The sequence below is a fragment of the Prinia subflava genome, chromosome Z, assembly GCF_021018805.1.
Source record: "Prinia subflava isolate CZ2003 ecotype Zambia chromosome Z, Cam_Psub_1.2, whole genome shotgun sequence".
Lineage (NCBI taxonomy): Eukaryota > Metazoa > Chordata > Aves > Passeriformes > Cisticolidae > Prinia > Prinia subflava.
In genome coordinates, this window is record NC_086283.1 from 54430076 (window position 1) to 54551971 (window position 121896).

The window sequence follows — 121896 nt, forward strand, 5'->3', positions numbered from 1 at the left end:
ATTTTCCCATGTTTCTTGACATAAACATTTACCAAAAATATGGTAGGCTCTTTTTATTAGTTCAAAACTGTTCCTAAGGTACAAATTGTGACTTACGCAATTTTAATGTGTCCTTTAAAAATTGTATGTGCTTATTTTATCTTAGATGGCCTTTGTCATCACTAGGATACATACTTCAGTCATTCATATTCGTTTTTATAGAAGCTTTGGAGAGACATCCAGGAAACCTTGCAATTTTTACTCTTTTTCCCCTTTCAAAGGTTTTGAGAAGAGCAGTTTCCCCTAACAGGATGTTTTAAATAATGTATTTTCTATTCTGGACTTTGTATTGCATTATAACACAGTCCTGATTGCAACTCTTAGTATGCCAGAGCCTGTACTGTTTATCCCAAAAAACCCTCCTTTTTTGGAGTGCCACTCTTGTGGGCACTAACTTCAGATATATATTTGGTTCTATAAATAACCACAGCAGTTCAAATCATGAATTGAAATGGAAAATATAAAATACTTCAGACAATATAAAGGCAATAGATCTCATAGGGCATGAACATAAACCCTTCTAACTGGAATATAGTAATATAAAGCATCACACAGCTAATCTGATAATTTGTATATTATGCCAACCCCTCTCCAAGGGTACCACCAGTCCAAAAGACATTCCATTCTTCCACTAACCACGCCATGTGTTCATTTAACCAGCAGCAGCATTATAACTGAGTTTCTCCCACAGAGGCTTTCACAGGGGACTACCCAGTCAGTTCTCCCTGGGGAAGCTTTCTGGTTTTACATGTACACTGTTCCATCTGGCATTCTCCACAAACAAATGTCTCTTCTTCTGAAATATATTTGGGCCAGAAACTCAGGTCACTCTTGAAGCAATGAGCCTAGAAAAGATGATCTCCAACTCTTTTACAGGGATTGGCTTTTCCACAATCTTCAGTTTTAATGCAGTGTTTGCATGAAAAACTGCATCAACCACAAAGAAGTATCACACTGGGGAGGATAGAGGTAATATCTGTTCCTTTTCACTGCTATCCCCATACTTCCTTTTACTGTGCAATAGTTCATTTATTCAGGTGATCCAAAACTGAATAATGCATACTCTCCCAGTCAGTAATGAGAATGGGATAGAATTGTTCATCCACAGCGTTCTTGAAGAAAATTATGAACACCATTCAGCATGCATTTGTATGTTCTAGGTTTCTTCACAATCATTTCTTTGTTTTACTTCTGATATTATACATTGCTTTCTCTTGCAGTTATATGCAAATGCAGATAATATTAAGTTGATTTTCCAAATCTTTCATATTATGAAATCATTATGGATGATGAAAATTCTTCTTTTTTGTTAATTACAAAATAGGGTATTCTGGGACATCTTTTGTTTTCTTCCTGATTTCCTTTTTTATTGGTTGTGAGAGAACACACATTTTTATTTTTCAGGGCTTTTTCATGGCAATCACAGTACCTCATTTTTTCAAATTCCAAGTATTTCTTTTAAAACAGATACAAGTAATTAGGATCTTGCATGGTTGTTTGCTGTCTATGGGTTTTACATGCATATTGTCAGATGAGACTTCACAGCTGATTTCTGACAGTGCAATTTCACATCACCACACATTTTCCTTTCAGCTTCTCCTTCCTTTTTTGTTGCTTGCTTTTTTTCCCATCAATTTGCAAACTCACAGTCCTGCGTTTCTCCAGGTTTAGCAATTCTTGGAATAACTCTTTCACATTGTGGTTTGTCTTGGCAGAGGTCTCCATGAAGGCACATTTCCACTTCTTAGCCATGGCTTCTCCTTCACTGTTTTCTACCTCTCGATTTTGGTTCTCATCATTTTTGTTCCCCACCAGCATTATTGGAATGTTTTCTATGTCTCCTTTAATCTGACATATTTGTTCGTAGATTGGCTTGAGCTCCTCCAAGGACTGTCGGCTGGTGATGGAGTAAACCAATATAAAAGCATGTCCTTTAGAAATGGAGAGGCGTTGCATGGCTGGGAATTGATGGCTTCCTGTAGTGTCAGTTATCTGCAAAGTGCATATGCTTTTATCACAGCTGATCACCTGCCGATAGGTGTCTTCAATGGTAGGGATGTAGCTCTCTCTGAAAGTGCCCTTCACAAATCTCAACACCAAAGAACTTTTTCCCACTCCTCCAGCTCCAAACACAACTACCCTGTAATCATTGCTTTGCTCAGGCATGTTTCTCTGTGTGTCGCTTGCTCAGCTAGGCGGGAAAACCTAGGAGAGAAAACAACAAAAACAAGGAGGCAGGCATTAGTACAGGTACATGTGTAGAGTGCATGCTGTGATATCTTTCCCAAAAAGAGAAATAAATGTAAGATAAGGGATGGCGTACTAGCTGTAGTAATTTAAGAAGTCTTGCAGGGGGTTACAGAACAATTCATTTTAGTAGTAAATTAGGGTTTGCAATCCAGTCTGGACTGGTAGTCAAATACCATCTTTGCCACTTCATGGCTGATTTTTAATTAACATCATGTGTTTCAGTATTCTACTAACTGGACTAATATTCACTGAACTAAAAAGTTGCATCTGGGAATTTCAACAAGGCCTTGGCCTGAACAAATTGTAGAAAGGGAATTATTCTTCTATATTTAAAATAGATCTAAAATTATAGTCAAAACTGATCACCGTACAGGTGTATGACAGTCAATTACTCTGAATATTCCAGCTCTTCAGCAGTTAAGGAATTTATCCTCACTATGACTGTTCTACAGTTCTGACTGATAACTAAGACATGTTTGCAGATTTTTCAGCAACAGCACTTTCTGAGCTTTGTTTTTAACTCCATGGGGGTGTGTGTCCCACTTCAGTGTGTTTTGCTGTTGGCATTTCAGGTCAAAGAGTACATTTTGATAAACTCAGATTGTTCACATTCAGTCTGCCTTTTTATTCCAATATTTGTCTTTCAGTGGATGATATTTGACACAAGACTGGCTATGCATATCAGAGAGGATCTGCAGTCATATTCATAAAGTTTTAGTGGCTTGTATTGCCAATGTTGGCAAGGGCATATGTGAAAAGTCACAAAATTTTGTGATTCCTGCAGTTAGTTGCCCTTGAAAGAATCCATCTATATATATAGCAGGACCACAAATATTAAAATAATTTTTAAATAAAAGAAATGGCAACATATTCACACAATATATTCACACAATATATTCACAAGCTGTAGATGTTTTAGAATTCATTGAAATAAAGTGAAGATTAATTTTTCTCCCATCAATAGCAGCTCAATAGATATACAGCACATACAAGACTTCTTATATTTAGTGAGATTTAAGCAAATAAAACTTTAAGACTGAACCCTAAGAAATAAAGAAAGCATTGGGTATTGTGACTTTTCTGACTAAAACAATATATATAAGGGGTAGATGTGGAAAAAAATGTAAAATTTGCTGCATCTGTACTTGTTCTGAAGAAAATGGGCAGGTTTTTCAGGGAACTTTGCCCAAGTGCCTTAATGACACCAAATGATTAAATTTGTCTGCTGTAATTTTGCCTGGGTAGCAGTAAATCCAGAACAACTCAAAGAATTTCTTTCCTTTTGAAAGAAAGCCTCCAAGCTATTTCTTCACTGCAGTGGAAGGAGTGACTGCATTGCAGGGGGTGATTTAAATTACATTTTACCTGTCTAGCAGCAAGACAATTCTGATGTTTTAGAGGTTTGGATCTTAGTGGACCCCCCATGCCCTTATTCCAGCTGCAAGCTCATGCCAGATTTTCTCTTTCTGCATTTTGATGCTGTTGCTCTTCATGCTGGTTAGGCTTAAGCTAAGGCAATGCATGTTGCCTTAATGTCTTCCATTTGGTGTTCAAGAATATCCTGATGTTATCTTTCTTGTACAGGGAATCCTACAGTATCCTAATACTAATGTCTGAGTCAGGTGAAAATATCTGTCCTTACGTAATATGTTGGATGAAAAAGTTGTGCTTCCTCATCTCCCACACCATAGGCAGCACAACCAGTGCAACTGGGGATGCTGATCCTGAGGCAAAATGCAGAGCTGCCACAGCTCTGTCTACGCAGCCTGGCTTCAGGCAGAAGGCAGCTTCACCCCTTCAATCTCTCCTGTGCTACACTCGCTGTCACTCTGAGAGGCTTGTTTAAGTATAGGAAAGACTGATAAATAAGAGTGTTCATCCTGAGGCAATGAAGCAAAATTGTTTTTATGACAACAGAATTCAAGGAATGGAAAGAAAAGGTAGCCTCAGAAAAAATGCTCATGTATGTGTTTATAAAAGAGGTAAAACCTTCTGAGGAACAAAGAAAATGAGTGAGAAGCTCATGAGGTTAAAAAAGAAAGGAAAAAAATGTAGCTGGAAATAAATGAGGAGGAAGAAGGAGCTAGCATAATGCCGTTCCACAGAGAATAAACCTGTACATAAGAGCTGCAGACATGCAAATCTGGAAGTCATAGAGCTTACAGTTGTGGATGACTGCACAGAATGAGGTACCATAAGAATTATAGTTTAATAATTTCTTGTAAGTAAAAAGGCAAGACAGCAAAATCTGAGAATTCCACTTCAGAAGCAGCTTAAATATTGTACAATCACATTATATGTAGCCTAGAAAATTCAGGACTAGGAGAGAAAATGCACTATGAAAACTTTTAGTAAGAAAATCAGTGAAATAGGGAGAAATAAAATTTTAAAAGCTAGCTGAGTGTACTCCTGCTCTATTATATTGCATATTCTAAAGATAAAACCTCCAAGAACCTCTAAAACCTCCAAGAAAACTGACCCATACGGTTATCCAAAAGATAGAACAAATTGAAATGGGGCACTTAATGGCCTAAAATATTAATCATACAGAAAAATTCTAAGGGGTCCTGAAGTAGCATGGTAACAGTCTTCAAAACATAGCAAGTTGTTGTAAAGACGGTGAGTGTAATGGGAAAAAAATTAAGTTTATGTGTTTGCATTGTGGAGAGATTCACATCAGACAATAGGAAAACTTTACAATGGTAAGAATACCAGACCAATTGCGTAGAGAGATTTTGCAGATATTCTTTAGAAATTAGCATAATACCAAAGGAAAATTACAGCTGGATGGGACCTGAGTAGGTTTCTGGTCCAGACTGCTCATCACAGCTGGGTCAGCCATGATACCAGAGAAGATTGTTCTGTCCTGTAGAGATGTGCAAATCCCCAGCCTTTCCCACAGTCTCTCTAGGAAAAATACTCCAATGCAAAATCACCATCGGGATGATTTTTTTTCCCTTTTATATCTAATCTAAGCTACTTTCTCAACTCATACCTGTTGTCTCTACTCTCAGCATCTACTGTTGTGAAGAGTGCAACTCCACACTTTTCATGGCTTTCCTGTAGGTGTTGAGGGCTATCCCTGGCTGTCCCTGGAACTTTGCCTTCCCCAGGCTGAACTGGCCCTGGTCCCTCAGCCTGCAGAGCAGGACAGCGCCGCAGCTTTGGGCACTCCGGTGCCCCCATCTGCACTTGCTCCAGTTCATCGATGAGTTTCCCCTGCTGGGGTGCCCAAACCGGACAGACGACATTGCTGCTGTTCCGTGAGTGCTGAGCAGAGGGGGATCATCCCCTCCCTCGGCCGGCTGGCCCTGCTGCTGTCCATGCACACCGGGGCACGGGGTGGCTTTGCTGCAGCCGGGGCCGCTACTGAGCATCACCGGGTGACTGCCCAGTGCAGCCCAGGACCTCCTCTGCAGAGCTGTTTCTCGCCAGCCTGGGTGACTGCAAAGGAGCAACAATGTTTGGTCTGTCAGTCCTAATGATCCTCAGTTTTGCCAAAATAAAAATTACAGATTTTTATAAATTTGTCCTGCTCAGGAAGTAAAAAAACTCCACAAAACCAAAAAACAACTCATGCAGGTCTTTATGATCACACTGGAGAAAGGATTCCCCAAATGTTTTTTATCATTTTTTTGTGTTCTCTATGTGGATCTGGTCACAGAGTCTCCTGCAGTGACAATCATTCTATATGAATTTGGTGCACTTGCATACAAGCGTTCATTTATTAATGCTTTTAATACTACCCTATTACCTTACTGATGTTTCTTTGTCTTAAAATGTGTTAACTAAAACACACAGGAAGACAAAATAAATTATGGCATTATTTCATCAGCTTGTGGCATTACGCCAGCAAGGGTATGAAAAAATTACCATAAAAGAAGTCTAACTTTCCAGATATACAAGATCATTTCTGATTCAGAAAATCAGTCTTTCATAATCTGCACAGAAAAAAATATTTGCTTTTTATGGGTTAGAATGGACTTACTCTGTAATGAAGCCTCATTTGCTGCCTTTGCTACTTTCACAAACTACATCAGTGAAAACTTGCTATCATCCTCTGAAGTTTATCAGCACGATCCTTACTTGAACAGCCAAAGCAATTTTCACAACATACATTCGTACCCTTTATTTTGAATTGTCTGATTGCCAAGTTCAGCAAAACAGTGAGTCTGCACCTCTGCTGACTTAGCTGTGTTTTCTGCAGATACTCTGCTAGGACAAGGCTCGAGCTGCTCTATTTCAGCTGCTGCAGGTGAGCTTAATGGGCTATTCACTGGGGCAAACCACACCTCCAGTTCAAACTCAACTGCAGACCTTTATGTTAGTCTGCATGCTTTTCCCAGATATTTCTGATATGCCAGGTGAAAGAACTGAAATGTTTTTCTGACAGAAGGATACAGTTCAATGTCTCAGTAGTTATGACATAAAATAATCTATTTTATTATATAGTGGGAAAAATTGTGCATTTTAAATGTTTAAATAAAGAACCTCATGTTACAAATTATGCTCTTCATAGTTTAAACTGCTAATGGTCTTTGGCTGACTAATTAATTACACGTGGGTATATTAGCATTTACTAAATCAATGTCACTGATCCTGCACTTAGCCACTGGATCTCCACAGTTCTCTCTAAACATTAATTGGGTTTTTTATAGTCTAACTTTTCTGTCATTATGACTTGCCTGTCATGTTGGTATTTAAGCAATAGATAGCATGGGCAATAACAGGCAAAAGGTATAGGAAGGCTGAAAAATAACCTCTGAAAACCAATCTACTTGAATATCCACCTGTAGAGCAATATGAGATTAGAATCTCACAGCTGCTGAACTCTTTCAGTTTATGTTTGAAAATAAGCACAGAAAAAAAATTAACCTATCTCCAAAATTTCCAGTTTTGGGTTTTTGCTGCAAAAGATTTTCTAGCATGTTTGGATTGCTAGACTGCCATGAAATGTCACAAATTGTAAGTTGAGTTGATATTTTTTTAGTAGATTATGTCTTTTAGTGTAGCATTCATTTTACAAAACAGTGTGATGTTGCCTTTGTTTCTGAAGTTAGAGGCTTTGATTGCATCTTAACTGATCCAGTTTCTTAGGGTGTTATGGTGTCTTACTGAGGTGCTGGTCTGATATGAAATTCAGCAATTGTCATATGCTGTGTGTTAATTTCCTGATTTTTTTTCCTCAGGTAAAACGATCTCATGTCAGTCACAGATTTTTTTTTTTCCTTTTTTTTAAGCTCTAAGGCAATGTCTCTGTTTATATTGTCATTGTTATTGTGAAAAACCAATAAAGTACAGGCAATGCATTTAGTTCAAAATCTTGCTTCAATTTAAATTAACAGTCCATGAGGCTATCTGGTGATGACACCACTATACAAAGGCACAAGGAGCAAGGTGAAGAATGTAGTTATAGATGAGATGGATTTCAGCATTTCTACAAGATTAATGTCCATTTCCCAATATCAAATGTGAAAAATGTCACATTATTTATATAAATGAGGGAAAGAGATCTCTGCAATGAAGGTTTTCTTGTTGTGCATGTAAAGAGGCATTTCCCAGGGAGTATTTTCACCATGTCTGCTAATGGATATGCACTTTAAGAATGGGGACTTTCCTACTTCTAGTGTCTTCACCTTTCAATGTAAGACTTGCTTTTTCATTCTATTCCTTTGGTATTTTCAAGTCATTGGAAAGTTGGACACATTTGAAGACCAAATGATAACCGTTAAAACAGCTTTTTCCTACAACATGAGATTCTAATCCATATGGAAAGAACCTTTTTATTCTCATGTGGAACAAAATGTTCTTTGAAAGTCTGCCTCTTGATGATCAGCTGGTCTAAATCATGATTTTTTTTCACTGCATAAATGCAGTAGCACTTTTTATTTATGTTGTTCTCAACTACAGTTAGAGAGAAAAGCATTTATAGCTTTTCTTTCCAGCTATAGAAAGGTGACCAGAGAGATTTCCTTGGAAAATGGCATCTTCTGCAGAAAAAGGTACTGTGTAATAAACCTGCTGCTTTTATCTGCCACATTGACCTTATTGTAAAATTTGCTTGATTATCTGAAAGTAAGGGACAAAATCAGACATTTTTCTTATTCAATGTACTCATTTCATTTTGGAGCTATGTTCTCTACAATGTTGAAAGTGGTTGAGTCTGCATGGAAAATTAATACTTTAGAATTTTTAAACTGAAATTAATATTACAAAGTCTTTCAGAGAGTTCTCTAAGAGGTTTTGTGGGTTTCCTTAATGCTCATGACCTAACATAAAAGAGAAACAGAAAGGACAGGAGACTTTCAGATAAATTTCTTGCAGTTTTTTTCTGTATTTACAGGAGACTATTGTCTTAAGAGTGTATCTAAAGGAGGTAGAATCCAGCCTCTATGCTGTCCTGTAGTCACAGGTGCTGTGCCCTGCTTTAGCAAATTGTCGTACTGTCATCACACTTATCTTGAAAATCTCATTCCCAAAACAATGCCTTTTCAAAATTGTTCGAAACCCTATGGAACCCTTGGTAAAAGAAAGAAATCCCACATGCATAGTTGTCACTGCAAGAAAATCTTTACTAGTTCTTAGGCTAACATATGGCCAGCAGATGTTGTGGCAGAAATAGTTTCACCAGGCAGAAAAGGACTGGAAATAAGAAAGGGCAGACATATAGACAAATAGAGAATGTTTCCTGTAGAACAACAGCATGGATTTTTGGAACCAAGCTTAACTAAAGTGGCATTGCTTCTTGAAGAAGGCAGGACTGGTAGCAGAAGAATGAATGACGCAGGAGGATCTATTGATTCCATTCCCTGATGAGAGTTCATGTGCAGAAAATGCAGAAGGTGCTGGACCTGTTCCAACAAAGAGCTCTACACATAGGGATAAACTGAAATTGTTTGCTCTGTTGTTGCCCAAGAGCTTTCAGAACTAACCCTTTAGTAACAGAGATGTACTAATGAACCATTACTGTAAAACAAGATTCAGCTTCATTGAACACGCTTACCATGTGAAAAAAAAAAACCAATTTTACTTTCATTTAGCATCAGAAATATTATGCTAAATTTATCCAGAATGGACAAGTGAATACACTTACCACATGAAAAAAACCCTTGCTTTTGTGCAGAAACAGAAATATTATGCTAAGCTTACCCAGGGCAGACAGGTGTCCTATTGGTTGTTACTACTTATTTAGTGGCTAGGTTAATATTAAAAGGGAGAATTTCATGGCAGTTTCTGTCTAAATTCAGCCTTTGCTTTAGGCATGTTAGGTACTTCACTGATTTATCTATTTGAGTATTCTGGTAAACCAGTGTCTTAATCTTCAAGTGCTTATCATCAAACTCAGAGAGAAATTACTCAGAAGATTTTCCATATGTGTAGATAGGTAGTCATTAATGCACACATAGAAATAAACATTTCAAAATTGTATTCATTTCCCCTTGAAACTGATTTTTTTAAGTCTTTTTCATAACTTAACTAAACAAATGCAGTATTTTTTCCCCTCAATTTTCAATGGATTTAACTTAACAGAGCAAAGGTGGAAAGATCAACTTACAACATCATATGTGTGCCTTTCAACAAGTCAGACATAATGCCATTGGATAGAGCAGTATGATTATAAACAGAATTTTTCACTCTTGCAAAGGCAGGATTGGAAACTCAATATGAATTTTCAGCCCCTCTGGTTTCTAATAGTAGAATAATTTTTTGAATTCAGCAATGTACTTAAAATATTGTAGTTAATTTTTGCTTCTCCAGCTGTACACTGGAAATATAGGTTCTGCCTAATGGATAATGGTAATGTTTTTTGATTTTTCCGGAATGGAAAAGTACTAAGCACTAAAAAAAGAATACCCCAAGACAAGAAAGAACATTTCCCAAGCAATCATTTAACTTTAGAGGTTGTCAATGATTCTATATATTGTGAGATTCATACATCTTAGTATTATGAGATAAAAATCCCAGCATAGGAAACAAGCTATTTCTGTATAAAAATGTATATTTACACAGAAAAACAGTACAGTCATGGAGGAGCGTTTTCCCTTCAGCAGAGGAAATCCTGAAGACTGGTGGCCATTTTGCCTTTCAATGTAGATTCCAATTCCATAATGTTGATTTGAGACTACTTATGTAAATCTTCTGTAGAAGCAAAATTATTAAAGGTTAAGTGCTTGTGACTTCTTTTTATGATATAACTCCTGTCATTAATTTTCCTTGCCTGGCTGGGAAGGATAGCTAGATTGCTATCCTAACCACTGGAATATTTCTGATGCTCTTATGCAGCCCAAACAGTATCCCATTCAAAACAATGGCTAAAACAGAATATTTTATCACTGGTTTATTGGCCAATAACTTGGGAATAGGTTAACGCAGTGGATTCCAGGACCCAAAGTAATCCCTGATAATTAATTAAACAGTGTAATACTGTTGTTGATGTGCTTCCAGACACTAGTAAGAAGTCTATTCTTCTTCTGAAATTTTTCTGCAAATTAGAGTGTTTTGAAAACCAACGATTAAATTATAACTGTGCAATACAATATAATAATAGCAGCTTTCTGATAGTTTATAAATGTTCAGTACCCCAACTTGCAATTCTTTCAATTCTGAAGTAAAACAGGTAGGTTTAGTCTTAAGTATTTCTAGATTCATGTTTCTTTTCCTTGTAGCATTAAACAAACTTATAAAAATTATATTCTGAAGATTAAAACATACTGAGTAACACATTGCAAGCTTTGTGTGTACAGATTGGGAAAGTGGTAATGTTATTTATTTGGGTTAACTGCAATATTTTAGCTACTGACAGTAGTTAATATTTGATGATTTAAATGATTAACTCTTTCAGAAGAGATAGAAGTTAGCTTAAATTTTCAAGGAAGAATATAAAAATAAACTATTTAAAAACAAATGAAAAAGGGTAAGTGTTCTGTTTCGTAACTTCAGATTAATTTTCATTAAGAACTACTGGGCATTTTGGGAAGGAAACAACTGCAGTCCAGGAATGGATTTGCACTTTTCATATAGTTTCTTTAATATATCCATATTTTGAATGAGGAAACTGAAAAGCTAACATAGCTTGACTTTTCAGATACCTTTTTAGATTCAACTAAACCCATTTCATTACCTGCAGTCAGGCTGATGCTGACTGGATTTTCCTGCCATAGCATATTGCAGACCTGCATAGCCAGAGAGACTAATTTCAATCTCAGAGAGAGAAGCTTAACGTTCAACTTAAAGTTACTTTATCAAGAAGGGATGTTCCTGGCCTCAGTGTGAGTCAAAAGTGCATTTGTCACAGACTTGACACACACTTTTTCATATTTTGCTCTTATCTTTCTTTGATACCCACCTCAAGAGTTACTCTGTTATCAATATTTGTATTCTTAAAAAGGCAAATTAGAATATGTTCTGCTTCAACTAGTGTGCACAGCTGCATTGACATTCAGGGGGTCTTTTCCATTGCTCTTCCAGCAGTAAGGTAAGATTATTTAATGATGTTTTAATGTCATAATAAAAATGCAATGAAAACATCTGTTTGCTGATACTTGGAAATAATTGTATTTAAAGTTAAAATACCAAATGGAAAAGAAAATTTCCAGAAATATTTTCTCCTAGTCCATTTTTGGAAATCATTCATTTTAAAGGGAAATCAGTAATATCCATGTTTTACAACATTTCTATTTTTCTTCCTCTATTTAATATTGATTATTGCTCAATTAGTCTTGGTAATAAAAAATATTAAGGGAAAATTAACAAACATTTGGAATGAGCGTATATACCAAATGAAATTCCCACAGTGAATAGTGTAAGTTTCATCTTACGTGTACAAATGTCCTGATGCTCACTCATTCAAATGCCACCTATTATGTATTATGGAAGAATTACTGAGTAACACTGTGAATTGAATGCAATCCAATGTAGAAAATAAGTCAAAACAATTAAAAAAATAAGAAAAAATACGTTTATAAGCAGAAAGGATGAGAGCAAAAGGGAATAGGGAATTGAATGCAGTCTTTCTGCAGGAGCGTCTCTGAAAAAGAATATTGTTTGCGGTACATTTATTTTTTAAAAATCAAATTTTGGGAGCAATAGCATATACTCTGTCACAATGAAAGCTCAAGTCTGATTTTTCATACATGACTCTGGGATCTCTACATGGGCAACTGTGTTGGTTAGCACAAGAGAAAGCCAGAAAAGTTATCAGGTTATTCTCAAAGGAAACTAGAAACAGTGCTGGTAACAACTTCAGGAACAGCAGTATCAGTTTATATTTAGTCTGCTGTTTTTATTGGTACTATGGAGACTGCAGTGCTGGTGTAATATAATCATGACCACTTGGCCAGAAGGAGTCTCTAAACTCCAATCAACTTCCAAAGAGCTCTGCTCTGCACTGTGAGAAAGGGATATTATTCAGCCTGAGGTACATCAGGGCTTGTGAGTCTGCTGGAGTAAACAATAGTGCAGCACAGTGTAGAAATATGTTTTCATCTGACTGATGTGACATACATAGAAAATTGTATTTATGAAGATCTTGACTCACTTGCAAAGGCACTCTTTAGTGCAGGCAACTTTCAAATGTTGAAAAAATGGTATTTAGTACTGAAAGAGACTTTCTGGATTATCAAATCCAATGCTTTGTCTTTGCAGGCAACCATTTCACATAATCCCTTCCATCAAGTTACAACTAAAAGGCATTTAAAATGTTTTCTATATATTACTTCGACTAGAATGTAATTTAAAAATCTTGCTGCTGTAATGGTTTGAAATCTTCCAGCCTAAGTGTATTCACAGCTCATTTATACCAATTTTCTCCTCTCTTACCAGGAATAAAGATAAATAGCTGTACATCACAATCATTCTTCCAGATCCATGGTACCATTGATTTGCAGCTGTGTGCTTTAACTTGTTCCATGTTTGTACAGTGCTTCATGCAAGAGCCTCAGAAATGTGTGTGGTGTGAGAGAGAGCATGAGGCCTGGAGGAATATAACATTTCATAGCTCCAGGACGATGGCACAAACTGCATTCTGCATGAATTGGGCACTACTGCATTTAGTAAGGACAGACAGGCCCCAGAGAGCAGCTCCTGAGCATAACTGAAGTCCATTAGTCAGAAAAGTAAAAAAGGGACTGGCAAGCCAAGATAGCCCTTCAAGCCAGAACTAAATATGTTGACATCTGCAAACATTCTAGATAATGGTGAACTGTAAAGCTCGGCGAAGATGCAACAGCAACCAGCTTCATTTACCTTGAAAGGAGTGGGGGTGAACCTGTCTGTACACAGCTGACACAGCTGTATGTGTGTGCATCTATAAACAGGCACCTATGAGTTCCCTTACTAGGCACTCATGAGAACAGGACAATCAGAATATTGTTTAAAGTCAAAACGCATCCGATTTTGTTGCTCCATTCTGTGCTCATCCTTCTGTGTCTGAATGGTGCAGCACACAGGGCATCCCACATTTCATGGGGAAGATAGCAAGGGATAAAGTGTTATCAAATCTGAATTCAGCAGCTCTCAGGCGCTTGAGAATGGTCTTTCATGATTTATTTTCTTTTATTCCATTGAGAGAGGAATAACATACTGAAAAAAAAAATCCTGCCTGTCAGTGGGATGCTGCAAAGTTGTATCTGTCTCGGAGAAAGAAAGCAGAGGCTTTCTTTAAAATAGCCTTGTGTTATTTTATTCTGCATTTTTGTATTCTTCTATCAGTTAAGTTAAAATGTAGCTTTCATTTAAAAGAAATAAAAAATTAATCTCTCCCTAAGCCACTGCAGTGGCAGTGTTATAAACTAGGGCAAAATTCATCACATTGAGTTTTAACGAAAGGCAGCTTGAAAAAGGTCATTACTAGCATCCCAGTGCACAGAAAAATGATAGTTAACTGGCCAGTGTGTGTATGACCAGCGTCTGGCTTCCTTGCTAGCCCCAGTTTACAGCATGCCAGGTAAGATATTACATACATAAGATATTAGCTTAGAGCATACCTTGCAGTTGTAACTCAGGCAAAACTCTATTGACTTCAGAGGAAATTCTGCCCGAGAGAGCATTGTGCATTTTGGCTGAAGAAAATGAAGACCTCCAAATCCAATGCAAAGCTATGCCTACTGTGCAAGGCACCGCAGAAAAACAACGGAAAGAAATTTACCTGTGTAGGAACAGAAAGCTTCAAACGCTCCTCAGTTTCTGCCTGTCATCGCACCAGCTCTTCTCCCTCTCTGCCCCGGGCTCCCTCCAGCAGGGAGCAGCCCCTGTGGGAGCCGAGGGGCTGCAGCCCTGCGCCCGCAGCTCCCTCTGCTCCCGCCGCTCCGCTCCGCTCCCCTCCCGCCCGCTCCCCGGTACCTGGGCCGTGGGTAGTGCTCTCGCTGGCTGGATCGCAGCCTCCCTCTCTCTTGCTTTCACGGGCGCACTGACTCCAGCCTCTGCCAGTGCCACTGCCTAAATGGCGACTGCGAAGCTCATCTAGGCTTTTAACTGCCACCTACTGAATAATTGTGGAATATATAGATGTATAAGCATACATGTTTGTGAGCTCTGATGGTCTGGTTTTCTCAAGCGATGTAGATTTTTACAATTAGTCTCTAAAGCCTCCAAACATCCTGCAGTTTGTAATTTAAAGCTGTGGATTACATTAGCCTGCACTCACAAGTATCCATTTCTTGCAGCACTGATACAGAGAACTAGCCTGTCTCTTTAACTTAAAAAAGGCTTACAAAGCTTTTGGTGAGGCTAATCCCCAGGGCAAAAAACAGCATAGCCCTATTCAGATCAGTGGAGCTGTGCTGATTTTTATTACTTGGAAATTTAATCCCTTAGGTTTCATAGTTATTCGCAAAAAAAACCCGCATAATTAAACAAACAAACAAGCAATAAAACAAAAGTAGAAAGAAAAATATGTCTTAAAAAATAGCTTTTGCCCAACATAGCCACCCAGTTTTTGCCTAACATATCGCCCCTTTCATTTATATGAAACAGATCAGATTTTTTTCCCTGACAGCACTGTAAAACAGGATTCCTGAGGTTTATGGACAAACACAAATTAAGGTGTTTTATCCACTTTTAACAGGGAAGGGTGGGTGTATGGGTTTTGTTTGTTTTGTTGTGGGGTTTTTGGGGTTTGGGGGGTTTTGTGGATTTTTTGTTGTTGTTGTTGTTGGTTGGTTGGTTGGTTGGTTGGTTGGTTGGTTGGTTGGTTTGGGGAGTTTTTTTGGTGAAAAATCCAAATGCAAAATCCAGTGCCTCCTTCAGCTGTTTATTTTTCAAGCAGCTTCTAACACCTTTCTTTCTAGGCTAGAAGTGAGGTCCACTGAGGGTCTTTGAACTGTCACTGCAGAAAGAAAGCATAAGTGTAGGGTCTCTCTGTAAATCTGAGTGAATCCCCAGGAAAGGTGTGTGGACCCCGAGATTTGCTCCGCTGGTTAGAGTATGGTGTTTGAAACACCAGGACTGTGAGTTCAATCCCACAACAGGAATGTCAAGGATTGAACGTGATGATCCTTGTGGGTCCCTTCCAGCTCAGAATATTGTGTGATCTGTGAGATGCTATCTTTAAAACCAAATAGCAGGTATATGCAGGACTATATTTCCTATAAGTCAGCTGCCAGCATGTAGCTGAGTTGTGACATAAAAGATCTCTATGCCCATCTTGAGGAGCACTGCCCTTTGGAGGGCTGGTGGAACCCAGAACCTGTCACAGCAGCAAGGAAAGAATTCAGTTTTTATGCTTGATATGTCTGATCAGTTGAGCAGCTAGCTTTTTACAGCTGGTGTGATATTTTTAAATGGCACCTTTGGTGGCATTTAAAATATATTTTGTTTTCTTTTTAAAAATGGATTTCTTTTGATTGTTTTTGTGAAAGATTCATTTATTGTGTTAAGGTTCATATATTGTGTTGTTGTGCTTTTGCTGAACACAGAAATGATGTTTCTCCTCTATGTGTGTGTCTTACAGAGTGTATGTGTATTAGGATACATGATGACCTGCAAAATATGGCCTGAGGAAACAATTTGCATTAAAGTGCTGTTCTGCTACAGATTAATCCTGAGCCCTGTTTCCACAGCCTCCCGGGCAGCAAACTGTGGAACAAACCATGTGCTGCAGGCTCCCAGAGACTGACAGCAAAGCTCTGCCTTTGGCTTTGTCACCACTTCTCAGCAATATCTTAATCCTGTGTGCATGGAGAATTAGGTAATTAATATCTCAATATGAAAAAAAATGTTCTGTAAATTAAAAATTGTAGTATAATTACTGCAGCACAGCAAAGGTCAAGCTATAAAATTTATAATATTGCTCAAGGGTTTTGCCTGCAATTTTCCTGATTTTGTTCCTGGTAGCATGGGTTCAGAATCCAGACCCATTTATTAAATAAGTCAAAGTGCTCTTGTATTTGCAAAGGGTATGGCTTCTCAATAATTTTCAAAGGTTAACAGATCTCAGTCCTCAGTGAGTGCATCCTTATTGTGAATGCACCTTTCAATTCTCCTTAAAAACAATGGAAACATCTGTAGAATTTAGAGTCATGACTTGCCACAGCTTTCACTCACTCAGTTCATATTACACATCTGGGAAAATCCAGTTCTTGTACCATATTCCAACAGGATGGATGTTCAAACTTTGATAACATACTTTTTCAAAATGCTGATTCTTTCCAAAACTAGAATTTATCTCAAATAGAAGTATATATATAGCCAGTCTTCATTCTTTCCTTACCTGTCCAAGGAACTGAAATTTTTCATGTACAGGTTGCAGATACGTACCTTACTGAGAAACGAAATGTCCATTTCTACAGCTTCCACCTAGGCTCTATCTCACCAAAACCACCACGAGCTTTTTCTGATCAGAAGCACAGAACTGAATTGTCATGCTAAAATTCTGTAAAGGAGCCTTGTGTGGAATTTCCCTGACTGTCTCTGCTAAAAACTAACATGGCAGTTACTATCCTCAGCGAGGGTTTTGTAACATTTCTGCTTTGAACGGCATTGTTCAGGTGTGCCAGGCAAGACAGACTTCCGAAATCTCAGGCATTCCTCACCTAATACGTGGTCCCAGCAGAGAATCCCACAGAATTACACCTAGGTCAGTCCCACACAGCCCAGCAGAGGTGCAGATGAGTAAATATTTCCCTACCCTAGGCTGCAGGGAGGTCGTGTTTCTCTGGATGCTGACTCATGTGAAAGTGGGGTAGAATGGATAGGGTCTGTTTGCAGTGAAGATCCTCTCTTCTCCCAGTGGCACCACAGAGCTCCACTCCATAAAATACAGTGTGCATCCTCTGTTACTGCATAGAAGGCAAGGGCACAAAGCCCTATCAGAGTACTCCTGTTACAAGCTTCCCTCACGATGGAAAGTCTTAGGCAAGCTACGTGATTGTCAGGTTTCTGTGCTGCATCCAAGCTGGAGAGGGCATTTAAGGAACAAGAGATCTGCTTAGTTTGCACAACATGAGCTGCCTAAAGCTTGAATGCACATTTGGCACAAACCTGCATGAGCACTGAAAGTACAGCTTTTGAGTTAAAATTCAATCCATGGCCTATATACAGCACAGGAAAATGAGAAAGTCTCCAGTTTCCCTGGAAAAGTTTAAGATCCAAAACAGTGGCTCACACGTAATATTTTCTCTCTGCAAGGCAGAACAAAATCTTGACAAAGAGAAGCCAGCGGAGAGCAAGGACTACACTCATTTTTTTCTCTTCTAGGATGGTTTACCTCCTGTTAACCTGTTTCTCTGGAATGTTTTCACTAAACCACAACCTGGCTAAAATATATATATCCGTTTTTCCCGTGTTTGGAAAGTCAATGGCTTAGTTATGCAATGTCATAAAGGAATTTATTTCTTCCTTCCACCATCCTTCAAAGTGGCAAATAGTGTAAATTTATAATAATACTTTGATATTTTTGCTATGCTGGTATTTAGTTCTACTAAAAAATTAGTTAATCTGTTGTCTACATCATCAGTATGGAGGATATTGCAATAGATTTTAGCATCAGAAAGATTTACTGGGATTTTTGTCCAACAGGGAAAAATTTGTCTTCAGAAAAAAAATATTTAGGAGTGGTTCTGTAGGACAGCTGATAGTCACCAGTGACTCTTTTAATGCTCTGTATTTGGAGCAGGAATCTAATTACATTATATGGCAGTAGGTATAGGACAGTCTATCATAAAGACTGTATCTTGTATTTTTGCCCTGCATCTGAATACTAGGCAAATTCCACTATTTTGTAAATGAAGCATAAACATGGTACTTTTAATGCCTGCATATTGCTTAGAGGCTGAAAAAAAAAGTTATCAAGTAACAACTGGGTATAATTTAAAAAACATATCAATCAAATTATTTACTGTACTTTTGCAGTAAGTATAAGCCCATCATACCAATTTTGCAATGCACTGGAGTAGGTGACTACCTCTGGTAGAATTACAGCTTATGTATAAATCAAATGTGATTAAAACATATGTAGTATATCAGGCTGTAAGTGGTCTACACCCAAACCATGAGATGGTGGCACCAAATTCCTCCTGGGTGTAATTGAGGTTCTCATTTATGTTTAAGGGACTCTGGACTACCTCTTGATTTGATTGGATTAGAAAGATGGGTCCTTACCTCATATGTTTAAATGGCAAAGTTTCCCCTGACAACTAGTGTTGCTCTGAGTTGTAGAGAAAGAAATTCTTCTGGAGAGGGACATCTTAGGCTGTATTATTTTCAGGCCCTGTGGGCAAAACAATGCTTTTGCTAGCTGTGGACTTTTAGGGGTTTTGTTGGTTTGGTTTGATTTTGGGTTTGGGTTTTTTTGCAAGGAAACCTTGTGTGGCACACAGAAGTTATGCATAAATTAAAAAAAATATTGTTGTAATAAACTCCTGCAACAGGATTGCAAGCTAGCTCTTAGCTTGCAATAAAAGTAAGCAGCTAGTCCAGCAAAATTGCAAGATGTCATTCTTTACAGACTATAGATGAAATTGCTAGTTTGGAGAAAATATTGTCTGATTCCAGAGTGCCATTTTCTGCTCCTCTAGTTTTCAGTGGCTTTCAGCCAGTCTTTCTCACTCACACCTCAATAGGATGAATACAGTTGCCATTAGACTCTTTTTTGACTAGCAGTCTTCATTATTGACTGCTCTGAACCAAAATGTTCTAAGTTTTAACCTGATTCCTGATCAAGGGAATGGAAAAAGAAGACATTTTTGCCTTATTGTCTGTATGAGGATCACAACTCCAGAACCTGCTTCTGAACACTTGAGAGCAAGAGATTTGCTGCTGATTTACAGGGAAAGCAACACAAAGTTTAAACCTCATTGGCTTCTGGCATGTCAAATATCATAACGGTGATTGAAAGAGATAGGCCATCGAGTGCATTCTCTAATATCTTTTTGGGGCAAGGGAGAGTGTAATTGTCACTGAAAATTGATAGCTACTTGCTTTTAATCTGACTTTCTGTGAAAGAATAAGAGAGTGTAGCAGTGCTTGGTATTTAAAGTGGTTGTTTAAGATAAAAAAAATATTAATGGCATTTTAGTAACCAGAGGAACAGAAAATTTCTTTGTTGTAAGCATAAAAAAGGGTCACATTCCACTTATTTGAACGGAAGAAAGGAACTAAGCTTTGTTAGAAATCCATAAATCATATTTACTGTTATTAGGAATGTTATTAGAAGATGGTGAAGTCTCTAAATTCAGGCTAAGAACTCTTCATAGAAAACCAGAGGATTTCTGTCTTTACTGGTATGCATAAACACCCATGGCACAATATACTTGATATAAATTTGGTTGTTAAGAACAGTCTTTCCATTTACTGATCATTATTCACACTAAACCTCACAGTGTGCTTGACTCATAATCAGCCAGGCATCCTGCAGGAAAATTCATTGAAGGAGAAAGGTTAAGAAACTTTTGACTTAATAGATGAATGACATTAACTACATGTCATTCATTGATCTTAACTCTGCTGTTCATGGCTGCCAGTAAATTAACAGAGATGTTATTTACCTTTTTCTTGAGGATATTCACAGTGGGAAGTAGAGTTGTATGTCTGCCAGTGGCATCTGTTAAGCTGAGCCCTGTGGTCTTTCACTGCTTGATCACCACGTGGATTGCTCTCCTCACCGTGTCATGAAATGTCAAATGCTACAGCAGTGTTTGACACGGTGAATAAACCTTTTGAAATCAACATCAATCAGAAACTAGATCCTGAATAAGACATCTGGCATGGAGCAAGTTCAAGAACATGTCTATTTCTTTTTCACTGTCATGTACTAGAGTGATAAACTGATCTGCTTCACTTTCCCTGGCCCACTGTGTCAGCCCTTTACACCATTAAATCAACACTCTCAACAGCATTTCTGTTGCAGAGATCCTTTGTGTCTCTAGAAATGTTTTAACAAGCAGTGTTCCATCAGCTTGCCAAGAATAGCTGATGATTTTACAGGTTACTCCCTCTCAGCTGGAAGAAACTCTGCCCTTTACCTGGTCAGGTGAAATTAATTTTTTAATTAATTTTTACCTGTCAAGGCTGAAAGAGGGATACTCTTGAATGCCACGGCCACCTCTGTGTGTTCCAGCATGGCTGGGCAAGTCTGCTACAATCTCCTGGGTGACTAGAACATGCAGGCTAGGACAGCAGCTCTGACAATCTGTGCAGAGAGCATGTTGTGTTCTTCACGGCTTCTGCAGGCCAGCTTGCTCAGCTAACACTTGTCAGAGTGAAAGCTGAGCACACTTTTCATCCTCCTGGCATTGATCAGGAAGGTTTGTATCAGCAATGGCAGGAACCTTGTGCCACTTCATGTGGGGAAGTGGGATCCACCCCTTCCTCTAAGATTCCTTACATTTGCCACCCAAAGCCAAGAAAAAGGTTGCATTTATTAAAAATTCTGTTAACCCTAATATTACTATCCAATTCCCCCTTGTCACCTTATTGCTAAATTTTCTGTGGCATTCCACATAAATGATGGAAATATTTCTTATCTGCCCTTTACTTTTTGATGACTTTCCAGCTTTCTCCATGATCCTTACTACATATTTCTCTGTGAAATGTATTAGCATTTTACAGCCTTTGCTGGCATCTATCTATACACTTATGCATATCTGTAGAGCCATATAAAATGTCATGGCATCAATGACACCTGATCCTTCTTACCAATTGCCATTGCTCCATGTTCATCTTGTTACTGTGGACTCCCTGCAGAAGCCAATAGGTCAGATCTTTTTATCTTCCTTTCAAACACAGTGTCTCTTCTGAATGGCTCTGTACGTCCTTAGTATTACACTCTTGATTTGTTAACCACACAAAAACATGGAATTGCCACACTGGACCAGAAGACCACAATAAACTTGAGTAGCTTGATCAAGCAATATTAAATAGCTTGACGAAGCAAACAAATAATTAAAATATTTATTAATTTTTTTTCTTTATTGTGTGTGAATTGTCTCAGAGAATGTAAAGTGAAGGTTGCTTAGTGGTTATTACAAGATTCAAAGCCAGTTTTGTAACAATGTTAACCAAGGTGTCAGGAAAAATATCCCAAAGGACAGTTTCGAGTAGGCAAAATTTCTTGGCAGAGATTCTATTCATTTGGAGTCAGTTCCGTTCATTGACAGAAGTTATTTACCCTTCTAATCAGTATGCCAAGTAACTGAACCTATAGACCTTCAATTTTTAGAATACTGCTCAAGTTTGAATAGATTATAGGCAGAGTTTGCATGTTCTTCACTTACCCTGAAACAGGAACAAGAAGAGTCATTACAACTTTCCCAACTGCATATCAGCTCATAACCCAAGGATGGATAGATGTCACTGTACTTCAGTGAGTAGAGCTGAGGTCTGGAGAGGTGAATTCACATGTCCAAGCTCACCTTCTCCACTGGTAGCAATGCTAAGACTAGCCCTTCCCACAGGTTATGGATAGCTCTCTTGAATACGTGTATGCTGCACATCAGTTGACAGTAAAGACATAACCTAGGCCACATAGAAAGATTAAAAAAATGCCTAGACAATTACACCACCCTGTGTTTTGTGCATTAAAATGTATGCATTTTTATGAATCACAGGATGTGTTTGTTTTCTTTTTTAGGTCATAGAGATCTTGCAAACTATCACTTGAACACTGTGAAATTCCCAGTCTTTTATCTCACTTTATTTGGGTGGAAGGTCTTTAGAAAAGAATTTCCATGGCTGGGAGAGCACCAATAATCAACTGCAGTTCATTATAATGAACTACAGCTTCTGCAGCCTTGCAATGCAAAGAGACAGTGAGGATGAGGAAGGAGGGAGGTAACGAGGTGAGAAAGCCTCGTTCTCGAAACATAGACTAAAGATGTGGGCGTAGGTCTACCATCTGTTTGAGTCCTTGCATAGCTACAGGAAAAAGGGCAGGTCTTTTTCCAGAGAAAGAGGGAAGCAGCTAAGGTCCAAAGCACGACAAAAGGTCAAACACTAATAGAAAATATTGAGCCACCACCTCTCTTCACTGCTGTGTTAATACTTTTGGAAAGCCCCATTACACAAATCCCCGCTCACTGGGGTGAATAATGCCATTAGTAGCTGTCTGCTCTGAATGAAACTGTGAATCACTGAATGTATGTGATGAGGCTTCCTGCATGCAATTCATGGTGCAGTTCCTGAGTATAAAATAGAGCTTTCTCTCAGTATAAAATAACCCAGCATCAAAATGCAGAGATACCTGTATTTGTAAACTGTTCACGGGTATTTTGAGGTGTCCATTTATTACAGCTAGTTGCCTGTTGGTCTGATATCAATAGAGAAGAAAAAAAATGTACATGAATCCTGTGGGATGTCAAGAATGTGACTGTAATAAAAATGTTCCCTGCTTGAAATATAACAGCCCTTTTAGTGTAATTTGAAGGCCTGCTGTTCATTCAAATTACCCACTGTGTGGGCTGCGTGCCATTATACTGCACAACATGTAGGAATAGACAGAATTTGCTTTCCCTGAAAGAAATAAGAAATGTTAGCCTGCAACATTTTCAGAGTAGCACAATCATATTTATTAAAGAAAACTAGTGCTTTAAAAATACAGAAAAAAATTAAAGAATTATACCACATATGCAAGTTGATTCTGCCCTTTTCTCTGCCACTCTTACTGTAATACTTGTTCTTATTAATATACAAAAAATCTGAATTTGCTTGCAGCTTTAAGAGCCTCAAAAGACCTGGACTGTACCTGGGGTCGAGCGAGTCTTTGTGCAGACAAACAGCTAGGCAACTACTAAATCAAAACTTGAGTCACTTGAACATTTCTGTTGAAGAAATGTGGTAGAATTGGATGGTGGGTGTATGTCTCCTGTTTTTAGGCTCTGGGCCATTTAGAGTACGTCTCAAGAACATCAAAATTAGACTTCAAGATGTGCTAGTTAGCAGAGTTGAGACTTTGGACCTTTCTGGTCTAGATGGTTCTAAACACATGAGCCCTCTCTATCCTGTAACACTGCTGCAGTGTTGGAACTAGGATGAATGCAGGTATATTCTGCCCAAATCCTTTGTGCTGGCATAGACCGGGAGAATACACTTGCATTAACTGCTACCACTTCTTCATTCTGTAAGTAAAACAATCTTACTAAATCTAGCAAATGCTCTTCCCTTGCTAAATTCACTGATACCTCACAGATAAACTCTAATTCATTGCTGAGTGGACATTAAATATTTCATTTTATACTCCTAATATAATTTCAGGAAGAACTATGTTGATGAATACAAATTGGAATCAGGCAAACATTTTATTAAATTGAATTCTGGCTGGAAACACTATACATAGAAAAGATTCACTTAGAGATGGATTCTTAATCTGTTCTAGTCAAATACAAAGGCTTCTCCCTAGGGAAGAGAGCTACCAGAGAAAATAAGAAAGTAGAATAGTTTAAAAGACTTTATTGAAGTTATTTATGTACCTTACAGCAAAAGAGAAGCTGCTCCATGTAAGTCTTCAATTTTTTTATTTCAATTAAACCAAAATTTTAAATACATATGATTGTTTGCTTTGGGGAACTTGACTAAATGCAGTATGCCAGCTTCTTTTTCTATTAGTTTTGGGTGTGTAACATTACTTTACAAAGCTTCACCATGATTTTCTGTTCTTCAATCACCACAAAATAACCCCAAACTCACTAAATTTCTGTTGGCAAAAGATTACCTGGATATTAGTACAGTTGTCCCTTCATAATGAATCAGGTAATCTCACAATTGTTTGTTTGGGTTTTTAAAATAAATATTACCGCAGCAGTGTCAGATTTGGAGACCTTGTCATAACGTCAAAAGTCAGGAGGTGCTGGCATTGCTATTGTTCCACACAATAAAATCTAGAGCTCAGTTCAGGAGTCTGAGCAAGTGCGAATTCCTGTCAGCAAGGCACAGCACTTCCAACCTCATCCTCATGAGGCAATAACATGGAAAAAGCATTGGCACAAATAGCCTGGGCCGAAGACATTTTTTTTACCTACCATTTTATAAAGTATCAAAAAAACTCCACAACCCCCCAACAAAAACAAAACAAACAAAACAAACAAAACAAACAAAAAATGAAGGGGAAAAAGGGTTTCTAACTACCTTTAAGTCTTGAACAAGTCAGCACCTTTTGCCAAGGCATTATGTGTGGTCATGTTGTGGCCTCACATTTCTAGTGGTAGGGTTATTCTGTGCTCACTAGCCTTGCCTTCTTTGCTTGCTTTTGTATGGGTCTGTGCACTCCACACCAGTCTCCTAACCTCATCAACACTCAGAAGTCTGCCAAAGTCATGCAGATGTACATTTCTGATGTACATTTCTGATGTACATTTCTGATATACATTTCTCAAAAGCGCTGTGTCAGTGAGTATTTCAGTGAAGCTGTTATACGATCTAAAGTTCTGATGAGGCCCTTACTATCACTCCACTACAAAGCCAATAAGCTTCATCACAAATGGCCTGAGCTCTTCACAGCTCACTTTAGCAGCTGAAAACACAGCTTCTACAATTAAAAACACTGAACTTCCTGTACCCTGTACATGAGATCTACATATTGAAAGCTTCTCCTCCCAGCCTGGTGGTCTTCTTTCAGGTTGTGAATGTTAAGTATGAATGCCTTGTGTGATTTCTTATGCTATGAAAAATGAGATAATTCTTCCACAACAGGGAAAGCTGGCCCCAGCATCTGAGTGCAGTCCTGTTCTCTCAAGGACTGGCTGGCTTTAGCACTGTAGTCCTGGCTGCCTTTATTTGCACTGTAGTCTTTTTATGTGTTTTGCTGGACACGCTTCAGCACAAGTCGCTCTAACTTTTCAGTTAAAGGAATTTCCAGAAGCATAGTGTCCAGGCATTTACCTCAAGATTCAGGAATAGGGAGCTTCTTAATGAGATTACCAACACCATTTTTTTAAATGCTTTTTTGATGTTCCTCTCTGTCTGGAAATTCAGTACAGAAGGCTATACTGAGAAAGGCTACAGTCATCAGAATTGATTCCCCTCTTATCAAACCCTAAAGGAAGCTGTGAAGGAAAGTTTATACCATGCCTTAGATTACACCTTGTTAGAGTTCACAGAGTGAAATCTCTCTGTCTGTTCCATTTTCAGCAGCTCATCAGTGCCTGTCTATTGACAACCTTGTGTGTCCCCTGGTGCTGCAGTGTTAAAAAAAAATCCATTTGAAAATATCTTACCCTGAACAAGAGTAAGCCTGAGGGAGATTTTTTTTTTAAATTGCCAAGTTATATTTGGGAAAATATTAATTTTGGTTCTAGCTCTTCAAGAAAGGATTAAAAAGACAATGCTATAAAGAGCTCAGCTCTGCTGAAATCAATGGTGCTAAAATTATTCATTCCAGCAACAAATTTATCCTATAGCATATATTACATAAAGAGTTTAAAACACATATAAAACATTAATCAAAAGTGTAATTAGTATTGAAAAGGTAAAATGGATTATAGAATCAATCTTTTAATCAAAATTTCTGTATCATTAAGACTAAATTTCATTTCTAGTGGCTTAAAAATGGTTATGGTTTGGTTTTTTTAAAATTTCCGCTCTTTATATTCACAAACAAAAGTACTGACACTGTCTTAGAAATCTATGAGACAAATGAATGATTAACCAGGAGCACAATGAAAAAAAAAATCAGAAAAACGTAGACATGTATTGCTAAAAATTACATAAATTTGATAACTTCTTGCACTCTACCATATGACATAATGACAGAGCTATACCAGAACTATTTTTCCACTGCCTCTTGAAAGCATTGAAGTGTCTGGTAGTTTGACAGAAATTCCAGTATCCCAAAAACTCATGGGAATAATGTACTACAGCAGTATGATGACAAATGTTTGTGAAAGTTGCAGAAAAGGATTTGAGTAGCCAGCAGAAGTGATAAAATAAAAAATGTATTAATTAAAATAAGTAAGAGATGCTTTAAAAAGTATTTGCTAAGGAGATTAAATGAGATATAGAAAACACTTAAAGGCATATCATTGTCCACCTTTACTGAAGAAGGTATTTTTTGACACCAGGCTTTGTAGCATGTTAATATGCTCACATTTTTCCAGTAAATAATGGTTTTGTTCCATCTTTTAATAATTGTGTAAATTAACCAGAAACATTCTACAGTAATAACATTATGACTAGTCATAAAGCTAAGAAAGTGAAGACATAGGTCCATGTGCAACAAATCACTAGCACTCTGCTCTGGCTAAGAGTTTCTTGGCATATAGGTGCAGATTTCTACACTGCAGTACTTCCTTCAAACTGTATTTCACAAATACCTCCTTTCAAGTCAATATTTGCAAATACAAGCAAATCAAGATCTGACTCTTCAGACTCTGCTTTCAGAAAATTTCAGTTTGACTGAATAGCCTGAGTAAAAAACTGAAGCATATCATATCTATGATATCTATCCATAATAGGTCTATCATGTCCCACTTTAAGCAAAAAGATGTCCCACTTGCCTGGTGTTTGGAAAGGCAAGGCTGCCTGGTTTTGGTCTAACACTTTGTAAGGTGGCATTCAAAAACAGATAGAATACATTTCATGGCATCCATCAGTGCTCGGTCTGTGCCAAGTGGAGTCTCCCACAGCAGCTGGCTGTGGCTCTGTGAGGGACACAGGAGTGCCATGACTGCATTTGGAAGCCTTGCAGACTGCTCAGTTCACAAAAAAAGTCTGCTGTGTGATGCCTGATATCAGAATAGACAATGCCAGGGTGCACCTGCTGATGTTACACCTCGTTTCTAACCTACCCCTCTGAGCAGCAGGGCTGGCAGGATCATTTGTCCATCCAATTTTCCTGCTTTAAGCCCTTTATGATTCCTGGGCTGGATCTCTTGGGCTTCAAATGGGACACTGGTGACTTTTCTGTCCAGCTTTTAACCATGACCAGGATGTTTTATTACTAGGCCTATGAGACACCAAGTTATGACTCTACAGTTTTCTCTTCTCACTACACAGTCATACAAGATGTGGGCTGATGCCAAATATATGACTAGGACTCCAGTGATATTTTTAATATTATTTTTAAAATGTTATTATTCAGGACACCTTTTTTCTTCTGGTCTTTTTAAGTATGGTCTACGTAAATACAGCAGTCCTGTGTGAAATCCAGTACATGTGGCTCAATTCAATAGTACATTTGTTGCCTAAGATTTAGGCAACACTACAAACTCAAACTGAATTAACTGATATTCTGTGCTCTGTTCTGCATTTCCTTGGGTGGTGCAGAACAAAAACAGGGGAAAAAACAGTTAATGATCCAAAAAGATCATTTATGGCATATACTACTTGCTGATGTCAAAACAGTTGACCCAAAACTCAGATTGTGAAACTGGGTATGTTTTACAACAAGAAAGACTGTCAGCATCCTCACTGGTTTCTTGTCTTTAAGGGATGTTGTCTACATTAATGTAGTAGTTTTGGTTTGGGTTATGGGGTTTTTGTTGGATTGCTTTTATTTTTTCTGCTTTGTCTTGTGCATCCTATTTAAAATATAGTAAATTTAAGCTAATGCTGTACTCATTTGGTCTTCCAGTGGTCCTTTCACTTTTTGTCCTGCTGTGACAATCCTGGTCTTGCAAACCAGGAATAAACAAAGCCAAGGAAATGAATCAGGTCTTTAATTTATCAGAGTGCTTTTTTCATTTTAGCTAACTTTAAATTGCCTTTCGACATAACAAAAGACCTTAGAGTGGAGCAAATTAAACCAGCAATCATATCAGAGCTCTTTCCATTGACAGAATATCAGAAGTGAGTTTTCTGTAAATATGCACCACCTCTTATACTGCATGTAAGGGGAAAAGCTTAATCATAAAATTTCTATATTAGTCCCAAAAATTATTTTTTACTTAAAACTTTTTCATTCTTTTTTTTAATATGTGTAATGATTTAAAGTGTATATGAACAGAAATAGTCAGAAGCTATTAAATACAACCAACTTTCTGCATAATAGGAAAAGGAAAGGGGGCTGCTGAACAGACTAAATTGCTTCAAAGATGCTAGAGTTTCAGGATCCAGCTCCCAGAAAGACCAGCTTAATGTACTGGACAGAAGGACAGGTGATAAAAGGCAATCTGAAAATGGAATAGAAATGGGAAATGAAAACTACCATATCTGTACCCCTTTGAGGGACAATGAGTGCAGGAACAAAGTCAAAATAACACCTTTGACTTGAATGACGTGGTAAAGGTCATTCTGCCTCTAACAGAATGTATCAAAAGTGCATTAAGTCGGAGATTACCACAATTTTAACAGATGATAAAGAAATACTTTGAAAAGATCCTGGTATAAAAACAGCCTTTTTTGGTTACACTGCAGGGAAATCTCCAGGCCAAAATAGGAAGCATTTGTTTTATTGTAGCTAGAATTTCTCCATAATTGTCTGAATTACAGTTTTAGGTGAACATAACATGTCACCAAGCACAACAGATTTGTACTCTGTGTTCCACCAATTTCATTGGTTTTGAGAACAGGCCTATTTTTCACATTCATGTAGACATCTCAAATGCATTAACAATAGCTTCTTCATATTTATGAGATTTTTCATTTTAAAATTTTAAAATTATGCATTTATTTCTCTCTGTATATGTATGTTGCCATATGTAACTATATATAAACATACAAATAAATTTATTTTCTTTGAGTGAACATTTAAAGCTTGAAAACAGATTTTTTTAAATAACAGCACATATAAAAGAAATTAATATATCAGCCAGATAATTATTCTTTATTTCTAACAATAAATACCACAGTGTCACTGGTACTACAGTATAATCAGATAGTAAATAGAACATACCACATTCAAAATACTGTATGAATAGCCCCACTTATTTGTATTCATGGCAACTTTGCCAGTTCCCTATCTCCATTTCAAAATTCAGGGCAAACAGAGACATTTAAATTAAAGGATCTGGACAATTTCCCAGTGTCTTGCTCATTCATTAAACACATGCTGTTGCCTGATTTTTTCGAGAATCTCAGCTGCAATGATCATTGAATCTGTGCAAATTACTGGCCACATCACAGAGATTGTACTTATTGGAGGGATTGGATACTGCACATTTATATATTCAAATTCCACAGCCCAACCAATGCAAAAGTCACACATTTTGAAAGGATATTTAATACAATTTTTAAAATTTGTCCAGAAAATGCAATTAGTATAGATCTTGAAGTCTTTTCATTATCTGAGAGGATGGTCACAAAGTAAGAACATGCAGTGTTAAGTCTTTTTCTGCTTCAAGCAGTGCAACATGGCTGATGTAATTGAACTGGAAACCAGTGGGCTGCTGCCAACCATGTGCTTCTGAAACTGATCACATGTGAACACTTTTAGGAACTGAAACCCACATAAGCTTACATTTCCTGAGGGTTTGGAAATTCGCCCAGTAAATACAACCAAAATAAGAAACCTAAAATGTAAAACAAAGCCACCCTAAAAAATAAACAAATAAAAAATCAAACAAAAGCAACCCACAAACCAACCCTCCATAGGAGATAGTTAAAGTACATCAAAAAATAGATTTGAGTATTTTTTGGGTAGGATGGTGTCAAAGCCTACCACTATGATCTTCTTATATCAAGTCTACTTACGAGTCTGGAACATAAGAAACCATTAGAGAAAGAATGGGATTTCAGAAATGATGATGATGATGATAATAATGAAGAAACATTCAACTAATTGCTTTGCATGGGATATTTTCATTTAAAACTGCTGCTACTTGTGCTGCTCAGAACCCTCTAACATACTGCACTCTCTATTTAAGCTAAATTTATATGAGCAAATAATAAATCCATAAATGTATTACTCTGACTTTCAGTGTTATTTGCATATTTTGGCAGAAAACCTTTTGACTTATTCTTCTTCAGTCCGTCTTGAAAAGTCAGATGGGAGTCTGAAGCACAAATTGTGCTTTTCAGTTTTCATCTCATCATCAGAGGTCACTGAAGGTGAACATCCTTTCTCAGCTGGAAAGTTAACATAGTCTTAAAAGTGCATCAAGTCAAACCCTCCCATTAATTGTGAACATTCTGAGAAACTCTGCACTTCACCCACCTACAACTGCAATTACTGGACAATTCTCAGGCTCCTACATGGCATTTAATGGTACCTGCCCCCTTTCAGGTGCAGTCTGTGACCAGAATAAAATTTTCTCTGCTGCAACAAGGAAATCTTAACCAAACACCTGCAACAGGCATGCTTCAGATTGAGTCAGTTGTTTTGCACATCTCTTTTTATAGCCATTCCCATTGTGAGTCTGAGTTGGAGTAAGCATCAGAAATGGTTAAAAAAGAATCAAAGAAGCTTTGAATTCTCTAAAGTATAGGTTATAAACTTCAAATTGCTTAAGTGGCGTGATGGTTAGGATATATTTCTCACCCCACATCAGCTCTGTTCTCTCATGCTGAGTATAATTAAGCTGGACATATAAGTATTACAGGTATCCTACAGAACCAGAAAGGATTATTTTCACAGCAAATGGAAAATTATAAACTCTAACCAAATAAAACAAGGAAATTATTTTATGCATTGATTTACCTTCTATTTCAAAATGGTTATATCATCTTCTAATGAATAATAGCTCATAATGACCTGTCATGGAATCTGTAAGCAGGTGAGAGAAGGGAAGTAGATTTTTGCTCCCCAAATTAAAGAACATACAGACAAAAAATAAAAAAATCCAGAAAAAATAAAATTTATCTCTCTGAAACAGCTCACTTTAAGTAAGACATCAAGTTGCCAAAGTGCCACTTAGAAATTAGTGACATTTTGGAAAACTTATGTGTTTTTTGAAACAGGTCAACTATAAATCAAGATGCAAAAGAAAAAAAAAGTCTCTTTGTTCTCAAGAAAACATTAAAAAGGAGTCATAAATATATGATGGAACAATTCCATCCTTGGCTCACTTGTTACTGAGTCAGAGCTAAAGAGGAAAGCCAGCCAGCCAAAGAGAAACACAGTGAAGTAACTCTTTACTATCCCAAAAAGGGAAATGAACCAATTTTATTTACTTCCACATATCATGAGTGTTTTGCTTGCTGTTGCTGTTATTAATAGCCCTGTTACAGTTACATTCCGGCCTTATTCTGTCCACTGAAGGGAAGCTGAAGAGTGAATGAATTAAGTCCTGAGAGTGTGAATTTCTGCCCTTTTCCATTCACAAAAGCCTGTTACTGATTCTAAACATTTGCCTTCTGCTGCTTAGAAACAAACAAACAAACAAAAAAAACAAAACAAAACAAAACAAAACAACAACAACAAAAAAAAAAAAAACCCAAAAGAAATAATTACCACAGAAAACTGAACTTTTACTTCCAATTCTGATTATGAGAAGACAAAGGGATTGACATTGAATCTCTTGCTTCATCTGCATAAACAGTTGTGAGGAAATTGTCTTGTTGACAAAGATATTCTTGTCTCTGACTCTAGATCAATGGCTCTGCCACTGCAGATTGTGAAAATGCTCCTGTTTCTCTTCCATCTCTTTCATCTGCCTAACACACTTATGACATGGCAGGACACTATGTTCTGTGCTAAAACATTGCCTTTTAAGACAAAGTGCCCTCAGCCACCATTATCTTCCTGATCCTTACTTGGCCATGGCAAACAGTGTCCATCCACTAACATCCTGGAAATATCAGTGGGAGTCTTTTGATGAACACAGCTGCAATAATAATTGCAGGTCCCAAAATCTCTTTCCAGCACATGTTATATTTAGGAAGCAGAGGAGAGATACTAAAAAGTATTTTTTTGCTTTCATCAAGCCACTTGAAGATGGCTGTGGTATATCTTTTCATCCTCTGTATTCCCACTCTCTAGTTAAATACAGATGGATGCTTATATGTCTTTGTGCATAAAATAATTTGGAACTCACTCTTTACTTTCGTAACCCACTCAATGTTTTTGTAAGATCAAAGTTATCTTTTCTGAAGATCTCTTCTCTGGCATCTAGGAACTTCATAGAATTTATTGGAATTTCTTCCATAAATACTAAAATGCATTAGATGAAAGACATGGAAATAGTCACAGGTTACTTTAGTCTACTATTGATCCATAGATTTGTGGCAGAGGTTAGGGACATTGTAGTTAACTGATTCTATCCAAGAGATTTTAAGTGTCATGAAACCAAGACAGATAAAGAGAAAGCCAGCTACATCCTAGGCTGCATCAAAAGCAGCACAACCAGCAGGTCAAGAGAGGGTCCACTGGGAGTACCCCACCCAGCCCTGAGATCCCCAGCATGGAAAGGACATGGACTGGTTGGAGTGAGCCCAGAGGAGGCCACCAAGGGGACCAGAGGGATGGAGCACCTTTCCTGTGAGGAAAGGCTCGCAGAATTGCAGATGTTGAGCCTGGAAAAGAGAAGGTTTCAGGGTGACCTAACTATAGCCTTCCAGTACCTGAGGGAACTTAGAGGAAAGATGGAGAGCAAATAGTTACAGGAGGCTTGGAACCACTATCTATCTGTTTGCAAGAGCACATAGTGGTAGGAGAAGGGATAATGGCATAAAACTGGTTAGGTTTAGATTATATGTTATGAAGAAATTCTTTACTGTGAGCATGGTGAAACACAGGAACATGTTGCACAGGGAAGTTGTGGATGTTCCATCTCTGGAAGTGTTCAAGGTCAGGTTGGACAGGACTCTGAGCAACCTAGACTAGTGAGAGGTATCCCTGCCCATGTCAGGGGGCTGGAACTAGATGATCTTTAAGGTCCCTTGCAACCCAGGCCATTCTATGATTCTATGATTCTATGATTCTATGATTCTATGATTCTATGATTCTATGATTCTATGATTCTATGATTCTATGATTCTATGATTCTATGATTCTATGATTCTATGATGTTCATGTTCACATAAAATTTTTGGTTTGACTTACAGAACTACAAAGGTGACTTTCTCAAGCACACATCTAACTCTGTTCTTGAGTTATATATTGCTGAATTTTAGCGAGCCATATTTTCATGTTCTTTAAACAAGTGGTCCTTCCACAGGCTAGTCATTGGCAGCCTTGTGACAGCATATGAACTAAGTCCTGTTCTGGCTCTAGCATCCTTCACCTTTAGCATTTGATTAAGTCATCTTGTTAACTCTCAGAGTGGCCATCTGGACACTAATTCTTCAGCAGATGTCTTTCTTCCTTCACAAGGGAGCCGAAGATTGCAAAGTAATTTTAAAGATTTTCATGGTCACTGATGACAAAATACCTCCAGGAATTTTTGTGCTTCTTTTCCTTATCCCACGTTGTCCTGGTTCCAGCTAGGACAAGGTTAATTTTTGCAGTAGCCAGGAGGACCTAGAGATTACTCTATACAACCTACATCACTTTTTGGTAACTGGGGAAGAGATCCTTTCTGGGTCATGTAGTGTAGCAGAGGGAGCAATTGGGTATTTGTAGGAACACCTACTGTCAGGTGTTTCACAGTGAGCAACCACATGTGAACTGTTCATGTGAACTCTTTTTCTGTACACTCTGTCATTAGTGTTGTTCTTACTGTTCACTGTTTCGTTTCATTGCTGTTTCCAGTAAATTGTACTTACTTCACCTCATGATCTTTACCTTTTGTGCCTCCAATTCTCCTCTCTGCAGGGGCACATGGGGAGTGGGCAGTGATGGAACTGTGCATAGTTTGGAGTAATTCAGTGGGGACACTAAATCATGGGAGTACCGCTCCTAAACCAAAACACATGTTTTCATGACAGGGCAGGGAAAACAGCAGCATCTTTGCTTTCATACTGAGACAAGCTCTTTCCTGAGAAGAGTACTTGGAATAGAGGAAGAATGAGAAAGAACTCACATAAAAATACTAAAATACTAAACTAAAATACAAAATCTAACTAAAAATACAAATCTCAGTTGTTTTAAAATTCCTTTTTACATGATACGCCTTGAACAATAATTTTTTAGCACTCAGTTCTACCAGTGTTAAAATGATAGATTTGGATTCCAACAACTCCTTTTTGCTTAATCAAAATACCCATGGAAACAGATATTGACAAATCTATTTGAAGATTTCTGTAATATCTCTATACTAGATAACTCTCTTTCCAGAATTTCTACCATTTCATTTTTAATTTTTTTTACTTTTATTTTTTTCTCCTTTTTTAACCTGAAAGAAAAAAAAAAGAAAAAAGAAAAAGAAAAACAAAACAAAACAAAACAAACAAAAAAAAACCCCACCCCAACAAAATAGGAACAATCCTACAGACAAGTAAAAATTACAAATTCTTTATAATTGTACCAATTATAAAACTCATTGTAAAGTCACTATTCTGTTATTGTATAGTGAATGAAATCTTTCAGTCATTTTTTTTCAGAGGTTTCTGTTATAATATTTCAAAAAGTCAAGAAAATTGGCATTAATGAAGCAGAGAGTTTGACTTCTTCCTTTAATATTTTATTTTTCATTGGCAAATCCTGACAGCAGATCTGGCCTTTGACATGCATGTCTTTTCTGACAGATGGTTGCATAGAGTAGGGTTTCAAAGAACTCTAATAAATTTAATACTTGATGTGTGCCTGCAATTCTCCTTTAAAATCAAAGAAGAGCAGCAGCTCTGAAAGGGCAGGGATGCCTCACACATGGGGGAATGAGAGCAGGACAGGAAGTGGTCTCCCTGGCCACTGGGAGAGCAGGGCAGGACTAGTGATGGAAATCAGGATCAGCTGAGAGCCTAAGAGGTCTGTGGGCAAGTCACAGGCTTGTGACACATCCCTTCAGATGGGCATGGACCAAGGGAAGATTAGTATGCAGTGATTGTATCAGGCTGATGCTTTGAAAATGTCTCCAAATTATTATCAGTGATGAATACTACTAACTTGTCTGTAATTTTATAACGTAGAAATATGAGAGAAGTCCTTCATTCATTCATCTTGAACCATATTGAGTTCCTTCACATTCACGTTTTTTTACCATATTGTCTTGGGTTGCAATGTAAGATGCAACCAGAGGTATGTATTCTATTACCATCTGTTAAGGCCAGGTAGGGCAGTGCTCTATGTCTCTTCCATGACCCACCCCTCATAACTCAACGGGGATGTCTTCTGTTAATGGACCAGCTGTTAAAATCAGCTGGGGCAGTGTTCCTTATCTCTTCCACGATCCATCCTCCCTCCAGGGGGATATCTGCTGTTAATGGGCCTTTGAGTCTCACAATGCATCCCATTGTGAGATGCTCCACCCAGTGAGAGGAGCCAAGCATTCCTACCTCAATAAAACCTGAGATTCAGAACACCGGGATTTGTTTGTACTGCATTTCCAGAGGAAGACCGGACCCATCTCACCATCACTGGACCTTCAGAGGAAAACTGCACCCTTCTACAGGACCATCTCTGCTCCAACAGAACCACATCTGTCACTCCAGGAGGACTTAATTGGACTGCCACCAACACCCTGACCAAGAGACTGTCAGGTCATATTCTGACTGTCAGTGTTTTATTTTATGTTTGGTTGCTTTTTTGTACTGCTATGTTTTTATTTTAACTCTCCTAAGTAAAGAACTGTTATTCCTATTCCCATCTCTTTGCCTCATAGCCCCTAATTTCAAAAATATAATAATTTGGAGGGAGGGGGTTTACAAAGGGGTTTATTCTCCATTCCAAGGGAGGCTCCTGCCTTCCTTAGCAGACATCTGTCTTTCCAAACCAAAACACAAATAATCAAAGCTATGATGAATCATTTCCTCTTGAAAGTAAGTCTTCTAGCTTATTTGAGAAGCAACAGTTTGACATTAGTGTCAAACAAATTCAAATCAGCTTAATGCTGGCAAATAACACAGAAATACAGACAATAGCATTTGAACCTGTGTACAGAGAAAAGTAAAAGAAGATTAAAACATTAGCACAGTGTGGGTAAGGATCCTTTCACTTCTATATAATACAGTATGTAATGACTTTGTGTGCTATGGTGTCTAAGCACGTGATGCTGCATATCTGACGCTGAATCTGCATAGCCAACCCACCCTGCCATAAAAAACTGCTTTTGACGATTGATCTAGTCTCGAACTTAGACTGCACTAAAACATTCCAGTCTGAATACTACTTCCAACAGCCTCACAGACTGAAAGGAGGATGTGAACACAATTGAACAATTTGGGTACAATATAATAGCAGAAACTAGTGATTTTAGACTGGAATTGTTGGGGGAAAAAAGAAATATTCTTTGTAACATACAGACTCTAAAAAAATTATATGAGTATCAAGAGAAGATATGATATAGAGGCTCCCCAATCAAATTACACTGGATGAAAAAAACAATAAAAGCAGTGAGAAATCAGGGTTTCTACAGAATCTTGGAAGAGGGAAAATCTGTCCAAATGGTAAAACAGTAATAAAATTTATTGACAGACTTCCTTGCTTTAAAACTTCTATATTTTATATTTTCTTTCAGTGTTATAACTCAGATAAAAATTTTCTTCTGTCTTCTTTTTGTCTGCTAGGTATAAATAAAACTATGGGGATCTTTCCTTTGGAGGAAAATGAGATACTAAAAATATTGTTTTCAGCCAAAGACTGTAAAGTGATGTACAAAAAGCACCTACCTACTCCAACAACTACTTAAAGCAACACATAACCCGTCCTCCATTTAGAATTTGAAATTTCTGTGCTAAAAATCCATCATCATGCATTTTAGAGGAGAAAAGTTCACAAAAAACCCAGAAAAATATCAAGAGCCAAAGCTGAAACAAGAATATCCTAGGAAGAAATGAGCAAATACCTTTTAATTTATGAACTTTGAAGAATTAGGAACTTGTTTGTTCACAGTGTGTTTGAATATACTCTGTCACATAAAATCTGTTCATCACTATGTTTTCAAACGCCTTTTCAACACATCAAAATCATCAGTTTCAAAACCTTACATGCTATGTTTCCTTCTCTCATTATTACTTTATCTTGCATGAGTTCCCCCTGAAAAGGAGCTGTTCATTAAAAAAAAAAAAAAAAAAAAAAAAAAAAAAAGGACCCACTGAGTCTTGCTTGAGTCTTACTCTTGGCTGTTGTAATTTCTTTGCAAATTTTCCTCCTGTTCTGATGTTCTCCTTTACCCATAGTTAATATGATACACAGCCTCCACAATGAAATTACAATGAATGAAAAAGCCAATAAAATAGTCTTAAAATAAAAAAAAAGTACAGCTTTTCCTGTTATCATTACCTTTCCATGACAGTCTCTGTGCAAGATATTGCTGAGACAAACTCACGTCTCTGATCAAAGGGAGCCTAATTACTTAGCCTTCTTGCTCAGGCTACAGGAGGCTTTACACTTGCTGGCTCCTGCCCTGCTGGGGCACTTCAACCACCCTGACATGTGTTGGGAAAGTGGTACAGCAAGCTGTAGGCAATCCAGGAGACCCCTGGAATGCACGGAGGAAAACTTCTAGAGCAGCTAACAGCCTTATCAGGGGAAGTGATACTGCACCTGATGGTCACCAAGGTAAGGGAGTGATCCAGGGACATCAAGACAGGAGGCAGCCTGGACTGCACCGATGGGGTTTGCAGTCCTGAGGGATATGGGTCAGGCAAGTAGTAAAGTTATGCTCCCGAACTTCAGGAGAGCAGACGTCCAGCTGTTCAGGGAGGTGAGTCAGTGAAATCCCCTGGGAGACTTCCCTGAGGGACAGTCTCAAAGGAACAGGACAGAGCTGTCAGACATTTAAGGACACTTTCCATAGAGCAAAAGAGCTGGAAATCCCCAGAAGACATTGTGCAAGGAAGGCAACAGACTGGCATGGCTGAGTAAGAAATTGCTGGTCAAACTAAAGTGAATGAATTAGATGCAGAGACAGCTGAAGATAGAACTAGTGACCTGTGAAGAGTATAGAGAAGTTCAGCTGTGAAGGGATAGGGTAAGGAAGACCAAGGGGAAGTTGGGACTGAGCCCAACATGGTACACAAAGAACCTGTAACTTCTACAGGTACACTAACCAGAAAAGGAAGGTCAGAGAAGGTGAACTGCTTCATAAACAGTTTCAGAAAACTGGTGACCAGGGACAATGAGTAAGCTGAGGTATTCAACAACTTCTTTGACTCAGTCTTCAATGGCAGCTTCTCCTCCCACACATCTCAAGTGGATGGACAGTAGGATGGAGAACAAGGGAGCAAAGTGTCTCCCACTCTAAGTAAAGATCTGGCACATGACCACTTGAGGAACCTAAATGAGATTATGGGACAAAATGAAATGCATCCCAGAGTTCTAAGAAAAGTGCCTGATATAGTTGCCAAGACACTCTCCATGGTATTTGAAAAGTCTTGGCAGTCAGGGAAAGTTGCAGGTAACTAGAAAAGGGGAAACACATCTTTTTAAAGGGTAGAAAGGAGAACCTTGGACACTACCAAAGCATTAGCCTCACCTCAGTGCCTGGGGAGACCATGGACAGATCCTTCTAGAAGCTGTGTCAAGGCACATGACAGGGAGGTGATTCAGGACAGCCAGCACAGCTCCACCAAGGGCAAACACAGTGGCCTTTTGTGATGGCATGACTCCATCAGTGGTCAAGGGAAAGGCTACAGATGCCAATTATCTGGACTTCTGTAAAGACTTTGACATAGTCCTCCATTACATCTCTATCTCTAAATTGGAGGAAGATGGATATGATGAATGGACTGTCAGATGGATTAGAAAATGGATGTAGGTGGCACCCAGAGGGTAGTGGTCAGTGGACATCAATGACAAGCAGTGTTTCTCAGGAATTCATTTGGACCAGTGTTATTTAACAAATTCATCAATTACATAGACAAAGGGATCAAGTACACCCACAGAAAACTTTTGGATGACACCAAACTGAGTGGTGATGTTGACACACCTGAAGGACCAGATCCAGAGGGACTTGGATAAGCTCATGAGGCCATGGGAACCTGAGAAAATTTAACATGACCAAGTTCAAGGCACTGCACCTGGGTCAGAGCAACCCCTGGTATGAATCCAAGCTGGGGGATGAAAAGACAAAGACATGGAGAGCCCTGGGGAGAAGGACTTGGGGGTACTGGTGGGTGAGAGGCTGGACATGACCCAGCCATGGGCACTCCCAGCCCAGAAAGCCAAACGTGTCCTGGCTGCATCCAAAGCAGCGTGGGCAGCAGGGGAGGAAGGGGATTCTGCCCCTCTGCTCTGCTCTGCTGAGACCCCAGCTGGAGTGCTGCAGATACTCTGGCTTTACATAAAAGCCATATTTCTGTTGTGTTTTTCAAGATTCTCAGGCTGTATATCTTCACTTACTCTCTTATTCATTCACAATTTCTGCTCCCAGAATATAATTATTCAGAGACTGGCAGATTTCTCTCTGTTATTAAAAATACTTTAGACAGCAATTTATATTTTTTAAAAAGAAGAATATACAAGACCACACAGACACTAGTTTAAAATCTTGATTAGAACAATATCTAAACATGAATGGCAAAGAAAGAAAAGGGCCTTTATGAAAAGGATAAACCTGATGAAATTTTCTTTACTGTCAGCTACTTGAGTCTGAGAGATGTCCTGATTCAGACATGGTATCTTTGAATAAAAAGATTTTTGTATTGAGGACGCTTCAGAGAATTCTCTTTTGTAAGCATGGCCATTTTCCTCTTAATCTAGCACCAATGTTTTGAAGTCTACAGCAGTATGTACCAGGGCCTCTGGCAACTCCAAAGTTTGACACTTTGTGAAGAACAATGCCTTTGTTTTGAGCATGTCCTCTCAACGTCAACTGAAGCCCTTACTCACTTTATGCAGCTCGATCTTTTATAGATCTCTATGAAATCTTTCCTGTCTGACTGTTTGCTATGTTGAGGAGGCTTAGTGATTTCCTCTCTCTCTTAAAGGAGCTGCTTTCAAGACAGAATCCCTCACTGTAGTAGCTTTCATTGCATAAACAGCTACATTTAAAGTACAAATTCAGTGGAAAAGTAAGGACCTGCATAAAACAGTCAAATGGCAATATAGAAGGTTTTTCTACAATCATATAATGCAAGACTATTCTTAGCCAAAGTTTTTTCCCCTTAAGTGATACAGAAATGCATAAACAAAATCATAAGGTCTGTGCTTGCCCGTCTACCTGACCTACCTAACCATGAGAGAGAAAATGTCATAATAAATTTGCCTCATAATCTACTTTTCATGTTCATTTATACTTTATCTCCTGATTTTCTAACCAGAGAGCCACCTGAACTACTGCTGCAGAATATAACAAACAGGATTTTTCTTCTAATTTTTGCATGATTCCATCACACCTTGGCAGCTGATTTAGGATGTAATCACACCCACACAAACACACACACATACATACTCACACAAATCACACATGCACGCACAGTAGAAGTGCATAGTCATTCCACACAAAATAATGCGTTTTTTTGTCACTGAGTCCCTGGTTGGTAACTAATTTTCTAAAAAAAAACCCCAAAAAACAGAACACCCTCTTGATGTAGAACATGAATTTCCTTTCTGATATGAACTAACCAAAATTTAAAAAAACATGTTTCACCTTGCAAATGAAAATCAAGAAATGTAATGAAAAATTAGATCATACATAAACATTTATGTGCAAATTTACCTTACATAATTTTGATGATATAAACACATGCAAAACCAAAAGTCTAATAATTTTATAGAAAATCCAAGTAAAAATGAGAATTAATCCAAAAGGAAAAATATAAGACACAGCTTCCTCGACAGATATTATAAAATTATATTACGGATCAGATGTGAACAATAAATTTTATAACACAATATATGGAGAGCATGAAATGAATGTTTTATTCTAGAAGGAATGAGTAATAGTAGAAAAAAAGCCTTCTTTTCTTTTTCAAAGAATAAAGTGTGTCAGTTTGTAAAATTGAAAAAAAAATTATTCAATTTATTATTTATTTTGAAAATTCAGTGTATATATCAATATTCAGTATGAAATTGTAGTTCTCCACTGTGATGTACTATTTACAGGGACTATCATCCAGGCTTTCGGAAACCCTCATTTTCTCCTCCATGTTAACATTCAGACTATATTCTATATCATCTATCTAAATAATGGTTGAGAGAGACTTTGCATTGTTAGACATGTAGCAAAGAAGGGATGCCAAAAAAACCAAGCAGGAACAGAATCCTAAGGGACTGCGCTGACACACAAACTGCAGGCTAACATGAACGATTAAATTTTTATAGATTGTTTATCAGCCTGGTTTACCAAACATGATTTCTGCTGCTGTCTGTACAAGAATACTGCTAGGCTTGTTAGCGGAATAGTGGTGCTCTGGGACGATTCATAGAGCCCAAGATAATCTCACTGTACAGCTGTGAGGAGCCAATTTAGTTTTGATTTGTCTCAAAATCGTTTGTCAGAGGCGTGTGTTGGAGGGGTGCACAGGTCTCCCAGCAGCAGGCAGACCCTGGGAGGGCCATGGGGGTGTGAAAGGAACTGCACCACAAACTCTAGGAGCTTTTGTGACTTGCTTTTCAGCTTTGTGCATTTTGCTTTTGGGGCTTGGTGATTGGGGTGTTTTGAGAGTTGTCTTTTGGGGCTTTTGGAGACTTGTCTTTTGGTCTGTGGTTTTTTTGGGTACTGTGCTTTTTGCCTCAGCCTGGCTTTTGGCTCTCCTGCCCTCACTGGCTCTTGTCCACCCATCCATTCCTTTTCCATTTCCTTCCTTCTTTTCTTTTTTTTTTAGCCCTCTTTGTTTTGGGCAACTCCTTCTTGTTTTTCATTACCAATAAATGGCTCTCAGATGCAATATTTGTTTCATTTGACTTAATTTCGTTCTAGACCATCTATTTTTAAAAGAACTCGCAGCTCCCCACAGTGGAACACGACAACAGTGCACCAGGAAGCAGGACTTCGGGAGTGTAGGAGATGATGCTGTCAAGGAATCCCTGGGCACACTTGCACTTAACCAGGTCAGGCTGAGCTTTTTCAGGCTGTATGTCATCAGAACTGGAGCCAAAATCAAGAGCTGTGAGAAGAGTGTGTCAGAAGTCTTGTAACTGGGGAAAAAAAAGAAAAGAAAAGAAAAAAAAAAGAAAAAAAAAAAAAAAAAAAAAAAAAAAAAAAAAAAAGGAAGAAATATGATCTTTCAAAAATGATCTTGAGTCCTACAGTACCAGGAAAAATTTGGAGGCAGTGAGGCCTGGAGCACTGGCAGTTTCTTCTGTTGAGGTTTGCTTACACTGAGATCAAAAACTACTTACTGCTCATTTAGTATTGTATTTATCTAACTCTGGATGAGGAACTGAGCTCCAGCATCACTAAACAGAACACGTTGCAACAGCCCTGTGAGCCTAGCACGTGAGCTATCTCCCAGTGCACACACCTGGCATGGCAGAATGGAGTTAAAGGACCATGCAATCTGCTGCCTAGCACTCATGCCACAACAACGTGATCAAACAGCACATTGCTGAGATCCCTGACAATCCCCCTGAAGCACCAGATGAAAATGCTGTTCCTGCAAGACATCAAATGCGGTAACAGATTCTGCAGTCAATCTGACAATCAAAGGATTTCACGTGACTTAAAGGATATCAAACGGACATTGAAAACACAGTTAAAAATCTGTGTCTGTGATGCTGCTAAGAAAAGTTCAGACACATGGAGCAGAAAAAGGACAGGAGGTCTTGTGATGGACTCCTGTGACTTTTAAGGTAATTAGGAAGTACCTTGTTGATATCCAGTCTGATATCCTACTTCTGCTAAAGCTTACTAAGGGTTCACCATGCTGAGTTTTGCTTAGTATTGAAATGTAATTTGCTAGGAAGTATTTTTTATTTTAAAAGGATTATTTCTGATTTTCAGACCAATAAAACCTAAATTATCATGCTCTGAATAGAGCTTTTGTTAGCAAATTAATTTACCTTTTGACCAGCCCACAATGGTAAGGCATGGATTAAGTAAATGGACTGTATTTTCACAGTCATGTTTTATAGCAATATTGATACATTCTGACTGAATACAGCCATTACAAAAGGCTGTAACTGGATGCAACACTGCAAGTAATACATTTAAGTTTTTCCACAGAAATCTCAGTATGTTATTTTTCTGCTTGAATAGTAACTTACATTTACCGCCCACATGGAATTATACAAAGGGACCAAAAAATTTATTTCAGGAAAATGCTTCCCCACTGAGAATGAGGAAAGATGGATCCAATGATGCCCATTAAGTGGAACTTCATTGATGAAAGTATATTAAAATGTGTGTATGCATACAACAGTTAAAGACATCTGATTGTAAAGGTACTTTTTAACCCCGATTAAGAAGATATAACCCTTAGAATTGAGAAATTTTAGTCCTCATTTCAAGACTTTTCTGAATAGCAGCCATCAACATATCTCCCTGAAGGAATGTTGATAAAAGGCTAATGGACACAGCAAAATAGGCTTCATGCTCACAGAGGAGATAAACAATTTATGGAGTACAATATGAAGCAGTGGACTAACACAAGAGTTAAATTGCAACAATTTTATGTCTGTTGAAGCTGTCTTCTAGGTCCCAGTAGGATACAGCATTAATTTCTACAGAGTGTGAATGCTAGTTAAGATATTGCATCAAAAGCAGTAGTTTCCAAGAGAAAGGTAATGACCTTGGTAGGTGCTGTGACATGTAACAACAGAGAGATGAACTGAACAAAAATAAACTTGCAGAAGTATTATAAAAGGACTTGTAAACCAGGAGATGAAACTCCAACTGAATTTATATTTGGGAAATGAGAACTGAGGATATTTTGATTCTTCACCCAACTTTATTATATGGATAATATATGCAAGTATTATTAATTCACTAAGATATTACAGGACCTCTGCATAATGCTGCTCTAGAATTTACGCTTTACCTATAGCTTTGCTGATTATTTCAAATTACTTTGGCTGTCCTGCTGTGCATGACAATATTCTGAACAAGAATCTTTCCCTATAAACCAGAAACAGCAATACTCAGTGTGGTAGTTTAACCCCACCTGGCAACTAAGCCCATGCTCATCTGCTCAGACAGCCCCTGCAAAAGAGATGGGCAAAGAGAATCAAAAGGGTAAAAGTGAGAAAACCAGTGACTTCTAATAAAAACAGTTTAATAATGAACATAATAATAGAAATACTACAAATACTAATGCTAATACTAATCATATTTTAGTGAAAAGGAAAATTACAAAGAGCAATAAAAGCCAGAAAAGACAAATGACACAATGGAAAACAATTATTCAGCACCAACCAACCAAAGGCTGGCCAGCCCCTGAGCAGCAGCCCTCATGGCAACTTCCTCCCTAGCCTGCTGAGCACAGCAATACGTGGTGTGGGATATTCATTTGTTCAATCAATGCCAGCTGTCCTGGCTGAGTGATCTTCCTATTCATGTTAAAAAGTAAGCATTACGAAAATAAAAAAGTAGAGAGCTTGTCAAGTTAATTCTTGCAGAGTCTTCTGAATCTCTGTTTGTTGTTGACACACCTCCCAGTTAAGACATCCAAGAAAGCAGATGCAGTGTCAAAATAAAATCTGTAAACCCATCTAACTTTTCAAAGAAGTACACTAACCTTCTTTTGGATTGCAAAAATTGTAGCCCAAAGCAGAAGTTAGTATTTTATTATTAGACAGTACAAATTAGCTTGGGCACTGAAGAAATTAACATGTTCCTTTGTTTAAAGCAGTAGTTGAACTCTTGTCTTCAAAACTGCCTATACTAAGAAAAAAATATCATACAATATTTAGTATCAATGCTTAATTTATAGATACATGGATGCCTTAACTTTAAAAAATATTTAAATGTTTGTAGTCCCTTACAGGAATTTACATAGTTGACAGAACATGCAGATTTATTTACCTTTTTGAGAATGATCTCATACTTCACTGAAAGAGATTAACTCATTAACTCAAGTAAGCTACAGGTTTTTTTTCAATCAAGTCCCTGTCTAAATACAATTAATTTATTCCTCTATTTTGGTATCTTTCCTAAATTGCTTATGTAAAAAATGTAAGTGAGTTAGGAATTGATTTTAGAAGCCTATGAATAAGAGAAACCCATTTGTCAAAATGTAAGTCCAATCACTTTAGTAGAGTATTCTTCCCACAGTGTTATCTGTCTTCCTAAGCACCTAAGTAACTGAGATGGCTCCCCAGGTAAACCTGTATTTAGACTTTAATTCATCCAGTTGCAATGAAGAAGAAATCACTACTCTAATAATTTTAGCTTTTTAGACATTAGACATTTAGCCTCAACTGTTTCCAGTTTTTAAAGAGAGAAAGAATAAAGCAGACGGAAGATGAGTTTTTCCAGTTAAGTAATGGGTCATCTTTCAGCACAGCATTTCTTCTCTTTGTTGGATTCTAGATGACTTGTCTTTCCTAGATATACATACCAATTAGATAATGAAAGATGTCTGGAATTAGATAGGATGACTCTCACACTTTCTGTGTGCTGTGGATTAACACGGAGTCTTCATGCAGAATGTGAACTGTGTAAATTTGCATCACAACATGTCACAAATTATTCTACTCAAGCAGGCTACCGCCAAGCATGACACACTCATTCTATCTCTCAGCATTTTGTCCCAACAGATTCATATTTTCACCAAGGCATGAGATTACACAGCATGGGGCAATGCATTATTCCAGTACTATTGCTGGAAGATATGATGGTAATAGAAGAAATCTGCAGAAAGTGATGTTATCAGTGTATATGTAGAGTTCACTAGAACACTTCCCAGTTTATTTTATGCAATTTGTAACTTCCAGATACCAAAATATCACCTTTAGAGTATTTTTAGGTTACATTCCTTTAGCAAAATAAGGCAAAAAACTTACTCTGTGTGCAATCAGGAATCTACTAAGGATTGTGAACATTTGCCTATGGCTGGTGCTAAGAGTCCTATAACCTGCCTACTGGAAACAAAAAGAAATCTATTATGGATCTCTGTTAATCTCAGATTCACTAAGTAAAACTAAGTAAAAGTAAAACTTAATATTCAAAAATTTTGGGAAATAGAAAAAGCAGAAAATTCCCATAGCAGTGCAGATGTGGGCCTAAAGTTAAAAGGATACAAGAATAAGGACACAGAACAGTAAGACTATGTTTTTGTGCCTTGTGAAGTTAGGTCTTAGCAAGTAGAAAAATATGTTACACAGGATAACAGAAAAGTTTAATAATGAGGCTCTGTGCTTTGTTTATAGAAGAGTATAAAAAGTTCCTGAATAGCAAAAAATAGGAAACAAGCACCTATTGTTACATGTAGTTTTAATGATTGGTTTATGCAGATATCTGTAAGCTCTTAACAATTTGCTATTGGTTAGAAAACTTTTAAAAGGCCTTGTAAAACAGAGAATTCTAGCTGCTGTTGGCAAGACGTGAGCTGTTGCCATCTTTCAGCCTTGCCATCTTTGTCTCCTCCTGTTCAGAGGCTGATGTTACAGTAAAAGCTCAAGGAACCTCTCCTGGCAGTCTTGTCCCATTATTCGGAAATATTTAAAATCCAACGGAAAATGAAACATGGAAGGAGGAGCAAGAGGTCTTCCGTGTCAGACTGCTTTCCCAGAAGAGGATTGGATGAGATATATGCCAGAGAATTGTTCTGTAGACTTTAAGAGACAGTGATTCCAAAGCCTGCCCATATTATTTATTACAGTTACTCACTGCTCTCCTTAATAGAATTTTTTTCTTTATTTCTATCCTGGACATTTTTGGCTGTAGCTTAAACATATTATTTCTCATCCTAGCTATTTTTCAAACAGACTGAATAGATTGCTTCTTTTCCTTTTCCATATTCCTTCTGTTTTATAAAGGCCATTTTCTTTAGTTGAGTCTTTTGTTCATGCTAATAGCCCAACAGGTCATGGCTCCCAGACCTCTCACCAGTTCTGTGGAGTGGATTGGACTGCCTCTAAATCAATCTGCTCTAGACAGTGTCTCTACATATTTCTGGAAATACTTGTGCTCACAACTGAAAAATGCACTCCAGCCACAGTTGTAGCAATGCTGTTTACAGTAGAAGTATTCCAGATGTCTTGATGACTGTTCTCCTCTTATATTCCAGAACAATGTGTTTAGTAGCATCATGATATTTTTAATTCGTCCTGAGGCTTTTATGAAATGTAACATTTGATCACTTTCAGAGAAACACTTATCTTTAGCTGACTCTTCATCAGTTGTGACATTGATACTCATTCCTACATGTAATTCCTGGTATTTCTTTATGTCAAACATTAAATTAGTTTTCCTAAACATTCCTCCAATATGTAGTCTGTTTTGAAATCTAATACTGTTTTCCAGTATTTCCAGCCTTCCAGTTTCACTTCACCCACAATTTTTTTACTAAACACACTCCATATTCAGGCATATTTGAATAAATTATTGACAAATTGACATTTTGAAAGAAAAATGACGGTGCCGAGAGCTCCATTGTTATGCGAGCAAAAGCCTGAAGTGTAACTATGTACCACACCTCTCTAAGTATATGAGATAAGGACTGTAGAAGTTGTCACTTCTGTTAAAGAAGCTTGAACCACCCTATGTCTTTTTGTGTTCTTTTTTGTCCGAACTACTTCTTTATCTTAGCTCCCACATTTTAAAGATAAAACAGCAGCAGACAGAGATTTATTGTGATGAAGTGTGCTGTTGTGTCATACAGCTCTCTGCTGTCACTTACATTTTCAAGGTGATCCTTTTGTCACACTGGAGTTTAGTTAAAGAATGCGTGCACAGTGAGAAGGCAAATTGCTGTTATTGTCCCTTTCTGAGTTATGCTTATGGCAAGGTCAAAATGACATAAGGGGAGACCTTCTCACCATACCAGCTGACTTCATTGATATTTGTTTTTCCTAAATTAACAAATATTTGCATAACTAAATATCATATACTGCCATCTCATATTGACTGATGTGTGCATTCCAAAAGTTTTAGACCCCAAGGGCTCTTTCATCCACTCTTTTGGCATTCAACATCCAAGTACTTATTAAGTGATCAAGCACTGCCATCCATTAAGCAAACAAATCAAAAGGAGAGAAATTGTGAATGGACAGAGCAGTAACTATTAGTACTAGACTGACAGTATGGGATAGAGATGCTTAAGATTCACGGAACAGGAATCATTTCAGCTTGGTGATGCTATTCAAACAACATGCCCCAGGTAAAACTCAGCTCAACTGCTGTCAGTGTCCAGTATGTGCAAATCTCTCTATCCATCATTCTCTATTTGCTTTGAAACTAAAAAAAATGGGGTATCGGTTAAATATTTTTGTGAAGGCAATGATTTTCATTCTGCAGATATTGTATTTTTTTCAAATAGACAAAGACTTCTATACAAACCACCAGTCATCAGCCATCCATTTTCATGTTACTCATATTTACCTGATGTATATATTGCCCCTCTTCAGTTTGAACTCCTGGGAATACACAGTTCAGCTGATTACACAGTTCACAAATTTTCTTGTAGGCCCTTAAATTTACAAGAGCTTTCAAGAACATTTGTCAAACATAAAAGAACATTTGAAAAAAGGAAGTCATATTAAAGACTGAGTTTTTCCTCCTTCTCCCATTCAAGTCCTGAAATAATCTCTGAATGTTTTTACCCATTGGGAAAAAAGAATATAAACAAAACACAGAAAAAGCTGCATGCTGTAGATGGAGTTGTAGCATTGTGTAACACTGAGGTTCATGACCTTTCCAGAAAGCCCTGATGTCAGTTGTTTATAACTTCATCAGACCATGACCTTTAACAATGATTTTTTTGCATGCTTCATTGTCAGCATATAACTAGATCTTTCTTAATTTCATTTAAACTTTATCAGAGGCAGCTTCTTTTTCCCCTCAGAATGGTAGAGTAAAGGGAGTTTTTAGCTATTCAGCTATTCAGTGATGAATTGTAGTATTTTGTAAATTAACTAAGGATTCAATAAATGTTATGGCATATTTTGTGAAAAATTTAATGATTTTCTCATATTAGTCTGGCTGAGTTGTACATTGCAGTTACAAAGCTACCATCCCAAAAGATAAGATTCAAGACTAAAGTCACATGTAACTAACTATAAATCCACTATGTGCCTTCTGTATAGTATGCAACCCCTCGTGGTATAAACACAATTTTTTGCAAGACCCCTGCTTCATTCACTTCATGAGGGCATTGGCAGTTATTCTGTAAGCCAATATTTTGGGTTCTTATTAATGCTCATCTACCATCAAAATGTGCAGTGCAGTAGGCTGTAATCTAGGCTGACAGGACATCAGCTGTCCTCCTAACCTCCTTGTGCAGGCAGTCACTGACAACCCCCCCATACAGGGAGGGAGGAGGAGAGGCAGATGGGAGGAAGGGCCTTCCTCCCTGAAAGAGCAGTAAACTAACACACAGAAAGACACTCTCAGCTGTAGTGAAGAGCAACCACAGAGAAGGCTCAGTGCAAAATTACTGTTCTTTAAAAATCTGTGTGTATATCATTTTTAACACTTCCTTCATAGGCAAAATATTCATTCATTTAATAATGTCTAGTCCAGCTTAAAAAAAACACATGAATTTCATCAGCAAAATTCACGTCTATCAAACCTGATTTACCACCAGAGCAAGTCTACCCTAGCTATGCAATGAGTCAGGGTTCCTGGAAAAGACAGCTTATGGGCCATGCAATTTCAGAAGACAGATGCAGTCTAGCAGGATGACTTAAAATACCGCATAGGATCTTCAATTCTAGCAATTCTTACCTTCAAATATTTAATTTTGTGGCCTTAATGGCTTTTTTTAATATTATTTCAATGTGCATGTGAATGCATACTCTTCCTTAGGCAAAGTATCTTCTTATTTTTTATTTTCATATTGTTCCTATCTACACACGCTAACTTTATTATTTGTAGTGTTCATTTTTACATCCACAGGGCTGGGGATTTGCCTTATGCCCTGAAATGGCATGCACCTCCATGATGTTATATAAATAATAATAAATGGAAAAAAATAAATCAGAAACTGACCTTGTGGAGTCCCACTGTGAAATGCTGCTGAACTTCTGAATTAGATGTTGTTGGGAAGAAGGCGTTAAAAGCAGGAGAACAGTAAGGATGATGGTAAATTATCTCAAGTAACCTTGCAGCTGGGGACACCAAAAGCTGGAAAATAATAGTGTGGGTAATGCTACATTTTATGCCTACTACTGTTTGTAGTTTGTCTGTTTTGAGAAGTAGAATTTCTGTGTAGAGATAACACTGGTGTTTCGAGAGATTTGGAGGCACCCTCACTGACATGCTTGAGTTGCCTCTCTTGGAAAAGAGATCAAAGCTTAGAGATAATAAAAAAGTACAAGGGAGGTCACAGCAGGGTGGTAAACTACAGGTGCATGAGTCCTTTATAAATGGGCACACAGAAGAGTCTTGCCAGCCATTAGGGTGGGCTGAGCCTGATGGTGCCTCTGTTCCTGCTTGAGTGTCTCTCAACACCTCCTGGTGCTGCTCCAGGATCCTCCCACTGGAGAGGAAATGAAATAAATTTACTATTTGCATTTCAGCCATGGTTTTGTGCTGCCTGCCTGTGTGCCCATTCACACAGCTATCTATTGACTTGGTGCAATTAAAAATAAATTTGATGCTCTGACATAATATATTCTGTACTTTATTGTATTCAATACAAAATTATTGCAATAATGGGTCTAATGCAACACACGGTGCTCCTATGAGATAGAAATTCAAAGGTAGTAATACTTGCAGCCACTATTTATATATGGCTGAGTTGTTCAAAAAACTGTGCTGCCCTTTCACTGACATTTACTTTACTGAAAAAAATTTGTTCATCTTACAGGAGCACAAACATTACAAAAGAAGAATATATATTGTGGAGAGACAGGGAGAGAGAAAGAGAGAGAGAGAGAAGCACGCTGGGAACTCTAAATCTACACACATGCATGAAAGGATGTAGAGAATCATAGAAAGTAAATGTTCTCTCCCTGTGGTCATGATCTACCACTGCCTTCTGGCAATATAGATACACACAGCTGAGATCCTAGTAAGTTCAAAACAACTCTCATCACATATTTCTAAGCATTGAAACATGAATAAGACATTGGAACATGAATAAAACAAGAATAAGACACTCTATTTCTAATTAACAGAAACATAGAAAATGAAGATTACAACAATATAAATGTTGTAAACTAAGGAAATAGCAGCTTTAAAAAACATGAACAGAGGGTTAGTCTCAAAGTTGACTAAAATCTCTCATAAAAATTGCTTATTCCATATAATCAAAATCACCACAATAGTTCACTGTTTCTCTTAACACATTTAAGGAAGAAACCTGGAGGTATCTTCAGGATGCCCTGAATTCCCTGAAATACCCAACTAATGGAATTGACAACCTATGTGGCTCCTTAGATCCAAAAGCCAACTAAGACCACCTGTCTCAGCTTCTATTGATCCATTTTGCATGCTATAAAAAGTGTATGAATAAGTTTGGAAAGCAATTAAACCTTGGCTGTAACTACTGCCTCCCACAAAGGGAAACAAATAATAAGGATAAAGTGGTATTTTATAAAAATAAGTGAGCGGGGAAAAGTAACCTGAATGCTCTTCTAGATGGATTTTGGAAGGCCCAAAAACAAGGTCTGAAAAAGTATACAGTCCCCAGCAAGAATACAGTACATTTCACAAAGGCAATGGAAAAGCCTCTTCAAAATAGAGTCCAAAGAAAGTTGTTACAATATACGTATTTCTCTAAACTGTAGTCTTGCAATCACAATCTCCTTCATCCATCAGCATCTTTCTATAAACTTCTTCTTGTATAGTATAGCTCGTGAGATTGATAAAAAGTGCAACCACTGTGGAGATGCCTTTGAATTATTTGAAAGATTGCAAGAAGAAGAATGGCTAGATACAATGGTATATATTTACAGTGTCTTTCTACAAGCTTGGAGAAATTAAATTATTTCTGTTTTCCACAGTGCATGTCTTCCATTCTTGCAAACACATCATGTAAGGGTCATATACCCACTTTGATTTAGCACTCTGGGTTCTACACTGTTGCATGGCTTGCAAGAGAGGAATTAGGCTAGGTAGGAACTAGGAAACAAGCATCAGCTTTCCAGGTGTTTCAGTAAGACTCCAACACTCCAGACCAGATCTGAATGTTATTTGGGAGTCTGGAGCCATCTGGAGAATTTTGAACACATCTGTCTTCAAACTTCTCCCATAATTTATCTGTTTGCAAACACAAAGTCTGATTTTCCCCACTATAATATGACAATATGTTCAGCATTCACACATAGACCTTCATGATTTGCACTTGAAAAATGTTCTATACAGAAAAGAGATTTTTTTGCTCAACAAAAGAGATTTTTTTGCGACAAAGCCACCCCATCTTGCCCCACAGATGCAGAGACACAAAGAAAACCTATTGTTTTAAATAACTCCAAATTTCAAACCATTTTATTGAAATTATTTATGCCTGCATCACGCATTTAGACATACATTAAAAAAAAGGAAACTAAAAAACAAACAAATAAACAAAAACCCTACAAAAAAAATCCCTCCAAACCAGCTTTTGATGTGTTACATGTAGCATGCCTTATTTCTTTACCCTTCACTTGCTGCTAGAATTGCTGTGATTGTGACTCCTCTGGAACGACATAATTCATATGTGATTAGTGTTGAAAGGCACAGTTTAGTGCTTCTACTTCCATCCCAATGAGGGATATCTGCAGTACGGTGTCTGACTAAACACCCCATGCGCTGCTTTTTTAACTACTGGGGGTTTTTTCTCTTTGTCACAAGAACATGTCTACATTTGAAAACTAATGTAGAAAAATGTTCCTTTTTCATGTAAAGTTTGTTCATTCCATTTCTGTGCAGCGTCTTAAGAGTTTTGTTTAACTATGAAAATGGCTGGAAAAAATATATAGTATAGGTATAAAGGAAATTTTGACAGCATTAATTAAGAAGTCTACCACACATAGAGAAGTCACTCTTGTATAACATCAATGTAAATAAGATTAAAATCAAGGTAACTTCTGCTTTCTGTTTCAAAACTATGAGATTTCAAATGGTTTCAGTTCACAAGGAGCTACAAACGCTATTGTGTGTGCACTTGGGTCAACTTTCACAGAAATTTGGTTGAGATTTTTTTTCCCCCCATGTCCTTATTTGGGGAAGATAAAAGAGATCTTTCAGCTTCCCATATTCATGATTTGTTCTAAGTATTTTTTTAAGCCTCAATTTTATTTAAAATAGATATTGATCCTGTCTTGGCCCCTAGAGCTCAAAACCTTTTGTACAGCCATGTGATACTTCCATTCCTGCACAGAGCACCTGCACTTTTTCTGTGGTGTAACAAAGGGAAAAAAAGAAAAAAGCTATTGTGTAGATTTAATTCCTTCTCATGGCTCTGCATAATTCTACAGGCAATTGTGTTTTTAAAGTAAGGTTTGAGTTTGAACTGATTTAGTCCAAGTTAGAACATGAGAGACTGTTTAAAGACATTTAAAATGTGTGTGTGTGTGTTTGTACACTACAAGGCAAAGCATGTTATTAGACCTGATCAAATGGTGTTTCTTTCTTATCATCTGGACTAAAGAAGAATTTGAAAAGCAGCCTAAAATTTTGGGATTAGTAATCTCTGATTATGAAATCCTTCTGCTTTTTGGCAGAAAATCTGTCTTCTTGATGACATGCATTATTATAGCTTTTACACGTACAGTTTCTTTCTGGTAAAATTCTTTTGTATGTACAACATTGGGTAACAAGTATCAGTATAATTGGCATATTCATTTAAATAGCCAAATTTCTGCTCCTCCTGTACATTGAAAGGAATGTTAACATTCTTGCAATCCAAGGATTCCCAAATCAATTCCATCATGAATAAGATAATGGAGTTCGAAGCATTTGGAAGAGTTTAGTTTTTTTTTTTAAACACAATTTAGTGTTGTTTTTATTCAGAGACAGACTGTGGAAAATTAAGTCACTGCTAACTAAAGTCTCAAAAACCAAAATATGATGGAAGGCTGAAAAGTGCCATTTGTGCAACTTCAAGATATTCCTTAGACTACATCTCACATATATTGCTTCAGTGTAAAGACCCCAGATACCTTGCAGCAGCAAACAAACTGAAACTGAATTATTCATGATGACCCTGACATTAACTAAATATTTATTCTGAGTGTAAAGGCAGGAATTTAGGTCATGTTAACAGATAGTTAATATTCCGGATTATCATTTTATAGTATTTTGTAGCCTGATTCATTTGACAGTGAATCCTGGATTGAAGGTGCTCATACTGTTCAGCTGGAAGATATTTATGACTGGGATGCAAGGTCAGCTCAGATTTGGCAGGACTCATTAGTTCAGGTGCAGTGATGTGGAAATGCTTCATAGCTCTTCCAGAGTTGGCACAAACCAGAAATAGTACATCTGCCCTTTGTGCATCAATCAGACACCGAGACAACTATAAACTGGCTTCACAAAAAGACATATTGTGTGTCTTCACAACTTGTTCTCACAAAGAGGAGTATTTCTTGTTATTTGGTATACTATTTGTGCTTTTTCAGAAAGCAGGGTGGCTCCATCTCAGATTACTAGTTCTGAGCATTATGGGTGACAGCTAATTCATTTTCTAGAAGTGTTTTAATAGACTAAGGCATAAATGCACAGATGCAGCCTGTGCCAGCACTGCATTTAAGCAAACACAAGGTTCTTGACCACAGTGCAAAGATCGAGTGACTGGCGGTGTAGGAAACATCTGACAAACGTTACACAGAGAATAAAACTACAGCTGCATCCAAGCTGATTTTTGCAGTGTCTCTCTCTCTCTCATGTCTCCTCACTGTTCCTTGAGATCACAGAGGAGTTCACTGACAACTGCATGACAGGCAAATTTAGGAGAAATAGTATAGAAAAGTCACATAAGTGGGTTTATAATGAATTGGTTTCTATTTGGAAATATGCATATACATATACATATACATATACATATACATATACATATACATAAAACTATTGAAGTAATTTATACTATTTACAGATTTTACCTAGTCTAATCATGTTTTGGTCAAAACGAAAAAATCAGGAGTCTTGTGTGCCTCTTGTAGGCTTACAATGAGAATATTTTTTACTATTTTCATTTCTGCATCTTTGAAGGACCTGAAAATTTCCCCTATTTGTCTCTATTTACTTATGTCTTTGATTCAGTATAAATGTGGCTTCTTTTATTATCCATATGAATATATAATAGCCTTAGAATGAAATTGCAGATGCTTAAGTGCCATGCACATGACCAGGAGGCGTGACAGTAAATAATACCGCACGTCTCGCCCTGTCAATCCCCCCTCACGCTATGTTTCCATCCAGTACTGCTCTGCTTTTGCATTTCTAATATGGCAGCAGAGGAATGCTCATCTAAGCATTCCTACAGAAGAGGAGGAAAGGTGGATTACCCCACCCATTAACTCATCCTGCAACCACGGGGAATCACAAATGGAACAGGATGAAGAAAATGTGCCCCCCATGCTCTGTGTACACAATGATGAAAAAACAAAGGCTTCCGTTGATGGTGTAACTACACATCAACGCAATCATCAGCTCTGACACAAGGGCTTCCAGCAGTGTTCTTTTCGCTGATTGTGATAGCCCAAGATGGTTTTCAGAGGCTATGTACATACATATCCAGCAATTTACAGACTGAAGTGCCGTGGAAATGGTGCTGAAACAAAATCCCCCCATAGTTACTCAGTCTTCTGACAATTAAAACATGATTATGTATCTCCCCCTTTTCTCTTTTTTTTTCCATCATCATGGTGGTTTTTATTCAAAGCAGAGATTACTAATGATAATAAATTCTTCTTAAGAATTTTGCTCAAATGTTCTTAAAAATCTGTTTCTAATGTCCTTGTTGCCCAGTGCCATAGTTACTATTTGTGCTACTATTAGGTAATTATTTTATAGAAAGATTTACTTTAAAAAAAACCCTTTTTTTGTCCAATCATCACTTGCTATTGTATGTGCTTTTCCTTCTTTCAGCCATTGCTTTCATGCAATGCACTATCCTTTAATATTCATTTAAACAGATAAATCATTTGTATGAAAACAAAAGCTAGAACCTGTAATTAGTCATGGGCATGCAGTAGAGGAAATCATAATGACCAGACTGCCCAAATCTTCATTTCCATGTAAGTATGTATTTTGCAAAGCCATCTAGGCTCAGAATACATCTTTTCTCAACTAATCTACAATCCTAGCCTGCACTGTCCCATATAACATTTTGAGTTTAGACATCATACCTCCTCAAATCATACTCTTTAATGTGTAAAAAGTACATCCTACAAATACTTTTAATCACTGGTGAGCAAAACTATCAACATTTTTAAGTGTGACACATTTCTTGTTTTGAGGTAAAGATAGGGGAGAAAGGTGATAAATGTGGCTATTGCATGCAAAAAAATATAGTATTAAACCAGTTATATTTATATAGATATAAAATAACACCAATATAATTACAGTTACTGTGAACTGATAAAGAAAATTCCTTCACAGTCCTGAATTTTCTTATTACTCTTCATTTCATAAAGCAAAGAGTCTTGCTACTGACATTTCTGGTCAAAGCAATAAATTAGTATGTAATCAAAACAGTCCTCATTTATAGATTCTTACAATAAGCAGGCAATTCAATTAATTTGGGAGATGTTGGACATCTCCTCTAGTTTAAGTGTACTGAGTTTCCCCTAGGGATTACCACTAGTGTTTTCCACTTAAATTGATCTATAAATTAGTGAAAATTTTATGGAATACATATAGCTGGTACTTAAAATCTATGAAATATTGCAGGACCTTTTCTTATATAAAATAGGGATCTTTGCAACTCCTTGGATAACAGAAGAAGGCCAAAATATTTGAGATTATGATCCTTACATTTTGAAGCTTCTGATCTGTTCAGTTTTTCTGACTCTAATGCAGCACATCTGTAGTGAAAGGGTCTCTGCCTGTGGCAGAGGGTCAAAATGATCTTTAAGGCCATTTCCAATCTAAACCATTTCATGATTCTATGAATCTATGACATTTGCTTTTGTGTCACAACATTGCTTTCAGGCTATTGAATCTTGATTTTCTCTAAATGTTGTTTACTGTTATTGTGTTAACATGGAATCACTGTTTCCATCGAAATTAAAATGAAGTAGATAATAGATAACTCAAAAATAGCACATATTTTTGCTCAAACCATGATTGAATGCAATGATCTGTGCAAAAATTTTATATGCCTGAAGCAAAATGAGTCATTTCTGCATTCTTTTTGTAGAGATGCACAGTCCTATCTTACTGACACTAACTTCTATTGTGGAAACCCTTTACTTTTAGCTGTAGGTGTGGTCACACGTTGAGAATTTGAACTTCAAATAAAATTTTCTGTCAGTGGCATTGTATCTCTTGTTGCTATGCATTTTAGGGAATGTCACAATTTATCAGACAACAAAGCATCAGTTCAACCTCAGCGTTCCCTACTATAGAAATGGAGTACTGGTACTTTTCTGGTACTTCAGAAAACTCCCACCTTTGGCCTGTAATTATCCAAAGGGTAAGCTACAGTACTACCCCTGCTCACGCAGAAGTCTAGCGGGGCGAACAGCATCTGCAAAAGTTGCCTACACTTGTAAGGCAGAAACCAACCACAAAATTCCCTCTTGGTGAATGAAATAAAAAAATAACTCCTCAGTATGGCAGCTTCCCTGAAGTCCTATATCAACATATCTACTTGTATTTTCTCCAAACTACCCAGTCCCTGCAATGATGAAGACAGAAGAAAGGCGACAGAAGTAGTAGGAAGACAACAGAATAGCCACTTTATAACCACAAATTTGCCAATTTTAGAGCGGCTCAATTGCATAATTGCATAATAAATTTTACTGATCCTAGAGTCAGTATGGTAAATAGATGAGATTTGAGAATATTCTAATTAATCATTTAAGCGAACAATCATGAGTGCTGAAAGCAGAGGTCTTTCAAAATACATTGCCAATAATGAAAGCATTGAAACTCCCTCAGATACTCCCCAAAAGTAGGAGTACTACAAAGTTAATTGTTGCAGTTATTATATTACACAACTAGTTGGACAGCATGTAAAAATTATTAATTTCTACTGTATATATTAATGTTGGGTAGGAAAATCCACAAATTTACTGAATCTTTCCAGAAAATCCAGATTTACACTTATTAAATGTTTCCAGAAAAAAGGAGGAATTATTTTATTTTAATGGTTACTGGCCTTTAATAGAGCTGACTGCACATCACAGGAAAGCTTCAGAATGATAATATATATGTTAGGATATGCTAATATACAACATTACATGTAACATATTAAATAAGATACTCCACTGGTGCGAACACATTACCAAAAACCAGTATCACAGAACTCAGCTGTTTGTATTAAATCTCGTATGAAATGAAAGAAAAAGTAAAGTGGGGACAGCCTAAAAATTCTTTGCTTCTCTTACAGGAATTCCCCTGCACTGGTGCCATAAGCTGACCCAGGCCAGCAACCAAGCGCCCATGCTCAGTTCCCCGTGCACAGTGGGGTTGAGGACAGAGTAGGGAGATCAAAAAAAGCCATGTGTCAAGATAAATATAATTTAACAGGTGAAGTGAAAAACAACAAGAACACAACCACACCAAATGACGAAGAGCTGGGCACCCACCGCCTCCGACAAAGGAGCTTGAACAAAGCTCTCTCTTTGTTCAGGTGCCAGCAACTGTCCCTGCTCTGTTCCTTCCCTACTTCTTGTGCACCTCTAGCTTACACACTGGGGACAGGGGTAGAGTGAAAAAGGGAGAAAACCTTGCAAGTAGTGCACAGGAATAGACAAATCATTAGTGTGGCAACAATACCCTTTTAGGCAAAATCAAAGATATAACACCATATTGGCTGCTGTAATGAAAGCTAATTCCTTCCCAGCAAGGTCCAGTACAATTGCTTATGCAATACTGGTGATTTTTTTTCATCAGTTTAAGGTAACACTTCCCCTTGAAAAGCAGTTCATAGTCCAATAATGACTCTCCAAAAGCTTTTCCTGCATATCTGCTCACACTAGGATGTTGATAGAAAAAGAATACCACGAAAACAGGTCTAAGAATTAGGTTTTCTAAGTTATTCTCTTTTTTCTAACATGCAGACAGTGCCAATAAGAAATGCGCTGCCATTACAGCAAATTGCGAAAAGTCTCTCTGAAAGAAACTAAAACCAGAGACCTTTTTAAACGGTATAAAATGAGAGAGATTTGTACTTTGGCAGCTCTATTGAATATCGGGTGGGTGTGCAGTCCTTTTTTCAAAAAGGAAAGAGAGACAGTGTTTTGGCTGAAAATAATGCCTGTATCCCACATTAGTGCTAACACCAATTCATTATGGGGAAGAAGGAAGTGGACTTTTCCTGCTGCAAGCACTGCCCATCACGGGACACTGCGCTGTGTCATGCAGCTCAGTCACCGCTGAAGGAGACCTGCCCACACCAGCCTCACCCAAGGCCCCCTGTGCCACTCGGTTCTGTATGAACCACACCAGGAGTGGTTTGTCCCCAGGTAGTCGCAGGCAAAGGAAAATAGCATTTTTTGGCTCTGTGGTCTCTTCTTCCACAGGAATTAATTCTGTCACACATGGTGCTGAGGAGGCCTTGAAGAGGGACTTTCCTTCAAGCTAAGTGTCTGGGACACTGGAGTCTCCTTCACACCTGGAGTTGCTACAAATATTTGATAAACATATGGGAGAATTTTTTTGTGTGAAATATAGCAGGAAGGATGATACTGTGCTGTGGCAGGCCTCTGTGCTGCTCCAAAAGGAAGCCCTCTGAGAGCCCTTTTCTCGGCGAAGTACACACAAAGGACACCGAAGGACACAGACATTCAATATTCCAGAATTCACCAATTCGCGACTGGCGTGTGCACCAATACGCACACACTCGCCTTTCCCGTTCCGAGAAGCCCGCAATGGACACACTTCGACCCTCTGTCCCCAGCGTGGTGCTGAGCAACGACACCGCCATCTCCCAAAGCCAGGTGCCCGCCAGGCGACGCCGGCGCCACGAGGGGCCCAAGCTGGGAGTCCCCAGCGGAGCGGGCACCGCGGGTCCCGAGGACAGCCCCGCCGGGCGGCACCGAGGGACGCGCCTCACGGGTCCCGAGCAGCCCGAGCCGCGGGGCCCGCAGACACGGGCGGCCCCGGCCCGGGGAGGAGCGGCGCCGCCGCTGCGGGGCTGCAGCCCCGACAGGTGCCCGGCCCTGTCGCCGGGGCCGCCGCCCGAGTGAGGGGTCCGGGGCGCCGGCGGCCGCGCCCGCTGGCAGGGAGGGAGCGCTCGCCCACACCGCGCTGAGGAAGTGGCTGCGAGCGAAAACGAGGAAGCGGCGGATCCGGCTGCGCTGACTAAGGGTCCGGCCCCGCTCCGGCCGCACCCCGGCACGGCTCGGCACGCCGAGGGCGGCCTGCCGGGAGCAGGCGGCGGCGCGGAGCCCGGTGGCCCCGAGGCAGCGGTGAGTACAGCGCACGGAGCCGCAGGGCGGCCGGCCCCGCCGGCGCCGGGATAGGGATAGGGACGGGGCGGCAGGGGCGGGCGGCGCTGCTGCCCTCGGTGCGGGTTCGGGGTGTCGCGGAGAGCGGCGGAAAGGAGAACCGGGGCGCCCAGCAGCGGGTGAAGCGCCTGGGACACAGGAGAGTCCGAGCAGCGGCGGCAGAGAGGGGCACTCGTGTCGGGGTGGGAGCGGGCGGCTGGAAACACACCACCAGCCTGAAACCTTCCTGCATTGCAGCGTTTCGAAAACCGGACACCGCCAGCCCGGCGTCTCAGGAATTTATATCTAAAACTTAAAAAGAAGATTGATTTTGCTTTGTCTCGAGATGTTACTATGGTGGCAGGTTGTAAACAGAGCCAAGTGTACGCAAGGGTAGGGCTACTGTCTGAACGGTGCATAGTCTGTGAACGATTTATGCCTGAAAAACAAAATCTTTAAAAATGCATGTTTTCTTACCAAACTTCCCTATTTTTGTTTCCAAGAAAACAGCTGTGGTTATTGTGTCATTAGAAGTGCTGAAAGTAGTCGATTCTACAAGCCTGGTGCTGGAGAAATTTCTATTCGTTTTCTGTTCTGCCAGCATTGTTCAGTTATCTTTGTTAGCACTGTACTGCATCCCCTTTATGTGGTAGCTGTCTAGATTAGTTTGAAGTGACGTTATTTTGGACAAAGTTGAGCAACACTTTTGTTAGATGAAACAATCCATTAGAAGAGTGGCAAGTAGAGTCCTAGTCTGGCCAAGTTACATGATATATTGTAAAACAATTATTTAAAGTAAATTTAAAATCAAATTATTTTTCTTTAGGGCATTAACTCTTTATAGGATTTGTAGATATTCTTTCCCATTAGGTTTCTTCTCATGAACTTTTTATCCTCAGAAGCTTAGATCTCCTGAGTCCTTCGGCTGAATCCATGGAGTTATCCATGGACACAACCATCCGGTACATGAGAATGCAGTTTCAGCATGCAGAGCCCTGTATTTTTACAGGCTTGGAAGCCATACAGTGTAGCAGTGTAGATTGAGGCAGTCCCCTTAGAGGAACTGTGACTTTTTTTCTTTTTTTTTTTCTTTTTTTTTTTTTTTTTCTTTTTTTCCTCATCCCTCTGTTGAGCATTTATCTCTGTTGAGATAAATAAGGAAGTTTGTATGTTCTTTGTATTGTGACAGTTATCTTGTGAGGGAGAAAGATTATAGTCATAGATATGTATATCTTAACTAAAGAATTTTAAATCAGCTGTGATTCTTAAAAAAGTGGCTGCAATAAATAAAGGTATGTCATTCTTTTGATTTTCACAATCACTTGAAATCACTACAAAATACCATGAGAAGTACAGTTAATATGCTCTGTTTTTTCATCAGTTAAAAAATACTAGCACTCTGTCAAAGCAAGGGTGAACTGTGCAGCTTTCCCTTTTGCACATTGCTACAATTCTGATACAAGAGCAGAATTAGATCTGAAGTCAAAGATTGAAGACAAAAACAAGTTTATTTTTTTAGAATTAGCTAGCAATTTATGTTGAGCACAAAATAGCAGTTTAGAAGATCGTTGTTGAAATTATAAGCTTGTCTTAAGAACACTTGAAGATACCAATTATAAAATAAAAATCTGGAGTAATTTTCTTAGTCTCCCATCTTTTCTTCTGGATCTGTTAGGACAGAAGTATTGGAAGGGGGAGACATCACTTCTGAAATGTATGTTGTGTTCAGAAGTCATGGTCTGTGAATGATAATTTTCTCCTTTTTTTGCAAATTACACTTCTTTTTTTTTCTGTTCTTATCCTTTTTCAAGATGCAATATTTAGCAAAAAACGAGTCCAATGTCATTGATGATTTGAATACTATGAGTGTAAGAAATTCTGTTTGCATCTGAATCTACTGAAAATTCTAGGTAGTATCATTTTTCCAGCTTTATAGACTTTTGGGTCAGTGCCCCAAGATCTATTACATTCACAAGACACAGAATATGCCTTCAGTTGTATGTATCAGAATGGCACAGCTGAAAAGGGGAACTTGTCAGGGTTTATGTTATAATTACAAGGAATACAAGAGTTATCTATGAATGTGAGTAATAGTCACAGAGAAATCATTCCAAATGAGTCTTCTAATCGGTTATGCTGTGCTCAACATAAACCACTAGCTGCTTCTAAAATAACTCCTTTTTTTTTGCTTGTGTGCTTAAGTGAGTTGCTCCACTGGGGCAAGAGTACTTAAAACACTCCAGGTGTCTGTTACAAAGCTGAAGATGGACTTGCAGGTGTTTGTGGGTGTCAGTAATGAAGTTCAGTCATAAAAATGAAAGCTTTTCATCTCAAAAGGATTTACAGTATCATCTTCTTAATTTCTAATTTAAGAAAAATATCAATTCATTGCAGGGGAAAAATTCTGTAGTTCAGTTTAACAGTAGTTTTGCTTGCATTTGACAAAAGGAGAAGATCTTGGTGGAGGAGTAGAGGGCAGCTCACTAGATGTCTCAGCTGGCATATCTAGAAATGCTTTTACAAAAAAAAAGGTTCTTAATATCTGTACTACTTTTACAGAAAAACATTATTAATTTCTGCAGCTGGAGTTAAGACTTTTAACTGCTCTTATGAGAAAAAGAAACCCTGAGCTTTGCAGTGTTCCTCCCTAATCTTTTGTACAGTGTAGGATATTGCAATCAATTATTAATATCTATTTGAGGCATGGTAAAATAATTTGATCACAAAGATCTTGCTTAGTATTTACATTTTGTTTTAAGGTTCAACCAGCAGGGGTAAATAGCTGATACTGTTTACCTTTTAATTTCATGACACAAGGTAATGTGAAGGCATACAGTTAAGCAGAAGAAACCATTTCTCATTGACCTCTTCATTGCATGTTGGGGTGATTGGAAAACATCAGCACTGCAAGAGCAAGAAGTGAGAAGGAGCCTGTATGTCCCTGAACCAAAAATAAAAAATTCCGGAATTTTCTGTAGCAAATGATGATTAATAAATAAATATCATGTTTGACACAGAAATATCACCTGCCTCAAAAAAAAAACCAAATTTGTAGTTTGTGTACGTGTTCAAAATTTGAAATTCGGTTATAACTTCCTGTGCCTTTACATACAATGATTAATGGTACTTCTTAAGAGTGGCTCTTCTAAAAATGAAAGAAAAGTTAAAAAATGCTTTTGGGACTCACAGGGTTCCTAATGTTATAAAGTTACTTCACCATATCTGTATTGGGACCAGTGTTATTTAGTATCTTCATTAATGACAGACAAGGGGATCAAGTGCACACTCAAGAAATTTTTAGATAACACTGAGCTGAGAGTGCACACCTGAAGGACAGGATACCATCCAAAGGAACCTGGATAAGCTCAAGAAGTGGGGCCATGGGAACCTGAGGAGATTTAACAAGATCAGGTTCGAGATGATGCGCCTGCTGCAAACCCCAGTACCAACACAGTCTGGGGGACAAATACATGGAGAGCCCTGGGGAGAAGAACTTGGGGGTGCAGGTGGATGAGGCTGGACATGACCCAGCCATGGGCACTCCCAGCCCAGAAATCCAGTTGTGTCCTGGCTGCACCCAAAGCAGCGTGGGCAGCAGAGGAGGGAGGGGATTCTGCCCCTCTGCTCTGCTCTGCTCTGGGGAGACCTCAGCTGGAACCCTGCATCCAGCTCTGGGGTCCCAGCACAGGAAGGACGTGGAACTGCTGGAGTGAGTCCAGAGGAGGCCACTGAGTTGATTAGAAGGATGGAAAGCCTTTCCTCTCCTATGAGGAAAGGCTGAGGGAATAGGCATTGCTCAGTCTGGAAAAGAGAAGGGTTCAGGATGACCTAATTGCAGCCTTGCAGTACCTGGGGAAAATCCACAAGAAAGATTTTTCTAAGAGCATATAGTGACAGCACAAGGTAGAATGGCTTAAAACTGAGTTGGTTTGGATTACATATTAGGAACAAATTCTTTATTCTGAGGGTGGTGAGGCAGTGAAACAGTTTGCCCAGGGAAGTTATGGATGTCACATTCCCGTAAGTGTTCAAGGCCAGGCTGGGGGTGGCCCCCCAGGATGAGGTTCTGAGAAAACCTGGTCCAGTGAAAGTTGTTTTAGCCCATGAAAGGGCGTTGAATCTAGATGATCTCTAAGGCCCTTCTAACCTGAGCCAAGCCACCGTATGATTCTATGACATATGAAATGCTGCAAGCCTTCCCTTTGTACCAGGTACCAGAGCAAATGATTAAAAATCTGCATGTATTAGAACCTGAATAACCATCACACAGGAGTATGATTACAGATAGTTTGTCCAGTTTCACTATCACTCAGTGTGTAGTAAACTGATGTTGGAATATGTCGGTTGACTAGCTAGGACTACTCAGTCATTTCTCCAGTTTTGCCTTCATTTGTTTGGAGATAGTGTTCCTCCAGATATGGATTTCCAGGTGTCTTGAGTGGACAAAATGTCCAGTAAAAATTCCAACAACTTCTCTTCCTTTAAAAATTGAAAGAGGCAGCAGAAGGAATTTTTCAGCACTGACACTGAGCAGAGGTAAGATGTAAGCTGCTAAAAGCTTTGATAATGAAGCAGGATTTCTGGCATGGCAGTATGTAAGTCCAGCTGTGTAAATCCCTGAGACAATATCTAGGCTGGGGGGGTGGAGTTGAAATTTACAGGAACACAATCATGATTGGAGATGACTAGAGAAAACATATTCAACAAGTGTTAGAGTAGGATATGTACCAAATAAACAGGCAATTGCTCAAATATTTTAATATCACAAATCCTTATTTTAAACAACGGTTTCAGTAAAATGAGTAAGGTGTCACCATTTCATGGATCAGCCACAGCCTATTTCTACCCTCTCAGAGAGACATTCTCTTATTTTTCTCCCCTGTTTTTATAAAATAATGAAGTAAATGGGGGAAGGAAGAAACCACAAAACCTCTAAGACCAGAGCCTATAGAAGAAATAGACTCCAGAACATGTAGAGACAGTACGTGTCTTAGCTAAACCCAGTGTAACTGAGAAAGTGTGGTATGCTAGATTTAAATGCTAAAATGTGTGTTGCTGCTGACCACTGAGTGTGTAGTTCCGCTTTTAAAAGTTCTAGTATCAATTTCAAAATTTGCTCAGTTTAAAATAATGTCTACATGTTTTTTATAAAATGGATTTCTCGATTTTTTTTAATAAGGTTGCCTGAAAAGTTTTTCTTCATCTAGATTCAAAAAGTGAGGTTAGAAATATGCTATAAAGACAATCCTTTCCCCACTAAAATTCTTGTAAAGTGCATTACAGAAAAGCTTCAACCAAAAAAAAAAATCTTTTCATTATTTTTCTTGTAAAGAACATAGAAAAGTAAGCTGTTATGTGTGTAATAAGCAGTTACTTAGGATAAGTTCCTACTCTGGGAAAGAGACCAAATTTGATAACTTGAATTAAGAAGTTTAATTTATGCAAAAAAAACCCCAAACCTAAAATTTTGTCAAGCTGGTAATCTTTGATATCATAGAATCACAGAAGGGAGTGGATTGGAAGGGACCTTAAAGATCATTTATCTCTAAATGCACTGCCAAGGGAGACTTTTTGTTAAACCCAGTTGCTCAATATCTGAAATGTGTGGAATGTTGAGCAAAGGAAGCGTCATTAGTATTGTCAACTTTGGCTTAAAGTTATAAATGTCACTGCTGCATTTCATAGGATTCATATGAATTCCATAGTGTTTTGCTCAAGAGTTAGTAAAGCAAGCAGGACGTTTAAGTAATTATTTTTGCAAAAGATAGCAAATCCGGATAACCGGATTAGCTACCTTTCGAATCAGTGAGCATCTTGCTGCTGTGAAGTGAAAATGATCACTTACTTAAAATAAGTGTCAAGTGGGAGAGCACTGCTCTGAACGGTTCTGACACCCCAGAATTGAGGTGGTCATTGAGGGAGGCTTTGAGTAACCTTTTTGTCCTCAGTTATCAGGTGCAATTGGCAAGAAATCTCATGCCAGTGAGGTTTGGCTGCCTTAGGTCCCTGAACAACTCTGTGACAGTCCTCAACCAGCAAATGCATCAAAGATCTGGTCTGCAGATATTTCTATGCACAGAAGTGCAGGGGAAACGCCCTGTGTGTATGTGATGAGTAAACTCAAACACACTGGAACAGGCTTTCTGAACAGGATGCAGAGCTGTGTTCACTTGGAAGCAGTGGTGTGTTGAGGCCATGGTGTGAAATCCAATTGCCTCCAACTCTCAAGAGACAAGTTTCATCAAATGGAGGTGGCATTTTGTTCTCCTGACATAGCAACTATCCATAGTGACAATTACCAGTGGACCATTTAGAGATGTAGCTGTTGATGCTGTGCGCAGAACAACACACCATGAAAAAAGAGGCCTGACTGCAAGCTGTTTTTTCCAGCCTGGCAGTTTGTCATGCAAGAGATAGGGAAATACTGCCCATTGGCCCAGAACACGCTGGGGCCAGGTGCATCCTCTTTCTGCCCAGGGTCATAAATTGACCTTGTCAAGAGTATTTAGTTGGTCCAGGGGTTGCAAATGGGCTAACTTTGCAGGATGGGAGGAGAGAGCTCACACCTCTCTCTCTCTCTGTGTAGTGTTTCTGGAATATTCTATGTTTTATGTGAGAGGAGAGGTTAGATTTGTGTTTGTTTGCTGGCTAAAATGAATTCTTGCCTCTTAAGAGTCTGTTCTCTCTTTATACCAATGAGAAGTAAGTTTTATCTGCGCTGCTTGTTCTGATGATAAAGGCTGATATGGAGGGAGATACAGATTTAGTCTTTTCTGAATGGCTGATTGGTCAATGCACTAATTATCATGAAGAGTCTCTTTTGCAATGCAGTCTGTCTCTGTGTCCTCATAAAACCTAGTCAAGAAAAGCTGGCACAATTGTTGGATGATAGCAGGTTTTTTTTAAGAGAAGCATTGATTTACTAACAAAAATGCTGTTAAATTAAAACTGCTGTACTAGAGGAGTGTTGAGGCACTTGAACTGGTTGCCCAGAGAAGTTTTAGATGCCCCATCCCTGGCAGTGTTCAAGGCCATATTGGATGGGGCTCTGAGCAACCTGTCTGGTGAAAGATGATTCTGCCCATAGCAGGGGAGTTGGAACTTAGTGATCTTCAGGCTGCCTTCTAACCTGAACAGTGCTGTGTTTCTATATTCCTAATTATTAGATAGATTTTAAGGAACTGATCCTTAATATTGTCAGCCTGGCTGTATGAGCCAGTATCACATCTTCCTTTCAAACCCAGGAATACTTGGCCTTTTTTTCCATACCTTTGTGGCTGTCAATGCTTTCTGAGTATAATTTCCACTAAGACGTGGTGTCTACAGTGTGTCTGTAGCAAAACACTTACCTGGTCTGTGCTCCTAGCAGAAGCTTTTCAAAAAGTAGGATAACATGGCATGGTTTTTATAGACTCTAGAAAGTGGCGCTGAGAAGGCTTGGCCAGTTTTATAGAAGCTTATTCTAGGGGTATGAAAGGCTAGTTATTTTTGTTCCTGCTATAATTTCTGTGCTTGATATATAAAGCAGGATACTGCAGACTGTTTCACACGGCAAAATAACCTTGGTCTGAAAGAGGAACCTGCCTAATTTTGCCACTCTGACTCATGGGCCAGTCCATTGAGGCATATATTCAGCAAAGATTTTAGCAATTCTAAAGATAGACCAGTAAATTTCAGATAAAGAATGAGGTATAATGGGCTCCAAGTGTTCTTGGCTTGTTTGCTTAACCATAAGTGAAGGCTAATATTCAGGATTGAAAAACTGAGATCATTTTATACATCTGTAGCCTCTAGACTTGGAACTAAGTAGAGACAGACCTTCACAAAGAAGGAGAGCTCATACCTTCATAATAGCTTTGGAAATGCCAGCCTGCAAAAATTGCTGGTTTTAAAAAAAGTGAAATGAAGATTGGAATGTAAAATAAACTTGTCTTTTGGGTCTATTGACTAGTATGACCACAGTAGTCTTTATCTGATACTTTGAATAAAATGTGGCATTTTGTCTTAGTCCTGTAAGGCTATAAAGCTTTGAGACCGTTGTAATAATGTTGAATTTCTCCTGAGTTGTTTTTTTGTTGGTTTTTTTTTTAATGCATGAAGATTTTCATTCACCTTCTGTTTGACTGTAGCAACTTCCTTCTAGAATTCATGATGCTTTAGTTCTGAGATACCTTGTTTAACACAAGGAAGGAAAAACAAAGTTATGGATTGTGGATCCATCCACGCTTGGACCTTGATCCTTCTGGATGAAGCCAGCTTTTCTCAGTTTTCATGGTAATGAAAATTCACAGTATCATGAGCTCTCTGCCCAAGGCACTTGTTTTGTGTGTTTGGATATTGGACACATATTCCAGATTTTGCCTTCCTGGAAAAAGAGGAATGTTTTGAATCAACATTTTTGGTATAACACTCTGAGAGATCTTTGTCTGGCAACTTCTTTTTGAGTTGTGAAAAACAATACGCTATAGTGAACTTTGAAAGAAGATTTTGGACTAATTTGGGGCTGGGAGGAATTTTAGTGATAGTGAGGTGTGTCTTTGTTTTACTGTGCTATCACTGTCTTATCCATAACAGTTTAGTTATTGCTGTCTGTAAAAACTCTTCTGTAAAAATGAAGATACATTCCAGTTGGCAAAACACAATGCTGTCATATTTAATGTCACTGTAACTTTGAACCTGAAAATATGCAGGACATTGACTAAGCAATGATTTTAGTGATTTCTTGCAAGAAAGATGATAATTTTTGTGTTTTGCACTTCATGTATTTTCACTGACTTTGTAAGTTCATTTCACAGCTCCCTCTGTTGGAGGGAGTCATAGTGGGATCTGTGGTATATAAAGGAGTTTTACTTTTTACTGTAGTTCTGGAAAGTAAATACATGTTCGAAACAAAACCATAAAGGAACAATACATATATATGTGTGTGTGTGTGTGCACATATATGTATATATGTATGTACATGTGTCTCAGTAGTTCCTTAAGGGAAATAGCTGGGGCTCCCTGAGTAAGACTTCTGTAACTGCACCCCAACACAGGTGGTTTTTTGTGTTTTGGGGTTGTTTTTTTTTCCTTTTTTTCCACCCAGCACTGGGAAGAAGCAATTATTACCCATACTGTTCTGCAGTCACTACAGAGCCACAGCTGGTCTTAGTGAAGATCTGTCTTTGCTCAGAGAAGTTTGTCCACATCTTGTCGTGGCAGGAAAATGGGAGATTAGACAGGGATCTGCCTAGGGTATCTTAAGTGCTTTCCTGCAGGTGTAGCTCATCCCAGTGGTTCTATTATTTATAGCGTGGTTTAACAGGGACTGATCATAGTCAAGTACTTTGTCCAAAAGGGAGCAGGCTTCCCATACAAGTGATGCCACCTATTTTAAGTCTGAAATTATTGCTTTGACAAGAGACATGTATTGTGAGAGGCAGTGTTTGCATTTGTGATAGTGTAAGAGTGGAAAAGGAGGTAAGGGAATGACTAATAGGGCATGGTAAAGATGTAGAAGAAAATGTTCACATTTTTGTGTAAGTGGGTTTGGTTTTTCTTTTTCTAAAAGGAGGAAAAAAAACCTGTTTTGGTTTGGGTTTTTTTGGTTGTTTGTGTCTATTTTTAATATGTGTGAAAATCATAGGATTTTTACTTCCAAGGAAAAATTTGTTGTAATCCATAAACACCTCACTTTTTTTTTCTTTCACAGTAGCATTCTGAGCTTTTTAAAAGGTCAGAGCAGAAAAACCTTATTAGAGGGAAACCATGACATGTGAAAAGATTATCAAAGACATGAGAGTCCAGAAAGAAAGGTGCTGTACAAAGAGACAATAGAATCGTAGCATCAGTGAAGAATGCTTTCTTAGTGATGAATGTTCCTCCATGAGCTCAGTGCAGAGGCTTTTAGATAAAAAGCCCTGAACAGAACATGAATGCTGTGGTACTTTTTCTAAGCATCTGTTTGCCTTGTAATAGGGCAGTAATTGTGTTGACAGGTCAAGTAGTTTTTCCCCAGGAAATATTTCAATAGCTGGAATGCCTGGAGTAGTCTGATGATATCAGAATGTCAGATGCAATTTAGAGTAAATGAGGGCAATTTCTGGCATGTTTCGGTGGAGGAAAAAATATCTATCTGTCCTCAGAATTGATGAAGATGACTCCAGAAAGGAAATCTCTAGGAAAATATTATTTAAATCAGAGTGTTTTGAAGCTAGTGATGATTTCAGGTGTGTTTGTGATACTCCTTTTCAGCTCATTTTATGACTGTCTCATTGATACAGGAGGGGAGATAAATGGTGTTTTCCCTAAACCTAGTAGATGAAATACCAATGCCTCCTGTTTAGTAGGCAATTTTTTGTTCTGATATGGCCAAAATGCTGAGGATTTACATGAATAAGGGCAAAAACTATTTCCTCTTAAGCTGAAAAATATGCTAGCTAGGCCACTAACTTTCATGATAATGATAAAACACAAACCTGTTACAGATTGGACAATCTGTATCAAATCCCAGAACTCATTGATCATATTGTTAGATCCATGTTTTTCCCCATCAGAAAAGTCTTCTGGGCCAAAGCTACCACATTCTCTATTTTTCCCAGGCAGATTTTAATTAAGCTATGTTTCTGATAAAGAATATATCTCAATGTTTAAAAACCTTAGCAGGAACACCATTGTTACCCTAAATGCATCATGCTTCTGAAACTGAACTGTTAAGTAAAATATGGAACTTGACACCAAAGACAAGTATTTTACTAGATAGAAGTGCTAAGGAAAGAGCCCAGTGTTGAAGAACTTATAAAAATGAGAACTCCTAAAAACTAACGCACGGTTTGTGTATGTCAGCACTGGCCAGGAGCATGTGCAGAATAACAGGAAAGCCTTTGGAGATGAAGAAGACATATTTTTAGAGTCTGAAGTATAAGGCAAAAACCAGAATAGCATTGCTTAGATTGCCAGTAAAAGGTTGCAGAATTCAGAGATGAGTGTTTGATTGTATGAGGAAAATTTTTCATGGAGAAGCAGGAGAAAACTCATGGAGAAGGAGTCCCAAGCATGAGTGATGGAAATGTTGCTGTAGGCTGTAAGCTGATTAGAGACACAGCAGGTGCAGACTGAGACACAGTGCCCCAAGCATCAGTACTCAACAAGGGCCCTTCCTGAGGAAGGTCAGCAGCTCAAAGAAATGTCTCACTTTTCCCTTTTAGACAGTACAACAGTACATCCCCTTCGGTGTGATGAATGGGATGTTGTTTGAAGATGTCTACAGAAGTTGCAAGAATCACCAGTATTACCAGTTGAATTACACAGGATTTCAAATGTTTTTCAGTAGGTCAGTAAGTTCACACTAGTGTCCTGATCAAAATCTAGTTTGTTTGAATTACTTGATAAAATTGTATTCTGCTGCATTTCCTGCATTAATGACTTCCTGTCAGACACTTGCAGTGTTCTTCCTTTGTTTCTGCATAATTTTTTCGTAAAAAGTCCTCTCCTAATGTAGATAGAAATTAAATCTTCATGTTTATGCAAAAACATAAAGGAGACTTCTAGAGGTAATCTGATGATCAAATTAAGACCACCATTCAGCTGCCTACACACAATGGAAGGTGATTTTAAAGGTGCAAAAATAAGAATAGAATATAAATTCAAATCCATTTTCTTTGTTAAACTTCTTCAAATTTAGTTTCTATAAAAGTGAGCAGTGAATTTATAATATTTCAGTGGTATTTATGTCAAAGTGTACGTCAGTTTGGAGTATACCTTTCGGGTTCTGCTTAAACCCTGAAACCACCAAAATATTTAATATAGTACATCAAGTCACCATCAAATGTGTATTTCTAATTCTATGCAAGCTGAATTTCTTTTAGCTTTCACATGTGTTACATAAGTTGAAAAAGCTTAAAAAACTTGTGCTACTTTTCCCAGAGGCATACATCTTCATTCCAAGGATCCTAATTAAATAGGAGCTTCAGAAAAATGCACATTCATGTCACTGTTTTATTATTAATGTTCTCCTGTGTATAATTAGAGAACCGGTGGAGTTCTGTGGGTGCTTAAAATATCACGCTGTTCTGGAACGAATTGTTTCATTAAGCACATTTTTATCACTCGGCACTGTCTGGTGAGCCTTATCCGTTACATATGCATGCAAGACATTTGCTTTAAACCTTACTTCTTTACTTTCATACCCTGCTCACAGAATACTACCTTGAAAAATGAGAAAAGGTGAAAAAATAACTGCTCAGATAAGGAACATTTTTTATGCCACTGTTTCACCACTACAGGGCTTTTGATCTTCTGTCACATTTCAGTCATTTTACCCATGGAGGAGTAAAGTAACCAATCGGGAATCCCAAAGTCTCCCACCACACTGCTGTTTGGTCCTTTTAGAAAGATTCATATTCCTATTTATATATTTTTATATTAGAATGGAGATCAATACCTCAGTAATATTATACTCTTTGCTAGGCAAACTTTTCAATACAGCAGTTACTCTCCCTTTATCCCTGTCTAAATATGCGGTGAAATAGAATTAAGCTAAGTGTAGAAGTATGGTTAGCACAGATTTTTTTTTTTTTTCTAACACCTTCCAGGTGAGCTTTCCTTAGTTTTGCTCATCTGCTCTGAGAGAATGTTTTGCTTCCTAGGATGCATATAATGTGTGAGGTACTAAACTCTTTTGCCATGTCAGGGGTACCATGCTGAGTTGGTAAGGAAGCTGCCTGAGGAGAAGTGGATACCTAATTTTCTTATGTATTTGCGTAATATTTTTTCTTTCATGTAGAATAAACCTGATATTTGCATGCATTTGTAGCTTCCTTAAAAGTCAAATTTAGCGACGAAGGGGAGAGTTGCACTTAAGACTCTGTTTTGCTATTATGCTTAAGTGCCTCTCTTGGGTAGCCACCTGCACTTCCTTCAGCACTCTTAAGGGTAAAGCCTTACGTTCAGGGGGCTTAATCTCCATTTTACAGCTCCACATTTGTAACTGCAGTGGCTAGAAAAACACTGCACTGTCTGTGCACCTGAAAAAACTTAGAGGAGGAGAAAACTCTGGATTCAAGCATTTTCTTCTACTCCTTTACTGATCCTAGAAGGGTAGTACACTCCCAGAAAGAAGGCAATACTGTGAAATTCCAGCCAAAGAGAACAGCCGTCTCAAATTCAGACATTCTTCCAAAATTAAGAAGTTTTTAACCATTGCTAAAAGTTTTTTGTGATTTACCTCTGTGCATGCCCAGGAGATGCTGCATTTCCTATCATTGCTAAACACTAAATACTCTTCACATATTAGAAAATGGGGTAGAGAAACCTGGCCTGAAACCTACCAACAGTAACCCATTTTGTGAAAGTAAATCAGGCCGTTGTTTCCTGAAACAATTATAAATAAATAATTTGTGAAATATAAAAGATCATAAGAATCCTTCTGCTGTTTTTTTGATAACTGAAAAATATTCTTTGTATTTTAGGAACTTGTTATATAGCAGGTCTTCTCATTCTGAGGATTTAAGAGACAGTCCCTCACCAGTGCCATCACTGACATTTCATCTAAATTGCAACCAGTGGATTTCTGCCTGCTCCCCCGCCCACTTTTGAGAACTTGTTTCTGGGCAAATCATCCTGAAGACTGTGTAGAAAATACTGAGATTAATCTGAGACAAAACAGTTTTCTGAGGAGTAGCCTGATCTGGAATATATTGTAGTTAAAGTGAATTTAAATTTAAGTATCCGTAGAGGTTTTTGTAGCCAGGGATGATGTGTTTATTCCCTCTAAACCTGTCACCCACCCCACTTTTATTTTATTAGCTGTTATTTTTGTTCTAAAGTTCTTCATATTTTTTAAGTCTGGAACTAGAAGTATTGCAAAAATTAACATTAATGAATTACATTCATGAAAATAAACTTCTACAGATGAAGAGTGCAGTGATATTTTTCTGTTTGGTATTTGTTCAGTATGTGTTCTTGAGGTGTTTTGAGCAGGCACTGCAGTGCAGTACCATTCTTGGTATGAGATACATTATGGGATTATTTTGTTCTTTTCTCCAAGTTGTACGTTGCTGGTGAAGAGCCAGTGTTGATCAGTCATGCATCCAATTTCTTTCCTTACTAAAAACCTAATAGTAAATCTGTTTTCTTCCATGATTCCTCAAAGCAGTATTGAAAACTTAGAGCCTTGCCTTCCAGGACCATTTTGCTAGAAGCTGGATGATGTATATTCATCTCCTAAGCATCAGTACATGTGGTGCATATTGGAGTAAAAAAAATGACATGGGGGTGTGTGAGGGAAGCAAGTAAACAGGAGTGAAGGAAACAGGAACTAGAGCATTCAAAACGTCCATATTAGTAATGACTTTCAGACTAATAGAATCAAAGGTTCATAGAAATATTTAGGTTGGAAAAGATCCTTAAGATTATCAAGTCCAACTGTAAACCTAACACTACCCAATCCACTATAAACCCAGTCTGTAAGTCTTTAAATCCCTTCATGGATGGTGATTTAAACACTTTCCTGGGCAGCCTGTTCCAACACTTGATAAACTCCTCAGTGAAGGAATATTTGGTGGTATCCAATCTAAACCTCCTCAGTACTACACGAGGCCTTTTTTCTCTCATCATCTCACACATAGGAAGAGATTGACTCCATCCCTTTCTGGGGTGTCTGGCCCATGCCACTGTCCCTTGCAGCAGAGTTGTTCTCCCCTGTGCCTTCCTAGGTGCCTGATTCTGTGTCCTGCCAAGACAAACATACAAAGTGATGGGGCTTGCCTTGTGCTAGGAGGAGAAAAGTCCAGGAGGCATCAGAAGGCTGTGGGAGAGGGGAGATGATGGAAGAGCCTCCTGATGGCTCTCCTTGAAGGCTTGAAAGCAGCAGCTGCAGCCCTGGGACAGGGCAGAGAGACATGGGGCTCAGCTGGTCTGTGCCCCTATCTCTGCATCCCACTGGAGAGCAGGGAGAGATGTCAGGAATGCAGAGGAGGAGGAAAGCCCTGGTCTCCTCCACGCCTCCAAAGTGCACAGACTGAGCTGTATGTTGCATATAGCACACTGTATGTGCATATGCACATTGTGTGTGGTAGGCTCTGGCAAGATGTGAGGAGGGTTTGGGAAAACTTGTATATCCACAAGTTTATACACAACTTGTATATAAACAGCTTGTATATCCACAACCCTAACGCCCCTATACCCTCCCCCAGTCACCACCAGCTTAGCACAGTGTACCTGAAGGAGGTGGTCAGAGAAGAAAGAGGAACTTTCTGGGAGTGATCCCTGTACCATTGCACTGGCAGTCTCGCACCCACTGTCTCTGGACAGGCCCTTGTGGAATGCACTGGAACAGCACTGCATGGCTGGGCAGGGGAACGGAAGGGGCTGCCCCTGTGCAGTGCCCAGACTTACTGCTGTCCCCAGTGTCAAGGCTGGTTGGGCAAGCCAAGAGTCCTGATGGAGCCTGCATGCCTTGTGCTTGCACCTACAGGGGCCTGGAAAAACTATGGGCAGACAGACCCTGCTGAAAAACATCCTGGTCACAGACCTTCCTTCCATGGTGACACCACAAGGGTGTGTGATGCTGCCTAGCCAGGAAGGTAGATGCTCCAAAAGGGGCAAAATCTGCTCCACAGCATGTCTCCCTTTGTTGAGTTTCATTAAATTCCTTTCATTTGAGTTCCTTAGCTTTTCCAGGTCCCTTTGAATGGTAATCACAGCCTTGTGAGGTTTTAGCCACTGCACTGTTTTGTATTATTTGTGAACTTTCTAGGGCTGTGCTTTCCCCACTGTCCACCACCTCAATGAAAATCTTAATATTGACCCCAATCCTGACCCTGGGTTACAATACTATTAGCTGGTCTCCAAATGGGCATTGTATCCCATTGTATCCCAGAGGACTGCAGTCCTCTGGCCCTGCATTAAGTTATTGAATTAATCTCTTCCATTTGAGGAAAGCTTTGTCTGGTAGAGTCAGAATGGTCATTTTGCATACAGAATAAACGTTTGGTGGTGACTAACTGAGGACTGCCTTCTGTATCTTCAGTTACAACTTTTCTTTTTTGCAATTAACAAGCAAAGATATGTTACTAGACTAGTATGGCAACTTAAACCAGTAGCTTTTAGTTGCAGATCACAAGAGTAATAAATAACACAAAGTTTTATTTTGTAGGGTCACAATATCTTTGCAATTTTGATATCTCCCTTATTAGGGATGGTGGGAGAAGACCAGAAGATCTGCACAGCATATAGTTTGTCATGACTGTGCCATGTATAGTTTTCTATACTGTGTGGGCCTTGTTGACTTGACCTTGTGTTCCTCTTTCCCTCCCCACATCAACCCTGTACATATTCACAGCATAGCACAGGTATTTCTTACCGTTTTTTGACACAAACACAAGCAACGGCAAATCAGCACTGATGGATCAAATACGAGTTAAGCAGTAGGCACAAACAGCTCTGCCTCCTGCAGGCCTGCCAGGGAAGCTGTCAGTCTCAAGTGCTGTGTGCCAAAAGGCCCTGCCTTAAGACTGCCATTCCTCAGTTACACATTTGCATATTGGATTCTTGCTTTCTACATAGTTATCCATAAAGTCTTCTGCATTTTTCTTCATGTAACTCAGTTGCACACTTTGGCCAGCTATAGAAGGTAAATGTGGCATTAACCCTGTTCTCATATAGCCTGAACTGTTTAATGCTGATTCCACAGATTGCTGCATGGCTTCCCTAAAATCATGCTTCACTGTATTGTGAAGGGTTCATATTTTAACTCCTATGTGCGTCCCAACAATAGAAGCAGAAACTGAACTTCTTATAATTTTGTTCACTTCTAGCCAAGGTGCTTGGAAGCAGGAAAAGAGAGCTGCTGGGATTTAGAAAGACACCTTCTAATGAGATAAAAATAAAAATGGGATCTTCACTTTAAAACATTTTTTTAAATTGTTAACATATGTATCACCAAGAAATGTATTACCAAAATTGCCTCAAGCTATGCTGGGGGCATTCAGGTTGGACATCAAGAGAAATTTCTTCACAGAAAGGGTTGTTAGACATTGGAGTGCTCTCCCCAGGGAGGTGACTGAGTCACTGTCCCTGGAGGTGTTCAAGAAACAAGTGGGCAGAGCACTCAGTGCCATGGTCTTGCTGACAAGGTGGTGGTTGGTTCAAGTTTGGACTCAGTGATCTTAGAGGTCTATTCCAGCCTAAATCATTCTGTGATTCTGTAAACATACTGCAGGTGAACTGCCATCTTACTGGTTTATCCTCCTTTTTGTACTGACATCCCAGTCTGTGTCTTTGTATTTTCAGATACAGCTTTCTAGGTTTGCGGCTTGGAAAAGAAAAAAACCATGGCTTCCAACACATCAAACCCTGCTAACCATTTGCCGTTCTTCTTTGGTAATATCACACGTGAAGATGCCGAGGAATATCTGATGCAGGGAGGAGCAAGTGATGGACTGTACTTGCTCCGCCAGAGCCGGAATTACCTGGGGGGCTTTGCCCTGTCCCTGGCCCACGGAGGGAAGGTTCATCACTATACAATTGAGAGGGAGCTGAGTGGCTCGTACGCTATTGCAGGAGGCAAGTCCCACGCCAGCCCTGCTGAACTCATTAACTATCACTCAGGGGAAGCAGACGGCCTTATCTGTCTACTGAGAAAGCCTTTCAACCGGCCGCCAGGCGTCGAGCCCAAAACAGGACCCTTTGAGGACTTGAAAGAGAACCTCATCAGAGAGTATGTCAAGCAAACTTGGAATCTGCAGGTAAAACCAGACTGATGTCACCATAAAGCAATCTTTGAGCTAGGAGAAAAAGAGATTGCAGTGTTTGTTTCCATCTCTTGCTGCTGCTAGGTAGTATTTTTTCACAATGAAATCATAGCTGTTGGAGTTTAACAGTGAGAGTTTTTCTCTCCAGTATGTGCAGTAACTTGGTTTTCCTGAAAATTTAAACTCTTAGAATTTCTACAATGTCCTGAGCTAGCATTATCTTATCTACCTCTGCACTAATATATGTCATCAGATTTGGACCAAAAATTAATACATGTAATGAGCAAGATAAAGAAATTATTTGTCTCATTGCTCTTAATTCTGATTTTTTATGGGTGATATGCAGGCAGGCATGGTGACATGATGACTTATTTTACATCCTGCTCTCTCAGTTGGCCTTGTTTCTGTGATGCTAATTTAGATTATGTCTAAAGCAGAAATTGTTCCTGAAAGAGAACAGTTTCTACACTGCAGAGCACCGCCTATATATCTTCAGTACTGCAGGGGTCAAGCAGGAATTTTCCACGTGGAAGACAAAGTGTTGGATTTTTTCCTGATAATGACTATGAAGAAGCCAGTCTTTACATGGAAACATTGGTGTAGGAGGCTGCAGAAGAAATATTATTTCACCCTGAGATGCCATGAGTTACCTTTGTGAACTCATGAAGTTACACAAGGTGTCTAATCTCTTTTGCTGCTAGCAAGTAACTCTATGAATTCTGCTCTGTAGAATATATGGAGCAACCCCCAAATGGAAAAGCCTGAAACTTTTACAACACTTTGTATATCTGCTAAGGTTCACAGTGTCTTTTCTGATGAGTCTGAACTCAATCTAGAGGGAAGTTGACGAACTCTGGTTAAACGCTGGTGAAACTAGTGGAGGTTGCCCTCAGATTCCAGGCAGGCCCAATTTAGAAGTGGTAGGTTGTAGACAAGGTTAGAAATGTCTAAGTTAATATTACTCTAAATGGGTTACTCTAAAATGGGGACTGTTCTGTCTGGAAAAATTTGCATTGATGTCTTTGACATAGGCATACTGCAACAGTGCAAAGCACATTCAGTTTATTTTAGTACACTGCCACAGGATATGTAATATGGAGGTATATTTGAAATCTCAGACTGACACTAACTCTATTTAGCTGTGTCTCATTAGCATAACAATCTGACTATATTTTAAGTTTAAATACCAATATACCTGTGGTTTTATTTACTGATTAATTTTCCTTCTTTTTCTCAGAGGCAAACGGGGAGCCCAGGTTTTGTGATGTTTGTATTACCATGTGTTAGTTTCTGGTTTAAAATCTTTACAGCAACCAGGCCTTCACACACAACAAATATGTGCAGATTTTGGATGTTCCAAAAGCAGTCCCAAAAGATAGGGAGTCTACCTGTTCTCTTTTTATTGCAGAACATACTTTGACTGTTTCACTGTGTTTTTACTGCTGTCTAGGGACATGCTCTTGAACAAGCTATCATTAGTCAGAAGCCTCAGCTGGAGAAGCTGATTGCCACTACAGCCCATGAGAAGATGCCTTGGTTCCATGGGAGGATCTCTCGGGAGGAGTCAGAGCACCGTATCCTCATTGGGTCAAGAAACAATGGAAAATTTCTGTGAGTTTATTTTTCTGTGGTGTTTTCTGTTTGCCTCCAGTGTTTCTGTACAGCTCTTTTGAATAAATCTCAAATGAGACTATGCCCTAAAATGTGGTTCATCCACAGTGAAGGCACTCAGTTCAGCATAATTTACATGACATGATGCTTCCTGCCCTAAGCAAGTCCCTCACTTAAGTAAAGATGGAAAACTATAACAAAAGCCTGGAACACCTGCAGGGATGTCCACTAGGGCCTGCTGGAACCAGTCATGGCCAGCCCAGGGTATCCCCTGGCCTTTGCAGCCCCACTGTCAAAGCCTGACCACCTGCACCCAATACACAGGCCTATTAAGCTGGTACAATTAGAGACAAACTGCTTGTATTTGGGATCTGTCAAGTCTCCCAGGGACAGTGGTAGTGCTTTGTTTTGTAGTTAAGCAACAGAATGAATCTCTTCTACCTTGACAGCACTATTTTGTGTCTGCTGCTTACCCTCTGCAACTACATAGCCTAATAATATTTTGTTTTCTGAGCACCAATGTGTAGTTAGGATATTGACCAACAGCCATCATCTTGTAAGGACTAGAGCCAGGTGTTTTTTTTTTTGGGAGAATCTTCATTTGAAAAATATCACTGTTTTAACAGAGCTGTCTTTTGTCGCTCTCATCCCCCATCCGGAAAGTATTTATATGATGATAAAAAATTAGTCCTAAAAGTTGTGGCCAAGTAAGAATCACTTAGAACTGTATAATTTCTGAGGGAAATTGCATCACCTACCTAGTTTTCTTTAGCACTCAGCCCTCTTTGGCTTTTTTTAGAGTTAGTCCAAAGTGAAACCCCACAAGCAAGGATATGCTTCTTCAGTACCAACTCTTTCACTTTACTGATTTTCTGTAATTGTGCCGTACTAATTGCTAATGTGGGTGCAACCTTCGTATATTTCCATGTTTCAGTCCTAGCTGACGGGAACCAGTAACTCCTTTAAATCCTATTTGCAGTGGAGTGAATTCCTGTGAGACCTTAACCGCAAACACTTCAACTGTAGTGACATCTCATTTCTTGAACTCTCTTTTCTTCCCTCAGCCCTTGAATTTTCTGTGTTTCGTAGCCATTCTTACCCAAGTAGCCATGCATGCCTACTTTCAGCCTCATATTCCGTATTGGTGGGTATCACATCCAGAGGCGTGTTTACCCACTTGCTTTTACTGCCACATGTAACAAAACATAGTAATTAACTTGTTACAGATTTTGTTACAGTAAACAAACTGTTAGAAAAGTTAACAAAAAGTTGTGGAGCCCTACCTTTCTTTCCCCTGCATAGGAGTTCAGAGGATTTGATGAACATAGATGCTATTACAGACTACCAGCCCAGCATCACTACATAACGTCTCCTTTCTCTTGCCCTGTGATTTTGAGAATTTCTTTTCCTACCTTTTAGACATAAGGTCCAGTAATCGAAACAAAAAGTAATCCTTTCTTTTAATGACAATTTTATACCTAAAAATATATTGCTTTTTTGCTTTCTGTTTTAACATCTTACCAAATGTACTTTGTATCAGCTGAGTCATGATGTGGATCATGTATTAAAACAGGCAGCTTTTCCAGTTTGCCACAGGAACACGTTGGTTTCTCTGTGGCCAAAATATTTCTCTTTGGGGCAAGGAGGGGAGGGCGGGGGGTGTAGGGGGAGGGAAACTAGGTTTTGTTCAAAGAAAAGGATCCATTAGCTAGCGTTTTTTGTCAACAGGGATAGGTTTTGAAGCAAGGGAGTAAAATTTTTTGAGAGACTTGGCATTTTCAGCTTCCTATTAGAAACACTTGTCTCTTTTTAATCTCCCATAAGCATTCCTATTGCTTTGAGTGGAAATATTTTCCCAGCATTTTTCTGTACTCCTTGAAGATGACCTAGGAGGCGTTTCTGATGCTGTTTGTGGGGAGATGCTCAGTGAGTTGTGGGGGAGCATTCAGACCTTCTCCCACAGGACTGGTTATGTCAATAGATCCATATTTTATATAGTTTTGCTGGAACTCAGGTGGCTGCTTTCAGGTTGGGAAGAGAAACCCATAGAGGAGAAAATCCTAATTTTAAGACTCTCTTTAAACTATGAGAACTGCCACTGGAGCTTAAGTAATATGAACCGCTAGTATCTTGGGTCCCTCTTATTAAGGATAAGACTGTTTAGTTCTGCATCTGTAGGATGCTTTATGATGTATTAATTGTTCTTGCACAGACGTCCTATCAGGCCAGCTCAGGATGTAGTAACCACTCAGCTGCCATTTGCTCCCATGGTCTCAGGGAAGACACAGGGAGAGAACTTCATCTACCCCACAGTTCAGTGGCCAGTGCAGCAAGAGAAATAATGTGTTGTTCATTTGTGTTGGAATCAGTTATTTTACATTCCTGAGCCATTCTAGCTCTCAGACCCATAGACTTAGAGGCTTGTCACAAATAACAAAAAACCTGTAATTCAGAGAGGTTTACTTCTTTCTGCAGTGGGTTGCCTAACGTGGTCTTGCTTGGCAGGTGTTGAGAAATAAACCACTCATTTCTGGCTAACTGAAGCAGAAGCAGCGAAACTGTTGAGTGTGAGAGTGGTGCATTGTTTTACATTTCAGGAACAGACATCACATGGTTTTACTTACCCAGCAGCAGTGCTTGTCAGAATATTCTGTACATCCATGGATTGAAGGCTTTGAAGTTGTGACATGAATTAGATTTTTTTAACACTGGTCAAGATAATCAAGCCCAGTAGCTGACTGAAAGGTAAAGCTTTCAAATATTTAAGGTTTAATAGAGGTTTGCATGTTGAGGTAGGAGTTGGAGCATGGGAACAAAGAGAGGAGCTAATTTTTGAAGAGATTAGTTACTCTGAGGTTATTTAACAAGTCCACAAGTGGATACTTGTATATGACAAAAGTCATATTGTTTATTATAGAGAAAATAATAACTATTAGAAGGCTAGTATATTTCTGTGTATTCTTAACAAGAGTCTCTAAAACTTAATTACAACTTGATTACACTAGATTTTTGCTATCCATCTGACCTACCTACCTTGAAACAAACTCCAGTACAGGAGTCTGTGTAAGAATAAAACATATAGATTTCTTCAGCACTGCTTTGCAGCAATACAAGTTTGAAATCTAGAATTATTTATAATGGCTTAAATAAGGAAATAGTAAAAAAGCTTCCTAAGTACAGTTCAAAATATCATGAACAGCACCATAAAAATAACACTACAATGCATCCAAGGAAAAATTCTGAGCTAAGTGTTTTACCAGGGAATTTTCAAAGATATTTTTAAAGTTTTTTTTCATGGCTTAAAAGTCAGTAAAGTATGTATGTGGATGCTAGAGGGTTTGGCTTCAAACCCAAACACAGAAATCATGTCATGAAATGACTTGAAATGGGAAGGACTTTCTACCTCTTCTATGAAGAATGTTTGTTTGATTGCCACTCTACACATGAACTTTGGAGGAAAAAAATAGCGGTAGAATAGAAGTAAAATATTTCTAAAATTATCTGAAAAGAAACTGAAAATAGAGAACTTTATGTCTGAAGACCCACTTAACTTCACTAACACTATTTTACATTCCATATTGGAAGATGGTTCTTGACCAAAATTCTGGGGTTTATTACATTTTGCCTGGTAGGGAACATTGATCATAGATCAAACTACTAATATTGGTAATACTTTATCAATATTGTAATAGTATTTTTATTAGTAATTAATCATTAAATATTTATAATATTGTTTATGTATATATGAGTTCATGCATGTATGTGTGGAAGAATTGAAAATGAAATTATAACTTTGCTAAAAGCAAATAGTAAGGTTTGAAGTGCAGTTGTCTGTAAGAGTTTTCTTGTCTTTATCTGACCAAAAATTTCTGTTTCTGGTATATGTAGCAGTATATGTTTACACTAATATTGCTGCCTTCCTCTAGGAGTTTGCTGCCACCAGACTGCATACTGAGCTAGGTCATTTTTCTGACCTTGTAGAGAATTCTTTGGATAATTCTATCAATATTAAGTTTGTATCCATAAAAGGGACTGGACATTGCTGAAAACAATCCTATTTAATATGTCTCTAATTCAGGGATATTAATTAATGATGAAGTTCCTCCTGAAAGGGCCAAGTAGTTGCTAGGCTTAGACGACCCTAAAAACTTTTCAAGATAAATGATAATATACAGACAATGAACTGTGTTTCTGGAGGTGCAGTCTTCCTCTTCACAGCAGCCTGGATGATGCCCATGACTTTGGGAGAGCTGTTTACTGATCTTCAGTCAGTGTTGGGGGCCACTTGCAGACCAGTGCAGCGGGGCTGTGGCTTCTCAAGATGGGTTCCGTACTGGGTGCTTCAGCAGCAGGGTGGGTCTGAGGTGTGAAGAAAAGCTGTGATCTAACTGAGACAGATTTATTAAGAAGATCCCCTGTTTCGGGTGCAGTTTTACCGCAGAGCTGTTCGTTATGCATTTGGTGGAACACAGTGCATTCTGCTGCCAGGGTGAAGTCAACTAAAATGACTAATACGATGCAATCCTTCTCATGAAAGTGTTTCGTAACTGTGCAGCAGACTCACTAGGAGATGAATTTTTGAGTTCCATTGTAGATAGCAATAGTGTGAAACTGAGATGTCTCCTAAATTCTGTAGTGTCCTGACATTTCTGAAACAGCTTTGAATGTGTTAGTGAACAGGGAGAAAAAACTATGCTAATGAAGACAGCAGTCAATCCACTTTGCCCTTTATATAATTCTTTTACAGATGCACCGAGTTCATTTCTTACTACCCTCGAACTTGGAACATATGCAATGTGCAGCAGATCTTTGAAGTGATAACGAGTAGCCATGTTGTTGATAACATTGCCAGAGAGATGGTCGTGAGGGCAAGACAAGCAGGGAATGGCTGGAGCTCCACCAGCAATGGGGAATGTTGGTATCTCTGGCATCAACAAAGCTGCAATTGGTGAGAAGGCAAAGCAATGCCGAGAATAAAATTCAGCATGCCTTTGGATTCAGGAGCAAGAATAATTTCACACCATTTCTAAAGCAAGCATTTTGCTTGTTTATTTTATTCATAATTCTCTACTGCAGAATGCTGCGACTTCTGTTTTTTTCTACGCAGTCAATGAGGCATGTTGTAATAGCAATTTATTTCTTTGACCCTCAAGGATATTTTTGTTTAGAAAGACAGGGATCATTTGTGTTTTCAGATGGAAACAGAAAAAATTGGGACATTGCTCTTTTTGCTTCCAAATTAAAATACCAAAGGAAGGAATGGATAGCTATTTACACTGTCTGTAATAATACTCCAGATTGTTATCGGTTGCTATCTAGGTTAAACTCCCCCAAAAAATACTCAAGCACACATTGCATGAAATATACAATCAATACCTAAGTATTTCTGTATTGCATCAGGTAACAATTTGAATTTCTGCATTCCTTATTCTCCTGTTTTAAAAATGTATGTCATAAAAAGTCTAGATACCTTGGGATTTCTCTAATATAGCTGTGTACTCAAATCTGTTCCAAATGAAGTTGTTCATATTTCTGATTAATCTCAGAGGATGAAATTACAGTGTTGTTTATTTAGAGGTGTTTATTATTTTTATGTTTTTCTTCTGTGTATTTGTGATTCCCTGCAATAGCATGAAATGGAAGACCAGGTGATACCTCACTGCCGGCTGCCTTCCTTGACAAAATTCTAAAATTAAGACCAATTTTTTAGCAGTTTTTATTAAATATTGTGTTTAATTTCAGAGCATTTGAAAGCAGAGAGTGCATTTGGAATTTTGAATTTTTTCCTCAACATTCTGAAAATTGTTACTTTCCATACAAGAGAAGTTCCATATATAAAGAGAGCTCCCAGATCAGATTTGAAGGCCCTGGGTAATACAGGCAGCACCATCAAGAAGATGTGAAACTTTTATTTCCATTCAAAGAGGTTTCAGTTTAGAACCTTTTAGTTTGAACAGCATTTGCCTTCCAATTTTTTACAGCAACTGTTGACACAGAACTGGATACTGTTACCCAGCTGCAGTTCTGGAGGCTTAGCCTAACCCAGACAGCCATTACCACATTCTGCAAAAGCAAAATGAAATTGTGAAACTTGGTTTAGGGCAATCCATGTCACCCACTACGGGTTCTTGCTATTTGCCAAAAATAAGACTTAGGCTGTCAATTTAATGTGCTTGATACTTCTGCTTTTCAGACATGTTTGGAAAGATGGTAGTATCTTCTGGTTTTGTGTTTCATGCGGATTCAGGTTGTGTACTTCCTCATTTTGTCTTTTGTAGGGATCTAGGTTGTGGTGGATTTGACTGACTGCAGTTTAAAACCCACCTGCTCCATAACCCTAAGGGAGCAAGGCTCCCCGGGACCTAGATTAATCATGTACTAGAATGGAGGTGTTTTTAAGATGCTCAGTGACAGAGCTGTCTGACAGCAGTTGACATGACTGTGAACTGCAGATGGCTCCAGAGTTGTGTAGCTGTTGGCTTAGGGGAAGGAAAAGCTCCAAAATGCAGCTACTACCTTTATGAACCTGAACGCCACCTAAATCCTGCACTGAAGACTGATAGAGCTGTTTGGGTCTGTGCCACAGTCTTCAAAAATCTGGACTCTCCTCTCCCAGGGGTGCCTGTGCTCTCAAGAAATGTTTGCAATGTCTCTCATGAGAGTAACAAGTCTTGCAAAGGAGAAGGAGTTCCAGTAGAACTGAATTGTATTGGAGCCTCCATTTCCTCCTGTGAAACACAAAGGATATTTGTTACTAAGAAATAATCTTTTCCATTTTTATGATCTTATTTGTGCTTTATTCTGAACAGAAACCTAATTATAATGAAATGCCATTTGTTTGTGTTTTAGAAACAATGCCCTCTAGTCTGAAAATATTTTTCTAAGCTTTATTTGCTTAGAGCAGGTCAGAAGACGACAACATAAAAGTCACTTTTCATTTTAGCAGAGCCTGTTGCTCTTCACTGGTCAGTCAGTACAGGAAATCAGCATGCTGAGAAAACACCTACATGCCATGAAGAAACCACAATGTGTTTCAATTTGCTTTAGAGCCTTATGCAAGTTACTTTGGTTTCAGAGAACAAAAAACTGACCCTACTTCCCTTTTCTTTTAGCCAGTGTCCTGTTCACATCTTAGGCAACAAGAATCACTCTGCTTGAAAGAAAAAGGTGCATAAGTAATTCAGACAAAATACAGTTTTACTTCAGCCTTGAGAGCGTCAGCTGAAGAGAATAATTTAATACTTGCCTCCGCAATCTCCTGAGATTCAGCATCTCCTGAGAACAGCAAGTACCAGTGTTGCACCAGCAAAGCTTCTTAACACCTTAGTGATACTTTACTGATATATTTCTTTTCAAGGCTGTTCTAAAATTCAAGGAAGAGTAGGTAGATTTCTGAGCATGCCAGAACAAGAAATGTTTTAGTGCTCCAGAATCTAGGCTTTTCATTAAAAAAAGAAAAATGCCAGACAATTTTGTTCTAACTCTATTGTTGTCACACTGTCAGCTGTAAGTAAGCATGGGAACTCAACTGAAAGAAAAAACCTTCTTTCTAAACTCAGAAATATTGCAGCAACTATGATGGAGCTAGTAACAAATTCCTACCTATGCTGGATCCAGTCATCAGAATACTTTGGTACCAGTGTCAGGCAACTCTGAGTACACATAAAACAACTCTGTCATGCATTACAGCCATCTCAGAGGGCACTCACAGCTCTCCTGAGAGAAGGAGATCATCCTATGAGTTTCATAAAAAATCCTTTATATTACATTCAGCCATCTCTCCATGGTGAAGTTTAGAGGAGATATGTACACTTGAATACTGTGTGAAGTTTCCTATGAGTTTTATCTCAAATCTGCAACAAAACATTAATTCTTCCCTGAAATTATAATTAATGATTCAGACATATATTGTTTTCTTTAAACTCCCAGCCACACAACAAGCTATTTTAAACACAAAAATTTTGCCTTTTCACATTGCATTCTTTTATTATTTTATCTTCTGTTCTTACTGTCATCTGTTTATTTCAAAATAAAAGATACAAGAGAGGTATGCCAGTACTGCAGGAGCTTTTGCCCAAAGAGTGCTTTATGCAGATTGCAGTGTTCTGTAGCTGCCTAACAGTGCCTTACATAATTGATCTTTTGCTTTCATCTGTTGCCTTTTTGGGAAAAAGAAAAAAAAAAAAAAAGAAAAAAAAAAAAAAAGAGAGAGAGAGAAACTTCAGGCAATTTCTCTGAAAATTAATTATACTAAGGAATAAGTGAAAGGCTTAACAAAATATTTTCAGAAGTTGCAGTGCTGATTTTGTTTTGTTTTAATTCAAAAGCTTTAAAGAAAGGGTGATTTAAAAAGAATCCTCATTTCCTGTTAGAGTGTAACCATGAAAATCTTTTTTGTTTCTACAGCATCCGAGAAAGGGACAACAATGGTTCCTATGCCCTGTGCCTACTGAATGATGGAAAAGTACTGCACTATCGTATTGACAGAGATAAGACAGGAAAGCTCTCCATACCAGATGGAAAAAGATTTGACACCCTTTGGCAGGTCTGTTAAATTTACATTACATGAATATCTGTCATCACATTCCCATATAACTGACCAAGGCAACGTTGCTTTATTTTGCCTAGTGACAATAGTCTTTGGCTAAAACCAACATGTTTTGGCAGGTTATTTGTCATATGTTTCCAACATTGTGGGGTTTCTTTACATGAAGAAAATATATGTTAATATAGGAAGCTATGTGAGTGTAGAGAGTTTCATCATTTTTAAATGTGATGCTGCAGGCTGTCCAAGTTCAAGACTGTGATTAATTATTCAGTTAGTTGAAAATTCTCTAGAATAAAAGTCCATTTGCAAGTAACCATTATCAATAATGGGTATGCTTGGTTTAGTCTTTTTGCTAAAGCTTTTTATGACAGCAATCAACAGAATTCTAACAAGCAAAAAGAGGATGGTTTAAGACGTTGTACACATAATGCAGTCTTTAGCTAAAGTCTGCTAAAGCATGGCTTGCTGAGGCTTACCCCCAAAATATGTCAGAACCCTGGTAAAAATTAAGCAATTAAGAAGTCCATAGCTGACTATGCCATAGTTGATACTAAAACTGAATACTGATGGAATGACTGTGTAAATTGAAAATACTAAGGAAATTGAAATCCCTGCAGAAATCTCTTATGTCATCTTGCTTAAAAATCTATTAAAATTAATAAAGTGAGTCACAGATCTAAAATACCAATCTTTGCTTGCATATATTAATTCTTAGCATTTTTGTAAATGTCCTACATATTTATTTTCTGATGTGAGTGCAAATTTAAAAGCAACTCTGCTATCTTACAATTTTTCTGAATGTGTCTGCAACTCTTATACTCACAGACTTTCTACTTTATACCCAAATGGAAAATAGCAATTACAAACCTGTAAAAAATTATATGGAGAGGACAATCCAGGAGCACAAATGGCCACAACTACTGGTGCTATACATTTATTAACTGTGCACATCCCATTGCAGTTCTAAAGTCTGAAGTCCATTACCCTAATATGCAATGCTTGCACTGTAATTATGCCAAAAAATTAGAAACAAACGAACAAACAAAAACCTCCAAACCCACAAACAAACAAACAAAAAACACAAGAGAAAAGACGGGGAACTCAGAGACATAAAAACAAGTTATTTGCTCAGAGTTACAAAGCTGTTTAGTAGCAGAACCCAGGGAGGGGTAATACTGACCCTTACAAATCCAGTTTCTGGGTCATATTGCATATTTATCCACAAGGTTACTTCAGAAACATGCACCCCTGCTGAAGAAGTAAAGAACATGTGCAGTAAAGATCTGCTGTATGCCAATGTAATTTGTTGTAATATATATTGTACATATACACACATTTCTAAAGAGACAATATATTTAATGATACCACCCTGATATTTTCATATCTTTTTTGTCTCATTATTTCTTTTTTTTTCCTCCCCTCTCATTCTGCCAGTTAGTTGAACATTATTCATACAAACCAGATGGATTATTAAGGGTTCTTACCATTCCTTGTCCACAACATGGCTCAGAAAATGGTGAGTTACTCTTATTATTTCTATATGTGTTAAAAGACATGATAATTATGAAAAATATGTTGAGGGGAGCAGGGCAGAACAAGGCACCCAGCGCTGAAAATGGGGTCAGAGAGGCATTGCTTGATAACTTGTGAGAAAGGAGGAGAAGAGGTGAGGTAAAGAGTCAGTGTGCTTTTTATCCTGCTTCCTCTTTAATGTCCTGTCATACTGAAGAGACATTGTCCTCCCTCTTGCCCTGACTGAAAAGGAAAAAGACATGCATGTGACTGATCTGTGTCCAGCTTGTGCTCTTCCAGAACTGGTTTTCTCTCTCTAAGGCCACCTTCCGCCATTCTAACTGGATAGCAGTGCCATGGTGAGAGGATATAGAATACTAGAAAATAATCCTAGAACTATTTACTTTTTCCATTCTTTTGAATCATTACATGATTTTTCCACCATTATTTTCCTTCTCCTTTGAATAATTTAGGCTCTGCACTTACTTTTGCCTCTGTGGCAGGAAGTACCAGAGTCTGCTGCATGTAAGAGACAAAAGCAAAGCAGATAGTCCAAGAGAAACACTGTAATGTGATCTAAAAACTAGACAGTTGGTCCCCTCTGTAAAATTCTGTGTTCTTACACAAATTTCTCACCTTGCTCAGTATCATTTTACATTTGATTCCTTTGCAGATAATCTTGGTTTTAATACTCATCCTTCTTCTGCAACACTTCCTAAGGTAAGTGGAGGTGGTGGTAAAGCAATAGCATTCATTGGGAAAGGATTACAGGCACATACTATTCTGGGAGTCGTAGTTTTTGGGTATAATTCATCTGTTAGTTTATTTTTCTAGGATTATAAACAGTGAGTTGAAAAGAAACATAACATATTCCATCATGGTATTGCTTTCATCAGTGTTTTGGATGTGCTAATCCTAATTTAATTTTGTGAACCTCTTTTACGCATATAATGTATGTGAAAAAAACAGTATTATGCATAGGCAAGATGCCTCATTGATGGTCATATTCTGTATAGGAGAGATGTTGATGTTGATTGCATCATTCACTTTGAGAATCTGCTGACTGAGGCAGAAATGGGAGTTGAATTTATTTTCGTATTTGGTTGGCGCAGTTAACATCAGACTTTGCACAAGGATTTCATTTCTCATGCACTTCATTAGGGGTGATTCTTTTGTGCACTCCACGAAGAGTGAGCAAGTCCACCTGTTATTATAATTACATAAGTTCTCAAAGTCCATTGACTGCAGAAGCCACCTGAGGTGTGATACATCCACAGAATCACATAATACTGTCTTGTTCAATGTAGTTGATTTCATCTGAAATAGGGAGTTAGTTTTAGTTGTTTCCCTGCATAACTTAATCATCTAGGTCATTGTCTGGTCCCACATTATGGAAAAGAAATTATTCAAATAAGCAGTTACCTCTGTTTTAATACAATTGACTCCTAGCAGTGCTGTGAACAACCACTCTCGTACCTTCACTTCTGAAAATCAAGTACCTTTTGAATAATTGGAAATTAAGCAACAAAAATCAGTCTCTTTTTAATTAAAAATATTTTAAAATTTATTCCTTCTTTATAATTAATAATAAAAATATTTTTAAAATTGAAAAGAAGGTTTGGATCTGTGCCATTTACAAGGATGTCCATGAAGTTTAAGCACACAAGACCACACCATCTGGTATACATGCAGTTTTAGAGATAGGGCAAGTACATTCAGTGTGGCAATACTGTGTATGTTTCTTAATATGCACAGAAAAATTCACTGTATAAGTATAATTGCCACTGCTTAAGACTTGTCATGATAGCTAAAAAGAAATTCACCAAAGCTACGTGAAAGTGCATATTTTGCAAATAGTCTACTAAAACATTGTTTTAAGCTTCAATATATTTGACATTCTGAACTTCTTAAAACTGAAATCTGAATTTTGTGTTTTCTTTGGGACTTTTTGAAAATGAGCCTGCTAAATTACTTTCTGGTAATATAAACATTAAAAATGGAAAATTTAAAATAACTATTACTGTTCATGGAGCTCAAAGACTTCACTTAATATTTCCACGTTCTTGCACATTAATACTTTTATTCAAAAGCAGTAACTCATGAAGATTTTTAATATGCCTGAAGTACAGTTATTCAGATTATACAAAACCAAAATTAAACCAGACTGAAGAGAAGGAATACAATCACAAACATACATAATACAAAGACAGTATTATGTGGAAGATATGTAATCTATCTTCATTTTATTTACACCATGATAATTAACATTTAGGAGTTTCTGACATTTCTAGTATACTGCACAGATTTTTCTATTTATGAAAAGCATTGCCAAATTATGTAAATTGGAATAATGAGTTTTTGAATAGGGTATCAAAGTAATTGTGATGAATTAAAGAAACATCCTGGAAAAAAAAAGGGTGGGGCTCAGTAGAAGTCAGATGTAAATCACAAATAGTCAGATATAGTCTTAAATAGTCAGATAAAAATCAGAAAACAGCAAGCAGACATAGCTTTTTCAGAGGATGTTATGCCTGCAATGAATCAGAATGGGAACAAGGATGAGCAACCACCATGTTGTAGAGCAAAGAGAAATGTGTTTCCAGCTTGTTCAACACTGGCAAGGTCTCAGCTGACTTTCACCAGTTTGTCACACTGCACTGAAGAATATTGTCCCGCAGGAGACAATCCGGAGCAAGGCAACAGGAAAGATCATGACTTGTGAGAAAAGGATTGATTATAACAAAGAAGGAAAAGAGAGAAAGTAGAGGAACAAAAAATGATGGCCAGTTCTAAGCAACAATCTAATGCTGGTGCTCCCATTTAGACCAATTTTTCAATATTATTTTCGTTTTTATATATATTACAGCCTAAAACACAGTCATTCTATTCCAAAGTCGTAGCGGAATAGCATGCCCAAATCTGAAGTTGTTTTGAATTTAAGAAGGAGCATGAAATATAGAAAGAACTGCTGGATAATATGCGGAGCAGACTGCCCAAGTGATTTGTCTGCAAAGTGTTGATTATAAGGGCTTTGAGTAAAATTTACATCAGGGACATAAATCTACTTCAGATTGGTCTAGAATATGCTACTGTTCGATGGACAGATTTGGAGTGACAAAATGCTTAATTTTATTGTAATATGGACATCTCCTTTTTAGTGATACTAATATGCTTCCTCTGCAAAAGAAAGGACTTTATGCTAACTGTCTGTATTTAAGCTAATTTTCCATGCAGAATATGGAGAGTTACTTGTTCTTGCTTCTCCCAGAACATGCATGGACTGGGATGTTTCTTGGCTTTCACCAGAGGCTCCATGGCTAGGTTTAAGGTGATTTTGACACCTTCCATTTTGTAAATTACTTTTTCTACCTGAAATCAATTTCATCCCAGCATATATTTAAACCAGGAGAGGAGTTTTTGAAATTAGTCTTCAGTTTAGTTCTCCAGCTGATTTAACATTATAATGAAACTGCCAAATTCTGGCCATTTCCCAAATTCTCCTCTTAACTTTTCTCAGTATTTTGTTTAGTCACAGTTGTTCAGGTGGTAATAATAGACCCAAACTTTATGAGTATAGCCTAGCTGTAACTAGTTGCAGTGCCTGATGAAGATTTCATGTCAACATGCATTTGTATGTCTAATACAAACATGTGAGTTAAGCAGTGTTACCATCACTACAGGTGGTTGCTTACTCAAGTGCTGGGAGATACTCTTGTTGAAAAAGTATAATGAGAACCAGGCTCAGCTTGTGCAAAAGAACGCTTGACCTCTCAGAGAATTTATCTATTGCAAAACTGTAACTAAGTAGTATTTCAGGTTTCATTTATTCCCAATATGGAAATAAAATTTCATGAATAGCTGACTTTCTTGTAACCTTTCTTGGTATGCAGTATACTGAATGTTTATGTATCACAGCTATGAACAATGTCAAGCCTCAGAAAGGTTTCTGTTCTTCCAGCAGCAACAGGCACCACATGACTATCCTCGGTGTCTTGAAACAAAATATATGCTTTTAATGTGAAATCAAACATTTTGTTTTAAAAGAAAACTAGGAAATATACCAATTCTATCAATTAAAAAACATGTATTTTGAGTTCAGAGGCTGTTTAAAGTGACTGAGAATGTGGCTCAGATTACTGTTTTAGCCTCAACATCAGTCTAAATGTTTGAACAATAAGTGCTTCGTCTCAGTTTTTAATAGTCAGATATGATCTTTCAGTGACCCCTAGAAATGCTAATTTGTCCCTTTTAATTAGGTTAATGTGTTCTTGTAAAATATATTTGCGTATCTTTTAAAGGTATCTTTACATAGAACATAAGTGCATGTATAAAATGTAAAGCCTGTTCCTTTTTGTTTGGAATTAATATTACTTTGTGTACTTTCTGCTTCAATAACCACATTGTTTGTTGTATGACCCAGGTGTGCTTCAAATTTTGCTCAATACATTAGTCATAGTTCCAGAAACAAAAGCTATCTACTGATTTCTAAATATTTGGGGGTGGGGGGAGGGGGGAATGAAGTTCAATGACAGAGGCAGGAGAAACAACATACTCTATAAATAAAGATCTGAACAAAGGGCAGTGCATTTGAGTTTTAAAACTACCTTAAAACAGGTTCAGGATGGTTTGACAGTAATATAGATGAAAGAAAATTTGGTATTAAGATTTCCTTTACTACATTTGTTTGATGGATCATATGTGTATTTGCAGGCACAACTAACAGAAGATTTGTGAGTGTTTTGTTCTTTTAGAATGCTTTTGTTTTGTGAAATACCTTTAGCTATTTTCATGACCCATTTACTGTTCCTCTTTGACATTATGGTTTCTAGAGTTGGGCAGGAGGTGGAATTATCTCAAGACTCAAATCGTACACCTTTCCAAAGGCTGGCAGCAAAAAGGTGCCTCATATACTTTTTTTTAGGTTTTTGACTGAGTTAAAAATACTTAAACAACTAATTTCACTTTCTTCTCCCCCTCTTTTTGCTTGCTGTGTTGACTACTAACAATTAGATTGTGAACATTCTGTGAGCTTTCTGCATCTATCCTAATCATCCGCATAATTATGGGCTTGATTTTATAACTGAAGCAATGAATTTGAAGCAGTTTTAAAAATAGAGGGATTCTTTTTATTTAATTTCTGGCATACCAAAATAATGCAGATCTCAATATTTCTGCAAATGATTTGTAAGTGATAAAATATTTTTGAAAACTGCTCAGTTATAGCAGAACAAAATTATATTTCTACTCTCCTTCCTAATCAGAAAATTGTCTTGCTTACACAATTATGTTATTACTGAGCACATTTAGGGAACAATAAAAACAACAAAATACATACGTAACCCATGTGCACAAATCTTGTTATGCATTTACTTACATTTAGGCAAGTGTAAAATATCACAAGACCAAGAAGAATTGGAAAATTGGTGAGATGCCAGGGAGCCAGGGGGAGCCCAGCCCTGTCCTGATGAAAATGCTTCTGCATGGCCAGAAAATGGTTCTGTCCAGTAATTGATGTAGTTCTGAAGCATGTAGCTATGAGTTTGTTTGCATGCTGGGAGTAAAATGTGTGCCCCTATTCAATCCATGAGTCTCTCTTTATGTTTATTGATTTATTTCCAGTTGCTCTTCAACAATAACAAGCAGGCATGAAATGCCCTAGAGGTATGCTACTATTCAGAGTGAAAAGCTGTGTTTGATATATACTGTATTTGATAATCCTGATAATTAACAAATATTCTTTTCCTACAGCCTCTGTTCACTTTTTTGCTGAAGTACCAACAGCTGTTGTCAGCTGGTCCTTACAGGACTCACATCTCTTTTTCAATGTGTCTTCATCATATATGAATACAGACACAGCCTCACGATCTGCTCTCAACCCTCTGAAATACAGTGCCTAACTATTGCACATTTTGAGTTGGTTCAGAAAAATGAGTGTGGGGTCTGAACCCTGCAGACACAGTTTTGGTCACACTGCTGTCTGTTAACCTGGTAAAACCTAGGTCTTGTTCTGGTCACTTTCTGCTGTCAAATTTCCTGCCTTCTGGGCAGCACACACAGAGTAGAGACCGAAGCATATTGTCAGAGTAGAAACAATAATTTAAGAAAATATTTTCAGAAACCAAATTTGATCACCATTTACATGTGCATTACCTTGAATACTCAGACCCACATCATACTGCCAGAATTTAGACTAGACAAAAGCTGTGCTCTCAACAACTCAAAGATTCACCATTCATTAACTCCAACAGAGATAACTTTAGTCCTGGTTAATTATGCAATTACTTCTACTATGTCAAAAGTTTTCAGACAGTAAAGCAGAAAAAAGTCATCCATTTTATTTGTTATATTTACTCATTCTTGGGATTTTTTTTTAATTCACAAATGCACTATTTATATTAAATTTCAGGATCCAGGTGAAAAATTTTCAGTCTGTTTTACTAATGTAAAATTGTCAATTTAGACAATTTAAGTGAAATCCTGCCATCTAGTGGCAACTGGCATGCCTTAGTCAAAGCTCCTCTCATCGCTAATGAGATGATTGATATGCATTATTTAGCTATTAACTTTTAATAAAATAACTTTATTATTACTTTATGGTCTGTATTTTTTCAAACCAGAGTTATTAACTTGAAAGAATATTTCACTTGCTGTACAAGTTGCCTTCATGAGAATTTTACTGTACTATTTACTACAAAATTTTAATTATCACTGTAAAAGTCAGATTTAGAGTAATTGGAGCCATTCCGTTCATATGTTGCATTCTTAAAAGGCTCCCCTAGAGGACTCTTTTCTTGTATTCTTTTTTATTGGCTGAATAAATCCATAGTCATCTTGTCTATTGTCTGTTTCTTGTAAGAATAGAAAAAATAATGTTTTTCTATACCTTAGAGGTATTAAGACAAAGATCGTTTTGTCAAAAAAAAAATCTGAAAAATTATACTTGCTTTTTAAAAAGTATATGGCAGAAAGGACTCTGCACTTAAATTACAGTTAAATAAAAAGGAAATTTTATTTTACTATCACTCAGGTCACTGTCTGTGCAACGATGCATACCTACCGTCCCATTTCTAGTCAGTCTTGCTTAACTTTAAGAGAAAAAAATTCCAGTTCCTAGAAAGAAAATCCTGTTCAAAGTTATGCAGGGTGCTATATGCTATGAATACATGACTGGCAGAACTAAAGAAAAATATTTGAGGTTTTCTGAGGGCTGCACAATTTTCCTTAGTTGCTAATAGGAGCTGAAAATGTGCCTGTGAAATACTAAATTTTAGTTCAACCATAAATTATATAATCGAAGAATAAGGCTTGTAAGAACATCTAGTCCCAGTCTCCTCTGTCATGAGCAGAGACCCCTTCCACTAGACTGGGTTGTTCAAGGCCTTATCCAATCTCTGCTTGAAAACTTCCAGGGATGTGGCATCCACAACCTCCCTTTGCAACCTGTTCCTGTGCCTCAACACCCTCACTGCAAAGAATTCCTTCCTGTTATCTAAACTGAATTTCCCTTCTTTCAGTTTGTATCCATTATTCCTTATCCTGTCAGTTCCTGATGAAGAGTCCCCCTCCAGCTTCCCTGTAGGCCCCCTTCAGACAGTGGGAGGTTCCTATGAGGTTTCCACACAACCTTCTCTTCTCCAGGGTGAACAGCCTCAACTGCTCAGCCTGTCTTTGTAGGGTAGATGCTCCAGGTGCTCCTTTACCAACTTTGTGGCCTCCTCCGGACATACTTCACCAGTTCCATGTCCTTCCCATGCTGGGGATAACAAAGCTGGATGCTGACTCCAGGTGTGGTCTCACCAGAGTGGAGTTAAAGGGCAGAATCTCCTCCCTCACTCTGCTTGCCTCACTGTTTTGGATATTGACTTTTTGATAACACCCAAGTCCTTTTCTCAGGGCTGCTCTCAATCACTTCTCTGCCTGACCTGTGGCTGTGTCTGGGATCGCCCTGACTCAGGTGTAGGACTTGGATTTGTTGAAGTTCATGAATTTCATACAGGTCCACCTCTCAAGCTTGGCCAGGTCCCTCTGGATGTCATCCCTTCCCTCCCATGTGACTGCATCACACAGCTCAGTGTCGCCAGTGAACTTGCTAAGGCTGCACTCAGTCCCACTCTCTGTGCAACCAACAAAGGTGCTGAGCAGCATCACCCCCAGTACTGACCCCTGCAGACACCACTTGTCACTGGTCTCCAGATGAACATTGGGCCCTTGAACCCCACTCTTCGTGTGTGATCATCCAGCCAATTCTTTATCCACCAAATGGTTCATCCATCAAACCCACCACTCTCCAGTTTAGGGACAAGGATGTCACACTGAACAGCGTCAAACACTTTCCATAGATCCATATCCATAGATCAGATAGAAGTTGGCAGCTTCTCTGCCCCATTCACCAGTGCTGTAGCCCTCTTACAGAAGGTCACCAAATTGACCCAGATTGTTGGGTATGATCTCCCCTTATTAAAGTCATGTTGGCTATTACCAAACACCCCTTTTTTCCCCATGTGACTTAGCCTAGTTTTCAGGAGAATCTGCTCCATGACCTTGCCTGGTACAAACTAAGACTGACTGGTCTGTAGTTCCCTGGGTCTTTTGCTTTCCCCTTTTTAAAATGGGGCTCATGTCTCCTTTTATCCATTCATCAAAGACTTGACCTCATTGCCACAATTTTTCAAAAATTACTCCAATTTAGCAACTTTGTCTGACAGCTCCCTCAGTACCCTCAAATGAATCTCATTGGGTCCCATGGGCTTGTACACATTCAAGTGCCTTAGATGATCAGATACCTGATCCTCTCCTACTGTGGACTTACGGTGTTCAGCCTTTCAGTCCTCACATTTTCTTTTCTCAACTTCGGTAGTGTGGCTGCAGCACTTGCCATTGAATACTGAGGCATGGAAGTCATTTGTCCAGGGTAGCCAGGTGTCCCATTTCCTTCCAGAGAGGAAAGAAGGAATATTAACAAAAAAGACATTACTAAGTAATTTAATCAATGTGCAGCAATTAGAAATAACATTCTACACGTATTAACCAAGCTAAGTAAGGATAAATAAGACACTATGATTGTTCTTAAACATGAGCAGCTCTCTGAGAAAAAGAACCTACTTTATTATATCTGGTGTCACTGTGTGGTTTCCAGTTCACAGCTGCAGAGCTTTATTTACAAACATGGACATGATATACCTTTTTTTTTTTTAGTACATTTGCTGAGCAAGAGCATACAATCCTTTCTGATTTTTTTTGTCATTTTTCTTGAACTGCAAAAAGCAGGAATGTCTCATGTGTCTAAGTTGAAGACTCAGCTATGTCTTGGCCAGAGCTATGTTTTTACCAGCTGTTCTTCACTGGTGAATGGATTCTTGAGGTGTACAAAATTTGGTGTACATTAATTACATTGAGCCAGTTCAAAGCATGCTAGTTGACTTCCAGTCCTAATGGGGATTTGGGGTTAGTGAATTGCCTGTGTGAAATAGAGTGACAGGTCTTGGAAAGCTGTCAGAGGGAATCGGTCTATAAAAACAAAACTAAAGCTGAGGATCTTGGTTTATACTTTCATTTGCCTTGAGAACAGTAGATCGATCAGTTTGTTCCTTGACATATCCCAGAACTGTCTCAGGGGTTTGGTGGCTTGTCTTGACAGCCTTTAAATACTGTTCCAAGTCAGAAATATTACCCTTACTGTGCCTGGTATCAATGTGCTCATCCTAGGCCAGAATATTGCTGAAATCTGGCTTCTTACACAGGACTTGCAGTAAAATCTATGTATTGAAACCTTTTCTATTTCATCCAGCTAGGCAGATAACTTCATTATGATTTCAAAGTCTGTACTTCCCAGGTCAGGTGTTTCCCCTACTAAGTGCAGTTTCTAAAAGATAAAGCTTCTATTGCATCCAGTAGTTCACTACAGGAAACTTCACAGTTTGTGTTTGTGTTGGGAAGGACCTTCAAGATTATTTCATTACAATCCCTTTGGCATGGGCAGGGACAGCTTCCACTAGAGCTGTGTTTCTCTTTGCTTGAAAAGAAACTAACCTGTAGAAATAGGTTCTGTAATTCCATGTTCCCAACAGCTCACAAACAGAAGCAACCAGATCAGTAGTTTTCTCGTCTGAACTTTACTGTGCCATACCCAGGCAAGAAGGTCCAGAACACACAGTGGATGAGATGGTTTGCATGCTCCATATTATTTCTCTGACAAGAGTAAAGGCAGAGGAATTGTATTTGAACCAGATGCTTAATTAATTAAGTAATCTTGTCCCTGCTCAGAGCAGACAGACAGGCCTAATATCTGGTCCATGATGTTTGCCCCTGATGTTACACAAGCCTATTAAAGTAGTAAATCTTACTGCAGTTGCTTCCCTTTCTTTAAAATAGAGTTCCTCCATAATATCCCCAAGAGAAACAGGAAATTGTTTTTTGTTTTCATCTGTGCTACTAATTTCTCTATAGCCTAGACAGGAGGAGAGATAACTTGAAGAAGGAGGAAGGACAGATTAAAGAGAAATCCTTCTGACTACTTGTGTTACATGGCAAATTTGAAAAAAACATGTACATTTAATATCTGCAGAATACGATTTGTGCATGACCCACTGCAGTTAATTCTCTCTTATCTAATGCTTTGAAATGTTTGTAATATCTTTCTGTGCTTTTGGCCTGCTCTAACAATAACCTCCAGAATGAAATAACCTCTTCTGGATCCCCTTCCGTCTGATTCTCACCTATGGGTCTCTTGCAAACATTATGCTAAAATTCTTGGGGAAAAAGTTCTTGTAACTTATCTATTCATTGTTAAACAGAAAAACTTTATTTGTGTGCTGCAGCTTCAGTCAAGTATCGGCCACCCACCAGAAGAAGCACCTTTTAATCCTTATGTGCTGCAAAGGAACAGAGGTCTTACAGGAGCAGAAAGAGGTAGGCAGGGTAATATATATCATTAATACAATTTTCTTCCTTATGGCAGAGCTCTATCTCAATCCTTATTTCTTTTTTCTTGCATATATTTCACATTCTGTTATGTATTGGTGTAGCCACTACCATAACTTGAGCCTGGTAGCTAAAGATGCCAGAGGTCACCATCTACAACAAAAAAACTTTTAGCAGAAACCCCTTTTCCCATTTTAAAGTGGAGTATCATTTCCTGGACTCTAAAAACTATATCCTAGCACATCACAAAAAGAATTGTGCCCTGCTGCGTCCACAGTGCCAAGCAAAATGCAATTAAAGTTGGGTGCCTACGAATGAAGTACATATAAGGCAGCATTCTGAGTGAAGAACTGTGTGAGGTAACTACTGGGAAGTACTAAGGAGAAGGGCCAACCTTTAACCCTCCTTTTGTCGAGGAACCTCCTGGTTTCACCCTGCACAGCTGCAATCAGTAGTTACAGCATGTCACCAGGGGGAGGCCGCTGTCTTTTGGTGTGCTCTGAAACACGTGTAAATGGACTGCGTGTGGTTTCTTATAATGCCCTTACAAACCAAACACACTGATGAACTTGAACATAGAAAACAAGAATATGTTAGCTGTGGCAGCAAAAATGTCTGAAATCATGTTTAATTTTTCCATTGTTTGAACTGCAGGTGATCAGAGAGAGGCCTTACCCATGGATACCGAGGTCTATGAAAGTCCATATGCCGATCCAGATGAAATTAAACCAAAAAATGTCACTCTTGACAGGAAGTTGTTGACTTTGGAGGAAGGTGAACTTGGCTCTGGCAATTTTGGTACTGTAAAGAAAGGGTTCTATAAGATGAAAAAGTGAGTGTTGCCTTCTCACAGAATCTAATATGTAAAAGCTCTAGCCTTTATTTTTTTGAGCAGTAGTAATCTTTACATGTCGTTTGGGGTGACAGATTGTAACTAATTTGAGTTAATATTCATCAATTTCTCTGTTTTTATGTACACTTTTATGCACTCGTTTTTTGTCTGTAAAGTGGGAAAGTGCTGTTTATGACTATTTTCTCTCCTCATGGGGATAGTAGATTGCTAATTCCACTGCCTTCCTCCATAGTTTGCAGAAGTACTGATGCTACACAGTATTTCCCATCTGCACAACATCTTTGTCAGAAAATGTGGAGAGTGCCATGGGCAGTTTACCCATACCAAAGAGAGTTTTGCCTGAAGTGTGATAAATACCAGTTTCCTGAAGCTGGAATGTTGATTTTCGAGAAGAACATGTTGTAAAATTTTTTATCATGTCATGTCAGTAGGAACAGACCCTGTTTATACTTGACTCTTCATGCATTTCCATAGTAAAATGTTATCAGTATGCTGTTTATGTGCATGGACTGATTATGTATACACTCTCATCTCCTGAAGTTGAAGACATTTCTTTAACCAAGGTTTTCAGAGGCAGGGAGGATTTCTATTTTTCCAGTATAGGCTGTAGGGATTTGAAAGGCTCTGATCTCAGCTTGTGTGTTTTTTAATCTTGTTTCACACTTGAGCTATGTTGATCTCATCAGTCACTCTTTCAGTTTGCTGTATGAATGGAAGGTTGCAGAAGTAGGCGTAGATTCTTAGGATTTCAGAGCACTGCCTTGGCGCCTGGCAAGTCTGCATGTTCCAGTCTCACCCCCAAAAATTTCAGTGATTAGAAAGCTCTTCATAGCTTTTCTTGCCAGAAAAGCTTTATGCCATCTTTACTAGAGTGTCCAGTGTGGCTTTTTTCAAGCTTCTGTAGGCATTTTTATGACAATCTGTAATTTTCTGAGGTTCTTTTCATTCTCACTCTTTTGCTTAGCTGTCTTTTGAGCATTTGATAGAGGGATGTTCCTGTTATGCCTGGCTTTTTTTCTCCTCTGAGTGTCAATTTTGTCTTTTGTCACAATTTGTACTATGTGGATGGAAACATCTGATGAAGATTGTGTGCATCAGTGCACAGATTTTTCAGCAACTGGTCCCAGAACTGGATTCTCTTTTGCAGGGGTGCCAAGCCTGTGGCTGTAAAAATTCTGAAGAATGAGAGTAATGATCCAGCCATAAAGGATGAATTACTGAGAGAAGCAAATGTAATGCAGCAACTAGATAACCCATATATTGTCCGAATGATAGGTATATGTGAAGCTGAGGCTTGGATGTTAGTCATGGAAATGGCTGAACTTGGGCCATTGAACAAATTTTTGCAAAAAAATAGGTATGTAAACTTTGATTCTATTCCATAAGATACAGTTCCTTTCTTTCATTTTTTTTTCTTTTTCTTTAAGAACAATTAAAATTGATGTGTTGTTAATGTAATAATTAATGATTGTAGTTACTCTTCACTGGAACATGTCTCCAAACTGACAAATATTTCTACCAAAATAGAGTATTTTGAATAAATTAAAGACTTTCCACACGTCCTTCAACTTCTCCTTTATTGATGTGATCACACATCATCTTGCCCAGGACAGGAGCCTAGATTGCCTTTTCTAATTGAAACTTAGCTAAATGTAGATGGATCAGGTTCCCAGTGTAATGTGGACAAGATCAGAGTAAAGATTTGTATTTGAACTCCATGAAAAGTCATGAAAATGAACTACTGACCTCTTTAAAATTCAATTGTGATTTTCAGACATGTCACAGAGAAGAATATAACAGAGCTGGTGCATCAGGTTTCCATGGGGATGAAATACCTGGAGGAGAATAATTTTGTTCATAGGGATCTGGCTGCAAGAAATGTGCTCTTAGTCACCCAACATTATGCCAAAATTAGTGACTTTGGACTTTCTAAAGCTCTTAGTGCTGACGAAAACTATTACAAGGTAAGGTCTGAACACAACATGAAAACTGTGTAGTAGCATAGCTTAATAAGGATATTTTCAGTTGAAATGCAGTTGAACATTGGAAATATTATGTATTATTCATTATTTTATAACCTGATGTTAGATTACAAAATTCAAAATATGTGATCAACATTAAGAGACATGCTGGAAAGAAAAAGCTTTTTCCTCCTTTTACTTGTCTACTTTCATTTACTTTTGAAAAACTTGTCATTAGAAGATTGAAAGTTATTGTGGAAATGAGATACTAGCTTATACAAAAGGGGGAAAATGTGTTTGTTGCAAGACAGTTCTCATCATGTCCAAGAAAAATGTAGGCTAGCACTAATACACTGTCTTATAGAAAAGGATTAGGGGAGGTTTTTGAAAGAATACCATTGTTAAATAATAAATTAACCTAAGCAAAATTTGTTTATCTTGGTTTTAAATTCCCCAGACCTCTGTACACATCAAGTGATTAAAATAATTGCAACATTTAATAAGGTAAAAGGTGGGAGACAAAGGCTGTTATCATGTCTGTATTTGTTTTCCTGATATATCATTCTTGCAATTGAAAATACTTCTTCCTTCTGCTTATTCCCTTTTGTCAGCTCTTTGGAACTAATGGCATAAACCCTGAAACACTGCAGAGGAGAAGCAAGTGCATGCTCCCCTCTGATGATCTTCCTGTTTAGGAACAGTAGTCACTGCTGCCAGTAAAGGCACCTTAAATCACTGCCACTAGCCCGGCCAGAGAGGCTTGTCAATCCCAGTCTCAGGGCCTCAAGAATTAGTATCAAAGTCCATTTTCCTTAACACTCCACGGGATGCAGTAGGGTCCTGTCACTAGATCTAGCACTGTTCTGGTAGAGCTTGACACTTGAATGGTCGTAATGCAGTGTTAGGACATCATTTAGGTAAACTGCTGTTTGCCACAAGGTGGTCACTGTGCTTTCAAACAGAGCACCCACTGCAACCATCTGGACATATCTCTTGCCCTTTGTGAGAGCCAAATAGGAAAAACTGATTCTGAATAGCAACTTTAAATTAAATGCCACTTATAACTGACTCAAAGTCATTTAGCTACGCTCTTTTTTTACCATAGATTTCATTTCAATGCATTATTTTGAAAGTAGATGATTAGAACAATTTTGTAACACTTTAGAAGAAGCTGTTAGCCATTGTCTCAAATGCTAACTGCATCAGAAATACTGTGGTACTTAGTACAAATGTGTGCAGATCTAAGTTAACATGAAGTATGTGCATTCAGGTGTTTTTACTACTTATCACTGTATCTAGTCTGCTTTTTTTCCTTTCTTTTATGACATATTTTAGGCACAAAGTCATGGAAAATGGCCAGTCAAATGGTATGCTCCAGAATGCATGAATTTCTACAAATTTTCTAGCAAAAGTGATGTCTGGAGCTTTGGGGTTTTAATGTGGGAAGCTTTCTCCTACGGACAAAAACCATATAAGGTGAGTGGTTATATTTGGGCGTGTTTTTTCTTTAAAAATTCAGAGCAAATTTGAACCAGTATATTTTCCTAACTAAAAGGAGTTGCTGCAACAAATGAGTCAAAGGATAGCCCAAGAATCAGTGCCTGGCCTCTATTTGGTTTGTGCTGTCATGTGCACTGTAATCATTTGCAACTTGAATGACTCTTCTGGTCACCCTGTTCCAGGGAATGAAAGGTGGTGAAGTTGCACAGATGATTGAAAGAGGAGAACGAATGGAACGTCCCGAAGTCTGCCCAACAGAAGTCTATAGTCTAATGAAATTGTGTTGGACTTACAAGTGAGTGTGGTGGGATGCTCTTTTGACAGAAGTACATTTTAATCTACATGGTTACTAGCCAGAAAGGGGGTGAGTAGGGGTTACTCCAAAAGACCTCTTTTCCAGCTGGAGTTCGGCTTACAACCATTCTCCAAGCTAAGGAGTCAATTGCACTTTCAGGTGAAAATTATCTGCGTTATAGAGTGTACTACAAAAAAACAATTTTGTAGAACAGAGTTTGCTGGAACAGTTATATACAAATTACAGGGTATCACAAAAAGTAAGTCCACAAAAAAGGTCAGTCTAATGCATTTTGAAAAGAATGTTTGAAATTAAGCAAATATTTTTGTTTCATTTTGAATTGTGTTTTGTTTAATTTTCATTTCCGAGGCTTTAGCTTTACTGAAATTTCAAAGTCCTATTGCCAAAATGTTTGTTCTATTCCTCAATATTTAATTGTTTTGAGCTGTTTGCCTCTTCTCTCAAAACTGTATATATTCAAATTAGATCCCACACTGACTTCTTATCAGTGAGAGGCAAACCATCTTTTCAGTCATACCTGATACATCAGAAACATTTTTTTCTGTTTCATAACCATTTAGAAATTAGAATTATGAAATATAGAAAAAAAAAGCCTATCTGATTTTTTTGATTAGTATATTGCAAAAAATTAATTAAACTGTTTTATGATTTCTTGTTTTAAACTGCTCTGCTGAAGTTACTTTTAACTGTAGGAAGTCTCCAAAAAAGCACCCAAAATGACTGTAATATCACTTATTCTTCCAGTTCACCATCTGGAGAATAGGTTTGTCCAAAAGGTCTACATTAAGGAGCTCTGGTACTTCATTTTTGGGCACCTTACTTTTTTGTTAGCTTTAATAAACCTAGTACACTAGAAAGAACGTGCAGCCAAAAAGTAACTCCTGTCTTTTGGTTTGATTCAAGGAATGCTGTAACAGTTCTACAGTTACAGGATCAGGTTTTGTTAATGTTCACAAACATGCCATAAAGCATGCTGATTTTCATTTTTTGTACTAAAATATCTTTATTATTGGAAAGAAAATAAATTTTTAAAAAAAGGTTCAGGTCAGGCAGAGTAACTATCTCAATATGTAATGTAAAATTTTAAGGGCTTGTTGTCAGTTTGTGTTCTCCTAATAAAGAAACAGTTGCAGATATGAAAGAAAGACGGGACAGTCATATAGTGTGTGGGTAGGCCTCTCAGTGCTTCTAACCACTCTGTGTGATGGTACTACACTTTATAAGGCAGATATTGCATGGCAAATATTCTTTTCTCCAGATTATTACTAAAGTGAATGAGGTAGAAAATCAAATAGAGCTGATTTACCATTTTTTTGCTCTAGTACCTTCAACAACCACAAAGTAACAGGCATGGTAATAAATCCACTGACTGGATGCTCTGTACTGGTATTTGGCACTTGGTGTCAATTTTGCAGTCTCATTTTTGTAGCCTTAAAATATTGCAAGCACTTTTAAATGAGCTGTCACTGAGGTGGAGTCTCGAGGGCTGTAAGGCCCATGAAGCTTGACAGGTCTGTCCTTCCTGTGCAGTGACTCTTGTCATCTTTCCACAGCGTTGACGACCGACCAGGGTTTGTTGCCGTTGAGATGAGATTACGTAACTACTATTATGACATTTCCCACTAACAGCATGGAGAACAGCAGCTTCCTTGTCTCCAGCCAGCACCCTCTGAGAAGCAGCTCACTTTCCAAAACCAAGCAACCTCGATTTTTGGTACTGCCATTTTCAATCTGCAAAGCTCAGAGCCTTGTGTCTGTAAGGCTGCCTTTTCTTACCCTCTGAACAAAATACAGCCCCAAAAGAGTATTGGAAGTGTAGCAGTCTCAAAGTCCACAGCAAGGATGTTAGATAAGATGCTTGTACTTTTGCTACATTCTATTTCATTTTATTTACAGCTTTATTTGCATTACATTTTGCAGTTGTGTAAAACCTATTTAATGATTTTGAGCCCTCTTCATCTCCTATATTGGAATGCAGACTTGAATTTAGATTCTTCCCATCAATATTTTTAGCCTTTAAATGTATGGAATTGTTCCGGCCTTCCCTTTCCTTAAGGAAGAATAGCATAAACATTCCTCACTATGAAGCAAATTCACTGTGCAAGGGTGTCAGACACTTTGACTGATGGTATGTTTGATTTTATCATCAAGCCCTTTTAAATCAAATCATATTCTTCTTAGTAGTCAAATAAGCAGAGGGGAATAGGGAGTTCTGACTTTCTAATGTCATCACATCCTTTAAATGTGACAGTCTTCTTTTGTTCCTCATCTCATGTGTGGAGCCCAGCAGTTTCTCAGGGAGTTATTTTTTTCCCAGTGAAATCTGGGAATACTGAGGCTGGATTTCATCTTGGAAGAAAACATACCAACACCTAAGATGAATCTAAATTTTACCATAAACTCCAACACTGTATTCCTGAAAATACACCTGTGATGGAGCAGCACTTACTTTTCTCTGTGCTTTTCCATCCTTCTCCAGACATATCTTTTCTATGTATCTATTTGGTTATACCATAGCTCTGTGCACTGTATTTTGAGCAGCAATCATTTCTATCTTTTCTTCAAACCTTTCTTTAAAAAGCATCTGTGAGAATTTCACCACACCTTATGACCTCTAAAGTTAAATTTCACCTCTAGTTCAAATATTTTATAATGGGCAGACAACAAGATTACTTCTGTCAGCTCCAAAATCTTAGTATTTGTCCTGTGGGACAAATCCCTGTGGGCATCTCAGGAAAAGGCATTTGTCTCATCATTCTTCTGTAATGCAGTGTGCATCTCCATTAAATTGGATAACAGAGTAATAACAAATAATGTAATCAAATTCTGATTCTGCTTTTACCCTTATGCTTTTCTTGCTCAATCTCATTTCAAGTATTATCAATAGCAACATTTCTATCACTTATTGCTCACAAGCAGCTATTTCATTGTCATTTGCATATATCTCAGGAATCCAGGAATCTACATAGATTTTGTCTTCTAGATATAGAGATTTTAGAAAAATAGAAAGAATAAGATTTAAAGTTAGATATATTTATTGCATATGGCTGGTTAGAGTATACGTGTTTAGTTTTTGTGTGAACATAGTATTCTTAGAGATGCAGTGGTATTTTTTTTTTCTCTAGTAATGAAATTGTGTGAAGCAATTAAACTGAGAAAGGGTGATATAATTTTCATAAAAGACAAGACTATAAACAAATGTGCAAGCTACTGGGTTTGTTTTTCCTTTTTACTAAGTTTACGATCTATTTGTTAAATAATATCTGATGCCTTCTGGAAATTTAGTCTTGACTGTCCAGTGCAAGGCATCAGAGGCTACTGGAAGATACTGAGTTTAACAGACCATGTTTCATATGTGACCGAACGTGACTCACCTTGAAGATGATTTAATTTTTGTTTTGTTTTCAAGAAACATTTTTCTACAAGACCAGCTTGTGTGGAAGTTAGCCATAGCTATACATAGGTGTTTTGTCACTTCAGTTTTGTTGCAGAGAATATGTTATCTCTACATGTTGGTAGAGATAACAATTAGTACACTTATGGGGATATTAGTTATAAAGAAATTGCACAAATCTCTATGAAGCAGCGAGTGACAGTACTGAATTTCCCAGAATGAGAGATTCCTCTGTATCTCTCACTCTCTTCAAAAGTGATGTCTGATACAACAAACCTGGAGGATTGTTTCTTTTCCTCTCCTCTGAGTGAAAGTCAACATCACTTTCTGGAGTTACTTGATTATTTTTAACTTCACTATTACATTATAAAAGTTTACAATGCAAATATAAAGTATTGTGAAATAAATGGATTTGGTTTTAACATTTTAATTAAAGATACTTTTACAAAATACGCTGTCTTAACAAGAATCCTCTCATAATTACATGCTTTGTAAAAAATCCTGATGCTTTGCAGTGTGTATATGTACTGAGTTACTGTGACTGTTTTGGAAGACTGAGGTTTTCCTATTGACAGTGAAAGTTACCCAACAGGACAGATAAACCCACTAAAGCCTGGGCTGCTTTTGGAGCAATTCAGGAATGACAGAAAATTCCCAAAATATGCACATTGTTATTACACCTAGGTCTTTTCAAAGTGATTCACAACAATACTGTGCTGACTAGAGATGCCAGGAGTCAGTTCAGTATATTAGCTAGACAAGAATTTTTGCCTTACAGATGCCAGCTATGCAGGATTTAACTTGCTTCATTCACATTATATGACATGGAGCCTCCCTCAGATGCAGACAGCTGTTCTAGGTACTCTAAAATAAAAGCAGCAACATCTTAGTCTTTCATTTAGCTTTTCTTGCATGCTTGGGTTCTCAGAAAAGCTCAGGCTAGATGGGTGTGAATGTGAATGTGAATGTGAATGTGAATAATAAAGAAGAAAGGCGTAAAGGCAGACAACTCTTCAAGCAGGTACCTGCCTTTGGGGGGATCAGTCAGTGACTGACCCACTCTGTTCTGCTGTGGTTGTTCACCTGCATAGCAAATCTGCACCTTCCCATCTGTGGGGCTGCACCATCAACTGATATGAAGGAAATTTTTGTCTTTTGGCTGTCTGGATCTGATTTTCTATTTTTAGATTGACTTGTCTCAGAAATGCCACTTGGTGTGGGCATGAGAGCCCACAAGTGATTGTCATGCCAGAATTACGGGGTAGAAAACTGCTGCATGTAGTTATGGAGGCTGGTGGAGAAGGATAACATGCTAAGATCATAGAGAAGATGATAAAATGCTAAGAGGGCTTTTCACTGGAAGAAAATTCTGTATTTACACCTTTGGTTAGTGCTCAAATTTACAAAATCATTGAGATTTTTGAAGTATGGGAAGCATGTGTGTTCTCCCATAAAGACACACCCAAACATCTTAAAAGGGCTTGTCCAACCTGTCCTTGCTTCTACACTGTGCAAAAAGGGGACTTTTAATCAGAGAGTGAGAAATACCCGTAATTTTCACCCCTCAAACCATCACAGTCATCACTGCCAGTTTGCCAAAGAACCATCTGTGAGGGGCCTGGCTGCACAGCTAGGTTGAGCACCACGGCAGCAGCGTGTCCTCGCCCCAGCCCTGCCAGGAGGTGGCAATGCCTGAACACGGTTGGAGTGAAGCACTTGTCTGGCCATTTCTGGCCCTCCCCACTCTGCCCCGGCTGGAGTTGTGCCTGCGTGTTACAGAGGACACGCTCTCTTTGCTCCTTGCTGTGAAGCAATGTTGCATGTGAGGACGAATCATCATTTATTTATGTGGTGAACAGTCAGCTGTGGATGATTAACAAAGGCTTCTGAGACTCTTGTCTTTTAAGTGGTCTCAGCAGTGAGAGAGTGCACGCAGAAAGATAGAGACTACACCCCACGCGTGCCTGGGAGGGAGTGAGGGTGGCATATGGATCGAATAATATAGGGAAACATTAAACAAGCAGTTGTAATTACCAGCCCTAAGTTTGCTGAGGACAGAAAGACTGCAAGGCATGCAGAAGAAGAAGAAAAAAAATAGGTTCCTGTTAAAAAAACAGAGAGCCATAAGGCAAATCCTGAGAACATTCCTCCAATCACTCGGAGTTCCCTGAAGCCAAGCTAGAGCTGTGCATCTATCTCCAAATAGGTTGTTTTTTTTTTTTTTTCTTTTTCGTCACATATGCGATAAAGACCCACTGGGTTCCTTGCCATATAATTAACTCTGCACAGAGTATAACAACTGCTTCCCTGAGGCAGTGGAGGTGTGCACATTTCTTGATAACCAGAGAAGAGAGGAAACGAGAGAATTTCAGCTGGTGAAAGCATTACATTACTGTCCATTAAAATTCATTACTTCAAATGTAAACAGTCCCTGGATGGCCAGTCCACTGTAATCGTGCAGAGATCTGTAACTAACTCCCCTCATCTGTCCACCCTTGCAAATGCCTTAAAATGTCACATTGAGAAACTGTCAGGTCTTGTTTAACTGTGTCAGAGTGCTTGGGGGGAACGCCGCTGCCATGCACCTGCAGCTACACTGCCCACCTAGCACATTCCACGTGTCAGAGGTTCAGTCAGCCGAGTGCCAGGCTCCCTGTGCCTCTGCCGTGCTAGAAATGCAAGATATTTCTGCAATGATGGAAAAAAATAGAAAAAAATTTGCAAAGAGCAGTTCAATGACACTGTCCTGTTACATTGCCACCTGCCAGTGAATGCATTGACATCAACATCTGTTCTTCCTACTGCCTGCTTTAATAAAGAGAAATTGTGCCAGTTTCAGCAACAGCAAGAGTGCCAAGACTATAATTGCATGACTGAGCAGCAGAACAGGTAGCAGAGAACTTTAATAGCTGTCTCTTAAACAGCTTGAAGACTTTCCTTTAAAAAAATTACACACTTAATTCCTGTCATTATTTCATACTTGAGTTCAATATTGACTTGTTCCTCACTTGTTACTGCACAACCATTGTAGCTGTATCTTCATATCTTGTTCTAATTTATGTGCAGATTTCAGCAGTGTTACCAAACAATTTCTCTATGTATCAGGTTCCACCTCCAGTAATCTGAGACCAGCTGGCAAGAATTAATAATGTTGGTTTTCAGTGATAGTTCTAGAAGATAACAAAACTGCATGGAAGGAAATGGCTGTGGGGAGCACAGACACATCAAGAAATGCATGAGAGGTACAAGCTCACTTGTCAAAGAGCAGCCCTTTGGGGCATTTTTCCCTCTGTACTTTGGAGCTGATGTAAATTGACTGTTCGGTTAGATTTGATACTTCTTTTCCCAAAAGATACATATTCAGAGTCAATGTTTCCTTAATTTTTCCCAGTAATGACACATCTTTATACCCATAGTTGGGTATAAAAACCTAGATTATCAATGTCATTTTGTTTCAGCAAGATTTCCTCTGTCACCAGTAAATGCCCCTAAACTGGGCCTTTTTTGTGCATACAGCTACATTTCTGTTCTAGCAGCTTCCACAGGCCTCATTCTTCTGACTATTCTGCAAACGCATGCTTAAGTGGGGCAGGAGCACCAGCAGGCAGGCCTCTCCCAAAGCCCTCGTGCTGCCTCTGACAGTCAAGGGGCCATGAGGAGGAGCAATGCACAGTAAAGTTCAGCCACCACCATGAGAAGGGTTCCCAACCTTCTCTCAGCGTGTCTGTTTTATTTAGACAATATAACCTCTTTAAGACAGCAAATGCAAAATGTACAGATATTTATTGTGAGGTTACGTTGGTATTACAGGACCTCTACACACGCCTTGCACTCAGGAGCCACCTCATTTTTTGCAGACTTCTAATGCATTAGAGCACAAAATCATCCCTTTTTTTCTTTTTCTTCTGTAAATGTGTTGTTGACTCTGTCATAGATACACGCATATCTTTGGCTATTTAAAAATTGTATATTCACTGGTATTACTGTTTCCCCAGGGGCATGCAGCAATGAGGTACTATTTTTAAACTCCTCAGTCAGCCATGACTTTCTTTTTGTCTGTCCACTCTGTAGCTGCCATAGGGAGTAAGCATGGCATTCCTCATCTTTTTGTGGTTTCTACTTATAAGGAATAAGCAGAACAAGTAGTCGTTCTTGTTGGTGCTGGAGTACTACACAAGTCCGATTACAGGAAAAAGCACAGACTGAATCATGTCTCAGAAATTCACCCTCCAGTGTCACATTGTACCCAAGTTAATGCAAACCAGAGCTCCTGCTATACGAGCACAAGTACAAAGCTCACAGTTTGTTCCCAAAACTCCCACAGCTTTTTCCATGCCAGCTATATAAAAGAAAAAAACAACAACAAAAAACCAAAAAAACCTAACCCAACACCAAAACCCAACAAGATTTAATAATATGACACATTCCTGTGTTTGTTTGCAGAACTGTATGTGAGCAATTTTATGAGTCATTTAATTACAAGGAAGCCAAGGCCTGGACAAAGAAATACACTCAAGGTTTGCTTGGGTTGAGGACAGTCTCTGTCTTTCTTTCCCCCAAAATGAAAAGGTCCCAGTGTATTTCAAATGTAGCTGAAAGGAATGAAGACATCGGATATCACAGCAAAACTGGAGTCTCAGACAGCTGTGAGACTGGTGGTACCTATATCTTCTGCTTGAAAACTGCCTTATTTGGTGGTAGTATGCTGCCAGGCCCACAAAGCCAGCATGTCCCACTGCTTGGCCCCCAAGCCTCAGCAGGAACCTGCTGATTACTACACGTTAACAAATATTTGTGGAAAAAACACCCAAATACTGCACCGTTTTCATCTAACATAAACATCATATACTGAAAATGTCATACAAACTGGGACGTACTTGAAAGGGGAATAGCATTTATGCCTTTAAATGTATTTATCCCCGTAAATGCAGCCAGTCTTTTTTCCTTCTTAGCCAAGGAGCTGACCTGCTGCCAGCATGCTTGTGTCCTGGCTAGATGTTATTTCATACCTTTTGCAGGTCACCATGAAATCAGTAACTTCAAAACCTAGGGTGGGGTGGGATGGGAAGGGAGGGAGGACAGACACTATACTCATCATTTGTAAAAAAAAACCTATGAAACATGCTTTCACTCATAAGCTAAGAAATGTGAAGTAAATGGAAACTGGGTCACTAATAAGGCTCAGCCTTCAGCCTAGCAAGTAGTACCATGTTTGTTGAGGCAATGTGATAGAGCACAATTTTAAAAAAGCCTTTCATTTTGTAAAAACAATGCCCATGTAAGATTAAATTCATGGGCTGCCTTTGGTTGATTTATTTATTTTCCTTAAGCTGTGCTTAGCAACATGTATAAATATGCCTTACTTCAGAAATATTTTATTCTCACCACTAATTGTCAGGGAAGTACCTGCCAGTCTTGCTCTTGGTTGCAGGAACTCCACAGCAGCAGGACAAACTTGGTCCAGATCTGCCCGTTTCAAGGAGGAAAACTTGCAGATCCTGCTGCATGCTCACTGCTCCCCTGCTTCTGCTGGCCATTTGTATTCCCACTGCGCTGACCATAACTGGTCAGCAGTTCCTCTGCCACCCAGAGAAACTTCTTTGGCTCTAGGAAAGCTGTGTGAAGAGCACTGGACAGCTGCCAGCCATAAGAGATTTCTGTGGGAAAATGCTCCAGACAATGGTGAAATGGCAAAGAACACCTGGTACCACCTTCTGCCACTGCTGGGGAACAGGATCTGGAATCCTGTTCCACTGAGGTGGCAAGGGCCCTGCCACAGCCATGCAGCACAGTTCTCCTGCAGCACCACTTGCTGCTGGTGAGCCAGGGGCAGAGTCTGAGGATGCCAATGCAAACCTCAGATGAAGGGTTGGTAGCAGTTTCTGCTGTTTCTGTCTTTTAGACAAGTGCTGATCAGCCAAATGAATTGTTTCCTCCTCCAGTGTTTCAGATGGGCTCTTCTGTGGCTCTCCCAGCAGGAATGCCAGTCTTCCTGTCTGTGTAAAGAAAGCAGGGGAAGAAATGAGGTCTCGATGTCATCACAGGAATGATGATGTGCAGAGCAAGTGTTCATGTTGGTGGGGATCTTTTGTTATATTCTGGAAATGTGTCTCTTTTCTGTGGCAGAGTGTGGGTTTTGAGCTGAACTTTTCCCACCGTGAGTTTAGATTGAAAAACATACACCTAGATTTAGGTGGCCAAGTGAAGCTGAAGGACACAGAAAGAAGTCATGTGCAGTGAATAGCCAAGTGCCCATAAATGTCAAGATTTTTTTTATTATTATTATTTGACTTTGTAACTCACAACCAGTTCAAATTGGTTCTGTGATGCTTATTTGTTTCTGTTCCTCACAGTCTGCATGTGACAATGATTAAAACAAAAGGTCATTTCCTTTAAAGCTCTCCAGGATGTGCTCCCCATCCATAAACTCAACAAGGCCACAAAGAAAACCAGCTCAAACCAGCCAAGTTTCCAGGCTTGGCAGGGATTGATAGGAAATTTGGGGCACACACCTGTAGATCAGAATGGCCTGAACAGGTGGTCTCATCCAACCTCTCTCTGACCCAAAGGATGAAAGCCCCTTCCAGCCAAAGAACTCTAGGGTAAAGTGAGTGTGCAAGAAGCTCACCAGAGGTCACCAAAGTTTAACAAAAAAGAGAAATGTGTTACTTCTATCTTTGTGTGCATGCACACACACACACACACACACACACACACAGACACGCACAGAGGCATCCCTGGATCCCTTGTCATGGACACTTACCAGCCAACATGCCTTATTAATAGAAGGCAAATACCAAGACCTGCTTCTGAAGTTTCCTGTCTTCTCTATACTCGTACTTCTCTAGCAAATCTCTGTTTCTATTGTCACCTGCACATTTTATTACAGGCAATTTTTCCTATATTTTCAACTCCACAGTAAAATAATGAAAAGGTATTGGGCCTAATGTGAAATGCGTCAGATTCCCCCAACAACGGTGGAACAGAAAAGCATCTCCTGTCATCTGTCCCTTTGCAATGACATTTAACCTAGAGGAAAGGATTTTAAAGACTCTAGAATAATAGCACAGAACTGACAGATCACACAACAAAATTGTTTTAATACATTCCAGATGTATTGCTTCAGTGAATTTAATACAAAGACTAATCTGAATCACTGCTCCTCTGGTTGTCACTCTTCAATTCTCTCAGGGCTACATGCCAAATTTTTTCTGCTTTCAACTGCACAGCTTTCAACAAAGTCAGGCCAAGGGAGTACACAATTTGGTCCCAAGTAACTAGTTGAGTATTTGAAGCTGTTGCCAGCCTTTTATGAGCTCAGTTCAAAATGACATTTAGGGAGGTTTGAAGCATCTTAGATAAGAAAGATGCTGAAGAAACAGAGGACGATCATCATCAGAAAAAAAAAAAAAAGGCTAACAGAAAATCTCTATCCTACTGAAATAATAGAAATTACATATATAAACAGACATGCACACATGTTAATCCCCTATTCCCAAAGTAAGCATGCACCATTAACAGAAATTTCAAATTATGAAAGGATATGCAAAGCTGTTTAAATCCTAAACCTTCAGCTGGAGACAAGTGATTTATTCTGCATCATTAAAATGTTTAGCTGCAAAACAGAGAACAGAATTGAATGTTCTGTTCAAATACTTACATAAATCCACAGTAAAGTTAGAACACAGCTCTGATACCATCTTAATGGAATCAGTATTATTTACTTAAAGAAAAACAGTATTTTGAAAAGACTAAAAAGGACCACAAAATAAAAAGAATTTGAGGCTATGGTAACAGTGAAGCAATCCAAACTATCTCTGCAAAAATAGCAGAAATTCAGAAGAAAATACTAGTGTCAGAAAATCTTTTGTAGGCAAGAATATTAACTTCTGCTGTTATGAATAAATGAATTCTAAATTATACTCTGTCTGATGGTTTTTAAGAAGTATTACCATAATCACATAAAATGCCTTTCTTTCATATAAAGCTATGTATAGCATAAGACTTCCCTTTCAGGTTCGTGATCAGAGAAACTGAATGAAGACATTAAAGCAGTGAGATTCCAATTAGCGTATGAAACATTCTAAATCTGTCAAACAGAGCTGCTTGGATTACTGCTAAACCCAGAAAACCCCGAATGATGGAAGATGAAGGTGAATAGAAACTCAGATGTGGAGCTGTACCCATTCCATAAGCCTCTCTACTCCACCCTGTTTGATCCCAGAGCATGTATTTTTGCAGCCAAATTGTCCTTTTGCTGGTCTACAGGTAGATGAAGAACAAAGTTTTATTCAAAACGAGAGTCATGGAGAATATGTTACATAGCATAGGTTTGAAAGGCAGTGACCCTCTCTGTCTTGCTGAAAGAGTATAATCTGTCTGATGTAGATGTGTGTGGAAAGAGGAGAAAAGAGAGCAACACTGATGCCTGGGCTTAAAAGAGAAGTTTTACGTAATAGCTGGAAGAACAAGATTGTTATGCTGAAAAATTTGAAGCTTCTTGTCAGAAATTAGCATAAAGTTAAAGAGACCTGAAAAACAGCTGTTTCATGTAAAAATGTTTTATGGGATTTCTTTTCAGTATCTTCAGTTCTTTATTGCATCTTTCATGTATGTCAGGCATGCACACAAACATACACAATCAGGAAAACTTTTATGGGCATATAGATCAAATTGTTTTTCAAAGGAGTAAATTAAGACAAATTTACCAACCCTGCCTCAGTGCATCCTAAGCATACTCAAGGGTCTTATCCTTTACTTGAAAACCAACATATGGAAAACTACATTTCTACACTGTCCTGGGGTCTCTGGTGAGCCACAGACCACTCAGTGAGCCCACAGAAAAAATGAACTATCCACTCTTACCGCTGTGCTGAACCACTGACCTTACTGACTATATCCCTCTAGTAAAAATAAATATTTACAAAAAAGCAGCTTACTTCTCTGTCTGTGAAAATCACTTGTCTCTTTTCAGAGGCCAAGAACTGATAGTGTTGATGATTTCTACTTTGACCTGTCCAGAAAATATGTGCTGTGGGGGGTAGACATGAAAATGTCTTTCCCCTGGGGATTTTTCTAGGCTGGGTGATATTTTGTGGTCATTGCAGTGGGAAATGCCTGTTCCTGACTGAGCAGGGCTATGTGGCAATGAGGGCAGGAGCCAAGGTGCCCCCAGCAGTGAAAGGATGGATGGCAGAGGACAGGCGCCAGAGCCCACAGCACCTGTGCCAGGAACCATGTGGGAAAAATGCCTTCCAGGGCAAGTTGCCCCTGTGGTTGCTGGAAGCCCTCTTTGCCTTCCTTGGCTGTCCAACTCGTGACACTCTGCAGCTGCTGCAGCCACCTTGGTCGTAGCAAGGCTGAAGAGGAGGAATGCCTAGTATGGAGGAAGGCTAATGATGCCCAAAGCAGTATTAGACTGCATTTCTTTCACACTTCTCAGTCATTATTATTTCCTTAACAGAAGCTTGCCCTCTTTATGTGTTTAGAGGGGGCTGAAAAAAAAGTGGAATAACCAATTTTCACTATCCTCCCTTCAGATTCTGAGTACTTACGAATTTTTCATATTTTCTCAGTGTTGCTGCTAGTCTGACTAGCAGTCATACTGTGGGCCTGACAGCTCATGGTGGCTCTAAGCAAGATCATGATCAGTGCTTGGTACAGACAAATGGGAAGTGTGACCTAGGTCATCATTGCTCTCCAGGGCTTTGGGCAGTTCCTCACAGTATCCAAATTTTATCCCAGTTTCACTTCAATACATTCTTCAAGCTGTCTGTAAGAGGAAGTGGACTAAAAAAGGTACATAAACATAAACAGAAGAGTAAGCCAGTTATCTTAGCAAGTTTCAGCCACCACTCTCTTGTCTTCTTTTTGGATCAATGTGCTGACTAGAACAGACATTAGCTGGACAGACGAAGACGATTTGCTCCCCAAGCACCTTTCCCACATGAGGGATCTGGCACAACCTCCTCTCTTGGTTTTTGATCTTAACATGTTTCCTTCCTTCGGTTTTCTCTGACAATAACACCAGTGTGACATCTTCTGGTGGTCTAAATGCACCTCATAATCTTTACCTCTCTGAAGTTGTTTGTTGGTTTAGATTGAATAGTTTTACACAATTATTTCATTATTATACACTTTTCTTCAGAAATCACTGTTAAACCTAGACAATATATTGTGGTCAGAGCATAAGACTTAATTTTAGGGACACTACAGCTCTATTTTGACGCTGGTTTTGTTATGGGGATGTCAGCAGAATAATCATCCTCTCTCAAATTAATTCAGAACTTATATGCTCTATAGTATTACTTCAAAATGCTATAGAGCATTTATATAGAGCATTATATATGAATATAATTACTATAATAATAATATTATTAATAATATATTAATATCATATATTATTATATATATGCTATAGAGCCTATATATAGAGCATTACTTCAAATGTAGTAATAAGCAGATGTGCATTTACCTGCATTTTTGAAAAAAAAATTCTTAGATAAATGCTTTTACAACACACTAGCTAATTCACTAGGAAATATGGCATTTAATAACAGCATTATTGAAAGTGATTCCTAACATATGAAAAAATTATTTTTCATGCATATTGAAAAGGTTGCAGTCGTATATCATTTCTATATGATAAGTTGAGTCATATTCATTGCAGGTTAATATCTACCAATTCCACTGAAGCTATATTAGGGATTAATTTTGCTCATGACGTCTTGTGTTCCTATTCTATATTAGCTACATTACATTATCTCCCTCCACAGGCACAATTGCATGTACGTCAAACTTGATTTGATGTCATTATCTAGGAATAAATAATCTTGTTTTGGCTTGTTTCAACAACTTGAGCCATTTCCACCCTGTTCCCACAAGATTTTTCTGCCTGCAGAACTCTCTTGGCAGTTCTTCAACTCTGATCTAAAACTCAATCTGAAAAGGTACAAGTCCTTTGTGTGTACCTACTGTACAAACTGTACAAACACAGTTGTTGCTTTTTTTTCCTACAATATGTCACAGCTTTTGCAGGTGGCTTACGAGAAACATTAATTTAAAGCATTTTTTAGGACTCACACACTTGCATATGAAAAGCAGGGTATCAATGACACTTCAGGTGCTTGTGAGAAAAACACCTTTAGATAGCTATTGCAGCTTAAGCTTCTAAATCACTTCCATCCTTACAAAAAAGTATTTGTAAGCTGTCATGTGTGTGTGGTTGTTGAGACATATTCTCGTCTATTGACGAAAAAAAGGGAAAAAAAAGGTTAGGTTTTTGTCACTATTAGGGAAATTGGCAACCTACTTCAAAACACCCTGCAACTAGCAGAGGAAGAGACTGTGTTTTCTTTGCTGTCAGGCAATGGTTCAGACTTGAAACATCTCAGAAAAGGCAAAGAGCAAAAACAGCGATTTGGGCATACTCCTCCACAGGGAAGCTTTGTGTTGGCTAGCATGCAGATACACACTTCTGTTGCCTTTCTGCAGGTCTAGTGCTGGCAAGAAAAGTCTCAGTTTTGACTGAACTAACACCTTCAAGGCATACCAGAAGCAAAAATTAATCTGGCAGATACAACAGACAAAGCCCTGTACTTTGTCACAGGGCAGAGGATGCTTCAAAGTGCATCATAAGTTGCTGAGAAAGCAACAGGTACTCCTCATTTCTCTGGTTACTGTCCAACAGGTGTTCGTAAAACCTGCACAGTCTAGCACCAAATCAGGCATCCAGCATATACAGAAACAGCTATAGAAATGTAGGGGCTATCTATAGCACCCACTGAAATCTGCCTGCTCTTTTTCACTAAGTGTTCTGATGGCCAGCTCGGGTGAGCTAAGCTGCCTTTTTGCTGCATGTAAACAATGCAGATCAGATCCAAGGCCTTTAGGTACTGCTGGACTAAAACTGATCAATATTACTGATACCCTGACAGTCAGGAACTCATCTAGGACCAGGACCTGCTGCCAGCCCTTTGTACCATTCTAACCTGGAAGGAAGCCAGCAAGAACATCTATTTAGTAGCAGATGTCACCACGCCATGGCACAAGACAAATCCAATTCCACCTTACATCTTTCATTTTCACATCAGTGCTTGGTGCTGATTCAGTGGGGTTCCCTGTGCTCTCTGTGCTTCCATGTTCTTGAAGCAGGCTGAGGAATGTCAGCCCCTCACTCTGTCCTCATTTCGTGAAATAGAGAAACTCATCACCACAAGATGCTTTGTTATCTTGTGTTGAAAAATGTAACAAAAACATGTATTCTGTTTTCATCTGTTGAAGTCGGTTGGGAGATACTGTTCTTTATCTCTTGTAACTCTCGATGGGGCAAGAGGGTGGATGCCCTCTGTTAATGGGACA

The 121896-nt window shown here is 38.5% G+C and overlaps 2 protein-coding genes across 3 annotated transcripts in view; one reads left to right on the forward strand and one right to left on the reverse strand.

Moving 5' to 3' along the window:
• Window positions 1-14713, reverse strand: part of DIRAS2 (DIRAS family GTPase 2) — a 16489-nt gene extending 1776 nt beyond the window's left edge. Inside the window, exons 1-2 of the mRNA XM_063422459.1 lie at window positions 14629-14713; window positions 1-2244 (exon numbers count right to left, since the gene is read on the reverse strand). The exon at window positions 1-2244 is cut by the window's left edge and continues 1776 nt beyond it. Coding sequence (XP_063278529.1) covers window positions 1606-2205 — 600 coding nt within the window. The 5' untranslated portion in view covers window positions 2206-2244; window positions 14629-14713 and the 3' untranslated portion in view covers window positions 1-1605. The remainder of the gene's footprint in view (window positions 2245-14628) is intronic.
• A 46141-nt stretch (window positions 14714-60854) lies between these two features.
• On the forward strand, window positions 60855-110420 carry SYK (spleen associated tyrosine kinase). Of its 2 annotated transcripts, none has more exons than XM_063422958.1 (14): window positions 60855-61171; window positions 78461-78915; window positions 80372-80532; window positions 88939-89077; window positions 90515-90596; window positions 91266-91312; window positions 95422-95490; window positions 101386-101500; window positions 102167-102344; window positions 103513-103722; window positions 104140-104329; window positions 105662-105802; window positions 106009-106121; window positions 107696-110420. In XM_063422958.1, exons 2-14 carry the CDS (start codon window positions 78502-78504, stop codon window positions 107766-107768), a joined length of 1932 nt encoding a protein of 643 aa, XP_063279028.1. In that variant the 5' UTR covers window positions 60855-61171; window positions 78461-78501; the 3' UTR covers window positions 107769-110420. The 2 variants fall into 2 exon arrangements, with proteins under 2 accessions (XP_063279028.1, XP_063279029.1); XM_063422959.1 differs by having other exon boundaries at window positions 101410-101500; window positions 107696-110419.
• Window positions 110421-121896: the final 11476 nt, after the last annotated feature.

Bases quoted from the DNA above. Each gene is read 5' to 3' on its own strand.
- SYK (XM_063422958.1), top strand. From the start codon at position 78,502: ATGGCTTCCAACACATCAAACCCTGCTAACCATTTGCCGTTCTTCTTT. The intron at 89,078-90,514 runs GTCTGTTAAATT...TCATTCTGCCAG, and splicing joins GATTTGACACCCTTTGGCAG to TTAGTTGAACATTATTCATA. The intron at 103,723-104,139 runs GTATGTAAACTT...TGTGATTTTCAG, and splicing joins AAATTTTTGCAAAAAAATAG to ACATGTCACAGAGAAGAATA.